The sequence below is a fragment of the Sylvia atricapilla genome, chromosome W (assembly GCF_009819655.1).
Source record: "Sylvia atricapilla isolate bSylAtr1 chromosome W, bSylAtr1.pri, whole genome shotgun sequence".
NCBI lineage: Eukaryota > Metazoa > Chordata > Aves > Passeriformes > Sylviidae > Sylvia > Sylvia atricapilla.
In genome coordinates this window covers 15303944-15448122 of record NC_089173.1, presented here as the reverse complement: position 1 = coordinate 15448122, position 144179 = coordinate 15303944, and the positions used below count along the sequence as shown (strand labels likewise).

The following is a 144179-nucleotide window of genomic DNA, read 5'->3' as shown; positions in this document are numbered from 1 at the left end:
TGCCCCCTCCTGTCAGGGAGTTGTGCAGAGCCAGAAGGTCCCCCCTGAGCCTCCTTTTCTCTAGGCTGAACCCCTTTCCCAGCTCCCTCAGCCTCTCCTGGTGCTCCAGCCCCTTCCCCATCTCTGTTCCCTGCCCTGGACTCGCTCCAGCCCCTCAATGTCCTTCTGGCAGTGAAATCAGGAGCAGGTTAGAGTTCTGGCACATTGAAATTCTGTATTTAATACACCTGTGTAAGCCCAGCTGAGAGAAACAGGGATTAGAGGCAATTTGCATCGTTCTTTAGTCTTTTCAACAACCCCGCTGTGGCTCGAGAGGCTTCTCAGCCTAGTAGACTTTCAAGTTAGTTCTAGTCACTTACCTGCTCATCTCCATATAATACTGTTATTTGTCTAATTGTTTCTATTCCTGTGTTTGCTATGTAAAAATGCAGCAAAGCCATTATGTAGGAAAAGAAAAGTGGTTGAGATGATTATTCTGTTATCAGTCATGACTAAGATGAAGAGAGATATAATAGCAAGACATTGTTCCTAAAATAGATATCTTGCAAACAAGAAATGTCAGTGTCCTGGTTTGGAGTAAATTAGGGAAGAACCTCCAAAAGGAGTCCCCTAAACCAAACCTCCACCACCCCTTCCCCCTCCCCAGCCCTGGGTTCGGGAAGGAAAATACCTCGGAGGAAAGTGGAAAAACCGGTTTATTGACAAAAATACACTCCCCAACACCGAATAGTGGGAAAAGACGGGTTACTGTGATGAGGAGGGTGCTGACGCGTCTCTGTCTGGCCCGGGTCTTCTCCAACTTCTCAGGTCAGGTCAGGTCCGGAGCCGGTTCAAACCTTCGGGGGAGGGGGGGGGGGTGGAGAAAGGAAGGAGGGGAAAGAAAACAAACAGAAGCAGCGGGGGGGGGAGAAAAAAAACGGTGGCAGGGGCAGCCGGAGAGCAGAGCGAAGCAAAGCGAAGCGAAGAAGGCAAAAGCAGCTGAGCCAGCTGAAGCAAGAGCCGAAAGCAGCCAAGAAGGAAAAAAAGGAGGCAGGAACTGCAGGCTCCCGCCCAAGAGGGCGGGATTCAGCTGCGAGACATAACAACATATCCAAGATATGGGATGGATATATGGGATAGGAGGCAGCTCAACCCAGAACATTCCACCCCTTATCCCATATATCCATCCAATTAAAACTTTCATCTCACTTACTCAGACCTTTAGCACTTACACATTTCCGTCCGTCTTACTTGCTCAGACCTTCGACACTTACACATTTCCTTCTGTTTCATGTCTAACTGATCTAACACGCAGACAATGGTAGTAACATTCAGCACATATCAATCTTACCCCATATTCAGATCTCCCTGAGGTACACATCGCATTGTTCCATCTTTCTGCATTATCCACCATGTACAACCCGGTCCTTGAGCAGAGACAACTCCACGGATGGGTTTGCCTGTACTCGAGTCAGGGTTGATCCATACTGTCTTTCCCAACAAACCTCTAACATGGGCCACTGGGACTTTATCTCCATCTACTACATTAAGGTGCTGGGACTGAGCAGGACCCGCTCGGTTGGTGGAACCTCGAGTGTTAACTAACCAGGTGGCTTTTGCTAAATGCTGCTCCCAGTTTTTTAAGGACCCTCCACCCAACGCCTTCAGGGTGGTTTTTAACAGCCCATTGTACCTCTCCACTTTACCCGCGGCTGGTGCATGGTAGGGGATATGATATACCCATTCAATGCCATGTTCCCTAGCCCAGGTTTTAATAAGATTATTTTTGAAATGAGTCCCATTGTCTGACTCAATTCTCTCAGGAGTGCCGTGCCTCCAAAGGACCTGCTTTTCAAGGCCCAGGATGGTGTTGCGGGCTGTAGCATGAGACACAGGATAGGTTTCCAACCATCCTGTGGTGGCTTCTACCATGGTCAGCACATGACGCTTGCCTTGGCGGGTTTGAGGCAGTGTGATGTAATCAATCTGCCAGGCCTCCCCATACTTGTATTTAGACCACCGTCCTCCATACCAGAGAGGCTTCATCCGCTTGGCTTGCTTAATGGCAGCGCATATTTCACAGTCACTGATAACTTGAGAAATGCTGTCCATGGTTAAATCCACCCCTCGGTCTCGTGCCCACTTATAGGTGGCATCTCTACCTTGGTGACCTGAGGCATCATGGGCCCATCGTGCTAGAAATAACTCTCCCTTGTGCTCCCAGTCAAGATCTATCTTCAACTCCCCTATCTTTGCAGCTTGATCTACCCGCTGATTATTTTGCTGCTCCTCATTAGCTCTACTCTTGGGGACATGGGCATCTACATGGCGAATCTTCACAGGTAGGGTTTCTAACCGGGCAGCGATATCTTTCCACTCTTCAGCAGCCCAAATTGGTTTACCTCTACGCTGCCAGTTCGCCTCTTTCCATTTCTTCAGCCATCCCCACAGAGCATTGGCTACCATCCAAGAATCAGTGTATAGATAGAGCCTTGGCCACTTCTCTCTCTTTGCAATATCTAGGGCCAGTTGAATTGCTTTAAGTTCAGCAAATTGACTGGATCCACCCTCTCCCTCAACGACCCCTACGACCTGTCGTGTGGGGCTCCATACAGCTGCCTTCCACCTCCGACCCATCCCTACGACACGGCAGGAACCGTCCATGAATAAAGCGTAACATATTTCCTCTGCTGGCAACTGGTCGTATGGCAGAGCTTCCTCAACCCGGGTCACTGGTTCTTGTTCTTCATCTGCAACACTGAAACTTTCACCTTCGGGCCAGTTTGTAATTACTTCCAAAATTCCAGGGCGATTCAATTTCCCAACTTGAGCGCGTTGTACAATGAGGGCAATCCACTTGCTCCAGGTAGCACTGGTGGCGTGGTGGGTGGAGGGAACCTTTCCTCTAAACATCCACCCTAGCACTGGTAGTCGGGGTACCAGGAGGAGTTGTGCTTCCATACCTATAACCTCTGAGGCGGCCCGAACCCCTTCATAGGCTGCTAGAATTTCCTTTTCTGTTGGAGTATAGCTGGCTTCTGACCCTCGGTAACTTCGACTCCAAAATCCCAGTGGTCGGCCTCGAGTCTCCCCAGGCACCTTCTGCCAAAGGCTCCAGGACAGACCGTGGCTCCCGGCTGCAGAATAGAGCATGTTCTTCACATCTGGTCCCGTCCTGACTGGGCCAAGGGCTACCGCGTGAGCAATCTCCTGTTTAATCTGAGTAAAAGCGTGTTGCTGCTCAGGGCCCCACTGGAAAGTGTTTTTCTTGCGAGTTACCAGGTGGAGAGGGCTCACAATCTGACTATATTCTGGAATATGCATCCTCCAAAAACCTATGACACCTAGGAAAGCTTGTGTCTCCTTCTTGTTAGTTGGTGGAGACATCACTGTGATCTTATTGATGACATCAGTGGGAATCTGACGCCGTCCATCTTCCCACTTAATTCCCAGGAACTGAATTTCTCTAGCAGGTCCTTTAACTTTGCTCTTCTTGATGGCAAAACCAGCTTTCAGGAGAATCTGGATAATCTTCTCTCCTTTTTCAAACACTTCAGCTGCAGTGTTCCCCCACACAATGATGTCATCGATGTATTGCAGATGTTCTGGAGCCTCACCTTCTTCCAATACAGTTTGGATCAATCCATGACAAATGGTAGGACTGTGCTTCCACCCCTGGGGCAGTCGATTCCAAGTATACTGCACACCCCTCCAGGTGAAAGCAAACTGAGGCCTGCATTCTGCAACCAGAGGAATGGAGAAAAAGGCATTGGCGATGTCAATAGTGGCATACCACCTTGCTGCCTTGGACTCCAGCTCATACTGGAGTTCCAGCATGTCCGGCACGGCAGCACTCAGCGGTGGAGTCACTTCATTCAATGCCCTGTAGTCCACAGTCAACCTCCATTCTCCATCCGACTTGCGCACAGGCCAGATGGGGCTGTTAAAGGGTGAGTGGGTTTTACAGACCACCCCTTGGCTCTCCAACTCACGAATCATTTTGTGGATGGGAATCACTGCATCTCGAACTGTTCTATACTGCCGCCGATGCACTATAGAAGTGGCGACTGGCACCTGCTGATCTTCCACCTTCAACAATCCCACAGCAGATGGGTCATCCGATAGTCCAGACAGGGTGTTCAGTTGCTTAACACCCTCTGTTTCTACAGATGCTATTCCAAATGCCCATCTGAATCCCTTTGGGTCTTTGAAATACCCATTCCGAAGAAAATCTATGCCCAGAATACACGGGGCCTCTGGGCCGGTCACAATCAGGTGTCTCTGCCAGTCCTTTCCAGTCAGGCTCACCTCAGCCTCCAACAAAGTCAACTCTTGTACTCCCCCTGTCACCCCGGCAATGGAAATTGGTTCTGCCCCCACATGTTCCGATGGCACCAAAGTACATTGCGATCCAGTGTCCACCAAAGCCTCATGTCTCTGTGGCGCCGATGTGCCAGGCCATCGAATCCACACAGTCCAAAACACACGATTCTCCCCAACCTCTACCTGGCTAGAGGCAGGGCCCCTCTAAGCCTGATTATCTTTCTTTCTTTGGACATATGTCCTAGAGGTTCCCTCCAGGGGATCAGACATATCATCATCGTCCCGGCTGCAGACAACTGGTGCTGCTCTCTGTTTAGTAGGACTTCCTCTTTGAATCCTACCTTCTTTCAATTTACGCACCCGTTGTGCCAGAGCAGCAGTGGGTTTTCCGTCCCACCTCCTCATGTCCTCCCCAGCTTCACGCAAGAAGACCCACAACTCGGTTCTCGGAGTGCGCCTTCTCTCCCCAACAGAGGTACGCCCGCGTTGAACACCAGGGCCTCTAATTTGAATGGCCGAAATTTGGAGGAAGTCCTCCCTAATCTCTTCCCTGAGTTTTTTGTGATTTTCCTCTAATTTATCTTCCAATTTCTGCAGTCGTGTTTCCACAGCTGCAATCCTGGCGTGAGTTGGGCCATGTACTGAATCAGCATATGCTCGAAGCTTCCTTGCCATATCGAGCACGATTTCGTGTGTCTCCTCCCGCTTCATTATTGCTAGAGCAGAAGCGTATTCAGATGGTCCAAGTCGTACAAGTTTTCGCCACATCACGGGTGTACATGGTACCAAATCTGGGTTCTTAGTGTTTAGGTCATCTGAGAAGATAATCTCTGCCACTGCCATTTCTCTCAAGCGTTGAATCCCTTGTTCTATGGTCTTCCACTGGGTCTGCTGCATGTAGAGATCGTCTGCACACAGGTATCTTTGTGCCACACTTCCCAGGACTCGTTCCCAGAGACTGCAAGGGGTAGCTACCCTCATCATTCCTTGGTCAATAACTGGATCATGTGACAGGGAGCCCAAATGCCTTGCTTCAGTGCCATCCAGAATTGTAGCTTCGCCTGCAGCATCCCAGAGACGGACTAACCAACTAATTATAGACTCATCTGGTCGTCGGGTGTAATCCTTTCTCAAACCTCGGAGGTCCTTCAGGGAAAAAGCATCAATAGTGGGTCCTGATCTTGTGCCAGCTGGTTGGACATTTGATCTTAGGCCAGTTGGTCCGGCTCCCAATTGGGTGTCAGTTAGTTCGGCTTCTGATTTTACGTCAGTTTGTCCAGCTTCTGATTGGGTGTCCTCAGGAGGCCTTGAGGGCCCTTCACCTTCATCATCATCATCCTCTACTGGTCGATCAGTCTTTCGTGCTCTCTTTGCCCCTGCGACTGCCAGTGTCTTAGACTCCCTGTCTGGTTTAGCTGTTGGCCCAGAGCCCAGGATATTAGCTGCAGCCTGAGTGACTGGGGTGGTAACTAGCTTATCTCCCTGTTCCCTTTCTTTTATCTGCTGTCCTTCAGTATCTAGCAGAGTACGGTAAACATATGCCAGGGCCCAGCTCACTGCAACAATCCTTTTCTCCTTAGTATTACCACAGCACTTCTCTTTCAAATACTTCGCCACCTCAGCTGGGTTCTGAATTTGTTCAGATGGGAAGTCCCAGACTATAGGATCAGAAAATTCCTTTAAAATTTGGCCCATATCTTCCCATTTCCCACTCCACTCAAGATTCCTCTTTGTGGGCTTTACCCCTAAATCAGGAGTCTCATTAGCTCTTTTAGAAATCTCAGCTTTCATTTTATATAAACTGCAGACAGTATAGAAAAGACTTACTAGATTAAATGCCAGAAAGATGGTCTCTTTAACACTCAGGGGAAACTGAAGATTTTCTAATAGAGATGTAAAAAATTCAAAGGAGAAGAGGGAAGACAGAGGCTGAAAAAACTCTTCCCCTGCTTCTCCCCTAACAAACTGAATGCACCACCATAACAATGAACTATACACTCCTGGAACAGATTTAAGCATCTTAACAGCCCTTCTATAAAGCATCACAAGCAGGCCTAGTCCAATGAATATTCTGGTTAGTACCCCACGGCCCCAAAAGCTACGTATTAGTAGCAATACCAGAACTTTTTCTATATAAGGGAATAACCCTAGGTACCACAGAGGTATTAAAACCTCAAAAACCCCTGGGGACCAGAAATATTGGCAGGCTTTCACCACGAATGACATGAATCCAGAAAAAAACATCACAATACACCCACAAAAGAACTAGAACTACCAATATTATTATTAAGGTTTTTCCACTTTCTCTGGCCCTTTCCCGGCCAACGCACCAAGAAATGTCCTGGTTTGGAGTAAATTAGGGAAGAACCTCCAAAAGGAGTCCCCTAAACCAAACCTCCACCACCCCTTCCCCCCCCCAGCCCTGGGTTCGGGAAGGAAAAATACCTCGGAGGAAAGTGGAAAAACCGGTTTATTGACAAAAATACACTCCCCAACACCGAATAGTGGGAAAAGACGGGTTACTGTGATGAGGAGGGTGCTGACGCGTCTCTGTCTGGCCCGGGTCTTCTCCAACTTCTCAGGTCAGGTCAGGTCCGGAGCCGGTTCAAACCTTGCGGGGGGGGGGGGGGGGGGGGGAAGGGGAAGAGAAAGGAAGGAGGGGAAAAAAACCAAACAGAAACAGCGGGGGGAAAGAAAAACGGCGGCAGGGGCAGCCGGAGAGCAGAGCGAAGCAAAGCGAAGCGAAGAAGGCAAAAGCAGCCGAGCCAGCTGAAGCAAGAGCCGAAAGCAGCCAAGAAGGAAAAAGAAGGCAGGAACTGCAGGCTCCCGCCCAAGAGGGCGGGATTCAGCTGCGAGACATAACAACATATCCAAGATATGGGATGGATATATGGGATAGGAGGCAGCTCAACCCAGAACAGTCAGTCAAATGAGGTTTAAATGAAATTCCTCATAGCAGTTGCTTACAGAATTATCATGCTCCCATTGAAATTATTATGAATGTTGTCACCAGAGTTAATGGGAAAAGAAGTTGGGCTTAAGAGACTGATTCTGAAAAGAATTCCAGAATGTGCTCAGCTTGCGTCCTGCTGAACCCAAAGTCACAGGGCTACAAAGAACATCCTTGGCTGAAGAGTGGCTCCAGACTCAGGGCAGTGGGAAAAGGTGAAACTGAGAGCTGGGCACTTGCAGAAAGTATTGAATGGCCACAAACTAGTGACCTCACTGGGAGAAGAACTGATGAAGTGCAGAAATGTGATGTGTGTTCCAAATAAAGAACTGATGAGTCAAGTTGTGCCCCAATTGGAACAGGAGCAAAGTCAAGATGGCTGGAAAATAACCTTGACTGTGGTGGAGGAGAAATAGCAGAGGAGTTGTGGTGACCCCCAGGAGCCCCAGAGCAGCAGGGCACTGGAAAGGTGTGGATCTCTGTCCCTTCAGCAGTGGGGACCCTTTCAGCCCTCACTGCTGCTGCAGCAATTATCTGAAAAGCCACACTGATATCCCTGAAGTGGCATTCACGACCTCCTCTCTGCTCCAGTAATGCAGCTATTACTCATCCAGTCAAGTCCTTTTGTTACACAATAAGGAGAAAACAACTTCTAAATATATAATTTTAAATCAGTATCTCTATACTGCAAGACACAAACAGCTACTGCTGAATTATTTCTGACAGATACTAAGTTCCTATTTAATCTTTCAGGTTGAGGCATTTTTCTAAGCATGGCTCAGTAGGAAGTTAATTATAATCTTCCAAAATGGGAAGGATTTTCACCTGGGATGATTAGGATACTGGTTTGAGGCATGGTATATGGGCTCCAAGCTAAAGTTAGGAACTGGCAACATCTTTGGCTCTCTCTCACTGCAGAAGTAACACCTTCTGCTGTCACAAGAACTACCCTGAAGATGGAGATCACAATGATTTTGGATGCAATCAATCCCTTAAGTATTCATCATTGTTGATACATTTGCATATTGGAACATCATAGTGGTTTATTCTGCACTCTGAAGCAAAATTTGCTCTGAATTCCAGTTGGATTTTTCAGGCTTGGTTTCAGCTTCAAGGATAAATCAGGTTTGAAGAACTGTAATGAAGCAAGTTCTGGAAAAAGACAAAAGTATGTGAGATTCAGGGGTTTTTTTTAAAGGATCAATTGCTTGTGGTAGATTTGCCATCTGTTGGTGTGTGCACACTGCTGCAGTGACTTACTTCAGTATTTAATTACATTTTCTGACTGCACTTGGCTCAGCTAACCTTGGGAGTTTCTATCAGAAATACAGTTGGTCATGTTTTCATCAGTAGCTTTTGGAAAGAGATGAATTACCAATGAGATTCTTGTTGATGAGTCCTTAGGAGGACCTTGGACAAAGCTGGGCCTTGGGGTTTTCACTGAGTCATTATGTGGAGGCTGCAGGATTCCTGTGGTCTCTGCTGGGCTTTCCTAACCTCACTCTCCAAAAGTGCTCACAAAGCCTGAGTATCCATCCCTGCAGTGTCACTCATGGGTGTGAAGCCAGCCCCCTCCTTACTCCATCTCTGCTGTGCCCTCCTGGTGAGCCTGTGATGTGCTCTGAGTCCTTTGACATTTCCCACAGGACTTGGGGAGCTGATGACTGCTCATTACTTTCCTTCTCTTTGTAATTTGTGCACATTATTGACAACTGTTTTATGTTTATTCCAAATCAGCAGTGAAAATGTGTGCAGAGAAACAGGAATTTCCCCACTCTTCAGCTCTGAGTTATCAGCCCAGGAATCCTCAGCCTGGGGAAGGGAGCAGTGCCGGTGGGATGGTGGAGGTGGGATATACACCTGTGTGAAATCCCAGATGTGCAGAGGGGGATTAATCCCTCTCCCTTGCAATATAAAGCCAGGGAACACCAGATCCAACCAAGCAGCAGGCTCATAGTGAGCCTTTGGTGATAAGGGTGGAATTAGAGTGGTGTTACGATCACTGTAAATGTAGATATTCCAGAAAACTTGGGCAAACTGATGGAAGAAATATGCCACAAGACTGTTCTGTGCAGGATCTCACCCTTGGTTTATGAAACCTGAATTGCTTGAGCCTGAACACAGATCTGGAGCTGTATTTTTAGCTATTGCTTACCCTGTTTGTAGGTTCTGTCTGGTATCTCCTTTCCTGGCCAGTGTGGAGACAGGATACCGCATCTTTCATTTATATTTTTCTTTGAGGATAGAGAAGAACTGAGATGTGGGAAGACAGGTAGAGAGAGTGCTAAAAGCAATCCTGCCTCCGATATATTGCAGCTGTGTTAATTACCAAAGAGTGGGAACAGCCTTGCCCTCACAGCTGGGTGTGATAAAAAAGTTAGTTGGTAGAGTCAGTTGGTGTTTGGTGGCCTTGCTATGAGGAGGAAGGGACAGGAAGTTGGGAAAAGGACAGGTAAGGTAAGTCACTGTGTGAGGGACAGACAAGGTTAGGTAGCTGTGCTTAGGGACAGGAAGCAGCGAGCTGGAACTGCAGAAGGAAGAGAGGAGAGAAAGAGCTGTGGGGAGCTGCCCATAGGATTGCTACATAGAAAAGGTATGAAAGATGTCTAGATAACAAGGTGCTCATGCTTGAAGCCCTCTGAAGTTTTTAATGAAGCACTTTGAGTGCAGTGGCTGTCTCAACTCTGACACTGAGATGTGTCAGTTGGCTGGTTTGTAGCATTCACTCAGTTTTTGGGGAAAAATATAAACTATAGGATATTTGATTTCAAAATGTGTTTCAAAATGAAGGAAAACTAAAAAGTTTTAAATGAAAACAAGTATATACAAGCAAAAAAAGTCTAGTAGGGTCTTCATTCACTGTGCCTATCTGCAGTTTTCATCCCTTACTGTTAAAGCATTGTGATCAGCAGAGAAAAATTCATTGTATTTTCTATGTGGCTGAGATATTTCTTGAGCTCATTTTAGACAAATGTGATAAAATTTGCTACTAAGTCTGTCCTGTGGTCCCAAAATATGTTTGCTTTGATGGTGAGATCTTTCTTAAGGTGTTGATCTGGGAGCATCATCTCCCAATTGGCTTCCTTTTTTTATTCCTAAGTGAGCTTTTAAAACCTTGCTAGGGAAGCACAAGGATGAGATGGGGAAATATAAGGAAGCTGAAGTAGAGATTCACCACGGGCTTCTTCCCTTGCACTTCCTACTCTGACATAACCACAGTAGAGTGGAAGAGTGGTTCTGGCTGTTCCCTCATGTGAGTGACTCCTCTTGCCTTCACAGTGTGGGGCAAAGCACACAATAAACTGTTTAACTAGTTCACTCTGTTTGTATTTGATACCACATCTCTGTGAATACACATAAATGAGCTTGGCTTAGGTGCACATTTTAAGTATCAGAATATCCAGGGTGAGGTATGGGCTCTCACATTTCTGTTTCATATTCAGTTGGCTTTCCAGGGGAAAGCTCTACTGTCCTTGCTGTGGTTTGGGTTGTGTCACTAAGCTGGGGAAGGAGGGGAACAAAAGACACTGGCTTGATGATGATATTCTTATTTTTTCATTTCCTGGATAACTTGTTGGGTGAATGAACACAAAGATTGCAGGATTCTTCTGAAATAATCTTGTTTAGGGTAGCTACGAATTACCAGAAAACTGGAGAGGGAACACCAGTCTGTAATTGGCCTCTCTGAGAAATGTCCTGCTGGAAATGTGCAGGGATTTTTTAAATTCATAAATAAGCTGTTGTTCCTATGTTCAAGTGTGTGATTGGTGATTTCAGGGAAACTGAATAAGTAAATTGTGGAAAATGGAGGTTCACTCAGAATATTTACAAAAGTTTAATAAGGGAATAAAAAAAGGACAATGTCTAGTGCTGGGGTGTTCCTGGGTAATTTTTAACAAAAGTGAGTATGGATGCTGTCAGGTGGCTGCAAGTGCATAAAAGGGACAACTGAGTGCTTAGATTTCATGTTACTGATACTGAACAAGCTGAATTTTGGCTGCAGATCCCATTTATTAGGCTATTATTATTATTTTTTTTTATTCCTTTCCTATTAGGCTCAGTAAAATACTACTCTCAGCAACTTTATCATGCTGTAGAATTAATTTTGGAGTGAATCTATATTAAGAAACTAATTACTTTGAACCCTTCATCTAATCAAAGTCCCTCAGAGGTTCTCATGCTGCTCCTACAAGGACCTGCTGAGGGGTAGAATGGGCAGAGCCTGCTGAACAGATGAAGGTGCTGAAATGTCAGAAATATTCAGCTGCAAATTGCACAGCAGGGATGTGATACCCCCAGCTGAAACCTGGGCACCAAATGAGATCTGATACCCCTACAGGCAGATTAGATGCTCTAGAAATAGAGGCATATAATATCTAAATATTCATTTGAAACCCAAGACATGAGGCCCTGGTCCTCCTAAATCAGTGATTTGCTAATGTATTTTTGATGGTTTATTTCTCTGTAAAAGAGCATTTGAGGGAGATCTTACTAATTTTTACACTTCAGTGACATATCGTTGCCTTTTTATTGAATACCTTTTGCTTGTTTGGTTGTGAGACCTAGAGTAACAGAAATTCTGAATTTCCTTTTTCTTATAGCTACATACATAATAATTTCCCTTTTCTAGCCTTTGACACTGTGAAAACGAGATTCACTTTTTGGTAGATTTTAAGAAATAGGTTTTAATAAAAAGATCAGACCATTAGGAGATAAGGAAAAAAAGCAAAGTACGGCTGGCCGGGTGACTTGGCATTTAGCCAAGTACACAAATTGCTATTTCACAGGCTTTCTTTAAATACCCTTTCTGTTGTATCAGTCTGTTGAATATTCATATTTTTCCATAAACTAGTTTCCATATTCCAGGCACTGTTTTGCATGGCCCCTCCTTGGGTCCGCCTTTTTAGAGCATGCGTGTTTCTTGGCTGTGTCTTCATTATCACCTCAAGATTGGGCCTTGGTCCGTGCTTTCTTCAGATGGGAGATGCTGATAGTTGGTGTATCAATAGCAGAGTCTTCTTTATATGTTCACTGGATGTTATCCCAGCCAAACAGACAGTTTAAGCACACCACATCACTACTACCACTATGCCTAATTTTCTTTACCAACAGCAGAAATAAAAACTTATATCCTTACCACAAAGTTATTAATCATATAGCACACATCCTGTGAAAAGCCAACTTTATAATAGTCATTTATAACAAATTCCTCCCTTTTCCTTTTTAACCATCATTTGGCTTGAGCCATTCTCTTTGTTTTCTAGCCTTCATTATTTGCTTATTTTTCCACCGATAAAAAGGGTTTTCTATATTAACTATTGAGATGCAGTTATTTTAGGATCTGTTGACATTGCCAATATTTGCTTATTTTGTACTACACCACTGATTAGCCAAATAGATACTTAATTTCTAAAAATTCCAGTATTGGTCCCAATTCTACACATATGTAGGAATGTAATTTGGATGGGTTATAATAGTGAATGTTGATATGGGTATTAGAAAAAAACTTCAGTTTACAGTCTTTGGTAGCACTTGTATCATGATTCTGCTATGATCTTTGAAAGATAAAAGAGTGAGTGACAGAAACAGAGTCCCAGTTCCTTGACTTATATCCCCACCTGACCAGGCCTATGAGGGTGCATCCCACAGCCGGTGTAGGATTCTTCTCGGTGGCAAAATACAGCGGTCTGGACTGGAGTTTGCTCTCTTATTTTCTTGTCACACTCTGTTTGCTCAATTTCAAGCAAATAGTTTCTGATACCTTTTAATTGAAGTTGTTTTATGTTACTCAAGCATCTCCCATTCAACAGACACTAGTAATCCCCATTCACCAGGATATATGTATACATGCATCACTAAAAGGCAGTAAAGTCCCTTAATCCCAAAGGCCAGCTTGAAAGCCCTTTTAGAACTGACAATTACTCGTGCTGGCCAGACTGTACTTTGAGTAAAACTAAAATAACTGCAGCTTCAATTTACTGTGATTCTCCTGTATGATCATTTTACTGAAATTAGGGTGTCATTTTCCTCTCCAGGGAACCACCTCTGATACCATTTATTTTTGAAAGCGTCCACCTTTTTTAACTGCAACCAGGATCGAGGAACAGGTTAAAAGGAAACTTAAGGAGAAAAGTTTAGTCAATAACAAAAATAACTTAAACTACAGAGTGCAAAAAACCTATTTTTACCCCTTCTTTCTTTTCTATTAAGGTATTTATGGGCTATTCTTAACTTGTTGACTTAATAAATATTCCAAGGTTTCTGGTGGGCAGATCCTCTGCCCAGTCTGTTCCTAGAGTAGAAAGACAATGAATTCTTGCTATTCCAGAAGATTTCTCTTACTATTTTAGGAGAACTCAGAAAGATACATACACTATAGGATTTGTTTCTATTTAAGGCCAAAGACACTCACCTGATTTGTCATGCATTGATTTAAGAGATCAGGTACCTTTTAGAAACTCTGATGAGAACCCCCTTTGACAGCAATTAACACCACCAGTTTTGTGAGACAGGTCTCATCTGCAAAAAAGCTGGAAAACTAAGTAAAACCCCTAAAATAGTTTCTGCAAAATTTACAATAATTTAGTGTCACTTAGCATCGCCAAACAGGGAAAGAAAAGAAATTACTAAAAAAATCTTACATATACCACAATAGTATTATAAAGCAGCAAGTATCTTGTTATTCATACTATCGTTTTTCATACTCTATCCCAAGAGAAATCTGACATCTTATATTAAAAAGAAAAACGAAACACCTCCAAAAGTCTTTTAACAAACTTACAAAGAACTCCCCCAAAGAACCCATCTCAACCACTATCTACATCTCAACCTCCAATGTAAGAGGTGGATGACAAAGTTTTCCATTTTATAAAGTTATATGATTAGTACCTTAAATTATTTTTGACCTACCCACTTAGAAGAGCAAATCTTTATATCTCTTCTTGTGACTTTCAAATAGCAGAAGAAAAATTACTCTTGAGAATTTCTTTCTACTATTATTCTGACAGTATTAGATTTCTATCAGTGATTAACTGTACCTTTTTTGTGGGGACAACACTGCCAGCGTAACTGAAGAAAGTCCTCTGTTGGTTACAAATGTTTGCATGTTTGTGTGTGTATACAAAAGAATCACAGCTACTGTATTAACTCTGACACAGTACAAGTTGAGTTGAAAACTCTTTCCTTAATTACCACACTGCTGGGTAGTAATTCACACTTATGTTCTGTGAACACCAACATGTCCTCTTGGTATTTTGCACAGGTGCTTCTCCTTGCCCTCCTTCTTTAGGCTATATTCAGTTAGTGCACTAGTAGCACCAATTGATGAGTAATAAAAAAATCTTTAAGTTAGTATGAAAGAGCTACTTTAAATACACAAAACAATTAGGGAAAATAAAAGAGACAAAAACATATTGTCTGTTCTGTAAGGTATAAAACCTAAAATAAATTAGCCAAAATGCCAAGAATATGGAGCCAGTCCTGTTCCTGTGATCTTGATGTACCTGCAACATTACACAGTGGGGTGACATAAACACTTTCAAAACAATACTACACGTTTCAACTTTAATTTTCCACACCTGTAGAGTAGGGTTACTTTAAAGTCCATTTTCTTTGTAGCTGTGAAGAAACAGAAGCAGGAGGATCTGACAGACCGGACTGATTTCTGAGTGTTATGCAGAGAAGTAAAACAGAGAAAGTTCTTTGTCCAAAATATATTTTTTTAATTATTTGAGTCTTTTTCAGTTAATTATTATTCAGTTTTGTGTAAAATTCAACTTGGTATCACCTGGTTGGGATCTTACAGTTGATTCTTAAGTTCTTACACCAGTCTTTTGATCTTGTTGGTGTTGATTCAAAATTAGCAGCCTTTTAGTTGTCAGTCATACTGCAGCTTCAGTTGTTTGTGATACCTGAAAAGAGAATCTTCTTGCTGTGGGGTTAAAGAACTGTCCTTCCCATTTTTTGCAATTGTAAAGATATACCTTTTTAACATTAATCTCTTTTTATCTCATAAACAACAGTTTCACAGTCCAAACATTACTTCTTAGGGTGCTACTTTCGGGTTCCCATCTGGGTTACATCTGGACTCCTAACACACCTCTCACTCATGGCATTTGAGTATTACTTTTGTTTAAAAAATTTCCCAATAATGAAAAATTCCAATTTCATCCATAATGCCTTCTTTTTCTTCCTCACCACATTCTTTAAACTTCCAATACCTTCTTATCAAACACCAGAACTCTCTCACAACTCTTTTGACTCCAATCTCCTATTCCATCAAAACTATTCCCTCCCATTTCCGAGGTCATCCCCCCCTTTGATCTCTTATAGCTATTTCTTCAGGTAATTTTAATGCCCCCAAAATTTTCTAAAAACTTTTAAGACCTCTAAAAACCAAAAAACCTCTAAAAATTTCTGAAAATCTAAAAAAAAAAAAAAAAATCCTTTCAAGACTTCTAAAAACAAAAAAATCCTTTAAAACCTTTAAAAATGAACCTCCTCATTAATCTGTAAAACTGCATTAATCCTTTTCAAGCAGCCCTCTTTTTCCGCAAATTTCCCCCAAAAGTACGTATTATCCCAAATCAGCAAACATTTTACACTTTTTTGTTTTTAAAGCACATGTCAACATTCTTTTCTTTGCAAGATTCTCCCACAAACTATCAACATATTTTCTCTCCCTCTCTTAGAAGATTTTATTTTTGCCGAACTTCTATTATTCTTCTGGCACAACCCCCATTCTCAACAATATTTCTAGATCTTTTCCCAACACATTAAGTTCAGGGATCAATAAAATATCTCCCATCCGTCTGCTGGTATTTCTTTTAATTACCACATCTTCTGTGTTAGGGACTTCAAACTTTCTCCCTTCCATCGCCACCTCTGAGATCTCTTTATCTACCCTCCAACCAAAAATTGGAACACCTCCTCCCCAGGACCTACTTTCAGGATTATTGCAGGCTCCAGATGGCATTTGTCCTTAAAAAAATAGAGCCTATGACTCCTCTATATTATGTTTTGTTTTGGTTTTGTTTTTGTTTTCTCGATGAGGGCACTCACGCTTATAATGCCCTTCTTTCCTACAAAAGAAACAGGCACCCTCAGGGCGCTTTTGGGATTTTGTTCACATTTTGTCTCTCTTCCCCTCCCCGTCTCCAAGCCCTGAATCCCCGAGGAGCGGGAGGCTGCAGACGGGTCCGGGGCCGCTCTGCGGTCAGAGCCGTCCGGCGGAGGCCAGGGGCCCGCGGAGCACCGGGGGGCACGGACTCTGTGTTCGGGACAGATGGGACTGTCGATGGAGTCCACAGGGCTGCGGTGGTATCTCCCACGGCAGAACTAAGGCAGCCTTCTGGTCTCCTGGCTCTCCCTGTGGGTTTTCCCTTTCCCAAATCCTTATTCCAGCAGCTCTAATCATCTGCCTTCCTTCCTGGGAAAAAATAATCTTCATAATTGATTGTAATTCTGTCCAAGTAAAAAAGTTTGGCCCTAAGAAAAGATCTAGTTGTTCTGAAACACCTACTGGGTCCTCCAACAATCCTTTAATTTCCTTTTTAAAATTTCTGACTTCTGAAGAAGTCAAAGGGTCATTTACAAACCCTGTACTCCCCCCTCCCATAGGAACTTCCCGTAATGGGAATAAATTGATCCCTTTATCCCAGCTTTCCTGTTTCTTATCCTTATGTTGGTGTGGTGTTTCCCCTTGAAGAGGAGAACTCCCCTGGCCAGCAGGGCTTGTCTTCACAAGGGGAAGGGCAGGGGTGGCTGGGACTGGGAGAGAGGGAGGGATGGGGACAGTAGTCCACCCCGGGCCTGAGGCCTCCAGGAAAGGGAGGGGGTTGGCGGGGGCTGTAGCCGGAACCGCCGACAGGACTGGGTTTTCTGGCGGAAACCAGACTGGGGCATGAATCTTTTGCACGCGTTCTTTACTGGTTGTACTGGGCACAGCCGGAGCCATCAAGGGCAGAGCTGCTGGGGCCGGGACAGCCGAAGTAACCCCAGGCGGGGGAAGGGCGGCCGAAGCGGCCGTGGCTGGGACAGCCGGGGTTCCCGGCGGAGCTGCCGCGGGCCATGCCGCCGGGCCTGGGGCTGGCACATGTCCCGGCATGTCTAAGGGAGCGACCCCCGAGCATGCGGCCGGGGCCGGAGCAAACACAGGCGCGGCAGCTATGAACGGCTGGGCAGCCGGCGGCGCTGGAGCAGCCGGTACCGGGGCCGGGGCAGGTGGGATGGCCACATACGGGGGGCGGCCGGCAGGGGAACAGGGACGTCTGGGGCAGCCGGCAGAGGCGGGGGAGAAAGTGGTGCGGGAGCAGGGACAGGTAGGGCAGCAGGCAGTGATTTGTTAAAAAAATATGGATATTGATCTAATACCAATATCCAACTATGACGGACAAAGACTCTCTAACAGTTTGAAGTTAGAAAGTGTATGTTTATTACGACGCCGGGCAGCGTGCGGGATAGCTCCCAAATACACACGCGCAATTTACAGATGCTCACAGGGTCTTTTTATGTACAAGAGTATTGAATACCCAAAACACAAATGCATATTCATAACTCTGGTCCATCCCATTCCCCGCTTCGTATGGTAATTAGCCAAAAAGCAATTAAGCATGCGTAGTTTGTTCTTTGAAATGGGTCGGTGGTCCTTTTTAGGGGGTGGGGTCTCAAAATGATGAAGTAAGATGCGTCTTCCTCGCTTTGCCTTTTTAACCTTTTAGTGTTGGTGACACCTGGATGCTGTTTTCTCAAGACTATCTGATTTATGATCACATTGTGTTCTTGGAGTCTATTGATTAAGTTGACAGGTCTCCTGATTTATCGGTTCCTTAAATCCAGCTTATGTTAAAAAAGGGAAGTTTACCTCTAGCAATGTCTAGTTAGTAAAAGGGAAGTCTACATCAGCAATATCTAGTTTAACTAAAGTCCTTAATTCTTTAAAATTAATATCTCAGCAGAGGTGGGGGGAGGTAAGATTTTTAAGAAATCTAAGCCCTTTTTTTTTCTTTTTTTCCTCTTCTTGCTCTGTCTCTGGGGGTTTAGATATTTTAAAAATTCTTATGGGATCCATGTCTCCTCTCCAGCAGGAAGCATATTCTTTTTCCTCGGGGTTAAACGGTTCCTTTGAATTTATATATATGTTTAAAGCCTGACAAATCCACCTTTCAAAGGAACCATATCTAGGCCAATAAACATGGTCAGATCTTATTTCTCTCCTTGTCCACTCATACAATACTGAATCATCTTTGTCTTTTTTTTCTTGTACAAGGATTTAGGTCCCAATTTGCTAACAAAGCCCCCAACGGGCTATCTTGGGGTATTTCTGCTGGCAACTCTTTTTTTTTTCTTTTTTTTTTTTATTTTTGAATTCTGATTTTTACTAGTTTTCTCTCCCATTTTCAGGATTTTATCTCGATATCACTTGGTCTCTGCTTTCCCTAACAGCCTAAACACCACCTTTCCCCTTTCCCCCTCTCCCCTACAAGGCACAGAAAACTCTTTATCTCAGCACAATACCATGTACTTTCTTCAAAAAATTCCTTTTTACTTCAACAGTCTATATTACATATGCATTCATACAATTCACTCACACAAAGACAACATAAAAAGATTGGTATTCTTACACTCAATCATTCACCTTTATTCAATTCAATGTGCCTTCCTTGCTCACCTTCTTTCACAACAAGACAACACAAGCAGACAATACAAGAAAAATGGTACCCTCTTTTAATCTTTATTATTTACCTATAGGTATTTAGCTATCCTCTCCTCCAGATGCTCTTGGATTATCACACTTGTTGAGCCTCTGGTGTTACTCAACCTGGTCGGTTTTTTAAAACCCTGGTATCTTGATCCTTACACCCCTAGCCCTTTTAGTGTTTTTATCCTCAATCTGGCAAAAAAGTCATGCATTTGGCCACTCTCCGGATGCTCTTAGGTTACCCAACCTTCAATCCGACAATGTTTTGGGGTCCCCCACTTATCCAGTTTTCCCAGTGGATGGTATAGGAAAACCATCGGCTCCCTACCCGAGGGGTCCAACCCCTCCCTGGGACCCTGTCCCAGCCACCCGGGGGTCACTTTCACTCGTTACCTTTCGCTTCGCCTCCGTACTGGCCGCCCCTCTCACGGGAGCACGGTACCGCAGCATGAGAAGCCACCACACTCGTTTCACCAGTCTGGGGTGCCCGGCCAGTGTCTCATTCACACACCACACAGACCCCCTATCCCGCTCCCCTAAGAGATACTTACAATCCTTTTTTCTTTCTTAGGTTCTTCGTGCACGAGGTTTTTTACAGAGCAAAAATACTGCAGTTTCAGGGAGCCTTTTCCCTTTTCTTTACTTTGCTTGTTTTTCCATCTCCTTGCTTATCTCTTCGCGCGTTTACCTGCAATCCCCAATTCTCACCAGGAAAAACAAACTGTTGGGCCACCAAAAATCAGGCGGGGCGCCTCCCTTGCTCCGGATTTCCTGGGGTTTCAGGGATGAGGTACATCCAGGCAAGAGCCCCCAAATTGTGAAAAACAAGATTCACTTTTTTTGATAGATTTTAAGAAATGGGTTTAATAAAAGATAAGACAATTAGGAGATAAGGAAAAAGCAAAGTACAGCCAGCCAGGTGACTTGGCATTTAGCCAAGTACACAAACTGCTATTTCACAGGCTTTCTTTAAATACCCTTTCTGTTGTATCAGTCTGTTGAATATTCATATTTTTCCATAAACTAGTTTCCATATTCCAGGGACTGTTTTGCATGGCCCCTCCTTGGGTCCGCCTTTTTAGAGCTGCGTGTTTCTTGGCTGTGTCTTCATTATCACCTCAAGATTGGGCCTTGGTCCGTGCTTTCTTCAGATGGGAGATGCTGATAGTTGGTGTATCAATAGCAGAGTCTTCTTTACATGTTCACTGGATGTTATCCCGGCCAAACAGACAGTTTAAGCAAGTACTATATCAACTACTACCACTATGCCTAATTTTCTTTACCAACAGCAGAAATAAAAACTTATATCCTTACCACAAAGTTATTAATCATATAGCATACATCTTGCAAAAAGCCAACTTTATAATAGTAATTTATAACAGACACAAATAACAATCCTAACTCCTTTAATTATTGCTTTCCTCTGAACTTCTCAAATCCGTGGGGATGCAGAACACTTGTTTGCAGCCTGTTATTTGGAGCAATGGGAGAAGTCAGATGCAGGAAAACAGCATCTGCCACAAGAGTTTTAGACAAGTTCTTGTTGAGCACTCCAAGAACTTTCAAAAATCACTTCTCACTTGATTTCCTTTATATTTAAATTAAGTGTGATTTGTTAAAAAATATGGATATTGATCTAATACCAATATCCAACTATGACGGACAAAGACTCTCTAACAGTTTGAAGTTAGAAAGTGTATGTTTATTACGACGCCGGGCAGCGTGCGGGATAGCTCCCAAATACACACACGCAATTTACAGATGCTCACAGGGTCTTTTTATGTACAAGAGTATTGAATACCCAAAACACAAATGCATATTCATAACTCTGGTCCATCCCATTCCCCGCTTCGTATGGTAATTAGCCAAAAAGCAATTAAGCATGCGTAGTTTGTTCTTTGAAATGGGTCGGTGGTCCTTTTTAGGGGGTGGGGTCTCAAAATGATGAAGTAAGATGCGTCTTCCTCGCTTTGCCTTTTTAACCTTTTAGTGTTGGTGACACCTGGATGCTGTTTTCTCAAGACTATCTGATTTATGATCACATTGTGTTCTTGGAGTCTATTGATTAAGTTGACAGGTCTCCTGATTTATCGGTTCCTTAAATCCAGCTTATGTTAAAAAAGGGAAGTTTACCTCTAGCAATGTCTAGTTAGTAAAAGGGAAGTCTACGTCAGCAATATCTAGTTTAACTAAAGTCCTTAATTCTTCAAAATTAATATCTGAAGTGCCTGATGGGCACTGATGAAGTATGTACAGATTTAATCTCAGAGAAGATTTGGCGCTAGTGTCACCAGTAGAGGCACTGGGATATGGCTGTGTGCACCAACAGCCTGCAAAGCTCTCCCTTCATCTTCTGTCACTTAATTGCTGTAAAAGCTCCATGTTCACACACTCCTACTACAACAAAAATAAAGTGACCCAGCCTGAACAATTCTATATTTAAACCATAAATTCTCTGTCGACATTAACTACCTGTAACTTTGCTCCACCATTTTCTCACCTGATTTTTATTTTCTGAAGGACAAACTTTCCCGGTACACACTGCAAAATATTTGCCTTCCATTGGTAAGTTCCAGACCTTTAAAATAGGCTTGCAATGGAAATGCTGACGTGCCAGCTGGCGGCTGCTGCAGTGACACATTCACAATAGGCAACTCTTCAGCCACAGGGGACTGGGAATCGGATTTAATCAAGGACTGCAGCAGCACAGCATCCTACGCTAGTCTGTGCAGTGGTTGACTTCTGAGCCAAAAATTCAGCATGCAAAGTGTTTGAGCTATGGGGTCTACCAGCTTGTTCCCTTGTTTGTGCTCATTTCATCGAAATTATTTGGCAATTAGGAACGGTTTGAGTCTTCCTTTGCTTTATCTAAAGGGAAGGGCTTATTGATAAGACATACAGCGTGTTCAAATACAAACTGTCATTGAGGCAGTTTTCTATCCTTTAAAAACATACTTTTGACAGTATCATCTAGTGTCTTCCAGCTCCTAAAATCGAACGGTGAAGGGGGTGAAATATGGGGTTAGAAACTAGAGGATAATCATCATAAAAAAATTAGAAGAATACTAATTAAAGGATAGGCATTCAGATGGTGTGTATTGCTGCTCTACGAGACAGGGCTGCGTACAGGAACAGCAGGGGAGGAATGCAGGGGTGCCTGATAAGGGGCAGAACAAAAGACAAGAATGCAAGATTACCAAGGACACTGAGACAGGGAGGCACCTCAAGCCCCCAGGACCAGATAAGCCTGGCTTCAGAGCTTGAACTATGACCAGAGGATCAGTGGGCATGTGCAAGACAGCAAAGTCAGAAGTTCATCTCCGAGGAAGACTATTCTTCTTCATCTCTGAGACCCCCAGGACGACCACCAGAGACACCTGCGCAGGCGCAAAGGACTGATAAAACAATTAACATACGAAGCGGAGAGAGGAGGAGTCAAGGAATGAATATGCATAGGTGTATTGCGAAATTTGATGCATATGTAACATTCTAGAAGTTAAAAGAGAATGGAAGTGAGTGAGGGGCGTGGATGTCTTTGGGAGCTATCCCGCATCGTGCCCAGCGCTGAATAAATGACATACCTACTTTAAAACTCACTTTGTCTCTGAGTTTTAGAGTCTTTCCGCGTGTCATTTTGGCGACCACGAAGGGATGTTCTCTGCCCAGCCGTAGGACCGGCCGGGGTGCGGACTTCCAAAGGCGTCCCCGGGATTTTCCCTGGAAGGAGCTCCGCTTCTTGAGTCGTTCACTGCGGGGGCAGACAACGACCTCCTAAACAGCGGAGAAACGGTATGTATTTCTTTAAAAAGGGGCCTCATAAAGACTATTGGTAAGCCGCCCAGAGACGTCTGGGGCGCACAAAGAGAGTCTTGGTGGGTTTGGGCATGCAAGCAATTGCTGGGTCAAATGTGTGACCAGCGGGAGGAACCGCTGACCGAGAGAAAGGCAGCGGGGAGGGGTTCGTTGACCGTGGGTCAGCCGCTAGCGATTCTGGGGGTGAATCGAGCGAATTCCTGGTTTATTGCCGCTATTTGGTTGAGTGTGCGAGTTTTCCTAAAAGTTCGAATGTGTTTTTTGTTTGGTTTTGTGAGTGCCTGAAAGTGTCTGTGAGCTAACCGTGGGTTTGAGAGTTGCGATGTGATTTTGAGGTAATATTGACATTGTTGAAAGGTGTAATTGCAGTCAATTACCGCTTATATATATTCCTTCCTTAATGTGTGCATGAAGGAACTCTTTGCATTTTTACTTTTTGTATTTTCTATTACCGTGTATCTTTTGGGTTTGTTTAGTGTGGCTGGCTTGGAGCTCTGCTCTTAAGGGTGTTTCTTTTTTGCATTCTACTTTGATGCAGTGTTTTCTACGGGGATGGGTTATTGTGAGTATTGTCTTCAGGGTTTGTGTGATAAATGTCGTTCCAGCTTAGTGATGTTTGTCTTAATGTTTTGTGGAGAGCAAGTGGTGGTTTTTTCTTGAGTGGAAGATTTAATACTGGTGCTCATTGTGGCATACAGGGTGGTGAGGACCTGTTATGAGGGAGGCTGAGAATTAATTCATGCTTGTAATAATATTTTATATAAAGTGCTGAAAGTTAAATATAGTAGATATATGAAGCACCCCTTTTGTAAAATTCAGACTGAAAAACCTAAAACTCAGGGAGAGACTTCATTTGCATTTGAAGGTACAGGGCGAAATAACAAGGAACGAGACAAGAAGATCATCGCTGTCTGACCAAACACCCACGCCACCTGGACATCATCACCGGGCCAGAGGGAAAGACAAAAGGACTTCAGTAAATAACTATGCAATGGAAAAGATAACACTGTATCGGACGGGCTGAAAAGATTTACATCCTGGGTCTAGCCTGAGGGCAGAAAAACTGTATAAAAATCTAAGCTCCAGCAGCAATTTCTTGTGAACAAGGGGAGGACCGTTCGCTGGTCCGACCTCGTTCACCAGGTGCCAACTCCCGGGCTTGGTGTCTTCAATTTTTTTGATTTAGTTTGGTGGTGGACTTTTTATTTCTTTGTAACCGAATTGACTTTAATAAATTTCTTTATATAAAACAATTCGGCTATTTTGCCTATAACACAATTGGTGACTTTCCCGACGTGATTTCCAGTCTCGGAACCGGAATTCTCTCGGCATTTTGGGGGGGCGCCCCGCTGCTTTTCAGCGGCCCAAAACGATACGAGAAGCATCTCTGGGAACCAGTTGGAAATCGAGCAAATTCCGATAAAAAGCCACTACCAAAAAGAAAAGCTAGCTAGCAAAAAGGCTCTCAGGGAACTCACGAAGAACCCAGGATAGGGGTCTCTTCAGGTTGCCGCGGCAAGAATTTGCTCATAAAAATCTTAGTGCACAGAGAATCCACGAAGGAAAAAGGCACCGTAAGTACTTCGTGGTTGAGCGGTGTGACCGAGTGTGGGTGTGTATGTGTGAATGGGACGTGATTTATCACGAAGCGAAAGGGACCTGAGGACCGCATTTCCCACCTCCTGCGAGGGACTGGGTCGGGCCAAAGGGAAGCGATTGTGGAGAAACCTCAGAGCGCGCGGGGTTTTTGGTTGTGGTCACAAGTGAGCCGAAGGGAAGGAGACGTTCTTTTGAGTTCGGGAACTGGTAAACCTTCGGTGCTGGGACGGGGTTCCGTCAGGACGAGTATTCGTCAAAAATGGAAGTCAGAGAGCCGTATATCAACAGAAAGCCCCCTCAGACGGTCCCTGGCGGTGGGTGAGTATTTTGGTAAAATTATTAGAATTAGAGGTACCTGTATTATTTCCAGGTCCACATACACGTAAGTATTGGTAAAATGGGACAAAGGAAAAGCAAAATGCAAAAGAAATCTAATAGAGAGTTGAACAAGGGAATCCCGGAGATTCCCCCAGATAGTCCAATAGGGGCTAATGTTACAGCACTGGGAAGAGAACCCTAGGAGGAAGCTAAAAGGAAAGGAGACGTTCCTCTTGAGTTCGGGAGACTGGTAAGCCTTTTAGCTATGGGCTTGGTGAGAAGCCCAGGACGCAAACCGAAGTTTTTTCACTGGACGAACAGAGTCACAGCTCAGCTCGCTGGAACGGGTAAGTAGTCCAAAAAGTGGAATCCGGTTTGTGACAGTTTGGAGAAGGATCTCAGCTTTTAGTAGAAGCTAAGAATTCAGTGCGAGACCCACCACCAAAAAAGGTAAGAAAGTTTTTAATATAATGGGGCAAGGGAAAAGCAAACACCAAAGAGCCTTGTGTGTAAGGTAAAACTTTTACCCCAAACGCATACAAACCCAGGCTCTCCCCTGCTCCGAAACCCCCACTCCAAACCTGGCGGGCGAACTCCCCCCCCCCCCCTTTCCCTCCGGCTTCAGTGTCTCTGCAGCTGCGGCTTCCCCGGCAGGAGCACAGTGTGCCCATGCTCCTCCGCAGCCCCGGGGAGTCCTGTCCCCACCCAGCCCCTGTAACCTGACCCTCTCTGGCGGGCCGCTGCCACTGCCAACACAGCAGCCCCCAGGGCAGGGGGGCATCCCTTCCCGGCCCCGGCCCCTGTGTCAGTCCCGGGTGGGGAGGTTGAAAATTGAACCAATTTCAATTAAAAGTTTCCCCGTGGTAGCCAATCCCTATTCTAAACAGGATCCCTCCGGAGAATGTGATTCAACTGGGACCAAAATGGGAAATTTTGTTTTTTTAATTAATTCTGGGGCAGAAAGAAGTACTTTTCAAAAATTGCCAGCAGGATGCACTAAAAGTTACTAAGTGAATTTCTGACAGAAGAAGGAGTGAAGTTATTACAATATATTGATAATTTGTTAATAGCTGGCCCAAGGGAGGAGCAAATGAGAATATGTACAATCTCATTGTTGAATTTTCAGAAACTTAAAAGTTTCAAAATCAAAGCTACAATTTGCTAAATCAAAAGTAAAGTACATAAGACATTGGATATCAAAGGGTAAAAACAAATTAGACCCAGAAAGAGTCATGGGGATCGTTTCCATGCCTTCCCCAAAGACAAAGAGGGAGATCAGGCAGCTTTTAGGATTTTTAGGCTATTGCAGACACTGGATTGAGGGATATAGTGAGAAGGTGAAGTTTCTGTATGAGAAATTGACCATGAATAAGGTGAAGTGGGTGGAACAGGATGAGCAGAGACTCAAAGAAGTAAAAGACTTGTTAATTACAGCGCCGGTGCTAAGCCTACCAGACATCAGGAAGCCTTTTCAATTGTTTGTAGAAGTCAGCAACCACACTGCATATGGGGTTATGACTCAGGAATGGGCAGGCAGCAAAAAACCTGTGAGTTATGTTTCTAAGATTCTTGACCCTGTGAGTAAAGTGTGGCCCAGCTGTTTGCAAGCAATTGTGGCAGTAGCTTTGTTGGTAGAAGAAGCTAAGAAAGTTACATTTGGGGCCCCCTTGGTAGTGTTTACCACACATAATGTTAGAAATATACTACAACAAAAAGCAGACAAATGGCTAACGGATGCTCGTCTATTGAAATACGAGGCCATACTAATACATTCCCCCGAACTGGAGCTACGAACCACCTCAGTGGTGAATCCAGCTCAATTTCTATATGGAGAAACCTCAGAAATCCCCAACCATGATTGTGTTGAAATGGTGGAACTGCAGACAAAGATAGGGTCGGATTTGGAGGAAGAAGAGTTAGAGGGTGGCGAAAAGTGGGTCGTGGATGGGTCAGCAAGAGTGAGATGGAAAGAGAAAGTCGGGATATGCTATAGTGGATGGGAACTCAAAGGAAGTAGTGGAGTCTGGCCCTTTAAGTGCTGGATGGTCTGCACAGGCATGTGAACTGTATGCGGTTTTAAGGGCTCTGAAAAGGTTGAAGGGTAAGAAAGGAACGATTTTCACTGATTCTCAATATGCTTATGGTGTGGTGCACACTTTTGGGAAGATTTGGGAAGAGAGAGGCTTGATTAGTACGAAAGGACGAAACCTAGTCCATGAGGAATTAATCAAACAAATATTGGAAGCTGTAAGAGGACCAACAGAGATAGCTGTCATCTATGTGAAGGGACATCAAACAGGTATGCAGTTCAGAGTCAGGGGAAACAACCTAGCAGATACTGAGGCAAAAAGAGCAGCGCTGATGGTAGTAAATATCCCCGAGGTTCAGGAAGGGAGACCCTGGAATATCCCCCTTACCATCCTCAAGAAGGAGATTGAAAAATATGAAGAAATAAGGGGGTAAGCTAGAGGAAGGAAGCTGGAAATTACCTGATGGAAAGGAGAGTAGAATCAAAAGAATATACCAGGAAAATTCTGAAAAGATTGAATCAGCAAACACATTGGGGAGCACAGGCTCTAACAGAACATTTTTTGAGATAATTTAAAATGTGTTGGGTAAAATGCCTTCCTCTAGCTCTCTTAAACATAACAACTATATCTCATTCAGAAACAAGATTGTCACCATTTGAAATGCTTTTTGGAATGCCTTACAGACACAGAGTACTGGTTGGGCATCCTCAAATAGAGGATACCCAGATTCAGCCATATCTAATTGCCATAAACAGAAATTTACAGGACCTACAGAGAAAGGGGCTGATTCCTCAAAGTGCCCCTTTGGGGTTTGCTATTCACAGAATAAATCCTGGTGATGAAGTTTTGACAGATACAGCAACCAGGACTGCAGAAAAGGGTGGACGCATGCTTCAAGAATAAGGAAGGTGGAGTCTCAAGGCACTGCCCCAAAGTGAAGAGTGTCTTCGCCTCCTGGAGACTTGAAAATCAGATTTCAACGCCACCACAAATGAACAGAGGAGATCAGATAAGTTGTATAAAACCAAACTGTGATTGTTTTCCCTTTGTTTACTTTAAGTGTGTATACTGTAAGCATATTTAAGTTACCCATTGTGAAGGGGGGTGTAAACCAAGTGAATTGTGTACTAATTGTTTGGGAGAAGAGCAGAAAGAGACTAGCCGCTTTTTAGTAATTGCCAGTAGCTTGGGTCTACTGGAGTTAGATTCTCCAGAGTGGTATCAAATATATCAAAAGGGAATAAAAGGACAATTGAATGCAGAGGCCAAAGTGCTCGATGTTAAGTGCCAAAGGACAATCAAAGTACCTTGCTACTCAGATACAGTCAGGTTGTCCCAGTGGAGTGTCTTTAAAAGGAGGTTTGTGGCTCGGACCAACAGGACCCCAAAAACACACGCCTGCTGCCAAGAAGATGGGTTACCCCGCCGCAGACTGCTACCCCGTGGGTGAAGGGAAAGGCAGAGGAGTGTTGTACTGGCGAGTCCTTGTAATCCTGAGCCTAGTCCTGAGCGAAGTAGGGGGATTCCACCCCGAGAACCCGCAGAGGCTGACCCTCATGAAGGAGTGTGAAACATGCCTGGAAGGTACACAAAAGGGACAAATAAAAAACCTGAAGTATCAACCACATTATGATTGTCCAGGGGATAGGAGAAAGGGATATTGTTTCTTTAATGGTACTCAATATAAAATTTGTGAATCAGAAAAAGGGGTGGAGTGCCATGACCCAAAGGCAATTACTAAGAGAACAGGCAGTCAAAAGCACACGGAATTCACAAATGGTAAACAGGAAAGATACCAAGTATACCTATAAGTGATCAATGTAACCACACTCTTTGGATAGGAGAAAAAAAAAGAATCGATTTTCATAGCATATTTTACTGTGAACCACTTGTGTTATGAGAGTGAACAATTGGGAATGTGTAAAATAAGAGAAAAGACATATTGAGTGGGCAAGAATCTAAAATCTGATGGGAAATCGGTAGAGAAGGATAATCAAATAATATTCAATAATGAACAAGATTGTTCACAATTAGATAAAACATTTTGCTTTTCACGAAACAGGGAAGGTATAGAGCCTGAAGTAAAAATTAATGAAATCTCTCAAGAACTAAAAAGGCAGGAGGCAGAAACGAGAAAAAGGAGAATAGAACAGGATAGACTTAAGTCATTAAGTGAACAATACGAGCAAATGGAAAGACAATATGAGGATTCGGGATCACTCATTTCCAACAGGAATTTATTTTTAGATCTTATGCAGGAGATTGCCTCCGAGTTAGGTCTAACTAATTTTTGGATTTGTGGGGGATTGAATTCTGCTGAAATGTGGCCCTGGAAAGGTGAAAATTTATCTCCAGAACATCTGTTAAAGTGGAATAAATCAGAAATTTCAAAAAACATATTGCGGCCCAAAAGGTGGATAATTGGCCACCGGATAATTGGAACTTTTTGTATCAGCAGGGAGGGGAAAGAATTCAATGAGGTTGTAGGATATACCCCATGTATATCCACATTAGCTGTGAATTCAGAGAAACAGGAAAGAAAATGGCAACCTGAACCTCCGATAGGATACTGAGACAAAGAAAAAACCGATTGCTGCAATTGGTCTGGGAAAATTTGTTTATGTTGGCACAAATATTCTGGAGCTAACCCTTTCCAGTCCGTAGAAAACATAGCTCATTACTGGGAAATGCCAGAAATGACACATGAGACCTGGAGATCTCCCAGTGGGATATATTGGGTCTGTGGGAAAAAGCATACAGTGAACTACCGGGGAAATGGAAAGGTTCATGCACTCTAGGTATGATCCGCCCTTCCTTCTTCACACTCCCCAGGGCCGAGGCTAATATGCTCGGAGCCCCATTATATGAGACTTTAAGTAGAGAAAAAAGAGAAATAAATACGGGCCTCCCAATGGCAAGAGGAAATCATAAATGGGGAGAGGAGGAGTGGCCAGCAGAACGTATAATAGCATATTATGGCCCGGCAAGCTGGGCACAAGATGGAAGTTGGGGCTATAGGACCCCAATTTACTTGCTAAATAGGCTAATCAGACTGCAAGCAGTGGTAGAGGTTGTGTCTAATCACACCTCTGATGCATTGGAGCTGTTAGCCAAGCAACACTCCCAAATGAGAGCCTTTGTGTACCAAAACCAAATAGCATTGGATTACTTACTGAAGAGGGAGGGGTGTGTGGAAAGTTCGATGATTCTGAATGTTGCGTGGAAGTAGATGATTACGGAGAAATGATAAAAAAAAAAACTGGCATCAGAAATAAAAAGGGTAGCTCATGTACCGGTACAGAGATAGAATTCAATCCTCCAGACTTCTTGGTGAGACAATTTGTTTAATGGGGCATGGTGGAAAAAACTGATTTTCTTCATACTTTGTTCTCTAGCAGGTATCATGTTCTTGCCTTGTCTCACCCCATGTTTCATTCGTCTAATACACTCTGTGGTCCAAGGCATGCAGATCGCAGCAATGCCTACGGACCTCGAATTGGCCACAGGCAAAAGCAACAAAATATCAAAAATCATTAAACTAAAAGAACAGGCAGAAGAAAGTGAAGTCGCAAAAATATTGGCAAGATTTGAAAACCAGGTGAAGAAAACTTCCTATGAGGGGAATTACATCCCTCCACAGGAAGCCTGGGATGACTACAAGGAGGAATTAAAAAAAAAAAAAAAAAAAAAGAGATTCTTAAGTAGAGCATGAATTAAATTTCTAAAAATACAAGGTGGGGGATTCTGTTATAAGGGAGGCTGAGAATTAATTCATGACTGTAATAATATTTTATATAAAGTGCTGAAAGTTATACGAAGCACCCCTTTTGTAAAATTCAGACTGCAAAAAATAAAAACTCAGGGAGAGACTTCATTTGCATGCGAAGGCACAGAGCAAAGTTCAGAACCAAGGGGGTAGACTTCATTTGCACTTGAAGGCACAGGGTGAAATAACATTTTCTTGAAACGAGACAAGGCCAGAGGGAAAAGACGAAAAGACTTCAGTAAATAACTATGCAATGCAAGAGATAACACCATATCGGGACGGCTGAGGAGATTTACATCCTGGATCTAGCCTGAGGGCACAAAAACTGTATAAAAAATTAAGATCCAGCAGCAGTTTCTCGTGAACAAGGGGAGGACTGTCCGCTGGTCCGACCTCGTTCACCAGGTGCCAACTCCCGGGCTTGGTGTCTTCAATTTTTTTGATTTAGTTTGGTGGTGGACTTTTTATTTCTTTGTAATCGAATTGACTTTAATAAATTTCTTTATATAAAACAATTTGGCTATTTTGCCTATAACAATACTAACAGCTACTAAGGCTAAAGAAGAAATTAGTGAGGAGATACTAAACCAAGTGTTTCCAGGGGTATGGGCCTCCAATGTACCAAGAAGGGCGAGAAATGCATTCCCAATACAAATTAAGCTCAAGGAAGGAAAAGAATCAGTCAGAATCAAGTAGTACCCCCTAAGAAAGGAAGACAAAGAAGGAATTAGCCCGATAATTGAAAATTTCTTACAGCTAGGGTTGTTGAGAGAGTGTCAATCTAACACTCCTATCCTGCCTGTCCGCAAACCTGATGTGTCATACAGGGTTGTACAGGATTTACGGGCTGTTAACAAAATAACTGAGAATCTCTTACCCTGTGGTGGCTAACCCATACACCTTGTTAACATGTCTAACACCAGAGCTAATTTGGTTTACTGTTTTAGATTTGAAGGATGCCTTCTTTTCCCTCCCTCTCCATGAAGCCAGCCAGAAAATTTTTGCATTTGAGTGGGAGAGTCCTAAAAGTAGACGCAAAACTCAGCTCACATGGACAGTTTTGCCTCAGGGATTCAAAAACAGCCCTACCCTGTTTGGAGAACAACTTGCAAAGGACCTGGAATCCTGAGAAGCTCCACCAGGAGAAGGGAAACTGTTGCAGTATGTGGACGACATCCTAATAGCCACCCCAACAGAAGAAGGATGTGTGGCCTGGACGGTAAGCCTCCTAAACTTTTTGGGGCTTCAGGGGTACAGAGTAACAAAGAAAAAGGCTCAAGTGGTAAAACAAAAGGTTATCTACCTGGGCTATGAAATCAGTGTTGGACAACGGACCTTGGGGAGAGAGCGCATAGAGTCAATATGCCAAACCCCGAGACCCCAGACAATAAAAGAACTGAGAACCTTCCTGGGCATGACGGAATGGTGCAGACTGTGGATTTATAACTATGGATTACTTGTGAAACCCCTGTATTCGCTCATTGCAAATGGGAGCAGAGACCTCCACTGGACAAAAGAAACCACACAGGCCTTTTGGTCAGCTGAAAAAAGCCCTCATGTCAGCTCCTGCATTAGGACTGCCAGATGTGAGTAAACCATTCTTTCTTTTGTCTCATGAGAAACAGGAAATTGCCCTGGGAATACTGGCACAAGACCTGGGCCCATACAGAAGGGCAGTTGCTTATCTCTCCAAGCAGCTGGATGCAGCAGCTAAAGGATGGCCGGGTTGCCTCAGGGCAGTGGCTGCAGTTGTGCTGAACATTCAGGAAGCCCGTAAATTCACCCTGGGCCAGAAAATGACTGTGCTAGTGTCTCACACAGTATCCTCAGTGCTGGAAACAAAGGGAGGCCACTAGCTTTCCCCACAACGATTCCTGAAATACCAAGCTATCATGGTAGAACAAGACAATGTAGAAATAGTGGTAACTAACATTGTCAACCCAGCTTCTTTCCTTAGCGGGAACCAAGGAGAGCAAATTCATCATGATTGCCTGGAGACCATTGAAGCCACTTACTCCAGCCGCTCAGACCTGAAGGACACCCCTTTGGATGATGCAAAAACCTGGTTCACCGATAGGAGCAGCTACATCATGAATGGAAAACGACATGCTGGGTATGCAGTTACCACATCCAGAGACTTGATCAAATCAGAATCATTACCAGCAGGTACCTCTGCACAGAAGGCAGAAATAATTGCCCTAACCCGTGCATTAGAGCTATCAAAAGAAAAGAGGATAAACATTTACACAGATTCAAGATATGCATTTGGGGTACTACATGCTCATAAAGCCATCTGGAAAGAAAGAGGACTATTAAATTCACAAGGGAAGAACATTAAACATGCACAAGAAATAATACAGCTGCTGGAAGCAGTTCAACTGCCTGAAAAAGTGGCAATCATGCACATTAAGGCACATCAGAAAGTGAGCTCAGAATTGGAAGAAGGAAACAAGCTAGCGAACAAAGAGGCAAAAGAAGCAGCAAAAGGTGAGGTGACAGTAGAAGGAGCCCTGATTCCCGATGGCCAAATCTCCCTAGAAGGTAAGCCTGTGTACAATAAAAAGGACAGAATGCTAGTTGAGAATCAAAAGGGAACATATAACCAGGAGGGATGGGCGGTTACAGCAGAAGGAAAACTGGTTATCCCCTCTCATTTACTATGGCCATTAGTAAGAGAAGAACATCAGAAAACACACTGGGGAATTGACGCTTTGTATAATTATTTGATTAAAAAGATCACTGCCAGTAACTTATATGCCACTATCACTCAAGTGGCCCGGCAGTGTGACCTTTGCCTCCAGACTAACCCTAAAAATACCCCTAAACCAAACCTGGGTCAAATTGGAAAAGGTCATGGACCTGGTCAGCAGTGGCAAATTGATTTTTCAGAATTACCAAGAAAAGGGGGGTATCGATATTTATTGGTATTAACAGATACCTTTTCAGGATGGCCAGAAGCTTTCCCCACCAGGACTGCCAAAGCCCGGGAAGTAACCAAAGAGCTGCTGCAAAAAATAATACCACGCTTTGGAGTTCCAGCCACAATATCTTCAGATAGGAGACCACATTTCATTTCAAAAATAGTCCAACAGATTAGTCAGCATCTGGGCATAGACTGAGAACTTCACACACCATACCGTCCCCAGTCAAGTGGCCAAGTTGAGAAAATGAACCATCTGATCAAGCAACAAATTGTGAAACTAGGGCAAGAGGCTAATTTGCCTTGGCCCCAGTCCCTCCCGTTAGCATTGCTGCAGATTCGAACTAAGCCCAGAAGTAAAGAAAAGCTGAGCCCTTTTGAAATGCTTTATAGGAGACCATATGGTGTACAGAAAGAGATATCCACCCAAATTGGAGAAAAAAGGCTGACTGCTTATATGATAGCCTTAAGTAAACAACTCAGAAAAATTGAGAAACATGTGGCTGGAACTCGGAGCAGAGGGCTAGATAGGCCAGTGCATGACATAGAGCCTGGGGATTATGTGTATGTCAAGTCTGTTACAGAAAAGACCTTGGAGCCACAGTGGGAAAGACCATTCCAAGTGCTTCTCACCACTTTCACTGCAATTAAGATCCAAGAGCAGAATGCCTGGATTCACCACTCCCGAATAAAGAAAGCTCCTAAAACCTCTTGAAAAGTAACACCAGGAGATAAAAGACTGAAACTAAAATTCACTCAAACAAAATAAGTGCATTATGGGTAAGAATGTTTTGTAACCTAAGCTGCAAGAGCTTAATTGAGAAAATTTTCTTGTTTATAATCATAATTACAATCCAAAAACTGAGAAATACCTCTAGCCAGAACAATGCTGAATGGCCCTGGTCCCAAGCTTTTACCTGGTACACTGGATCCATGAGAGAGTATTCTAATATAAAAAATCTAAATCTATCAACTGTAGTTATGCATAAAACCCAAGTATATAAAAGACAAGAGTGGCAAAAAAACCAAAAGTTGTGATCACTCCAAGGGACTGTAGGAGAGAGAATCAAAGTTAAATGTCGACTGATTAATGGAACCACTCATAAGAAAGCAATCCAAATTAGTGCTTCATCCACTCCCACAGACAAACACAAGGAGGTTTGTAGTCATTCAAGTGAATTGGACTGTTGGTATAATTTCACCCTAGTACAGACTGTTGAAGTAGTCTGCCTTTGGGCCCACGATAAAATTAGGCTCTCCTTCAAATTTAGAATAAATGCCACAACTAAACCCATTACAGCCGACACTAGCACTCCAGCCCAAACCCAGATCACGCCACCCAGGTTTGGACCCAAAATTTATGAAATAGGCCCATATGTGATAAGGAACATGAGTCAGCAACAACTGTTGTCTAATCCAGAATGGTCTCTCAAGCGTGTTGAACTATTGATGCAAACTAACATCTCTGAAGTCCAGCCAGCCTGCTCTTCCTTCCTAAAAACATCCTTTGAGGGCTGGACAACATGGTTGCAAAAACAAGCATACACCAGGGGTAGAATGCGGAGAGATCTGACCAGAATGTTAGGGACAGGACTAAGAGTTCTGAATAAAATCAATTCAAAAATATTAATGAACAAATTGGCCACTGCAACAAGTGATCTAACTAAATTAAAACAACCTTTACAATCATCTTTGTTGGCATTAAGAACTAGTCAGTGGCAGGTTTCAAAAGTGTTGCCAAGTTGGAAAGAAGCAGAGGACCAAGACCATAGATTAATCATAGATGCACTTGGTACAGCTCAAAGTAATACGTCCTTAGCTTTTACCTGTATACAGGCACAGTTGTGGTTGCAGTCAACAGCTGCCTTAGTTATAAGAGAAAGTAGCGAAGGAACCTTTCCAATTGAGGTTCAAAAAGCTGTCTGAGACAATGCTACTGATTTTGAAAAGAAATTTCAGTCCTAGTGGACCCTGATAAACTTCACCTATGATCCAACCATTAACACAGCTACTGCTTTTGTGCTCACCATCCGCAATGCCACAGTTTATGTTATTCACCCCATTATAGCATTGGGACTGAATCATGAGAGATTAGTGCTCTACCCTTCAGAACACAGAACATGGGCACGAAGAGTGAGTAAAAAATAGCAAACTGTGAATCTGGAATCTTGCATTTCCCGGGAACAACAAGAGTTCATTTGTAAGAGTAACACAATCGATGCTCGAGATATATGTCTTGATACTGAACAGGGTGTTTGTCATTTTGAGATTCATTCAAACACCAGTCAAAGAACTGTACTTGTATATATTGGTCAGGGTTGTGTATGTTTAAAGACTGCCTGTGCTTTTATAGAAATAGACAAGGATAATGTAACTTTGTTTAACAAGAATCATTCTAACCACTGTATTTGTAACTTCGTTAAGATTTTAGGGTGTGACTTCCTGTATTTAGCACCAGTTGTTTCCCACCAGCTAGTCAAGTCTGACAATACAATATATCATAACTTATCACCCACACCTATTGGGATTAATCTCACCTTAATAAAACAATTAATTGATCATCAGGACCTTGCCAAAATTTTAAAAGGTATTCAGAAAACTGGAAAGCAAACTTTAATTACTATCCATCATGACACAAGAGAAATAAACAAGGTTCTGCAAAGAGTAAAACAAGATGCAAGTTACAATAAGTGAGACTCACTCTTTGGATAGTCACCCACTGCGACTGGGATCCTAAATACAATAAGTCACCCCATTATTGTCTTATTAATATTAGTTAGTATAAGTTTTGTCCTGTCTTTTGTAATGCTTATTTGGAACTAGAAACTGTTACAACGAGTAGTAATATTAACCTCTTTATCCCAAGTACATGGCAAGGCATTAAAAGACACATATCGTAAAGACTGAAATTCATATTGAGTAAAAGAATTTACTGCCTTATTGAAAAGGGGGGACTGAAATATGAAGTTAGAAACTAGAGGATATTAATCATAAAAAAATTAGAAGAATACTAATTAAAGGATAGGCATTCAGATGGTGTGTATTGCTGCTCTACAAGACAAGGCTGCGTACAAGAACAGCAGGGGAGGAATGCAGGGGTGCCTGATAAGGGGCAGAACAAAAGACAAGAATGCAGGATTACCAAGGACACTGAGACAGGGAGGCGCCTCAAGCCCCCAGGACCAGATAAGCCTGGCTTCAGAGCTTGAACTATGACCAGAGGATCAGTGGGCATGTGCAAGACAGCAAGGTCAGAAGTTCATCTCCGAGGAAGACTATCCTTCTTCATCTCTGAGACCCCCAGGACGACCACCAGAGACACCTGCGCAGGCGCAAAGGACTGATAAGACAATTAACATACGAAGCGGAGAGAGGAGGAGCCAAGGAATAAATATGCATAGGTGTATTGCGAAATTTGATGCATATGTAACATTCTAGAGGTTAAAAAAGAATGGAAGTTAGTAAAAGGCGTGGATGTCTTTGGGAGCTATCCCGCATCGTGCCCAGCGCTGAATAAATTACATACCTACTTTAAAACTCACTTTGTCTCTTAAGTTTTAGAGTCTTTCCGCGTGTCAGGGGAATATTATTTTTTCATGCATGCTTTCTCCTGCCCCCGCTCGGCAGCGCCGCTGTTTCTCTCCAAACACAAGCCTGCAAACAAAGGCGTCGGGGCCTTTTTGTTGTACCCGCGGCGAGGCGGCTCCGCTGCCGCCTCGGCTCCTTCTCGCTTTCCACCGCCGCGGGGCCCGGGCTGTGCCTCCCTGCCACCCGCGCTTCCTGTCCCCACATCTCACAAATTCGGAAAAAACAAAACCAAACGAAACTTTTGGGTTTTTCTTTTTTTCCCCTTCCCCTGTCAGTTCCGTGGGAGGAAGAGCCTCCCCGTGCCGGGCCCACAGGCGGTGCCCCTCAGCGCCCATCACTGACAGTCCGCGTCCCCTCAAGCCTGTCCCCAAACCATCCCTGTCCCCTCATCCCCAATCCGTTTATCACCAATCCCTTGATCAGCCCTCATCCTCCTCAGACCTGTCCCCGCAGTCTCGTGTCCTCACCTCCAACTCCCTCACCCCCGTACCTCATCCCCAATCCCCCTCATCCTGGGTCCCTCGCCCCCAATCCATCCATTCCCATTCCCCCTCAGACCTGTCCCTCATCCCCAATCCTTCCATCCCCAATCCCACCCAGCGCAGCGCCGCCGACCCGCGGCCCCGGTGACGTCACCGCGCGTCACTTCCCCCCCCGCAAGGGATTCTCCGTCCCGCCCTGACGTATCCGCGGTGCGGCACAGGCCCCGCCCCCGCGGGCCGCCATGTTGGGGGCGTGCGCAGGGCAGCGCTGTGCGGTGCCGCCCCTGTCGGCTGGCAGCGTCCGCGCTCCGCTCCGCGCCCGGTCCTGCGTCGCTCCGCACGGCCACCGGCAGCGGCCGAATCGCCGCGGCCCCACAGCCGGGACATGGTGCCGTGCGCGCCCCTGGACGACGAGCCGCAGCCCTGCCACAAAATGGAGCTGTACGTGAGCGGCGCTGAGGTCAGTGCGGGGCGGATGGGGGGGATAGGGCGGGCCGGCTCCGCGCCCCGCCGGCACCTGCGCCCGGCTCAGCCTCCCGCGGCCCCTCCGCGCGGGGCTGTGCCGGGCTCGCCTCGCTGCCCCCTCAGCCTGCCCGCCGCTCCCCCGCCGCCCCCAGCCTGCGCCCGGCCGCGACCCGCGCCCGCCCTGTCCGGCCCTCGCCGTCCCGCGGGCCTGGCCGTGCCCCCTGGCGAGGGCTGTGACACGTGTGGAGGTAGCGGGACCGGCGCCTGGGGGAGGCCGATGCTTTGTGTCGCCTCCTGGCTGCTTCGTGTCACGGGTGGCCGTCCCCACGTAGCATCCATGGGGTTGTAAACTCACTTTTATGGCCCTAGTACCTATGAAAAGTTACTTTAAGTTCTGCTGGAAATTTGCTCGCGCTAATGTGGCTGCACATCCAGGTAGGTTGTCACTACGGAGCTCCCTTTGCCTTTTCCTGGAATAGCTATACCTTAATTATCGTACACATAACGACCTGAGAGAACCAGGCTGAGGTTTGGATGCTTAAACGTGCTAAAGGACAAGGAACGACTTCGAGGTATTGCTTAGTGCTCGAGATGCTTCATCAGCAAGAAGCAAATGCAATTTAAAAGAAAAGGTAAAACTGGTTCTGTTGCAATGGTTCCTGTCTCTCAGCAGAACGTGGTGCTCAAGTATTAGAACACTTGCACTTTGAAATCAGAAGTGAAGGATTGCATATCAGGTATCGTCAGCTATGACAAATAAAAGATTACACCTAGGTCTGTTAGACACACAAAAGATGTTACCTAAATAAAGCTGCTTAAAACTGGTCAGACTTGCTTTCTGTAGTGCACCAGACTCTTCGTATTGTAAGTGAAAAGGGTCTAGCAAAATCATCTCAAAATACAAAGTGTGCAAGAGTGAAAGGATGTCCTTTAAAGGGTCTTGTTGAAATTTTTTCTCTGATAAAAATTGAAAGGGGAAAAACCCCCCAAATTTCTTAGTGCTTTTAGTATTTGGGGATTTTAGTACCACTGCAAAGTACTATAATTACTGGATATACATTTTTATACCATGGCTGCTACACTCTAACACTTTAAAATGTTCTAATGATTAATAATACTTGCTGCAGTCCCTCTACCTTAACATTAGAGAACTCCTAATTATGTTAGTGAATCTACAGGATCAGAAAGTCAGCAGAAGTATTAAGGCTTATTTGTTCATAGTTTGTAAAAGCAGTTTGTTATAATTGAGGTATGAAACTTAGCAAAGGTCTGAGAACTTTCTTGGTCCTGTTGATCAGTTCTTTAGGAAATATTAGGAAATTATGATGTATCAGTGCTAAAATAATCCAGTGTAGAGTGTTGCAGCCGAGCTGGGATGTACATCCCTGCGTGTTTTTTGGCTGGACAAGTCCCCCCAGCAAGGGGAGCCAGCAGAGCACAGGACAGGGGTGTCCAGCTGAAAGGGCTCTGTGTTTGTGTAACATCTGAAGGCAACTGTTTGCAGCAGTCACTCTTTAAATTGTATTTTCCTCAGGCCTGTACCTGAGCTATTTCCCAAAGTCTGTGTAAAGCTCCTCCATTTGTGCTCTGATATTAAAAGGAGACCTGGTGTTTGTTGTGTCCGTGTTACGTTTGGCCAGCAGCACTTAAAGCCCATTTGTGCCAAACCAGTTTCTTCAAGTTCAGTGTGAAGTTCCCAAATTCCAGGAACAAATACTTTTGTTGTCATAACCCTTTCTATATGTGATCTCAGGGGTGTGCCGCACTTCTCATTTGTTGGATTTCTACATCCACATGGCTTGGGGATTTAACAAAGGTGTATTTTATGTCCAAATGAATTTTAGTTTGGGCTTAAATTTTATGGAATTAAGTATAGCTCATAGTATTCATTATAGCCTTGTATTGGCACTCTGAGAGATCTCTGACCTTGGCCTTGCTGGAACTACAGTCAACAGAGCTACTGTGAAATCGGTTTTTATTTTGAAGATTAACTTATGCCTTCTGGTGCTCTTGTCCATCAGCTGTGGCACAGGAGGAAAAAATGGAGGAATGGTTTTCTTTGAGGACTCTGCTTGTTGACTAAATTTAGGATTATGTTATTAGCAGTAAGTGCATTTCCAGTAGCACTTGTGTTGACTTAGAGTGAAAACACCTGGCAAGGAAAGGAGGTGATCTTGAAAGTAGGAAACAAATTTTCATGCTTCAAGTCACAAGAACAGCATGAACTTTTGGAAGAAATCATTGAAGGTCAGGATTGAATTATTTTGTCCTTTTTTGGGGGGGGTCTTTGAAGTGCTGAGGATTTGGGGCTGTGCACTGTGCTCTTCCTGTGTTTATATTCCTGTGACAGTATAACTTGTGAAGTTGTTTTGTGACTCTGGGAATTCCTTAAGCCTAGGTAGGAAGGATCAGTGTTGTACTGTTAAAGCTTCAAATATTCAGTGAACTTTTTTCCCCCTGGATATTGGATTAATAAGTATTTCCGTGGTAATAAAAATAGGTATGAGGGTGTTGATCATAATCAACTCTTGTAGATTATTAAAATACAATTACAATCTACAAAGAAATAGGAGAGTAAACATTAACATTTTACTGACCAAGCTGAATGAAATGCAGAACTAGTTGGAATCTCAAGTACCTATTTTTGCAATAAATACTTCAAGAACCATTTGCTTAATTGCCTGGTTGTGACAAGCAAGACAAGGCTGAAACAAGAAAAGTGACTGAAAACTAAAGTATTCTGCTGGAGAACGGGGCTGCATTGAAAGTTGCTGCCCCCCAAAAGGCATTTTCGTGAGCTGAGCTCTGCTGCTGTTGTGCATAAGCTGCTGCCTTTGCCAGTTGAAATAAATACATCTTTGATTTTGGCCAGTGTTTTCAGTCCATCATCTGGAGCACGTTCTGAGCCTGGTCTGTCAAAGACCACTGAATTTTGTCAGTGTTAGGAGTTGCATAACTCCTTTGTGAGTAATTACTGGCAGTGACGTGGATGACTCAGCTCTACCTAGTTTTGTGCATCTTCTCAGAACCTCCACAATCGGCTGGTGTTCTGTTAAGGAGAGAAAGTAAAACACTGCCCCTAATTTGAGTGCCCTCAGCCATTGCAACAATGTACAGATTTTGTAAAGATCTTGAAGAACAGGTTGCTTTTAGAAAAAAAAAAAAAAAAAAAGTGTTCACATTAATGCTCTTAAGGGGAAACAATGAGTGTCTTTATGCATTGAAAAGTGCTGCAATACAGTAATAATGATGGTGGGTTTATCTACCACTTCTGACACTAATTTTGGAAATCTGCTATAGTATTCTGAGTATCTGACAGGAGCCAGGAGTCTGTTGCCGGTAGCTCACCTTGCTTCCTGCAGGATACCTTTGGGGACACTTCACAATAACCCTAAATCCAAAGAATGGTATGATTTGTTTACTCATCATAGGTAGAATTCTGCTATTTATGTAGTACTTCACTACATTAAGAAAAAAAAATTGAATTGCTTTCCTCAAGTTTAAATCTTATCCTTTTCCAGAATTACCTGCCATTAAACATGATTTAGAGACTGGCTGCTTTATGCCCTTTGATTCTGGACTTAAGATCATGTACACAAGCAGGAATTAAAAGATCTCAAGTTCTTTGCTAATTCAGTGATCTCTGTACTTGGAGTCAGCTTTGTGTCTTGTCAGAGCTATAACTTGGAGGCATATGTAATTATCCCTTGATCTGATAATGGGAAGGATCAAAATGTTCTTTTAAAATCCCTGATTATATGTTGCTGAAGGTTTGGTGTCTTGTCTGAATGTATGATTTGTTTGCCACAGGAAAAGAACTTTGTAGCTCTCCCTAATAATTGATTATGGGTTTCAGGTGTTTTAGATTGCTTTATCTCCCTCTTTTACTTGGTGTGTTAGAGTGTGAGGGAGTTTAGGGGCCTCTTCCCATTGTGGGGGAAATTGAAGAACTGGCCCGGAGTTTGTGCAGGTGGGGAGCAGATGTGCCCAGAACCCTCAAATAATTCAGACCTATCTCAGGAAATCCTCAGTAGGCCAATGTGTTGCTAATTAAATTAATGGTGCAAACTCTCTAGATGTAATTAACAATAAATGAAGAATGAATGTGGTCATACTGTCAGGATATTTTTTTTCAGTCTTTTTGACATAATTGGAATTTCTGATGTAAGCTTCCATTCAAATATTTTGAAAAAAGTATTTGAAGCATTCCTTCTGTGTGTGGGGAAGGAAACTGCTTATTCCTGAGTTCATGTGGGAGAACTGAGGTGCAGCTCTGGGAACACCACAGTAACTTCCCAAATGGAGCCCAGTGAAGGAGGAGCTGTGGAGGATACAGGAGGTCTTGGTGATCTTTGGGTAGAATTTTACCTGTTGGAAGCCAGACGAGATTTTAGGTGAATGGTGCTGAATATTGCTTTTTACTTCTAATTATAGTATGATGATAAAATTCCCAGTTCTGCTTTTTCTAGAATTTTTAAAATTCTGTTTGAATGCCTCAGTGAAGACATGTAAAACCAGGGCAGGATGAACCTGCTTTACATCTTCCACTGCTTTTCCTGGGATTAGGCATTTTTGCTGACCTTTGCCTGGCTTCTTTCAACCAAAACCTGTAGACCCACCAGGTCTTAAGGCATTTACCATGTAAACAGTGAAAACATCCTTAATATGAGGTAGGGGGGAGGGAAGATGGTTCAAATGTTTGGTAATATTGGGAATCCTCTGTTCTGCTGTACTAATCAGAGGAAAAACATGTGCAATAGTCATTAAGCCTTTTCCCAGCCCACAGAAGCCCTTTGGATATTCTCCCAAGGTAACAGGGATGGTCTCAGCCATGGGATCCATGGCACTGTTTAAATCCAGAGGCACATTGCTCCCTGTGAGGCAGCTGGGGCCCTCAGCCTGCACCTCTGCAAAAGTGAGTGTCTGACCTGCCAGGTGCTCTGACCTCAACTTTGAGCTCATCTATTTACATAGTTCCTTTTGTTATTTTATGCTAATACACAACGTGGGGTACTTTATGTCATTTCCAGAATGTGTGTTTGGAAAGTATTGTCAGTGTTTGCCTAAATGTCTGAGTTCAGTTTGTGTTTTCTTGGGAGTTAATGTTTAAAATGTTCAGCTGTAGGACTTGAGCAGCACTGAACAGCAAAATGATTGAAAGATGAAGGAATCTCCTTCACAATCATAGTACTGGCTTCTTTCACCTGTTCTTTTTATAGAAAGCTGTGCTTTTTAATTCTCAATAATAAATTAAATTTGTGCATTTGTAGATATTTAGTAAGTAATGGCTTAGAGGTTAAAATCGTCCTGTTCTATATATGTTTATGCATAAATATTCATGATTAAATCACTAAAAGGAGCCTCACTTGGCTGTGGAAGCTGCATTTTGTATCTGGTTTCCACAGAGGTGGGAAATAAGTATTAACTGTCACTTTTCTTTTTTTTGCCAACTTCTGGTTATTGAAACTTGGTCAATTAAGTGACTGTACAAGACAGTAATGATTTGATTTTTGTAATTGACTTTTTTTAGCTGAATTATTTAACAAGCTACCAGACGTTGGGTTATATACCAACAAGTTTGCAGATTTTTGTTCCTTTTTTTTTAATGGACAGTGACCAGGCTTCACAAAAAAATATGGCAAAAATTTAGTTGTGTGTATCAAGCAATAAAAGCATATTCATGCCCTTGAACATCAAATTCTTTGGACTGCAAATTGGCAGGTGTCCCAGTCTGCATCAGTACAGAGAGACTGGACAGGAAAAAACAAACACAAACCAAGGAGCAGCAGTGAAGAGTAAAACTGCATGATAGGAAATTGTTAAATTAAGATTATTACCTGCCATAAAAATCCAATAGCTTAGTGTACTTGATTTGCCAGCAAGTTGAAAGTACATTAAATGGTGTTCTCAGGAACAACCTAGATGAAATAACACACTGATTTTGGGTTCAAAACCCCATTCCAGCCCTATTTTTTTGTATCTGTATTGTTTTCAGTGTATCTACAGTTCTTTTGGCTGGTAGCATTGGTTCCAGAGCTTAAATTTAAGTAACAAAGCTTGGAAAATGTTGCCCATATTTATAGAAAGAAAAGGTGAAATGCACAATAAAATCACTTTGTACAAAGTCCATGAAGGAACAATGTTATTACATTTCTGAGTACCTGGAGTAGAAACCCAGTTTATTTCTAGTTCTAAATAAGCTTTTTGGACAGTTTTGGTGGACTTCACATTGGTTCACACTTGAATGTAATTTTATGGTGTTGTGAAAAGAGATTGCATGGAAATGAGGTTGGAGGTTAGAGCTGGGCTGAATTTCGGTGTTACTTCTGGATCTATTCAGTTAATTCATACAATAACAACCATAGTGAGTGTCTTGTCCCTCCCACTGTCTAATTTGGAAAAAATATTTATACAAAAAAAGAAATAAGTTATGTAGCAAATGAGTAGCTTTGATTTCTGGATCCAGGGTAATGCATGAGTGATTTTTGACTGTTAGAATTGGGGCAGCAACACATGAGAAATGAATGATGGGCATGGGTTGGAGGTACCATTGGTTAAACTGAGTTATAATAAATAGAAACGTGTAGAATGAAAATAAATGAAGTTTTATGCTATTTCCTTGATCTGGTTTTCTTTTTTTGTTTGTTTGTTTTTGGGGTTTTTTTCCAGTGAGGACATAGTCCAAAAATAAGTGCCAGTATCTTGCTACAAAAATTGGAGATTTAATTTTATCAAAAGCATTAATTTGTGAATTAGTTCTTAAAAGCTCTCAAAAGCAGGAGTCTGTAGCAGCAGTGGAAGTGGTTGAGGGTTTGTCTGGGTGACACAGTCGTGGTACAAACCTGTCCCTGCAGCCCCACCTGTTCCTCCAGATTCTGGGTTTGCTTCTGAACAGAGGAATCTGTGGGGCATTTCTTTGTAGTCCTGTGTTTTACCAACTCTCATGTTGACAGTAATACCATATTCCAGTATCTTAGGGATTTTGGAAAAATTCAGAAGTACAAGGAAAAGAAGTCGTTACCCACCCAGCCTAAGAATTTAATTGGTTCAACTTCTGTTTTCAGGAAAAAAAAAAAAAAAGTTTATGTTTTCTTGTAATTTCTAGTTAGTATTTTAGTGTGAGACCTGTGCCACATAAAGGTAGAGATGCTGAACAATTAATATATAAATAAATTAGCAGTTATTACTAGCAAAATCCATAATGGCATTCACCCATTTTTGTCAGGTATTTCCAGTTTTTAATGAATGCTTTGCATGTCTGAACAGAGCATGTCCTTCATATTTCTGGGGTTTGGTATTTTTTTAATTTATTTTCAGCACTGAATTATTTGTGACTTAGAGAGTGCCTAAACTAAGTTTTGAATTTTTTTAATTTTACTGCAGCTGTGAACTTGGTATTTTCAAAAAGGCTTGGAATCACTTTTGCATCCTTTCTGTTTAAACTGCAAATTAATTTTCATTAGAAGACTCTAGGTTTCTGAAAAGCATCTGCAGCATAAGTTTTGTGCAAAGCTGAGGAATTCTGCATTAGTGTCATCCTGTAAGGGTGGAGTGTATAGCTTTTAAAGGAGTTTTAAATTAATCCAAATTAAATAACACTGGCATAATAATAATGATGGCATTTACAAAGGGAGATGCTAAATGATGCATAAGGGAGATGCTAAATATAACTGCTGAGTAGTAGTGTTTGTTTGAAACTACAGCTTTAAATTAGAGCAACACCACCACCAGTTTTCACTTGTGTGCTCTGAAATGTAAATTGGTCAAATTTTGAACTCTTATTAATTTAAAATTGCTGGGTCTTAAAGATTTTTTTCTTTTTTTCTTTGTTTGTTTGTTTGTTTGTTTTTCTTTTTTCTTTTCCTGCATTCCCCTCTCCAGCTAAATGGCCTTAAAATGGCAGATGAGCCTATGGAAGAAGGTGAACCATATTCCTACCATGTAAGTGTTTGATTCTTGCTCACTTCAGCCACTCATTAGCATCACCTCCTGTTGAAGCAAAATTTATGTATTCCATGCTCTTTAATAACTTCTGAACCCACTATTTTATGTGACGGTTTTGGCTTCTTTTCTTCTCTGCCAAGGTCAGGATGAATAACACAGGAAATGAAGATGTTGAGTTTGGACTTGGAATGTTATTATATCTTATCTATTACAGTATTTACAGGCTCATGAGCCGTGAGCTTAACTAGCAAGCTAGGGAAACGAGGTAAAATGGAGTGCTTCTAACTCTTTACAAGGTTATTTAAGCGATAAGTACCCAATACCAAGGTGACACCTATATTATTTATGTTTCTGGCCCAATAATGGCCACCCAAACCCATGAAGAAGAAGGCAAAGAAGGACAAAGACAACACCCAAAATCCTCCATCTTGACTCATATGTACTACTATACACTAAAACCCCAAATTCTAAGTTTTTAGGATTCCAACATCTCCCCCTTCTGTTTGAACCATGAAGAGTGTTTTGACTGCTTCGTTTTTCTTGACTTACCACTCCCTAGAGTGGTAGAAAGAAATGTCCTTGACTAAAGATTGATCTCTTCTTATATAGCTAAATTTGGCACGAAAAAAATCATGTTTACAGAATTAGTGATGTCTAATTCTTCAGGTTCAAAAAATGCCTTGGGAAGGTGAGGAATTCACTTGCCTCATGCATCTACTGGCATGCTAATTAAACAAGTGGAAAGTGTCTTTTCTAGGATTGTACAGGAAAGACATATGATATCTAAATCAGATGCACTAGCTAAAGTCTCCTAGATGCTTGTTTTAGGTTGTCTAACTAGTAAATTTGCACTACTAAAAGCAAGTAAGTGAAAAGCATGAGCATAACATTCAATAGACCTCCATATTTCTCTTAAACTATCATCTAACAAAGGAATTCTACAATATTACTGATCTCTGAACTTTGGTCTTTGGTTGATTAACAGGTAAGGTTGCATTGCTGAAGGCAAACAAAACAAGATATGAACATGATACTGGATTTAACTCTATGATTTTCTTTGGTTAGTTTTCAATTTGAGGTATTTTCTTTTTCATTCTCAATTTCCAAGCAAATCTTTTAGCACTTTTTTTTTTGGTTTGTTTTTTCCCAAATTTATTCTGGAACTGCCCAAAGATATGCCACTAAATTGTTTTGTTTGCATTCAACTCTGCATATTTGAATCTCTTGATTCTCTCAAAAATTCTCTTCTTCATTCCTCCCTAAGAGCAGGAAGATGAGGACTGTTTTCTTCTTCGTGACCCACTGTAACTAAAAATTTAATCGCTTTGTACTTTGTTTGGGCTTCTAAATTATAACATGATGTACACCACGCTTGTGCTAATAGAGCTGTACGTTACCTACAATTCCCACACTTTTTACATTGACGCAAAACCAAAGGTTTACAGTTCTTGCATGTGGGACAAGAGATGTTTGCCATCAGCTGGTCTCTCTGTAGTCCACGTCTGTGTGCTTGCTTCTCTGTTCTTGGAGTTGTCAGAGTTTCTGTGCTTGATATGACTTCACATTTGTTGCTGGAATCCACTTGGGTTCTGTATCTGCAGAAACACAAGCAAGCTCTTTGCCACAGGTTAATAGAGAGAGTGTACATTGATGAAAAAATGCATAACTTTTATTAAAAGCTGAAAACAATTAGGAAAAAATTTAGATACAACAGCTAAGAATATTTCAGATGACAAACATTAATGACTGTTAACAATAACACATGTAAAGTTGAATGATTGTTAATTACCAAAATACTGTCCCATTGTTCTAGAATCTGCAACAGCTGAAAAACCCCTTTCCAGTGAGGACCTGGATATTCTTTCCCACACAAAGTTTTCAGGTTCACTCTAAAAGTTGGTCCAGCTGTCATATTTATAAGGTTAAATTGTTAAGTTAAAGTGACTTGTATTTAGTTTTTTGGTGCAGAAAACATCTGGGTTTGTAGGTAAAAGCATCCCATCTAGTTAAAGTCAAGGTGTGGCCAGGACCCTGGCTTTATACTAGGGTGAAGTCCTTTAATACATTTTTAAAACAAAGCTCTTAACAGTAGTAGTTATGAAATGCTTAAGCAACTAAAGAACATAAGGAAGGATCCTGAAATGATACATATCTTTTAGATAATTACAGAAAGAGATGTTAAATTATAAAAATCAACTATAAATATAGAAAATTAACGAATTCACATAATGTAATTAATATATCAGCACTAGTCATCCTAGGAAGTTGAGATAACACTTTTCTAAACCATTATGTACTTATGACTTAAAATACAGAAAAATCCACTAAAACATCTTACAACCAATAACAACCATGATGTAAAATTTTTGTCTTCTTCTATCCAGAAAAAAGCTTTTCAGTGTTTCATCACAGCTGTTTCAGTAAAAGCTGTCTTATTTTTAAGAAAAAACTACTAAACTTTGCAAATTAGATAAGTGTATTTTAACAAAACCTAAGATACTTTAAAACCTATATGGAATAAAACTTTATTATGATATAAATCTATTATCACCTAAACTTTATAAATCTTAATCTCAGATTTAATTTATACTTAACAGGGCCCAAACTTTAAACAATACAGAAATTACTTTTAATATTAACAGAGTACTAAAATATAACTTAAATTTAAATATAGTAAATTACTCTGTTGTGATAGTAAGTCTTTCCCCCATACTGTAATGGAGTTTTGTACAATGAAAGAACAAATGATTACTGCTTTTCCTTCTGGTTCTGTAACGATACTTGGATTTTCACTCTGCATGTATAGAGTGGCTCCCCTAATCCCTGAAAGAGATTTCAGAGGTGTCATCAAATCCCACTCTCTGGGCCAAAAGATATAAGAAACAACTGCTACATATTTGCCCCTGTATCTAGCATGCCTGTGATCGCGATTGTCTTGTCGTTTAGTGTCAAGTTGCAGGTTATCTGTGGTCAGTCTTGGCCTATTTGCTTTATCTGGAAGACATGAGTCTCCATGTCTTCACTTTCAACTGCTGTCTGCTGACTCACTATTGGCATGACTTGTTCTATTGCATTGGGTGGTAAAGCAATGGCTTTAGCTATCGGAGTATTTTCTGGAATAATCAATGGAGCTCGTAAGGCTTGAGCCAAAACTGTCAACTCTTCATTCTGATTTGCTGAAATGATTGTTGGATAAACGATGCACCCTAAAATGCTGCTTCTGTTCTTGCCTATAATTAAAAATTCTTGTCTCTTCCATGATGTTCCAGTGACTCCTGTGGATATCACTGCATGATTTTCATTCATGAAGTTTGTTAATTTGGAAGTTGCCAATTCGCACTGCCTCCCTGGGGGCAGCAATTCTGGGTTGCTGGCGAAGCGGCAGATGGTCCTGTGTAGGGAGTCTGATTGGGGTTCCTTGTGTATTGTGTGTCTTGAGGGGTCCCGTGCTGATGAGTCACCGCCATCGCTTTTATTGTTGCGTTGGCATGCCATGCTCTTTTTAGAGTTTCCCGGAAGAGGTAGAGGTTTTCCATCCACATCCACTTTGAAACAACACTGACTTGCAAAGTGTTTTCTGCATCTTGGGCAACGACTTAATGCTTTCGCACTTTCCGCAGACTCTGGGCAATACTTTTTCATATGTCTAAATCTTCCACACTTGAAATATGGTCTTCTGGCAAGTTCTGCTGCCATTACTTTTGTGGAGTCGTCTTGTTGATCTGCAGCTTCTTGATGTCTTTCAAATTTTTCTCCCAAGACGTTTGCTTTGACTGATGCTACATGTGCAGAGGTGCTTATCTTGCTGCAGACTTCTATCATTTGAAGCAAAGTTGGTTGTGCACCAAGTAAGGCATGAATTACACGCTTGCATTCTTCATTGGCATTTGCAGAAGCTAGGCTTCGAATCAAATGTGGTTGTGCTACTTCATCACTGTGTTGCCTCTCAACTGCTTGAGTGAGACAATCTATGAATAAGGTGAATGGCTCAGCTACTCCCTGCCTTACTTCTGTGTAACTGCCCTCTGGAGCTCTTACAGGTTGAATTTGCAGAATGGCTTTTCAAGCTGCTTCTTTGATATCTGTGAGCAGATCTTGAGGCAGACTCATAGCTTGATCTTTGGGTTTATTGTGAGGTGGATCACCGGCTAGTTGGGCTAATGTAAGGGCTGCATTTGGGCCTCTAGCATAAGATTCTCGCAGTGTGATAAGAGCTCTTCTGCATTTGACTTCCCATAATATGTGTTGTGAGTCTGTTAAAATTGTAGTGACAATGTATTTGCAATCATAAGGCACCAAATAATAAGTATTAAAGATGCCTTTCAATAGTTGCTTGAAGTAGAGAGAACTCAAACCACTCTAAGTGCTTGTCTTAGGTTTTTAATTACATCGTGTGTCAGTGGTATCTATCTGGGATTCGTATTTTGTGGACTAAATCTCACTGGCATGGCCATTTGTGTTGATGCCATGTTGAAGTCTCCTTCCTTTAATGCCTTTTTTCTAATTTCTGACCAATTAGTAGAGTTTGGTATGTTTCTTGAAGGATCTTCTGCATTATTATTTGAAATGACTTCTGAAACAGGACGGAATGGAACAGATTCTCTGTTTATATTTTGTAAATTTGTGTCTTGCAAAGATGCTCCTTCTTCAGGCTTCACTGTTATATTCATTCCCTCTCCTCCTGTGTGGAGAGCTAGTGGTTGCATATGCAGTATATTATAAGTATCAGAGAGTGCAATAATAAAAGCGGCCAAACGTGGCGCTGCAGCAGGTCGAACATTTTGTTGGTCACAAGATGGCGTCGGCAGAAGTACATAGCATTGTTTACGGAAGTACACAGGGTGTTGCCATGGTGATGTGGCTCTGCCCGCTTCTGGTGGCAGTGTAACTGCTTCACTCGCTCTGGACAGCTCCAGAGCTGCCCCAGTATCTTGCAGTGTTTGCGTGTCTCGCACAATGTGTGCAATCACTGCCTGCGTAGCCCACATAACCTGAACAGTTTGTACTGCTCCTGATTTCTGTGTGCGGGGGGGTCTGCCCAGTCCCAGACTTGTTCCCAGTAATTCATAGGATACTCTGTCTATTGGGATTGTGCCTTCCTTTGGCTGAGCTGCGGCTAGTGTTCTTTTAAAAGCTGCCGACTCTGTCTGAGCAGGAGAAAGCGGGGTTGCTCCTTTCTCTGCTTTTTGCCTTACGAGTTGCATCTGGGAACTTTGTAATTCAGCGATTACGTCGCTAGGATCTTCTGCGTTTCCCTGTCCTCCTGCAAGCTCCTCTTGTCCCTGGCTTGTCTTTGCTGGGGTCTGAGAGGTGGTTGAGGCCACAGCCGTGTTTTGTGGTTTTAAATTTGATTGTGGAACTACCGGGGTGGCTTTGCTTGCTTCTGACAGCGCTGCTCCGCTTGACTCGCGCAGGAGGCCTGCCTTGCCTGCCCTGCCCACTCTGTATGCCCCGTGAGGGGGGATTACTCTGCCAACCCCAGGCTGTGGGGCCAGTCCGCCCGCTGCTTGCTTTGCTGCTACGCTATTTATGTGACCCTCTGGGGGAGTCAGCTTGCCTGCTCTGCCCTGTCTGAGCAGCATGGGTCCTGCCGCTGCAAGGCGCAGAGTTGGTCCACCTGGTCCAAACTGTGCTGCCTAGCTGGCACTGTGTGAGTGGGCTTTACTGTCCCTCTTGCTTGTTATATTTGGACCGTTCACTCCCAGCTGTTTGATATCAGAGGTCTGCGCTGTTTGCGGCAGTGCCTGCACTGTTTACGTAACTGAGGTAGTATGTGCAGATAGCAGCTGCGCAGTTAGCTTAAGTTGCGAAATTTGCTTGATAGCCACTTTTTGCGTACAGATACATCCGCTTGATTCTATACTGTTCCCCCATAAATCCTGGGGTACTCTGTCTCGGGGCAAAGCCTCCGCAAGGTCAGGGATTCCTTTAACACCTGGGGTTGTCCCCACCTCATGCTGGGTAACTGTCAGCAGTCTTTCAGGTAGCAGTGACGCTGTGGACACTGACGGGATGGGGAGAGACTGCCCCCCCCTTTCTGCATTTCCTCCGCTTTCTGCCATGCGGACTCAGTGTCGCTGAAGCGATTTTCAGCTTCATATCTATTTGAAACTGCTTCATATATTACCCTACATACAGGAAAAAGCTTTGCAGCCATGCTGTTTCTAAGCATGGCTTGATTATAAAGTCTTACACTGACAGTCCCACAGAAATGGATAAAAAAGCAGTTCTGCATCTGCTTTCGGGAACTGTTCTTGTACCCAGCTCAGGAGGTCTCTGGTCTGATCTCTTGAGACAGAGACATGGTGATTTATTTATCATGGACTCTAGCCTATCCAGGCCTTATTGTGTTTTGGACATTGGGTTTCCCATTTTTATACCAGATTGACTCTGAAGGAGTATTTAAAAGAGTTCCTACCTGACTTTACTGTTAGCTTCTTTCCTTCGGTCTCTGGTGTTCCTGTAGCTGACCTGCAGGCACGAGTTCCTGGATCTGAGCTGTTTTTTTCTTTTTCCCTGGGGATTTTATTTCTTCTTCCTAGCTTTCTGCTGCTTCTTCCCAGCTTTCTGCTGTTTTCTTCCTTCAGCAAGGTCGTGACCTGACACTAGCAGGTGTTTTTCCTCACACAGGGCACCATTTGTGAGGGTTTTGGCATCTTTTCTTCTCTGCCAAGGTCAGGATGAATAACACAGGAAACAAAGATGTCAGGTTCGGACTTGGAATGTTATTATATCTTATCTATTACAGTATTTACAGGCTCATGAGCCGTGAGCTTAACTAGCAAGCTAGGGAAACGAGGTAAAATGGAGTGCTTCTAACTCTTTACAAGGTTATTTAAGCGATAAGTACCCAATACCAAGGTGACACCTATATTATTTATGTTTCTGGCCCAATAATGGCCACCCAAACCCATGAAGAAGAAGGCAAAGAAGGACAAAGACAACACCCAAAATCCTCCATCTTGACTCATATGTACTACTATACACTAAAACCCCAAATTCTAAGTTTTTAGGATTCCAGCAATTTTATTTGAACAATATCTGAGAAGACTCTTAAGTCTCAAAGATGGCTTTGAAAATTAGTACCTGGGTAGAGACTTGTGATGGTTTGAGTGTTTACTCTGCTGTGAGATAGGATTAGGAGAAAAAAAGGCAAGCAGGCCCAAACTTAAAGATACAAAGATAGATTTATTAACACACACCAAAAGGAGAAAATGAGAATCAAAATGAGACTTTCAAAATACTCTTCCTCCCCCCACAGTGTTCACTTTCCCACAAACAACATAAAGAGATCAAACCTGTGATTTTTCAGTTTCACCATTTAAAAATAATCTATCATCAGTTCTTTGGGAGAGGGGTCTCAGAACTTCCATGGAGATTCCCCACTGACAGCATAAAACAGTTCTCTTGTGGGTCTCAACTCTCACAAAGACAGCTGCCCAGCAACCTGCCTTTGTGAAGTCCCTCCCATTAGCAGCTTTCCCAACACTGTATATGGGTCATGTCTGCTTATTTAGGGTATCATTTAAGGATGCCTCTTCTAGTATAAAACCAAGATTCTCTTCTTCCATCTCCAAAATCATCTTCATCTCAAGAACTAGAGATCTCCTTTTTCCCTAGGAGCAAAGGGCCTCATATCACTTTCCCTTCCTCTGTTCAAAATTCTCCATAAATCTCAATTATATCAGCCCACAACTTTTAACTAGAGCCATGCATGCCCCCGAACAGCATTCATATGTTACAGGAAATAGTCCATTCTCCATGTTTTCACAAGAGAAGTCCAGCCAAATGTGGCCACTCCTCACTCCTTTGTCCAACTTATTCTGAAAATATGAAACCTATAACCAAAATAGAAATGAAAGCTTACTTTGAGTTGTAGGATACTGAGTCTTAGTTACTATATAACCTGAAAACAATGGTCTATCTAGCTGAAGGAGAATCCCTTTTGATTGAACAATATTCTTCTGCTGGCTGAGGGATCCAAAGGTCAATGTAGCAAAACAGAAGTCTAAAGAGTAGTTTTTAGAGTTTAAAATATAACACAGAATGGTAATATAGTAGTTCTTATAGGCTGTATGTAGATTCTATAGGATTTTGTGTCTTGTATTGGTTGGTCACTGAAAATTAGAATATTCATCACAAAAGGAGATATAATGTATTGTAACAAGGACCTCGCTCTCTTACCTCTCCTCTGAACCTCCTCTCTCACCCTTCCTCTTCCCACTACTCTTGCTCTCTTATCCCTGCTCTCCTATCCCTGCTCTCTTCCCCCTGTGCCCTGACCCTTGCCACTTTGCTCTCTCGCTCCCTTCTCACTTAGCCCACACCCTCCTGTTCTTTCTCCCTCTCTCTTTGGGACTTCCCTTCAGCCGAGGCTGGTGGCTGAAGGCAGGGCCCTTTTACCCACGACCCTTGCAATAAAACCACATGTCCTAGAATATACAGGTTGGCAGAATTCCTTGTCCCAGCCGTCCATGGATTCGCCTACACAAGGCCACTGGGTAGGAGCTGGTGCCTCAGCTTGGAAAGAAATTTGCTACTCAAGCAGCAGAATGCAAAATAAGATAACCAAATTTGCAGTTCATGGAGGCCAAAGTAGAAATGAAAATGAAAGTGACTTGGAGCTGCTCAGCTCTGTGTGCTTAATCCTTGGCAGTGATGAAGAGGTCTCTCTATACCTCAGTCATGCCAATTTTTAGTACCTTAATGATAGTTAAGTAAGTGAAATAATATACACATCATTTGTGAAGATAAAACACTTTATAAAAAAAAAAACAAACGCATTTCATCCATCTCAAGTTAGTCTTTATTTGCATGGAAAACATTTCTCTCCTGAGTTCCCATGTAGAAATCCTCAGTCTCCTCAGCAACCACATGTGATGTCACAGGCTAATGGCTCGAGGTGGGTGATAAACACAGGAGAGGCTGAACTCTTTAAGAGCTTTTCTCATACAAAGTTTCACGGTGTTAAGGAATACAAATTAGAATGGTGAAGAAAAAAGGCTTCTAAATAGAGTATTTACATATTTCATAGCAAGGAGAAGCCATTAAGTCTGTTGTACAACTTAGTGTGTAATTAGACAACTTGCTGCTTTCATCTGTTATCAGATGACTTCGAAATGCTGCTGTTCTTACCTGCCTTAAATTAGGCATGTGTTTAAAAAGTCAAGGAAAATGAAAAGATAGGTGTATCTTTCCTCTGAATGCATAAATGCAGTCACCAAGGGGGTTGGATGAGGGGAAGTTGGGATGTTTACAGTGTGTCATCAGTGTGTGATGGGGGTTTGTGACCAAAGAGGGAAATTAAGTAGCTTAGTTGTGAATTATAGAATTAGCTTTGTTCTCCAGCAATATCTGGTGTTAATACCCACCTTTGTGTGGGAAGCAGGCAAAACAAACAGGCCTTTCCCAGAAGGAGGATGAAATAAGAGAGGGGAAGGGAAAGGACTCGTATGCAGTAATAGCTGGACTACAGTTTGGGAAAATACCAAGATGTTTGTTTGAACTCTTTCTTTCCCTCTCTGGACAAACAAAGCAATTAAGGCAGAAGCAATTAATGCAGTGTGATGATTGTTTCTTTTTTTTCTTTATTACTGCAGTATGTACAAATTCAGATGAGCAGATTCCTACTCTGAATTTCTGTGTAAAACCAGATTTTTATCCAGGTAGTTCTGTATGAACTGTGATAAAGCTGATTAGAAGTTTTAATTCACAGTCTGGGGCAGTAAGTTCACCTGACTATAGAATTATGCTATTTCCAAAACTGAGCTGTTTCATCCAGTGCTCAGGTCCTTTCCTGGTGCTGCTTGCACTTCTCATTTAGGGGCTGTAACTCACAGGTGGTTGGTGGGGTGTTTTTCTGGTTTCTGCTAAGAGCAGCTTTCAAAATGAAGGCCTGAAGATGAGGTCAGGAGGCAGCTGATGCCCCAAAAGTGAAGTACTGGAAATCAGATGGGATTTTCACTTGTGATTTTGTTGTGTTCAAGAACTTTATTGATATTCTTGATAGGGCTGAGGGTGCAGCTCCTTTTCCACCTGTAAGCTGAGGTTGCTGTTGTAGGCTTCAGTTTTTAATTTCAAGGGTGCTTATTTTGACACCTTGCTTGTTTTGACTCTCAGAAACTTCTCTTAAACCGTAAAAGCTGCAATCCATCATGGAATTTGTTGTCATCTGGAACATTTGCCTTTTCACAACTGGGGCTGCTGTGCCCTGTTTTGCTAAAGATGAGAGGGACATGAGAAAGTCAAAAGAACGTTAAATCACTCACCTAGCTCAGAATTACCCTCAGCTGTCTGAAGGAGGTCCCCACAAAGGATAATCTTTCCAGGAGCTCTGTACCCCAGAGCAGTTTCTTCTCTTGGATGCAAGAATTCTCAGAGTCCTTAAGATGACTCATCTCTTATTTATGGTCTTCAAATGCTGCCTGTTCCTCCAGCTACAAATGGATGACCAGAGTTATTATTTGCTGCTGTGAAAAGCAATAATTACTCCAAATGATGAAATTCAATTTGGCTTTCATTAAGACTTTTTTCAGGAAGAGAGAAAAATGAGAAAAGTAATCACTGGGAAAACTACAGCTGATAAGCAGAGGTGAAGCACAGAAGTCTTGGTTTAAAAATCTATGCATTTATTCCTTTCATGTAAAATAATTCAGCTTTTCTGTAGTTGAAATATTTATGGCAAAAGGAAATGAGCATTCTTTGAGAATTTTCCTTCAGTTTAGAAATTTTAGATGCATCTATTTAAGAAAAGATAGATGGGAAAACTCTTCATTTGAACAGTTTTCCTTGAAGCCTTATTAGAATTTCAAATATTTTGCTAAAATAAAACTAAACAAAGAAAAATCCAGGTATTTACATGCACTTTTAGCAAGACTTAGTTACTGCAGGCCTGTTCATTGTTGTATTTTGTTTACTTTGAAATCCCAGGATGAAGGAAGTGTCAAAGAAATTCCTATTACACACCATGTGAAAGAAGGATGTGAGAAAGCAGATCCAGCACAGTTTGAACTACTTAAAGTCCTTGGACAGGGATCATTTGGAAAGGTAAGATGATAAATTTGTTCCATAGACCTGTCCAGACATTCCAGGGAAATAGTGGCCAGCAGGGTTGCTGGGAATGTTTGAAAATGTATTGAGTAATTGAATCCTTTCTCAGCCTTGCTCCAGTGCCATGGACAGAACCTTCTGAAGGACATGGTGGTTTGTCTTTTAGTGATGGCACTTGACACGCTGGGAATGTTTGGCTTTTTTCAAGACACAAAATCTGTATTTATGTAGCTACAGAAGAGTTGATTGTGGTAGTATAGAACTTAAAGTAAATAACATGGGAAATGGATTTCAGGTTTTCGAGTTTGCTGTTTTTATCAAGTGATCTACAGCTAAAAACCACTAATTATTTAAATGGCACGGAGAAGAAATATGGCAGGGTTTTTGTTACAATATTTTCCTTTTGTAATGTGCCACTGGGTGTCACTTAGCAGAAATGAAGTTGAAAATCTGATCTCTTCAGGCCCTGTGTGGAAACACAGTAGTTGAAATATTAATCCTAGTGTATAGGAAGATAATTAATTGTTTAAAACCAGACTCAAACTATATCTTTTGCAACATCTAAAGTAGTCAGTCAGCTTTACATTTGTTCCTGTTTTCCTGTTCTTTTGCTGGTTCTGTGTGTCTCTAAGCAGGAACAAACCCCTGCATAGAGTTCAATGAGAGGAAGAAATTGACATTAGGAAGGCATTCTGTGCATAAGTGGTTGTGTAGAGAACAGACTTTAAATATTTCTTAATATTTTGAGGTTTCAGAAACATTTCTTTACCTGGTAATGTTGGTTGCCAATTCCCTCACACAATTCTCACTGTAGAAGCCTGAAAGGCTCTATATATTTATTACTCCTGACTTGAGATGTCTGAAGCTCCCTCAGGGTTCAGCACAGCTGACACAGCCAGCCCTGACTCAGATTTGTCTTCCTAGAGCTCAGGGTTCTGCCAGTCTGAGGAGTGCTCCTGCTTGGAATCCCAGCAGCTTGGCCAGACGTGCTCAGGAGCTTTGGAATCCTGGCAGTGCCTCTTCAGGAAGCAGCTTCAGGAGCTGCACGGTGCCTGTTGCACACCTGAGCTCAGAGCTTTTTGTCTCTGTTCTTTCCATTGAAAAGAGAAAACAAACCAGGAGGATCAGTGGCTGTTGCCTTCGTGGTGTTTTCTCTTCCCAGTTTCTACTCCCAGGGTCCTTCCTTTGGGCTTGGCAAACAAAAGGGTGGTTTCCTGGAGCCTGGTTTTGACATCAGTGCAGTATACAACACCTCCACAGAAATAAAGGGTTAAACCTTCTGAATTACTGAATTTCTCTCTTCATTCTTGAAGGAATTATGTGCTTTCTAAAGCAGATGTGGGGTTATGGAGGATTTGTCTGCAAATTAAATAAATAGGTGGTGCTTCAGTAGTTTTCAGCTATTTTGGGTCTTATTAGCTAAAATTTGTAACTTGTGCATGAATTCCTTATGTTCTCACAAGTTGTTGGCTATTAAGACTAAAATATTCCTATGTGCTTATTATTATTATATTTTATAGTTGTGATTGTATTCATCTATAGCTGTTTTCTTAGTTGCTGGTGTTCAAATTACTCCCTTTATTATAGTCTATCACCTTGGCTTATAGGAGAGCACTGTTGTAGGTCAGTTATTGGACAAAACTTATTAAAACAAAAACCCAGACAACCCTGAAACATCATGACATTTTTCTTCTAACCAGAGCTTCAAATAAAAACAACACCTCTCCCAACCTTGCACAACTTAGTCATGACAGTGCTTGAATTTCTGATTCTAGAATGGAAAATTTTACAAGATCATTGAAAATATATATATAACTTCTAGATGTAAATAAATTAATTGTAAATGAAAGTCTGGATAGGGTGAGATCAGAGAGGTAATTTTGGGGAGCTCTTGTCTTTCTCTTGTGACTTGTATGTTGTTTTTTATAGCAAAACCTAATAATTCATAACTATTAATTGCTATTACAAGACCAGCAATTTAGAAGTAGGAGCACATATCAAACCATTTTGAAAATTGGAAGATCTGGTGGTTAAAAATTTGTGTAGCTCCATGTCTTTGTACTGCAATATTTTATCTAATATGCTTTTCTCAGTGTCAGGTTATATCCCATCTATCTTTAAAACTCTTCTGGAGAGAAAAAAGTAGAAAAACCTGTTGGAGTTGCTATTCCAGAGGGAAAGGGTGCTTTGATCCTTAAATGGTGAGGTTTCCTTCCTTTCATCTCACCACTTGCACAGAATTCATTAATAAACATGAATGTTTCATGTTTGAGACTTGGGTCTTAAACCTCAAAACCCTCTTGGGAAGTGGCAGATCAGGCAGAATTGTCATTCTGCAAGAAAATGATAGAAAGAAACATCTTTCTGTAAGAACTTCTTTGATAAATCAGGAACGAATCCAGAGTTTATGGCCAGTGTCATGCTTCAGAGAACTTGGTGCTTTGCAGCTCTGATCTGATCAAGGAATGCAGTTTTGCTCTTCCTTTAAAGGTGTGTGCTTGGTACAGAGCACTGGAAGCTGCCTGATATTAATGGGAGGTTTGCAAATGCTTTGTGAGGGTTTGGGTTTGATTACCAAGCTTGCAGTGATTTAAAAATGGGCTTTATATTGCCAGGTCTTCCTCGTGAGGAAGATAATGGGGCCTGATGTTGGGCAGCTTTATGCAATGAAAGTGTTGAAAAAAGCTTCTTTAAAAGGTAGGTTTGTCTTTCAACTAAGACTTTGGACCATGAGATTTAGTGCACTTATATTTAAAAACTTGTTTTAATCTTAAATATCTGTCAGTGAGTTCATAACTCTTCTCTGACAGGAGGTTTTTATAGATTAACTTGTAAATTCATATTTAAGTATTATTTTAAATCTGGCCAGGTAGCTTTAATTATGTGGTTAGAAATGCTCTTTCAAAGTTTAAAATTGGATTATTTAATTCTTTTTAGACCTTTCATTATATGAAAACAATTTCATAAGCACTTTTCCTTTCGTCTTTTGTTAAGTAATAACACTGCTGTGGTTAAAATTAAGTCATTCCCTTGTTCTAGGAGCCAGAACAATTTAATTCAGTGTTTTGGCTTTCAGGAGACACTTGAAAGGCAAAAGCAAGCTCAACTTAGAAGTAAAAACAGATAGGTTTTACTAACATACACTGAGAAGAAAATCAGAAAAGAAACACAAATGAATTTTTTAAACCAACCCTTTCTCCCACCACAAACTGTTCATTTTCTACAAACAATGTAACGAGGCAAAACTCAGAACTCCAGGTCAGTACCACTTTTAAAACAGTCTTTCATTCAGTCTTTGAGAGAGAGAAGTCTCTCCTGTTGTTTGGTAACTTTCCACAAGAGAAACAGTCTGCTTGTGGCTTCCAACTCACACAAAAGCAGCCCACCTGGGGAACTTCTGCAGTTGTGGGACTTCCCATATCATGTAGCCTTTCCTGTGACTACATATGGGCTGTGGACTCACAGAATTGGAGTGGTACCTTTTAAAAATTAACAGTTTCAAAGGCAAAGGATCTTTTTTCAACTCAGGGAACAGAGATGTCTTCTCACTTCTTCACTGGCAGAGGCCGCCTTCTCATCTCTCTCTGTTCAACCTCTCATGGGGTCACAAAAATCACAGCTGCTAATTCAATATTCACTCAGTTCATCACAGATACCTTTGCTCAAATCCACAAATCATCTCCCCAATTTATATTGTCCACGATTTAAAAGATTATTCTAGCATATTACAGCCTGTTACCATATAGGAGATTTTCAGCCTAGAACCAAGGCAATTTGTCATCTCTATCACTTAAAAGTCACTCTTCCTTTACTGACTTTGAGGTCTCCATATTGTCCCTTTACATGTCTCCAATTTGGCCTTTTCTCTCATCTCTGAGAAGGGCTAGAGTTTAAGGAAGTCTCAATCTGTGTCAGGAAAGAGTTAAAGCTTGCCCAGGCCTGAGATGGTCAGGTGATCTCTGCCATGGCAGCTGCAAAGGTTTTAAAGCCATGCTGGAGGGGGCTGGTGGGTGCCTTTTCTTACCCCCCCCCCTCCCCCCATCTGAAGGCATGAGCCGCTCGAAGCTGCTCTTCAAGGCCCCAGCATAGGGTGGGGGGAGATCTCATCCTCCCCCCGGGTCAGGGGTGCCAGCAGCCAGGGGCCCTGGGCACAGCCCGGGCACGGCCCTGCCATGGCCTGCCCCAAACTCTGCTGCGGCCCCAGACATGCGACCAGCACTGCCGCCTGGGGGGGGGGGGTGGGGGGCAGAGCACGGCCCTGCCATGGCCGGCCCCGATCCGTGCCGTGACTCTCCCCAACCGCTCACGATGTTACCTGCTCGCCAGACGGGAGGGGAAAAAGGAGGCCTCAAACCCAGCTTCAGCTTTTTATATGGATATTACCAAAAGTCACCTTTCATTTTCTGAATGGTCAGAACTGCATATCAGTCCAAAACCTGCCCCCCAATAGGTCCCTGTCCTTTCCAGAGAATTCCAAGGTCCTAGCAGAGTGACACTCTGCCAACCAAAAAAAAACAAAACAAAACAAAAAACAAACAAACAAAAAACCCCAAACGAACTGTATCAACCCATGACAAGAGTTAATACAAAAGTTGAAGTTGGGAAGGTAGATGGGAGCTTTTTTCTTGAAGGCAGTATGGATTGTCACAAAAGATGGGGATTTGCTGGAAATATAATGAAGCAAAGAAGAAAGTTAGGGCAGGCAAGAAGCAAACCAAAGTTTCACTGTCTGAAAGGAGGCATTTTCTGGGAGACTTGAACATTAAAAACAAATATGGTGATGAGGGAAGAGATTCCTTTAGCCAGCAAAGCCTTTCTGCTGAGTTTTTGTTGTAGCAAATGCATTCGTTTCACCCTGTTGTTGTTTTTTCCTGTCTCCCCTCAGTTCGGGACAGAGTCCGTACCAAAATGGAGCGAGACATCTTGGTAGAAGTAAATCACCCGTTCATCGTCAAACTGCACTATGGTTGGTACAGATTCCTTTTCTTTACCTGCACTTCCTTTCCCTGCCTGAAGGCACAACTGCTCTTGTTCTGTCTCACTTTTGGAGGGTCCACATTAGGATCTAGCAACTCGGGGGAAAAAAGTTTATATCTGTATAAAAGTTTTAGGTTGAGCTCTCTTGTAAGAACATTCCGAATCTTCACATTCAAGTTCTGCAGAGATTTTGTACTTTTTATTGATTTAAACCAAACCATAGTAATTGACATCCTTGCTGTTCCCCTGTTTGACAAAAGGGAAATAAAAGAACATTATTTTAATCATTTCCCATGACTAAGATTTTCTTCTGGGAAGAAGAAAGGAATCATTCAGTAAATTACCTTGTGTGCTGCTGAATTATTTCAGTTCCACAACAGAAGTATTGCCTGTGACTGAAATTTCCTGGTTGCAAAAGCATTCAGATCTGTTTTCTAGCTTTGTCATACAACTATTGATTTTTATTTACTTTTTAAATTTTTTTAAAGCCTTTCAGACTGAAGGGAAGCTCTATTTAATTTTGGATTTTCTCAGGGGAGGAGATGTATTCACACGATTATCCAAAGAGGTAAGTACCTAAAATTTTATCTCCACTCACTCTTAGACAGGGATTGGGTTTTGTTGGTACAGGATTGGCTTCTAAACCTGTTTCCCCCCATATTTCTTGTCATAGTGAAGTTTTTAATAACTTTTGGACTTTCCTTACATATTCTAGATTCTGTTCTATCCTTAAGAAACCTGAGTGTGTATTGATGAGTAGCCCAAGTTTTAATTTGGCATCTGCAAAGTACAGTTCTTTTGTCTAAAAAATGTTTAATTGCTTGGAAACACAACTGAAGTCATTGAATATTTAGCACTGAAGGAAGGAGATGTGTAGTTCTCATGCTCTTAGTCAGCTTAGGTGCTCCTGGAATTCTGCATCCCTGAGAGCTTTCTGCTGCACTGTAAAATTGCCTTGTTCGGCAATCCGAATGCTTATCCTGAGTCACACAAAGTGGGAACACAGAGTACTTTTGAGCCCACTCCCCTCCATCCAACCCTGGCACACAACTGGACCTTGAATTTTTCATTTCTCTTTTTGTTTCCTGGAGGGAGAGCTTCAGAGGAGGGAATGGGATAGAGCTACAGGCTGTTGTTATTTTTTAAAAAAACATTTGCCATCAAATATTTATTACATGCTACCTTAAGTGTTAGAAACATGTTTTAGAAGACTTTTATTTTCTTTTGGCAAACCTTTTATAAAGGTCTAAATTTTTAATGGCAATTTCTCAACAGCTTCAAAGCAATAGAGGTTTTCAGTGTTTTCACCACTGTAAATCCATTTATATTGCCAAAGAACAGGAAAAGCCACTTTCTTAAATGAGAACACTGTGTTATCTGATTTTTTTCCATAGCATGGAGGAGGTTGTTTATTCCCAGTGTGTAAGGCCAGGAGAGAGGTTTTTTCCCCTTATACTTCTCATAAAAATAAAGGCTTTACTTTAGGAACAGGCAAAAGAGAAAGAATTTAAAGGCATTTTTGTTAAAAGCTGAGCTCAGTAACACAGTGATTATGTCTAAGAATTGAGCTCAAAATTAATTAATCTGGAAGCTAAAATGGCTCTTAAAAACTTCAAGTGACTGACTCATTCTGGGTTATTGGAGCAGGAGGTAGGAAAGAGGTCGGGCTCTGCTTTGATATGGAATGTCTAATTCCAGAGGGAATTCTGGAATAGCAGGAAGAACTCTTCTCTTGCACTAACCCAACTGGGAGTATCCCCTATGGATCATTCTTAAATAAGGGATGCAAGGTTATCCATAAGAACTCTTGCTGGGGGTTGAAAGAGGGATGTATTCCTTGTGGGAATCAAGAAGTTGTAATTCTCAAGTTTTCTTACTGCTAAGACTCCACCTGTTTTTTTGGAACACTTCAGTTACCTTTTATACCGGCTTTTATGTATATAGATATAAAAAAATTCAGGTTTTTATTTTCTGGTGGGAATATGAGGTAGTTTCAAAAGTCCATGGTAAAACAGCTTATGGACAATGAACATGAGAATAAATTCCCTGTGGCATTCCATACTTTACACACAAGGATTATTTTAAATTTATTTGATTTAGTATAAAGTTATTAAAAGACTGTTGGTCTTTAAATTCTAATGTGGGTATGAGAGTTTCAGCTGTGGCAGTGAGATGAGTGTGTAATGAAGTTTTTATTGCTAATATTTAATGAAGATGACTTGCATAATGTTAAACTTGACCCAGAGAACAGCTTTAGATGTCATAATGGGGAGATGGTAGATTAGCATTTAGCATCACTATATTCTGAGATTTGCATTTTGGCTGCTCCAAGGAGTAATGAAATCCAAGGTTTCCCTTTGCTCTTTTGAAAGAGATGAAACCCAGCATGAACACTGCTCTTTAAAGGTGTGAAGGTGACACTGTGTGGAGTGTAACAGCTTCATTGTTCACCCAAGGTCAGCACCTGTCATTATGGAAATCAGAGAATATTCTGTGCCTGGAGAACAGATCACACCTGAGCAATTCAGAGCAGTGGCACTGAATCAGGGAGCCCAGGTACTTCCCTTCCAGCCTTGCTCAGTGGCTGCACTCCCCATTCCTGCTGGATTCAGCAAATTAGGGAATAGTTCCCTTAAAGCTCAAATTCAGTCCAGCCATTTAAAGATTCCAAGCTCCTCCAGCAATTTGTAGAACATGACAAGAGCCAAAGCAGGCACAGTTTTTCTATAATAAATTAGAAGCAATCTGTGGAGTATTCAGGACAGAAATGCATCTCTGCTCTAGAAGTAACATCAATATTTCAGTGTCTCACCAGGCTTCTTTAATTTTACTTTTTTTTCCTAAGAGCAGAGTAGGTTCTTCAACTCCCAGGCAGTCCTTGTTATTGCCACCAGTGTTTTATTCTGCATGCTTTTTTCCTAAATGATTTTTGCTTTTTTTTCCTAAATCTTGTTAATGTGAATTCACACTCACCCAATACAGCAGCCATATATTAAATTTTATGATGTGGTGCAAAACTGTCTGGGATTGTGGCAGGAGGAGTGCTGGGTGTCAATTACACCAAATATAACAATTAATTTATTATCTAAAATTTAGTTAATGCTGTGCAGTAATGCTGATGGTTTTATTTAAGTACTGCAGCTAGTTCTTTGTGTACTTTATAATTAACAGATATTAGTAAGTCATTTCTCTTAGCTGAACTCATGAGTTCACAAGGGACTTTAAAAACTAAGTTTGAAATTTAGGCAGACAGGACTATATTTTTTTTAGATTGCAGTTTTAAAAACTGAAGACAAGATCAGAAGGTAAATCTATACAGTTCTTATTAGGTTATGTTTACAGAGGAAGATGTGAAATTCTACCTCGCAGAACTGGCCCTTGCTTTGGATCACCTTCACAGCTTGGGAATTGTGTACAGGGACCTGAAGCCAGAAAAGTAAAGTAAAATGTATTTTACCACTATTATGTGTATTTTGCTTGTTGCTTTACCTTTTCCACTGTAAAAATTAAAACTATTTCTGTTAAGACTTTGTAAAGAAATACAAAATCTAAAACACGTATCTGTGGTTTAAATGAAATAATGTTTGCTCGTTAAAGTAATAACAGAATTGAATATCATTGTTTTTATCTTATATTTTTCATGTTTTATGTAAACATCTCTCTTTATATGTTTTGGTGAATGTGAATTTTAATTTTCAGCATTTTGCTTGATGAAGCAGGACATATCAAGTTAACAGGTAGGCACCACTAATTAATAAAGCCCTTTGTAAATAAGTGGTTTTGAGTTTCTGTATTATCAATTTTAAATGCATAAAAAATTGCAGAAAATAATTCTGTGATGAACAAGCCAAATACATATATTCTAGAAAATTATGTATATAAAAGACTGAGTATTTGGGAAACAAAATGCTATAAATTTCTGAAAGCTTTAAATTACATTGAAGGTGATGATTTTGTACTAAAGATTGCATCATATATTTTAATCTAAGATATTGATGTTAGATTCCAAGAGAAAATGAAGTTTTTTAAACCCTCAAAGACTTGATAGAATAATGGTGATGGAAATCAGGTTTATAAAATGCATACCTTTTAAAAATTCTGCTATATTTAAATACAATTCAGTCCTAAATTTCTCACTTCCTTCTGAAAGTGGAAATAGTGGATGGGATCATTGATTAGCGATCATTGATTAGCAATCATTTTCCCCTGTGAAAAAAAGGGTGTTTGAGAGCTGAGCAAATGTCAAGGACTTGTGTATTCACTGTATTCAAAACAGGGAAAAAAGTGTTCTGGGAATGAAATATTCTGGGAATGCAGGGCTGTTCTGTACTGAACTTGAGGCAAGTTACAGAACCATGTTGCCTTATGTAACAACAATAATTTTAGTATGTTTTTATTTATTCATCATTCAGTAAGACCAGACCATGCAGGCTGCATTCCCTTTGAAACTGATTTTTACTTTTATCCAATTTTATGTGTGAATAAAGCAGGCAGTAAACAGGAAATAAGAACTTCTGAGTATCTTAGAGCTCTAAACATGTAGGATTTCAAATGTCAAGTTATTTCAGTGATAATTTTGATGACTAATAATGAATTTAATGACTTTTAGAATGGTTTTAGAGGTGTGTAGAGGTGCTATCTCCAGATACCTGCAGTCTCTTGTTTCACAGAGAGCTGTGCTAATCATATATCTGAAAATAACCAGCCCAAACCTCTCAACGCTTGCATTTTGAATTGCCATTTATTGATTGATTTGTTTTCCCCTGAAGTTCTTTACTGGCTGAGTTCTTGTGATGCTGTTTTTGTAGACTTTGGACTCAGCAAGGAATCAGTAGACCAAGAGAAGAAGGCCTATTCTTTCTGTGGTACTGTAGAGTACATGGCGCCTGAAGTGGTAAACAGGCGAGGGCACAACCAGAGTGCTGACTGGTGGTCCTTTGGGGTCCTCATGGTACTGTATTTGCCTCTTGCTTCCCTTGCTAAGCTCCCACAAATGCACTTAGAATAAGCTTGTCCAGTTCTGATTAGGGATGCTTGGATAAGGGGGGACAATTTAATGACTGAATTACTACTGGGTGGAATAAAATTGACTTTTCACACCTAAAGAATGTTTATCAGGCACCTGAAAAATCTTGTCATCTGTTAGTTAAAACCAGTTGTAGTCAGTGTGAGACTTCACTTTGTATATTTATTTCGCATGTTACTTGATAGTTACATTTAAAAACAGATTTGAAGACTTGGTTTTAAGGAATATTAATGGCATTTCTGTGAGAGTGAGCCTGTGGAAGGAGTGCTGGAGTGGAATAGTGAGATCAGTCAGTAACTACTGCCACTTCTGTGCTTGCTGGGATGTGTTAGAGCATCAGCCTGACATGCAGATGGACTTGAAAAGTAAAGTACTGCTCTAGAATTTACCATTCTTGCAGTTTTTGGAATATGACAACATCTAAAACCTGGTTGTAGAGGAGATTTTATTACTTTCAAGTAGCTTCCTGATGTATAATATTCCTCAATCATCATCATGCTACACTTGCCACTGTTATCATCATGTAAACTGCAAGTGAGAGTAGAATTTTAGATTTGGGAACACTTCCATAATCTTTTCAAAGTTCAACCAGCGTAATGTAGAGGTAGGAAAGAGTGCAGTGCTTAACACTTTGTTTCAGCAGTTGGGGGAAGAAGTGTTGATTTAGATTAACATTTGTTCTTTCCAGTTTGAAATGCTTACTGGTACCCTGCCATTTCAAGGTAAAGATCGAAATGAGACTATGAATATGATACTAAAGTAAGTATATCTCCTTCCTTTTTCAGAAGTCCGAAAATGTCATTTTAAACATGTTTTAACAGCTTTAACTCCTTGTGCAGCCAGGTCTTGTGGAAGATGTCCCCATGGCCGGGGATAGAACAAGATGAGCTTTAAGGTCCCTTCCAACCCAAACCATTTTATGATTCTAAGAGCACTGATCTGCAACAGGAGCAAAAAGCAAAGCCCCTTGATAAGCTTTACATCCCAGACTGTGAAGTACCATTAAGTATCCCCAGCAATTAAAATCTCAGGGATGAATCTGTACTTTGATTGTAGGCATATAATAAAGATAAGAACAGTGCAGTGACTGAGAGTAGCTTGATTTACACTCCTGTTGTTTTTACACTCCCTTGCTACTGTTACAGCACACCTTGTTTTGTAAGCAGCAGGTGATCAGGTGTTGCTTTGTGTACAGATGTGTGGAGAGCCCTTACTTGCTCAAATTCTCATCTTAAATTACCCCAGTTACAACAGAAGCTGTTGGACTGGACAAACTGGGTGAGCTGGTGCTCAGTGAGTGGAGCTGTTGGGCAAATATGTTCTCATCTGTCTGTGCTCAGCTAACAGTTTCCTCCTGGCACAGGCAGAGCCTTGGGCCCTGTGAGGGGTGATGGGGAAGGGGATGAGGGGGAAACTGTTCTTCCCAGAACAGGGCACTTGGAACTTGCCCTTAGAGAGAGTTCATGGTGGTGTTGCCTGTGAAAGGGTGGATTAGACCACAAGCTGCCTCCCTTGCAGCTCCCAGTGATGCTGCAGTTCTGCACAAGAATTTCCTGCCTTGGCATTAGAGTTTCCATTAAATAAAATAAATGGTGAAGTCAGTGGGCTTCAATATGATGGCTCAATGAGCCCTGGAGGAATAGTAGCAATCCCTTCAAGGGCAGGTAATATGGGATTTGGTGAGTCTCTTCTCAGTTACTGGTAGTTATTTTGGTAAAAACTTCTTGGTGACATGAAGATATGTTTGAAAATACTTACATATTCCTGAGATAATTATTTTACTCTCTTTCAGCATAAAGCTTGCTTTTGGGGACTTGTGTGGGGTTTGGTGGTTTTGGTCTGATGTGTTTGTTCTTTGTTGGTTTTTATTTTAAACCCCTTCTGTAATAGGAAACTTAAAAAATTGGTGAGTTAAGTATGTGCACTCTACAAGGCTTTGGAATAGATCCTTGATACATCAAACTGTGGAGTGAAATCTATGTAGACAGTTTTTACTAAGATAAATTTCTTCCTCTGACTTGTTCTCTGTTTTCTTTTAGAGCAAAGCTGGGAATGCCTCAGTTCCTCAGCCCTGAAGCACAAAGTCTCCTGAGGATGTTGTTTAAAAGGAACCCATCAAATAGATTGGGTTGGTTCATTTATTTGGATCTTTAAATAATCAACTCAGCCTAACTTTTTATTAAAAAAAAAAAAAGTAGTTGCTAGAGACTCTCAAGCTTTGGGTGATCAGTAACATTTGGGTACCATTTCCTGTTAGTTTGGATCATGACTTCCTGAGATTGGCCAAGGAATGGTCAAAATGTGGGATCAGTGACTTAGGAGTGAGACAATGACAGTGTCACAGCAAAGAATACTGACACTGTATTTGTGGGCTTCTTGTGCTCTCTTTGCCTCCCTGGGTATTTTACATCCTTGCAATATTTCAGTATTCACAGTTCCCTCAAATAACTATGTCTGCAAACTTTTTAGAAATGAACTAATTTTTAGTGCAATCTTCAAAGACTTTACCCACGAGTGTGTTCAATACAATATTTCTTTTGTTCAGGAGCTGGTTCAGATGGAGTTGAAGAAATCAAGAGACATCCTTTTTTTTCTACTGTTGACTGGAATGTGAGTACAAAAGGATCTGAATGATAAAGCTGTTGTTAATTTTTCTGTGTGTTGTAGCATTTGTATAAGTATTTACATCTGAATAGGGCACAGCAAACACTGCATTACTGCTGACTGGCACATCCTGGCTTCTGTAATTCCTTGGCATCTGAAGCTGCAAGTATTTACTGCAGATAGGGAGTATGAATTATAAATTGTGCATTTACTTTTTAAATAATTAAGAGTTGCAGCATTCTCAAGCCGAAATTGTCCATTAGAGCATTTGGAGGTGGGAGAAGCTGCTGGTGTTCCCAGGAATCCCTCAGGAAGTGTCTGTCCAGTGCTCCCTGCAGGGCACAACAGCTCCCTATGGCTGTAACTGTCCTGGACTTCCCTCTGCATTACCCAGTCACAGGTCAGGAATTAACTCAAGTGCTCCAAGATGATCCAAAGTCTACAAGATCACAACTTCTGGCTTCAGTTCCTCATGAGCACTTTATGATTCTGCTCTGTGGCTCACTCATCCTCTGAGCTGTGTTTGCCAGAAATGTTCTCAAAGCCAGGGTGCTCTGTGTGAAATAAATCCCCTCTTTGCTGTGATGGAATAAATAAGATGTGGCTGTGCTGGCAGAACTGCAGCCACCCAGGGCAGTGCTGTGCTCACCTATTTCTTGAAGCCCCTCATCATTATCCATCTATTTATCTCCTGTATTTATTTCTGAAAAGTGATTTTCTAGCTGTATTCGTGCAGCAGCTACCTCAGAGTCTGTTCAGCAACAAGTTTTTACTAACAGCAGAACTTCACTGCTTTATGTGAATATACTTCAGAAGTTGTTGTCTTGTTTGGCTTGATTATTGACTTTTTTTTTTCCTTTTGAAGGGACTGATGTTGAAATAAATTCCAGCAGGGAAATTTGAAAGCTCAGCAGTTCTAGCTCTTTCTTCTTTTTTTTTTTTTTTTTTTTTTTTTTTTTCAATTTGACAATAATTTATATTTATTTCACTCTGGTGGTGTTGATGACACTTCTGTATTTTACCTATTTCTTTGGGATGAATTTAAGTCTCCTTTCCTTGTTGTTGGTTGTTTGGCTGTTTTGGGTTTTTTTTAACTGAAATATACTGTATGCTTTTGTGGAGGAAGGTTAAATTGAAAAAAACGGCACAAAATGGGTCTGAAAGAAGGAGAGAAATGGCAAGGAAATGCTCTTAGAACTTCCTGAATTTTGCATGGAGATTCAACATTTTTGGCATGAAGTTTTTTGTTCCTTGGCTGTAAATGGGATTTATTGCAGATTTGAGATCTTCCCCTGTCCTGGTTTGGAGTAAATTAGGGAAGAACCTCCAAAAGGAGTCCCCTAAACCAAACCTCCACCACCCCTTCCCCCCCCCCAGCCCTGGGTTCGGGAAGGAAAACACCTCGGAGGAAAGTGGAAAAACCGGTTTATTGACAAAAATACACTCCCCAACACCGAATAGTGGGAAAAGACGGGTTACTGTGATGAGGAGGGTGCTGACGCGTCTCTCTCTGGCCCGGGACTTCTCCAACTTCTAAGGTCAGGTCAGGTCCGGAGCTGGTTCAAACCTTGGGGGGGGGGGAAGAAGGAAGGAGGGAAAAAAACCCAAACAGAAGCAGCGGGGGGGAAGAAAAACGGCGGCAGGGGCAGCCGGAGAGCAAAGTGAAGAAGGCAAAAGCAGCTGAACTAGCAAAAGCAAGAGCCGAAAACAGGAAAAAAAAAGCAAGAACGAACTGCAGGCTCCCGCCCAAGAGGGTGGGATTCAGCTGCGAGACATAACAATATATTCAAGATATGGGATGGATATATGGGATAGGAGGCAGCTCAACCCAGAACATTCCACCCCTTATCCCATATATTCATCCAATTAAAACTTTCATCTCACTTACTCAGACCTTTGACACTTACACATTTCCGTCTGTCTTACTTGCTCAGACCTTCGACACTTATACATTTCCTTCTGTTTCATGTCTAACTGATCTAACGTGCAGCCAATGGTAGTAACATTCAGCACATATCAATCTTACCCCATATTCAGATCTCCCTGAGGTACACATCGCATTGTTCCATCTTTCTGCATTGTCCACCATGTACAGCATTGTCCACCATGTACAACCCGGTCCTTGAGCAGAGACAACTCCACGGATGGGTTTGCCTGTACTCGAATCAGGGTTGATCCATACTGTCTTTCCCAACAAACCTCTAACATGGGCCACTGGGACTTTATCTCCATCTACTATATTAAGGTGCTGGGACTGAGCAGGACCCGCTCGGTTGGTGGAACCTCGAGTGTTAACTAACCAGGTGGCTTTTGCTAAATGCTGCTCCCAATTTTTTAAGGACCCTCCACCCAATGCTTTCAGGGTGGTTTTTAAAAGCCCATTGTACCTCTCCACTTTACCCACGGCTGGTGCATGGTAGGGGATATGATATACCCATTCAATGCCATGTTCACTAGCCCAGGTTTTAATAAGATTATTTTTGAAATGAGTCCCATTGTCTGACTCAATTCTCTCAGGAGTGCCGTGCCTCCAAAGGACCTGCTTTTCAAGGCCCAGGATGGTGTTGCGGGCTGTAGCATGAGACACAGGGTAGGTTTCCAACCATCTTGTGGTGGCTTCTACCATGGTCAGCACATGACGCTTGCCTTGGCGGGTTTGAGGCAGTGTGATGTAATCAATCTGCCAGGCCTCCCCATACTTGTACTTAGACCACCGCCCTCCATACCAGAGAGGCTTCATCTGCTTGGCTTGCTTAATGGCAGCGCACGTCTCACAGTCACTGATAACTTGAGAAATGCTGTCCATGGTTAAATCCACCCCTCGGTCTCGTGCCCACTTATAGGTGGCATCTCTACCTTGTTGACCTGAGGCATCATGGGCCCATTGTGCTAGAAATAACTCTCCCTTGTGCTCCCAGTCAAGATCTATCTTCAACTCCCCTATCTTTGCAGCTTGATCTACCCGCTGATTATTTTGCTGCTCCTCATTAGCTCTACTCTTGGGGACATGGGCATCTACATGGCGAATCTTCACAGGTAGGTTTTCTAACCGGGCAGCGATATCTTTCCACTCTTCAGCAGCCCAAATTGGTTTCCCTCTACGCTGCCAGTTCGCCTCTTTCCATTTCTTCAGCCATCCCCACAGAGCATTGGCTACCATCCAAGAATCAGTATACAGATAGAGCCTTGGCCACTTCTCTCTCTTTGCAATATCTAGGGCCAGTTTAATGGCTTTGAGTTCAGCAAATTGACTGGATCCACCCTCTCCTTCAACGACCCCTACGATGTGTCGTGTGGGGCTCCATACAGCTGCCTTCCCCCTCCGACCCATCCCTATGACACGGCAGGAACCGTCGGTGAATAAAGCGTAACATATTTCCTCTGCTGGCAACTGGTCGTATGGCGGAGCTTCCTCAACCCGGGTCACTGGTTCTTGTTCTTCATCTGCAACACTGAAACTTTCACCTTTCGGGCCAGTTTGTAATTACTTCCAAAATTCCAGGGCGATTCAATTTCCCAACTTGAGGACGTTGTACAACGAGGGCAATCCACTTGCTCCAGGTAGCCCTGGTGGCGTGGTGGGTGGAGGGACCCTTTCCTCTAAACATCCACCCTAGCACTGGTAGTCGGGGTACCAGGAGGAGTTCTGCTTCTGTACCTATGACCTCTGAGGCGGCCCGAACCCCTTCATAGGCTGCTAGAATTTCCTTTTCTGTTGGAGTATAGCTGGCTTCTGACCCTCGGTAACTTCAACTCCAAAATCCCAGTGGTCGGCCTCGAGTCTCCCCAGGCACCTTCTGCCAAAGGCTTCAGGACAGACCGTGGCTCCCGGCTGCGGAATAGAGCACGTTCTTCACGTCCGGTTCCATCCTGACTGGGCCAAGGGCTACCGCGTGAGCAATCTCCTGTTTGATCTTAGTAAAAGTGTGTTGCTGTTCAGGGCCCCACTGGAAAGTGTTTTTCTTGCGAGTTACCAGGTGGAGAGGGCTTACAATCTGACTATATTCTGGAATATGCATCCTCCAAAAACCTATGACACCTAGGAAAGCTTGTGTCTCCTTCTTGTTAGTTGGTGGAGACATCACTGTGATCTTATTGATGACATCAGTGGGAATCTGACGCCGTCCATCTTCCCACTTAATTCCCAGGAACTGAATTTCTCTAGCAGGTCCTTTAACTTTGCTCTTCTTGATGGCAAAACCAGCTTTCAGGAGAATCTGGATAATCTTCTCTCCTTTTTCAAACACTTCAGCTGCAGTGTTCCCCCACACAATGATGTCATCGATGTACTGCAGATGTTCTGGAGCCTCACCTTCTTCCAATACAGTTTGGATCAATCCATGACAAATGGTAGGACTGTGCTTCCACCCCTGGGGCAGTCGATTCCAAGTATACTGCACACCCCTCCAGGTGAAAGCAAACTGAGGCCTGCATTCTGCAACCAGAGGAATGGAGAAAAAGGCATTGGCGATGTCAATAGTGGCATACCACCTTGCTGCCTTGGACTCCAGCTCATACTGGAGTTCCAGCATGTCCGGCACGGCAGCGCTCAGCGGTGGAGTCACTTCATTCAATGCCCTGTAGTCCACAGTCAATCTCCATTCTCCATCCGACTTGCGCACAGGCCAGATGGGGCTGTTAAAGGGTGAGTGGGTTTTACAGACCACCCCTTGGCTCTCCAACTCACGAATCATTTTGTGGATGGGAATCACTGCATCTCGAGCTGTTCTATAGTGCCGCCGATGCACTATAGAAGTGGCGACTGGCACCTGCTGATCTTCCACCTTCAACAATCCCACAGCAGATGGGTCATTCGATAGTCCAGACAGGGTGTTCAGTTGCTTAACACCCTCTGTTTCTACAGATGCTATTCCAAATGCCCATCTGAATCCCTTTGGGTCTTTGAAATACCCATTCCGAAGAAAATCTATGCCCAGAATATACGGGGCCTCTGGGCCGGTCACATTCAGGTGTCTCTGCCAGTCCTTTCCAGTCAGGATCACCTCAGCCTCCAACAAAGTCAACTCTTGTACTCCCCCGTCACCCCGGCAATGGAAATTGGTTCTGCCCCCACATGTTCCGATGGCACCAAAGTACATTGTGATCCAGTGTCAACCCAAGCCTCATGTCTCTGTGGCGCCGATGTGCCAGGCCATCGAATCCACACAGTCCAAAACACACTATTCTCCCCAACCTCTACCTGGCTAGAGGCAGGGCCCCTCTAAGCCTGATTATCTTTCTTTCTCTGGACATATGTCCTAGAGGTTCCCTCCAGGGGATCAGACATATCATCATCGTCCCGACTGCAGACAAGTGGTGCTGCTCTCTGTTTAGTAGGACTTCCTCTTTGAATCCTACCTTCTTTCAATTTACACACCCGTTGTGCCAGAGCAGCAGTGGGTTTTCCGTCCCACCTCCTCATGTCCTCCCCAGCTTCACGCAAGAAGACCCACAACTCGGTTCTCGGAGTGCGCCTTCTCTCCCCAACAGAGGTACGCCCGCGTTGAACACCAGGGCCTCTAATTTTAATGGCTGAAACTTGGAGGAAGTCCTCCCTAATCTCTTCCCTGAGTTTTTTGTGATTTTCCTCTAATTTATCTTCCAATTTCTGCAGTCGTGTTTCCACAGCTGCAAACCTGGCGTGAGTTGGGCCATGTACTGAATCAGCATATGCTCGAAGCTTCCTTGCCATATCGAGCACAGTCTCATATGTCTCCTCCCGCTTCATTATTGCTAGAGCAGAAGCGTATTCAGATGGCCCAAGTCGTACAAGTTTTTGCCACATCACGGGTGTACATAGTACCAAGTCTGGGTTCTTAATATTTAGGTCATCTGAGAAGACGATCTCCACCACTGCCATTTCTCTCAAGCGTTGAATCCCTTGTTCTATGGTCTTCCACTGGGTCTGCTGCATGTAGAGGTCGTCTGCACACAGGTATCTTTGTGCCACACTTCCCAGGACTCGTTCCCAGAGACTGCAAGGGGTAGCTACCCTCATCATTCCTTGGTCAATAATGGATCATGTGACAGGGAGCCCAAATGCCTTGCTTCAGTGCCATCCAGAATTGTAGCTTCGCCTGCAGCATCCCAGAGACGGACTAACCAACTAATTATAGACTCATCTGGTCGTCGAGTGTAATCCTTTCTCAAACCTCGAAGGTCCTTCAGGGAAAAAGCATCAATAGTGGGTCCTGATCTTGTGCCAGCTGCTTGGACATTTGATCTTAGGCCAGTTGGTCCAGCTTCCAACCGGGTGTCAGTTGGTTCAGCTTCTGATTTTACATCAGTTTGTCCAGCTTCTGATTGGGTGTCCTCGGGAGGCCTTGAGGGCCCTTCACCTTCATCATCATCATCCTCTACTGGTCGATCAGTCTTTCGTGCTCTCTTTGCCCCTGCGACTGCCAGTGTCTTAGACTCCCTGTCTGGTTTAGCTGTTGGCCTGGAGCCCGGGATATTAGCTGCAGCCTGAGTGACTGGGGTGGTAACTAGCTTATCTCCCTGTTCCCTTTCTTTTATCTGCTGTCCTTCAGTATCTAGCAGACTACGGTAAACGTATGCCAGGGCCCAGCTCACTGCAATAATCCTTTTCTCCTTAGTATTACCACGGCACTTCTCTTTCAAATACTTCGCCACCTCAGCTGGGTTCTGAATTTGTTCAGATGGGACGTCCCAGACTATAGGATCAGAAAATTCCTTTAAAATTTGGCCCATATCTTCCCATTTCCCACTCCACTCAAGATTCCTCTTTGTGGGCTTTACCCCTAAATCAGGAGTCTCATTAGCCCCTTTGGAAATCTCAGCTTTTATTTTATATAAACTGCAGACAGTATAGAAAAGACTTACTAGATTAAATGCCAGAAAGATGGTCTCTTTAACACTCAGGGGAAACTGAAGATTTTCTAATAGAGATGTAAAAAATTCAAAGGAGAAGAGGGAAGACAGAGGCTGAAAAAACTCTCCCCCTGCTTCTCCCCTAACAAACTGAATGCACCACCATAACAACGAACTATACACTCCTGGAACAGATTTAAGCATCTTAACAGCCCTCCTATAAAGCATCACAAACAAGCCCAGCCCAATGAATATTCTGGTTAGTGCCCCACGGCCCCAAAAACTACGTATTAGTAGCAATACCAGAGCTTTTTCTAAGTAAGGGAATAACCCTAGGTACCACAGAGGTATTAAAACCTCAAAAACCCCTGGGGACCAGAAATATTGGCAGGCTTTCACCCCGAATGACATTATGAATCCAGAAAAACATCCCAATACACCCACAAAACAACTAGAACCACCAATATTATTATTAAGGTTTTTCCACTTTCTCTGGCCCTTTCCCGGCCAACGCACCAAGAAATGTCCTGGTTTGGAGTAAATTAGGGAAGAACCTCCAAAAGGAGTCCCCTAAACCAAACCTCCACCACCCCTTCCCCCCCCCCCAGCCCTGGGTTTGGGAAGGAAAAATACCTCGGAGGAAAGTGGAAAAACCGGTTTATTTTAAAAGACGGGTTACTGTGATGATGAGGAGGGTGCTGACGCGTCTCTCTCTGGCCCGGGACTTCTCCAACTTGTCAGGTCAGGTCAGGTCTGGAGCCGGTTCAAACCTTGGGGGGGCGGGGGGGGGGAAGGAAGGAGTGAAAAAAAACCAAACAGAAGCAGCGGGGGGGAAGAAAAACGGCGGCAGGGGCAGCCGGATCGCAAAGCAAAGCGAAGCGAAGAAGGCAAAAGCAGCCGAGCTAGCAAAAGCAAGAGCCGAAACAGGAAAAAAAAAAAAAAAAGAACGAACTGCAGGCCCCCCCCAAGAGGGTGGGATTCAGCTGCGAGACATAACAATGTATCCAAGATATGGGATGGATATATGGGATAGGAGGCAGCTCAACCCAGAACATCCCCTGATTTAGTTTGGTGGATTAGAAAAACCTGGAATAGAGCTTTGAGAACGGGCAGTTCCTTGCCAAGACGGATGTGCCTGACACTGGTTGAGGTCTTTCTCCTTTACCCTTTATTTTGGCAAAATAACAGCGCTCATGGAAGCTTCACTGACTCTTAAATCTTTGTCCTTCTCTTTCAGAAACTGTTCAGAAGAGAAATTCAGCCTCCATTCAAACCTGCCTCTGGAAAGCCAGAAGATACTTTCTGTTTTGATCCAGAATTCACAGCAAAAACACCAAAAGGTAACTGTGCATGGCTATAAATGGGTGAGGTATGTGGGGTAGGAGGGTTAAATGAATGCTAAAACAACAAGCAGAAAAGCCAGGGACAAAGTTAAATGGAAAGGTTGCACCAGGGTTCCAGTGCTTTGAAGGAGGATGTTCCCCTCAGCAGGTTTCTGTTCTTTGAATATTTTGCTAATCTTTGACTCAGGAAAAAAAAAATGGAATATTAAAAACTGGACTATGGTTTCTAGTTATGATTAAAGCCAGGCATGCAGTGTTTGAGGGGAAGTATTTATACGAAAAGTAAACTCAATTTGATTGCAGTAGTGATTCTTTTTAGGGTCAGTATTTCATTGATAATGCCTTGCTTAAAGAAACATTAGCTATTATCATTATTGTTACTTGGTCTGCTTCAAGTTTCACTTCAGGTTTTCTTTTGTAAATTTTTTTTTCCTGCTGCATCCAGCTTCTAAACCCTCTTCCCACGTTTGTTTGGAAAAGGTCTGTGCTCTTAATAGAGTACACAAAATTATTGAGCTGTGCTCACTGTGAGATTTCAGACAGTGAATTCAGAGGTGCACAGAATATAACCTGAGGAAAACTTAATTCTAATAATTCAGGGATATTTTTTTCAGTGAAAATTTTCTAATTGGATATTCTTGTGTTGCCTCACTTGTGCCTTGCCAGCAGCTCATTCACCACTGAACCAGCACATTCTGTTGTTGCTCTTCTGTGTTACAAAGCTGTTGAGCACAAGACAATGATCTTTATTTCTTTTCCATAAGTAGTTTTGCTTCAGTAAACTTCATCCTTAGAACATGTGTTCTCACATAAATTCCTGCAGTGCTTTGCAGTTTTTATCTAAACCCTGGAATACTTGTTTGTGTTTGTTACTGAAGCAAGAGAGCACAGATAACAAACAAGAAGTTTTATTTATTATTTGACATTGATGTTCCTCTTCTTTGCTGTCCTTCCCTCACGATGGTTTTTATAACATACCTCTCCGGAATGTTATGAAATGGCCTTGCTGAGATGTAGCCACACTAATCCTGTGTGTCTGTGTGCCCCCAGATTCTCCAGGGGTCCCACCCAGTGCAAACGCCCACCAGCTCTTCAAGGGATTTAGTTTTGTTGCAACTACTACTGTAGAAGACCATAAAATATCACCCCTCACCAATATCCTGCCCATAGTCCAGGTAATGCTTTGCTTTTTGAGAAACTTCTTTGACATGTCAAAGGCTTACCAATATTCGGTATTTAGAGTTGTTCTTGCTTTGTTGAGGAGACCACTATAAAACATGTCTTATTAAATACTTCCATATTTTTGATTTTTAAAAGTGAGTTACTGTTTCTTTGGAGGCAGAATTTCAAAGAAAAATCATGAGCAAGCAGGAGAAACTTCTGCTGTTGGTACCAGTGTAATGGCAAAGAGAATTCTGTTGCTTTAGATAACTATTTGCCTGTGTTTTTTTAAAGCAGCTTCACGGAAACAGTGCACAGTTCACTGATGTCTATGAACTGAAGGAAGATATTGGTGTAGGCTCCTACTCTGTTTGCAAGAGATGTATCCACATAGCTACAAATATGGAGTTTGCTGTGAAGGTATTAGCATAAATTCCACTCTGATATTCTGAAAATATTAGCTAGTAGATTTGAAAACTTGTATTTGTGAATTTTCCAGTTATTGTGGCTGTTTGTGTTCATAAGTTACAATCTTGAAAGCTGAAAATCCTGTACAATGATGGGAACACCTGAAATAAAATGGGATTCACAAGGGTGGAACTGGGCTGCAGAGAATTAGTGATGCTTCAGACCAGTGCATTTCCTTGTTCAGTGGAGCAGGACAGGCTGCATTAATGATAGAGTTTTAACAAAGATAGAGCAAGAAACTAATAAATGTGATTAGAAGCTGGAAGATTATTACTCATTATTAGTAAGAAGTAATGAACTCTAGGATTTTTGTATTCTGTTGTTTAAATGAGAATCTAAATACAAAAAAAGTCTTTATTAAATAGAGTTTGCTTATGCAGGTTGTTTTTCCTGTTATATTTTGCAGATAATTGATAAAAGCAAAAGGGATCCCTCAGAAGAAATCGAGATTCTCATGCGTTATGGGCAACATCCAAATATTATTACTTTAAAGGATGTATGTACTTCCTTTTCTGCTGCCTCTTATTAGTCAGTGCTGAAAAAATAAATGCAGATGTAGGCAGTTTATTGGGATTCATTAAGTTTCTTTTACATAGAAAAATGTACTTGGAGAGCAGTATGTAATAGTAGAGGGAGTGTTTCAAAATACAACATTGTCCTGATACTAATTTTTTCTAAAGCCTGTTTAACCAGCCTGAAGTGAGAAATGATATAAAGGTTAGAAATGCCACATTTCTTCTTGTTTCAAAGGAGCAGCCAATGTGTTGGTAACCAAAAATGAAAAAAAAAAAAAAAAAAAAAGAAAGCAGTGGCCTGCGTGTTGTTATGTCTATGCCAGAATGACCCTCGAAGGGAAGAGCAGTAGGGAGTTGTAGGGCTGCTCTCCTCTTCCAACAAAAGTCCTTACACTGAAAAATGTAACTCAGAGTGATGAATTAACAACTTGAATTGAGAGTGATGAATTAACAGCTTGAGTCATGAACTCCCAGGATGACACATGAGCTGCCTTGCACTCCCTGCTTTGGCAGTCCCTGCTGTTTGTGCTGCCCGCTCCTGTGGGAGGAGGGGATTTCTGGGGATGTGTCACTGCAGATGTTGCCTTTTAATAGCTCAGAGTGTATTCTGTGTGAGTGCACTGTTCAACTTCTCCCCAGGTGTATGATGATGGCAGATTCATCTACCTGGTCACGGAGCTGATGAAAGGAGGGGAGCTGCTGGACCGGATCCTGAGGCAGAAATTCTTCTCGGAGCGGGAGGCCAGCGCTGTGCTCTTCACCATCGCCAAGACTGTCGACTACCTGCACTGCCAGGGAGTGAGTGAGCCCTCCCACCCCAGACCCCTGTCACAGCTCTGAAATTACTTCTCCCTTGCCCTGTGTGCTTTTCTTGGCTTGTTCTCATGCTACAGGATTTTGTATTTTATCACAAAGGTTATAATAGAAATAATAGAGTAATAGAAACAATTTACCCTGTCATCCTGGCAAAGCCTTTGGACTCTACACTTTATGAAACAGCAGATTTTTGTCCTGTTCTCCTTGTTGCCAAATGGTGATGTTGGTTCCAGTTGCATTATGAGCCAGGAGGTTTTTATTACATTACTTGAACTAGAATTTTTGGGTACTTTAAAGTTATATAGTTGTTTAAAACTCTCATAAGTATATTCATCTAGAGAATAGCTTGCATAAATTGTAAATTACAAACAGATGTACCTGCTCCTCCTAAATTGTGGCTTTTCTAATGTCTTTGCTTAAAGATAGTGCACCGAGACCTTAAACCCAGTAATATTTTATACACTGATGATTCAAACAATGCTGATTCCATCAGGATTTGTGATTTTGGATTTGCAAAACAACTTCGAGGAGAAAATGGACTACTTCTAACTCCCTGCTACACGGCAAACTTTGTAGCACCAGAGGTATTTCAAGCTGCTCTGTGTTTTCTTTATGCTGTTTTTGGTGCATCAAATGCTTAAACATTTCAGCAATGCTGGGAAAAAAACTTCAACAGTTCTGCTACTTTTCTTTAAATATAATCATGTATGCTTTTTAAACACTAAGGCAGGTGTTTATTATAAACCTGCTTTAAAAACAGCAGAGTTCACCCTCAAAAATAAGATGTAAGCCTGTTGAAAATCTTAAGAGATGACCTGGGAACAAGAAATATTGTTGGTATTTTATGCAACCTGTATATTAGAAAATCAATAATCAAATCTGACATGATCCAGGGATGGTCTTACCCTTCCTTAGGTTGTGATGTCGTTTTGGGGTGGTTTTTTTAATATATGACAAGTCTTTAACGCTCTTTGTTTCATAGGTTCTCATGAGACAGGGATATGATGCTGCTTGTGACATATGGAGCTTGGGAGTTCTCCTTTACACAATGTTGGCAGGGTGAGAATATTTCTGAGCTGTTTTGTTTATGTAAAATCCCAGAATGTTGCCTGAATCTTTGCTTCCATAGAAATGGTGAGGCATGGGCTCATGGAATGACACAGACACTCAGGCGGGACAGGCAGCTCTGAGTCAAAGCCAAATAAACCACATTTATCTCACAAGTAGGATCAAGGTTTCTCTTCCCATAGTGCAGGACTTCGGGGTTGAAAAGACTTCCCCCAGTTTTCAGGAGGGAATTTGGTCTGTGAAAATATGTGGTGGGTTTCTTTTTACCCTCCGGCCTCTTGTCCTCCACTGCATCCCCTTTACTCACCTTGTGTCTCCTGCCCCTGCTGCATTCCTGTGTAGAACACTCTGGGTTGTGATCTCTGGAGTTTCCTAAACACCCAAACCTGATGAAGCTCTAGGAAGCACCTAGTGGCCAAATGAGAGATGTTTGCTGAATTCTACTCTAACAGAAAAAGAGCAGATTTTTAGTCTTATGGCTGAATCCTGTCTATTGGAAATTATTCTCTTGATAAATCTGTGCTTCCCATTTAATATTAGAAATATTAATATTTAATAGTATATGTATATATTCTGTGATATGTTTCTGTTGGCAGTGGGATATTGACTCTGATTCACGAGATATTACCAATTTCTTGCAGTTTTTATCTAACAAGGGTTTTTTTTGGTTTGTTTTTGTTTTTGTTTTTTTTCTTTCACCAGCTATACTCCATTTGCCAATGGTCCCAATGATACTCCTGAGGAGATCCTAGTACGGATAGGCAGTGGAAAATTCTCTCTAAGTGGAGGCAACTGGGACACTGTTTCAGATGCAGCAAAGGTGTAAATGTGTTTTGGTTTTATATTTTTGTAGAATTCCAAATAAGTCTACTGAGCTTTATCAGCTCAATGAAGTCTACTGCTCTACAAGTGTAATTTGTTATTATTATCTGCAGACTTTATTGCAGGGAAGGATATCTGCTCCAACATTTTATTTAAAGACTCCATCTGTAATCAATATGGCTTCCCTGGGATGGTGTTGACCCATTCTGTGGGTATCTTAATCACCAGTGTTACCTTTTAAAAAGATCAGCATTAATATTAAATATTAATGTTTAAATATTTTTCCCGATCCTTTGGAACTGTACTACTGTTCATTTCAGTAGGAGTGATTCAGAATGCTTTTTGGCTGCTGCTGTCTTAGCATGAGAAATTCACTTCTGTATTTAAGATTGCTTCACATTTTGTACCTAAAACAAAGGGAACATTCTGTCAGCTTGCTCATATTTTGGTTTTATTTCAAACTATTGCTGTCTCTGTTCTGTGCCCTTCCCACCCACCTCTCCTTTGTACCAGTGTTATAATTAATCAGTAGCTTATTGCTAATTCTTCTAACAGGCAAAAACAAATGTCCATTGCTGTTGGCTTTATGCTTTATGTGGCTTCTTGAAGGAAAAATTCCTTGCTGGTGTCTCACTGTCTCTGAATTCAGTTGTAGTAAGGAGTCAGCAGAGCCCAAAGTGCAGAATGAACAAGGAGAGAGATTTGCAAATAATAGCTTTCCTCCATAAAATCTGCCTGCTACATTTGAATAGGATTTCTAGTCTTTTAAAGATTATATTCATAATAAACATGAAAGGCACAACAGTGAGTTGCTTTGCAATCAAGGCTGGCTCTGTTGAACTGCTCCAATAGTACCACACATTGTTCTCAGCCTTCTGCAGTGTCAGGGCACAGAATGATCCTGTTTGTCTGCTGATCTCTGTGTGTTGGCATTGTGTTAATCCCTCCACATCGGGTGCTTCTCTCATTGCTGCCATCTCTGCTGCTTTAAAGACCACCTAATATGATTTGGACTGAGCAATCTTTGTGTTTCCCTTCCCTGCAGGATTTGTTGTCACACATGCTGCACGTGGATCCCCACCAGCGGTACACGGCCGAGCAGGTGCTGAAGCATTCCTGGATTGCATGTAGGGACCAGCTGCCTCATTATCAGCTCAACAGGCAAGATGCCCCACATCTAGTAAAGGTAAACCCACCTGGGATGCTGCTTCAGCTGGGGGCTGTGCAAGGAGTTCAGTTGGTTTAGATCTACAGACAGAAGTCTCATTTTTTCTATTTGTTTTCTGTAGTATGAACACATTTAAGTTTTACATAGTGAGACAAATTGATGGAATGGTGGAATGGTTTGGGTTGTGAGGGACCTTAAAGCTGGACCATCCATCCCCTGCCATGGGCAGGGACAACTTTCACTGTCCCAGGCTGCTCCAAGCCCCATCCAACCTGGTCTTGGACACTTCCAGGGATCCAGGGGCAGCCACAGCTTCTCTGGGCAGGGCCTCCCCACCCTCACAGGGAAGAATTCCTTCCAAATATCCCATCTAACCCTGCCCTCTGGCAGTGGGAAGCCATTCCCCTTGTCCTGGCACTACATACCCTTGTATAAAGTCCCTCTTCAAATTAATTTAGTAAATAATTAATTTTAACCTCTCTGTAGAGGAAGATATTTTTGTGTGTGTTTTCTCTAAGGTAGTTCTTCAGTTGTCTCCTAAGTCAGGACCTGAGTAACCACTGAAATGGCTGTATTTGAGAAATTGGTGCTAATCTGGCTTGAAAGATACAAATTCTGACCTACATTAACAGGTCACTCCTACATCTAAGGGATACAAAAGAAAGAGAAAGAAGTGTCAGACACCCATGCATAGACATTGGAAGGAGTCAACAACAGATGTTTTTTTTCCCCTAACAAACTTTAGAGAATTCACATGACCTGGCATAAGTCTTGTTTGGTTTTAATGGAGTTAGTAGAGTAATTAATGTTTAATTGCTTTATTTTTTGATTAAAACTTCTATATATATATGAATTGTTATTATGTATTTATTTTTTTTTAGGGAGCCATGGCTGCTACATATTCTGCACTGAATCACAAGACATTTCAGCCAGTGCTGGAGCCTGTGGCAGCCTCCAGTTTAGCTCAGCGACGGAGCATGAAAAAGCTCACGTCCACAGACTTATAGATCCACTGGGACACCTGTGCAGACACAAGCAAGGGGGAAATCCAGCAAGCGGCTCTATTTTGCCTGACCTGTGATCAAAAGGCATCTATGGTTTCCTGCTACACTACTTGAATTCTGTAAAAGTCCTTTTTTTAAAAAGAAAAAAAAAAAATCCACAGGTTCATACTGTGTTTGTTTTACAGGCCGTATCTGTTAAGTTAATTTAAACATAAGGTACACCATAATGGATTTCTCTACACTGTCCTTTGAGATCTGTTGCAGATATTCTTTCACATTCTGTATAGTTTTGCTGGGTTCAGTTAAAAAAAATGGTTTAGGGGACCGTTGCAAATGACCAAGTTGTACATGAAGTGTCAGTGTGAGTTTTCTTGCTTCACACCTTTTGACCCTGCTGTGAAGGGCAAATTCTTCATTTTGTAATTGGGCACTTCATTGATTCTATTCAATTCCTTACCCTTGTCCATGACTATTATGCAGAGTTGAGCAATGTGATGTGCCAGAGTTAATTCATCACTGTTGATTTGGTAGGTCTGTGTTTGCATGGTGCCAGTAACTGAGAAGTTTTTGTGGAAATACAAACCAAAGGGATGTACAAGATCCTGCACTTGAATTTGATCTCTTGTAACCCAAAAGAAATGCAGGTTATGGCCTCTAACAGAAAAATGAACACTTCCGGTTGTTAGCACAAGTTGTCCTGCACTGAGCTGGAGAAAGTCAATATGTGCATAAACTGTCAAAATTCAGGCTCTCAGAAACATTGGTGCCACTTCAAAACAACATCATGCAGCTCAATCCTTTGTTATTTATATTTCCCATCCATTAATACAACTACTGTGTTATTTTCCTCAGCAGTCTTTCCACTAAATACACCCAATATTAGGTTTGTTTGGCATATGAGACAAACTGGCACTTTAATATAACAAACTTCGCACTTGGGGTTGATTTTTTATTTATTTGATTTTATTTTTAATATAAAGTTGCTTCTCTCTGACTCTCTTGCCGCATGTACAAATATTACAGAACAGAAATGCAAAATTCTCTTTGCCTAACTGTAGGGGTAGATTGGGAAAATAAATAAGCCTTGCTGTGTGCCCAGATAAGGGAATTCTGACCAAGAAATTTCAGTTAGGGCCAAATTCCTTTCAGCATTCTGTGGCCAGCACTTGCCCTCTCTGTCTGGTGTTAGGACTTCAGCTGTTCCTAAATGCTCTGGTGGAGAGGGAATTCATTTCAGGGCCAGAATTACCTTGGGATTTTCTGACTCAAAACCAATACTAACTGCTGGTAGTTCGTTCAGAGATACACTTAAAAGTATTTTCAAAAGTTGTAAACACTGAGCAATTGTAGTGGCATAGTGACATTTAAATATTAAATATATTAGTGACATTAGACTGTGAAGTGACCAAAACTCAAATGTAGTTCATACTCATTTGTCATCATTGAATTTTCAAATGCAAGACCCCAGGGCTGACAGAAATCAGTGTTTTGAGACAGAAGAAAAAAAAAAAAATTCCAGGAGAATTCTGGCCCAAGCACTAGGAGTGGTGATGATAACTCAGATCTCACAAGGGGTGTTGGCTGGTTTTTGCTTATACCTGTGAAGGACTTGGTGGTGTTGGAAGTACTTTTAGATAAGTTGCTTTCTTCTGTTGTGGTGGGGGAAAATGGGCATTATCTGGCCAAATAGTTAGGTAACGAATATATGTAGATTTGAGACTTAATGATATAGCAAACATAGGTGTGCTCTTTGTATCATGCAGGACATCCCCCAGATGGAATTTCTTGAGTGTTTGATAGATATTGGAAGCTTTAGGGGCCATTTGTGCCTAGTTTTGAGGTGCCTGTTTGAAATGCTTGAAAGCTTATCAAAGAACGCAACTGCTTCCTGGAAAGCTCCTTGTTTAATACAAAATCTGCCCCTTTTGCAGCTGCTTCATCCTCTTTTTCCTTATTGAAGATTTTTTCCAGCAAGAATGCCTGGGAACCTCTTGTCTACACTCTGTCAGGGTCATTTTTATGTAAATTTAAAAATGACTGCCAGAAGAATTTGAATTCACTCAAAAAAACAAGGGCAAAAGTGGTGGAAATTAAACTCCCGTCCCCAGGTCTAGATGTAATGTGGTTTGAAATGTAGTCCTAAAATTTATGTTGGGGATAAGAGGTAATACAAGGCATGGAATACAATGAAAATGTCAAACTTAAATTGTCTTCAGCTTTCTTGTAAGGCAGCACCTGGTCTTTAATGGCTTTACCCATGAGTAATTTAACAGTGTTTCTGTTGGTATTTTCTTTTAGCTTTCTTAGAAGCACCATAGTATAAGCACCTTAAAAGCATTTTGCACAAGAGCAGTTGGAAGCAGCTGAAGGGACTCAAGTTGTTCTTGATGTGCAGTGCAAAGGTGGTGAGAGGAAAAGAACACAAGGTGGATGTTCTGATTCATTGCAGAGTATTTAAAACATCTCCTGTAAAGTTATCCCTGTTTTATATCACTGCTAACCTTTAGTGCAAGTGGTACTCCAGGGGTAAAAGCAACGTTTCAGTGAGTGCAACATTACAAAGTTGTCTTATTGTGGAGAAAACATATGGATGTGTTATATCTGACAGGCCAATGCACCCTGGTATGCCAATTATAATCCTTATTTTGGGGGAAAAGTTCTCTTGCTCTGACTATTTCAGCATATCTGTCTTGGAAATACTTGGGATATGCAGGAACAGGAAAAAGTTCACTTGCCGTTTACTTTTACTGTATTTAATGATCATCTTTGTGAGGCTCCTTTGGGAATTCCTCACCTGTTTCTCATCCCTTTCTTTCCCAACTTAAGTTTTGATATCTAAAAGTAGTATGGTCTGTTCATGAGCTGTCAGTTAAAGGTTTGAGATGGAATAGCAGGTGGGAAACGGGAAAGTGCTCTGGCTGCAGTGAAAGGTTGGTGGAAATTATTTCAAATCATCTGGGCACAGTTCAAGTTTACAAACTGGTGATGTTCTTACTGCCTTGCTTAGAAAAAAAGCCAAATTTTTACAAAGGCTCATAATTACACAGAAGTAGGCATTCAGACTAAAGCAATTTCCACAGAACTAAATCTTTAATGATAGAATATTTTGGCTGTGGCTTCCTGCCAAAGAAGCTCCTGCTCTGGTGTTTGGTGATGATCATTCTCAGTAAGATCCAGCTTTGGTGCACACAGAAAGCAGATTCCCACTGGAGCTGGAGTGGGCTCATGACTTCTTTTGCTGTTCTTTCACCCCAGGATATCTTAATTTGTACCTTCAGTTATCCTTTGGATCTAAAGTGAGGAACTCTGTTGTATTCCTGTTCCATATCCACAAATTGCAGTGGCACCATGGTGAGCCCATGGTGGGGTCACAAGGCTCTTCCTGAGAGCTTTCCTGGTTGGGTCCAGTCAAGCCACTGATCTGTGGCTTGTGTGGTTTTCTTCTTTTTCCCATTGTGCTCAAAATCAGTGAATTCCCCTTGCTCATGCCAGGAGATGCAGGGAGCTGATCTTGCTGTTCATTTGAGGCCTCTGTTGTTTGAATGTTCTTGCAGCCAGAAAAGGCATACAAACCTCACCCAAGTCAGTCATGCTGAGCATGAATTCTATCTTCCGTGTTTTAATACCTTTTCCAAAGCTGATCTTCAGCTGTCCAATAGTTAAAATAACCTCTAGCAAACTTCAAGATTTCCTTGCAATCTACTTAGAGATTGGTCTGTATAGCTGTGTGCAATTAATTACACAAGGTTATAATAATTCTTCTGGTTTGTGTCAGTGAAATTAGGCTAAAACATCAATGCAAACAGAGGGTTTTATTTATTTCTGTAGCACTTAAACTTTTCAGTCTTACCCAGAACTAAAAGTTTGCAAATATTTGTGGGAGGGGAGAGAGGACCAGGTTTTTCTTTCTCAAAGTTTTCAGAAAGTTTCTGAGACTGTGATCATAATAGAGTCCTTATGTAATCCTATAGGAGCTCTGTAGGGTTAAAACCATAAAATTCTTCTTAAAAGTTTGTTCCAAAGCTCTTTTAGGTGTGCACTGATAGCTGTTGGTAACACCCCTGCACTTCATTCATACCACACCAGCCTTCTGCATCAACATCTCTGTCCCTGCTCCAGTTATTTTTTTTAAATATTTGCTCCTCCAAATGCTACTGTTCCTTGGGAATAGAAGAATGAATACAAATTTGAAAAACCCCACCCTTAATGTATGGCTGAAGCTGATTGAGTATTGTAATAATTTGCATAATTAGAAAGTCCCCCACAAAATCATCAGCAACTGATTTTCTTGAGATTTTTCCTGTGTAAAGAAAGCAAACTTTCTCTGAAAGCTTTAAAAGATACTTAATTGATTATATCTCTTAATTATTAATTTTTGGGCAATAGTTTATTACCAGTAGTGAGTTTGAATAACCCTGAATCCTCTTGTGGGGTTTTTCACATGAGGACTGAGGACACTGGAGGTGGATCTACTTTGCAGGACCAAGTGTTCAGGTTTGGGTGTTTTGCATTAAGCTTTTGAGCAGTGTTTGCTAATTAATTAATTGCATCGTCATAACATCCCAAGCACTTTGGCATCTTCCACTGATGCTCTGGTTAGAGCTGAAACTCTCCTGGCACGTGGCTAAATCTCCATAAAGGGCATTAATTGAGAACAGTGTGCAATGAATTCCATGCTCTCTGAGGTACTTCAAAGATTAAACTCTACACAAGGTCCCCGTTATCAGATATTGTAGCTGTCATTTCTTTCTCTTAAGCATATTGTGAATTTTGTATCATACTGTATTTATTTCATATAATTTTAAAAGAAATGTTTTCTTTAAAGCTCTGTATATATTGACATTAAAGTTTGCATTGTACTATGTTCTCTTCTTGCAAGGCTGGGTCTGGCAGTGCAGTGGTGTTTCTCTTGGCACTGCTGCCTTCAATTACAACACACCAAAGACAACCTCAAAATTGTATTTATTTTTTTCAAACTCCCTGAATAATCATAAAGGTACAGTTAATTAGCTGGCAGTTCCTTGAGTACTAGAATAAAAGGGTTGCAAATTCCTAACATTTGGTAATTGACAGAAATCCATCACTTCTGCTTTGAAAGTTTGCTTGCTTCTGTTTTTCAAATGAATATAAAATACAATGAGCAAGTATTCCTAAATTAAATGTATATGAATTATTTCATAAACGTTGCCAAAAATCTCACAAGCAGCAAGAGCTATTTATAAATTTATATTCAGTCAAGTGTTTTATGCCACACTTGCAGCAGAACAGACATTCAGTGGTAGGATTGTGTTACCTCAGGATGAGGTCATCTACCTCTGTATTTTTAAGTACCTATTAAATTTGACTCCATATATTAAGAGGAAATAATTTCTTGCAAAGATCTGATCCTTTGAAAATAGACACTTGCATTACAAGTGGCAGGAATGACATTAAAAACTGGGTTTAAAATCCTCCTGAGGTATTTGGTGACTGCTGGTGCTGTTGATATTCACAGTGGTTTATAAATACTTTGGTTTTTTTTGAATGCACAGGAAGATTTTCCCACCTTTGCCTCAGGTCCATCTCCCAGGTGCTGTTTGCTCACACAAGACACTGCTTTTACCAGCACTGGTGGCAGAAGGGAGAGACTGGAGCTACAGAGGAGGCAGCAGGTGCAAGTTTCCCAGACTGTGATGATTTGTTTGGTTTCATTCAAGATAGGCAGGAAAAATGAATCAAAATGGACAAAACCATTAAAATATTTTTTTAAGCCCTGAGTCTCAGGTATTGAGATCTGCAGGCTTGGTGAAGGTGTTGCTGGGTGGGAGGAGACAAGAAATGGATTAAAAGCCAACCTTGCTGAATTTTTTGAGAAACCCATGACAGGGATGAGCCAAGTGTTAAAAAAGAGACTCCAGAATGTGCCTTAATTGCATCCTGCTCTTTGTTTTCCTGCAAATTTTGGTTCTCAGGAGCTGTTTCCCCCATGATTCATCTCTGAAGCTTTATGGCTGTAAGAGGCACATTCCCACGTCTCTTTTGTGTTTTTATGGGGTGCAAAATGTTTTCAGGTAAAGATGTTCCCACCTTTACTTGCCCCAGCAGTAGCAGGAAGAGGGAGCAGGTGTGTGCTGGTAGTTTTGCCAAACTGTGGATTTAACTGCATTTATTTTAACTTCTATTTAACAATTTCCCTCCAGAACCTCTGGGGAACTTCTCTCAGAGGCTGGGGTTTGGTGTGGGCCTCTTGAAAGACTCAGGAAGCTTTTGGCAGAGGTGAGGTCAGTTCTGCACTCCCTTAAGGCACTTTTTGGGCAGGGGCTCCCTCACAGCTCCTTCCTCTTGGGGTCGTTTGCATTTCCAGCCTTGGAGCAAATATTTAACTCTCCAGAGCTGTTTTGGGGCCTGCTCTTTGATTTTTTGGCATGCGGTGTTCTACCCCAGAGCAATTCTGTACCAAGCTGTGTTTAAACAAGAAGTGTAATGCCCTAATGCTGACTGATTGTGCAGATTCCTTTATTCCTGAACCAGGTGCATTTTGGGCTCTTGTGGCCCTCATCATCCATGTTTGTGTGCTGGTCTCTGTAGGGATGGCTGGAATTACAAAGGGAGGGATATCTTAATTTAAGGGGGTTATTGCTTCTTAAGGCTTTTGTGGGGGAATCAGTATAATTTTGATGGGCTTGTGCCTGTCCCATCCCTGGTAGTGTCCAAGGCCAAGTTGGACAGGGCTGGGAACAACGTGGGATCGGGGAAGTGTCCCTGCCCTAGCAGGGGGTGGAAAGAAATGGGCTTTAAGGTCCCTTCCCATTTTATTGAGTCACAAATCTTTTTTCATGGTAATTGCAGTTACGGAGTGCTGGTCCAGGCTCTGTGTATCCCTAACCTGGCAGCTGGCTGTGCCGAAAGCCTTGTTTGGAGGTCTTGGCACTAAACTGAAAGTTGATCTCTTAGCAAGGCGTTAGAAACAGGTATTGTGTCACCGTCTGCTCGTTTGGGGATGAATTTAGTCGTTCTATGGGCGAGAAAGCGGCGAGGAGCAGGGATGAGGAACAGCGTGGGGAAAGGGGGATGCAATTCTTTATTGCTCTTCTCTAGGGGAACGGGTACCGGGGTGGTTACGGGGTCACAGTCACCCCAAATCCGCTCGGGATGCTGGCTGACCCTGCTGTGCTGGTCCTGGTATTTACTGTCCCGGGGAATGTGCAGGTCCCGTGCCGGCGTTCCCGGTGTTTGCCGTGCCCGCTCGGGGCAGGTCCCGGCGCATCCGCTGCGCTCCTCGCAGCACCCAGGAGATGAAGGCAGCGCCCCGCAAGCCGCCCCCGATCCTTCCCGCCGGGATTGATCCCTGCTGGAAACCTCCAGGGGTCAGCGCGGCTGAAGGATGCACGGCCGAGAATTGCAGTTCGGTTGCACTATTGGAATTAGTTTGTGTTTTGTTATTTTATTTATTTCTTTCTCCTTCTCGAGAATGTCTTGTTCTCCTGGTTCTCGTTTTCCTGCCTGTGGGATGTGGCTGTGTGATCCCTTCATGTCCATATCCCAAAGAATTTAATAGAACAGCTTCGTATCTGCTGCTCCAGAAGCAAATCTTGCTGCTCTTAGCTGAGGGGCAGAGAAGCAGCGCCGGCAGGACCAACCTTGGAGCATCTCCCTTAACCCAGAGGTGACACCTTGGCAAGGATTTCCCCATCCTGGGAAATGTGGAGGAGCAGCAATAATGGAATCATAGATTATCCTAAACTAGGAGGGATCCACGTGGATCTCTGAGTCCAACTCCTATCCCTACACAGACCCCTGTGCCCTGGAGCATTGTCCAAACTCTCCTGGGGCTTTGGCAGGGTTTGGGCTGGAAGCATTCCTGGGGGAGCTGTTCCATCCAGGAGGGAGAAGCGTGGCAGGGCCAGGGCAGCACACGGATCCGCACGGGAACATCTGGGCAGTGTTTGGATACGGAACTTCCCCCTTGCAGCTCTTCCTCTGCTCTTCCTGAGCAGCTGGAATTGGTGCAGCCAAGCACAAAAACTTCTGATTTGGAAACAGCAGCACGAGGCAAATCTGGAAGTTTCTGATCTAGGGCAAAAACCTTGAAATGCAGATTTTTGAGGTAAATAGAAATATTTTAGATCCAAGAAGAGACCAGATGTATGTATTTAGTGATTTTTTAAAGCTATTAAACCACCTAGGAAAGGTGATTTAAACACCTGTATGCTTATAAACAACTTTGTGCACGTTTACTGTTTTCATAAGGAAATTTATTGCAATTTAAAATCCTCTGATACTCCATGGTTCAGCATCTGGAGTAAACTGTATGATAGAAAACCTCATTAAATTCTGATAGTAAGACAATAATTTAGGAATAAAAATTAGTTAAGATCTTGTTTTGCCAGGTTAGAAAATCACATTATGATAAAGCTGAAGGTGTTCCTGCTCGTGGCAGGGGGGTTGGACTAAATGGGTTTTAAAGGTCCCTTCCAACCCAAAAGAAGAGATTTCCTGTTGCTGCTCAGGCTCCTGCTGCAGAGGAGGGAGCAGAAAATGAACCTCAAGTTAATTAACAGCTCCAGCTGCTAATTCCCCCTGCACCAGATCAGGAAGAGTAGCCTTGCTCATTCCCTATGCCCCATGGAAAATGATCAAACTCCAAAATAGCTGAAAGAATTAATTTAAATGAGCTGGGAGTGCTTGTCAGGGAGGGAATAAGGGCAGATTTGAGGAAATTCGTAACATAACTCAAAGTTCCCAGCAAACTCCTGGCAAAGGCAATGTAAACTTGGTTTCAAATTAATTATTGCAAATAAACATTTGAAATGCTACAGGCCAAATTAATATTTCAGAATTCTTTACTGTTTATTACTGTGCTTAATTTTCTTACTTAGATATAATTTGGGCCTACGGCTGTTGAAAATTTAATTTTTGAGGTAGTTTAATGAATTATAAAACATGTTTTAAACAGAAATGAATAGCTAATAAATGCCAAAAGTGATTAATTTTTTGAAATGTGATAAGGCCTTTGTATTTAATTTTTAAAAATTGCCCTAAATTGTTGGAAAGTAAAGAAGAAGAAAATACAAAGTGGATCAATTGAAGTCTGGAGCAATTTACTAAATCACAAATAGTTTTCCCTTTGCTGTGACCATGTGTTCTTCCATGAGTTTCCAATCCTTCCACGAGTCTCCAATCCATTTTTTGTGTCCTTTAGACAAGGTGGTGACAAAAATATGCTCTGAAGACACCTTGCTTTGAACCCAAACTCCCTGGACTAGCAACACTTTAAGCTATTAAAAATTGATATATCCAAGCTTTTCCTGGGATAATACAACATCAAAGGTACATTTTTTAAATAAGCCCATGACTTTCTGATTATTTAAATATATTTGGGTTTCTTTAAGTGAAAATGAAATTGTGAGAATGTGGTTTTCATACTTTAGGTTAGCTTTTAATATAAATTTTGAAACTGTGTAAAATTCCACGAGGTGGGATTTATGTGCACAGCTCCCTGCACAGTGGGGTGGCAATACCTGCCATTAATTTTTTGTGGCTTGAAACTGAGCTTGATTTTGATGCTTTCATCCCAAGGGAAGAGACATTTTCTCAAGTCAGCCCAGTGGTAATTGTTTGAAGTTGAGAGTTAATTCTATGAAATTCCCCATGAATCAATTGTGTGCTGCCAATGATTTATGCCCCAGCACAAGCCTCCAAACATCCTTACAAATTATCTAGGGCTAAGAAGGGTTTTTTTGCTGCCAGTGACACTTTGGAGACTGTTCAGCAAAAGTGTTTTCCAACAGCTCCTGTTGAGGAAACTCCTGCAGAGCAGTGGGGTCAACAAAACAGAAATTCCTTCCAAATTTCTCTTTTTTTGGGAGTGCACCAATGCATGAACCTCCCAGCATCTCTTCAACACAGAGCAACCTCTGAGCAGAGCTGGGTTTACACCTCACAGCCCCTGTTCCTCCTCAGGAGAAGACACAAAACCTGGGAAAACCAAAAAGGTGAGATGTGACCTGAGTGTCCCTGCTCCTTGACAAGGTGGGAGTTCACAAGGAGAGAAACGTTATTTGGAATGCAGGGATAAAAGGCCAGATGGAATTCACTAATTGGAGGAGACTAGAAAGGGAGATTTAAAACAAAACAACAAAAAACATCTTAAAGGCTTAGAGGATAAAGTTATTCTAAAAAGCATAATCAGGAAAGAAACACTAGAAAATCTCTACCTGTGAAATTTTTGCATTTTTGGCAAGTTTCTTTATTTACCCTGCTGTATTTCTCACGTATTTTCTAAGCTAGGATTTATAGAAACCTGATTAAGTCCAAATTTTTTTTCTCTGAGCTTTGAAATTTCCTAAGTTCTCTTTACTTTGAAATTATTTTTATTTGGAGCCTTTTGAATGCTGGAATCGATTTCTGTTTATTTTCCTATTAATGAAACCGTTCATCCAAGAAAACTTTGGAGAAGAGAGATCTAATTTACAGCCCTACCCCAGTGAAAAGAAATCAGGCAAACAATCAGCTGGACCATCCAAAGGATTATTACTATTGCATCGTAAGCTGATAAGAAAAAGTCTATGGGGAAATAGCTGGAAATGTAATAACTTAATCCTAAATATCAGGAAAACAAAGCAAATTACTGAATATAACATAAAAATGGAGAATGGAGCAGAGGCAGGTGCTCACCTGGGATGTCTGTTTTAGGCAGGCAGAAAGCTTTTGTTTGGCAGCAATTTCAGGCGGAAGGTGGCCGGTATGGCACTCAGGTTGCTGGTTTATTGGGAAAAAGCTCTTGTTTTAGTGCCTGGATGGTGTGGGACTTGCATATGATGTGCTGGAAGGCAAGGGGGGTGATAATATCCTAAAGGTGAGGTTGAGTTGTGTTTGCTGCGGCAAGTGCTGAGTTTCTGGCTGAACTAAGGTTGACACTTTCATAGAGAAATTCTCTTCATTTTGAATATTTCAAATGCCAGAATATCAAGGATCCTGCTCACTCTTTGTTAGTACAAACCATTATCCTTTAGAAAGGTTCATGTTTCCATCTGGGCTGTTTTGTAGGGATGTCAGGAATTGTGTAAGCACATCACAGCTGACCTAAGAGTTGATTTAATTATTTATTGCCTTTAACCAGCGTTTTCATCCCCCCCTTTAATTAGTTCTGCCAAAAATGGCTTCCCTTTCTGGCTAATCTTGGAGGAGGCATGTGAAGCTGAATCCATGAGTTCATTTTAGGGGGGAGGAGGAGCTGGATGCAGCCTCCGAGAGGGCGACAGCCGGGGATGGTCCAGGCATGCTCAGTTTTTGCCAGTTATGGAAGCAGCCACAGATTGGAAGGTGTGGTGGTTTAGCATGAATGTGAAAAGGTTTTTTTCCTAAAGAAGTTCTAGCATGGATTGTGATTGACAGCTTGGCTGACGAATGGGAGTGTTTCTACATCTCTGGAAACACAGTCTTGAATCACAAATCCCAAGTGACTCATCCTTTCCTTTTCCAGCCGGCAAAGAAGTAACATCACCTCCGTGAGTCAGGGTTCGGGCTGGGCCCCCCAGGGCCAGGCCTGCCGGGCCTTGGGGGGGGACACTGCCTGTGGGAGAGCAGTTGAGGCTGGCTGTGTCCCCTCTGTCCCCTCTGCCTGGCTCCTCCGATGGGGAGAGGAGGAGGAGGACTGCAAATCAGCAGTGCTGGCCCTGTGCCAGGACCACAGTGGCCGTGCTCTGGGCCTTGGTTGCCAGAGCCACTGGTCCGAAGGAGGAGAGACTTTTTAAGAACCTTTTTCCGGAGCTCCAGGGAGCTGATCCAAGTTTGAGTTGCTTTAGATCTGACCAGGGGTGGAGGAGGGTTCGTCCATCAGCGTTCCTGAGCAGCTCCCTCTCTCTCTTCCTCCCGGAAGTTCCGGGAATCTGCTGGAGAGAAAAAAAAAGACTCTGGGCAAAGACTTTAACCCTTTTTCTTCCTCCATAGAAGACAGATTGATTTGAAATGTAGAGAGACAGCATTGAGACAAAGTCAGGGAAAGGACTGAGAAAAACTATTAGAAGATGGGATGGAGGAAGTGGACATTTTTGATTGGACTTCTCTAGATGTGAAGTATGGGGAAATGGACTGTTTTTGTAATATCCTAATGCTGCTTGGGGGAATGCAAGTTCTAGCCAAAGGGTTGTGTGTATTGATTTGCATGGGTTTTAACTGAGAATTTTGAATAGAGTATGTCCCCCGCTCTTGGGAAAGAACAAGGAAATCTCTATTTCTTTTGAGATAGAGGTGATTTTAGAGATGGAAGAGAATCCCTGTTTTGTACTAGAAAAGCATTCTTAAAACAATACCCCAAACATGCAGAGGCCCATAAACAACTTGGAAAACTGTTATATGGGTGGGACTGCACAGAATCTGCAGAAATTCTGGGAAGTTGCAGATCTGTGGCCTTGAAAGCCACCAGACCTTTTCTTGTGGCGTGTTCTCCATAACCCTAGAGAGGCTCCTCTCCCAAGGTGATGTAGGGTTGTGTTTAAATGGTGGCAACTGACTGAAAATCATGGTTTTCTCTCTGTGGTGAGTGGGAAAGTGAACATTTTGGGGGGGGTGGGGGGACATTGTTTGAATGTCTCATTTTTTTCTTTAGTGTATATTAATAAAATCTATCTGGTTTTACTTTTAAGTTGTGCCTGTTTTGCCTTTTTCTCCCCAAGTCCTATCTCCCAGTTGATAAATGAAGTTTGGAGAATGTAAAACCACGACAGAAGGGCAGGACTGTGCCCAGATTTTGGGCAGCTGGGGGTATTTTGGAGTCTCTTCACTGTGGATCAGTGAGGGATGCTGGCAGAAGTGCTTGTCTTAGGATCATGTGGCACCGCATCGATCTCTGCTCAGTTCTTCTGCACCTTCCTCTGCAGCCAGCCCGGCGGTGGGAACGGAGCCAGCAGGATGAAGGAAAGCTGCCCATAGTAGGGATGTCAGGAAAACCTCCTCCCTGCCCACTGCCTGCCTGTGCAGAGCAATTATTCATGCTGGAGACTCAATGCTAGGAGACATGGGCTTGGGCAGAGGGAATGTCTACCACAGGTAGGACGAGATCATTGTGCTACAAGTTGAATGAAAGGCATTTTTTTTTCATAACAAAGATAAGACAGGCAGTGAAAGACACTTTTTTTTCCACGAAGGAAGAAGGCATTATCCTGCTTAAATGATTTAGACAGACTTTATTTTCTTGGAAAGCCATGCGTCTCTTCATGGATCATTGTCTCCAAGCCGAGTTGCTCAGTGAGACCTTTCATCTATGGAAAAGAGACCCAAAGGGACTGAAGGGAGCCTGTGACCTTCCACCACTGCAAGTCTGGAGCCATAGAAATGTTTGTCAGCTTTGAAAAGAAATGGTTGCACTTGAGATTCTTTCCTTGGAAAAATCACTCATTCTGGAGCCACAATGAGGCCCAATTTTAGCACAGATCTGCCAGGACACATGGGTTCCTTTTTCCTTTTAAATAAAATATGGGAGTCAGCTGGGGCATCTGAGCTTTTGGGATATTACAAGGAAAACATTCAGTCTTCTTATTTTTAATTCAGGCAAGGTGAGATTTTTGTGTAATTGGTTTTCTGGAAGCAAAACAAATATGCTTTTAATTTTGGGAGAAAGACAGGGTGACAAATCCTCCATATGACAACTTGGCATGGGGGCCTCTCCTCTGGGGAGCAATTCTTGTGTGCAGAGAGAAATGCCCAGGTTCCAACTCAACCAAAACATGTGGCCACCAGCCCCAAAGTCACTTCTGCACTAATGGAGATGAAATCTGGGCTGATCTGCACCATCACTTGCTCTGGATGAGATGAAACTCTGAGGTTAATGCAAATGTATCTCTTAGCTTACTTCTGATTGTTGTGATCCCACACTGGTCAAAACCAAATTCTCCCTCCTTGAGCTGGGAATTATCCTTTTCTGCTTCTCTCCCCTCCCTTCCCTGTTCTTGATATATATAAAAATAAATGGTGTTGCCCTAGACTGAACTGTAGACTGACACTGTGTGGAGTTCCTGTCTCTAGTAAACAAAATTCCTGTTTGTCACTTGCAACACGCAGTAATTCCTGGTTTGTCAATAACAACACCAAAAAAGTTGTTTTGGTTTGGTTTTTAAGAAATTTTTCTAAAGCAGGACAGCATCTCAAACCTACACACTGTGGTGACCCTGCCCATGGCAGGGAGTTGGAACTTGATGATGTTTTATGAAATGAATGAAATGTAAGAAATTCCCATTTTTGACACAGTCTGTCATTTGTTAAGAAAGTTATGCTGTTTAAAATGTTATGCCAGTTGTACCCTGTCTGTTAAGAAAGTTATGCTGTTTGTACCAAAATTTGTACCCTCAAAACCTTATTCCAAGTTGTATACCCCCTCTAAAACCCCGGGTTCCCTTCCCCTTCCGTCGGGCTAGACTGTCACCATTCCCGCCGGCTCCTCGAACTGCTGGCCCCGCCTAATAGGAAAATCCAAGGACTTCCATGGTGCACCGCTCCAAACCGAAGTGCAGTTGCCGGCAAACGGACCCAAAAGCCGCGACCCAGCACAAAATCCAGATAAAAGGGAGACACTACAACACCGAGAAGACCCTCAGCTACCTAGAGACCGAATTCTGCTTCTGCCACCTCGCCATAACCACAAAGAGACTGGGAAGAAGTGACGCCCCTAGACCACACGAGCCCAGTTGAGTTCCTGGGGATTCCCGCGAGGCCGGAACTCCCGACTCTGCTGCGGGGAGAGCAGCAGATTTGCCTGACACCTGATCCTCAGCGGCGACAGGAGCAGCGGCGGCGCAGGCGACCCCTCGAGTTCCCCCTTGAAAGAGCTGACTAATAGAGGCTTTTCAAAGGAGCAGGTCTCCTGGCCCGTTTATAACAATTTGGGGACTCGTCCGGGATCTAAGCCACGCCCAGAAGAGGACCAGGACGGGAAGGCGCAGCCCGACCCCGGACCTCCTGGACAGCTGGACATCCCAGACCAGAGGACAACACTCGCCAGCCTCATGGGATGCCACTGAGGAGCATCGGTAAGAACAACCGGTGGCGGGAGTGGAGACGAGCGAATGTGGAGTGAATGGGGGGGGGGGGGGGGAGCCGGCAGCTCGGACCCCCCAAAGCAGGAAGCGAGTGAACTGAGAGAGATTGAGGCGTCTCCAGGGGCATAGGCGCCCCTCTCCGAACGTGCGGAAGAGAGAGTGAGTGGCACGTCAAAGACGTGGGTGGCAGAAAAGGCTTGGGCCAATTTCAAGCGTGCAAAAGGGCTCGAGCAGTGTAAAGCACGCACCACACTGGCTGAGGTTATAGCCCGGGGTGTCACAGGAGACTAGCGCTGGCTGGGGTAGCGGCTGGAACCCTAAGGCCAGGTTGCCCAGGCTACTTTCGGGGCTTGTGAGTTGGCACTGGCTGGGGTAACTACCGGGGTGTGGGGAGAGAAAGAGAGCACTGGCTGAGGCTACGGCCCAGAGCGTCTGAGTACCGGCTGTAGTAGCAAAGATAGGCTGCTTTCGGGGTGCTTTAGAGACTGGCTGGGGTAGCTGTCGGGGTGCTGGGATAAAAGAGTCTGCATTGGTCGGGGGTACCCAGAGAAGAGGTATGCTTTCCGGGTGCAGAGGAGTAAGAGTTAGGGGAGTCCCAGAGTGCGAGGGACTTTTAGGTAGGGTGAGTGAGTACATTGCACGCTGTATGTCCAAATCCTGGCAGTAGGTGGTGGCTGGAACCCTGGGCCCTGGATGACCAGCCGCTTACGGGGATTTGCCTGACGTACAGGAGAGAAAAGGAGTGCTGGCTAAGGGGCAGTGGCTGAGGCCCTAAGGGAGGGTCACCAGGCTACCTGTGGAGCATTCCGAGCACTGGCAGGGGTAGTGCCCAAACCCTAAGAGAGGGTCCCTGGGGCTACTTACGAGTGTTCAAAGACTAAGTGAGAGTTAAAATTTGAGTTGCCCGCCTTTAAACTTGTGTGTGTGTAGGGGCACCTTAAAGAAGTTTAGTTAAAACAAGGTCAGATAATTTTGCTTAGTGTTGCCCTGAAATAAAGTTTCTGTCAAAGTAAGAGCACCGTAGTTTTTATTTGAGACCCAGTGAAAATGGGGGCGTACATAAGTAGAGTGGAGCCAGTTGAGGAGAAAAGAGAGAAAAAGATAAGAAATATTCCACCAGACAGTCCACTAGGACAAATGTTAGAACTATGGGAGGTTGATGAGGCCACTAAAAGCTTAGACAGAATCAAGATGATCCATTATTGCATAGAAGCTTGGCCTAACCTAAATTTACCTGCAAAATGGCCATGGTGTGGAACTAGACACCCCTGGATGTGTTCACAATTAACTCAATACTTGAAATCTCGAGGAGATTCAAGTATTGAACAGATACTCTATGCTATCTGTTGGCAAAAACAAGTAGTCAAAAATAAAACAACAAAAATATGTAAGTTACAGCAAGGGAAACAAAGGAATGAAAAGCAGAAGAACCAAAAAGAAGCTAGCCATAATTGGGACCCCTTAGAACATTTGCCTCCTCCTACAGTTTATCCCGAAGTAATCCTCCAACCTCACCTAAAAATCATACCTTCCCAAACTGTAATCCCTGTTCCTTCCCCAGCTTATCCCCCTCCAATTTATAACCCCTCTTACCCTCTGCCATTCCCTAACACTGGTCTAACCTCCTCTCCTTCACCATCCACAATCCCTGCACCCCCTCACAGCTGGGAGTTAGGTCTGGCACCTAACAATGCATCCTGTCAGGCAATAAAAAACCCAGAAAGTTACCCTTACAGTAACACCAGGTCAAAAACCAAACTCTTTCCCCTAAGGGAGGTCCCATTGGGTGGGGCAGTTGGAGGAATAGGGTTTGTCAATACACCTTTAACAGCGTCAGAAGTCAGAAGTTTTAAGAAAGAGCTGGGGAATCTAGTTGAAAACCCAGTGAGAATTGCCAACCAGATTGACCAGGTTTTGGGCCCAAATATTTATACATGGGGAGAACTAAACTCCATCTTAAATATACTCTTCAATCCAGACGAGGTTCGGCTGGTTAGGGCAGCAGGAATGCGCATCTGGGAAAGAGAAAACCGAATGGGCCCCCCCGGTGACCAGAAGTTGCCAATAGCTGACCCAGGGTGGGACTCAAACAGAGGAGAAGAGAGGAGAAATATGGAAGATTATAGAAACCTAATGATAAGAGGTATTAAAGAATCAGTTCCCCGGAGTAGCAACACCAAATTAGGTTTTGACAGGACCCAAGAGAAAGATGAAACCCCAGCAGCCTGGCTGAGCAGGCTCAGACGGAATTTCCAGCAATATTCTAATTTGGATCCAGATAGCCCAGAGGGACAGATATTATTAAAATTACAGTTTGTCACAAAATCCTGGCCAGATATCAGAAGAAAACTTCAAAAGATGGAGGACTGGCAAGACCGAGAAATAAATGAATTATTAAGGGAAGCCCTAAGAGTATACCTTAGGAGAGAAGAAGAAAAAACAAAGGCAAAAACCAGGATTATGGTAGCCGTGGCCAGGGAAAGTGTAAAGGATCTCAGAAAGGATACTAAGGGTGAAGGAAACACAAAATCCTTACCAGGAAAGGTAAGAGGAAGGAACCACCACCTTGGGGTACTCTTCAAAGACCAGGAGAGACCCGAGCCTGTTATTATTGTGGAGAAATAGGACACTTTAAAAAACATTGCAAAAAAATGTCATTTGATGAGACTGTCATGAGGGAACAAGAGGCATTAGAAAAATTATTGAGGAAGGAGGTCAAAGAGGATTGGGGGTGTCATGGGCTCTATGCGTTAGGGGACCCCATGAAACATCAAGAAGGGCCCATAGTAAATTTTGAAGTAGGTCCCCAACATGAAGAGTTTAAATTTTTAGTGAATACTGGTGCAGATAAATCATGTATTAACCGACTTCCAGTTGGAATTGCGATTAGAAGAAAGACTTGTGAAGTCCTAGGAGCAGAAGGGGAGCCTTTCAAGGCTTCAGTTATAGAAAATGTAGAAATTAAAGAAAATTCCAAAAGATGTGTCACTAATTCGATATATCTACCCAAAGTAGACAGTAACCTGCTGGGAAAGGACCTGCAAGTTCAGTTAAGAGTAAGGATTCTTCCTAGAGAAGGAAGAATGGTGCTACAAATCATGAGGCTGACTGTTAGAGACTTAGGGGAAGTCAGGCTAGAGGTCTGGGCTGAGGAGAGAAAATATGGATATTTAGATATCCCACCTATAGAAATAAAAATACAAGAAAAGACACCTCCTATAAGGGTCAGGCAATATCCTATTTCTCTCGAAGGGAAAAAAGGACTAACCCCAATTATAACCCATCTACTCACAGAAGGAATATTAAAACCTTGTATGTCACCCCACAACACTCCTATTCTGGCTGTAAAAAAGGCAGTGCAAAACCTAAGAGAAGAGAACAAAAAGACAATTACCAGGCACCCGGTGGTACAAAACCCCTACCCGCTCCTGAGCAGGATTCCTGGAGAGCAGTCCTGGTTTACTGTAATAGATCTAAGGGATGCTTTTTGGACCTGTCCTTTGGCAGAGGGGGGCCGAGATTGGTTTGCTTTTGAGTGGGAGTGTCCTGAAAGTAAGAGGGCAGCAACTGAGATGGACTCGTCTTCCTCGGGGGTCCACTGAAAGCCCTAACCTCTTCGGGCAAGCCCTAGAAGAGTTACTGAGACAGTTTATCCCTAAAAACGGTGTGCAAATCCTGCAGTATGTAGATGACCTCCTAATGTCGGGGAAAAAGCGGGATGAAGTTAAAGGAACCAGTATTAATCTACTGAATTTTCTGGGGGAAAAAAGGCCTCAAAGTGTCAAAGAACAGACTGCAGTTTGTAGAATCGTGGGTCACCTGCTTCGGACACCTCATTGGGGAAGGGTATAAGAAATTAAGCCCTGAGAGAATCTCAGGTATACTCTCAGTCCCAGCTCCAACCACAAAAATGATACAAGAAAATTATTAAGACTATTTGGTTATTGCAAGCTGTGGAAAAAAAATATTCCCAAAGTATTAAATTTCTATATGAGAAATTAGTCCAACCTGAACCTGTGAAATGGACAGATAGAGATGAAGAACAGTTGAAAGACCTAAAGACAAAATTGTCTTCAGCCCCTGTCCGGAGTCTCCCAGACCTTAAGAAAAAGTTTAACCTATTCATTAACTCCGAAGGGAGAATAGCTTATGGAGTATTAACCCAAGAATGGGGAGGACACAAAAAGCCTGTCGCATATCTTTCCAAACTTCTAGATCCAGTTGCAAGAGGGTGGCCGGCTTGCCTCCAGGCTGTAGCAGCCACAGCTGTTCTTGTAGAGGAAGCACAAAAACTGACACTGCAGGAAAAAATCATTGCACACACACCCCATGATCTCAGGACAGTGTTGAGCCAAAGGGCTCAACAATGGCTGACTGACTCTAGAATTTTAAAATATGAAGTGATTTTAACCGGCACCAGTGATTTAGAGCTAACTACATCAAAAAGTCTAAATCCTGCCCAGTCCCTCTCAGAGGAACCCACACCAAACTTAAAGCACAATTGCATAGAAATCATAGATTTACAAACAAAAGCAAGAGAGGATCTTGAAGATATACCTCTACCATACGGGAGGGTGCTATTTATTGATGAATCATCTAGGCTGACTGAAGGAAAAAGGATATCAGGCTATGCAATAGTCGAAGGTAGAAAAAGAAACAATTTAAAAGTTACAGAAAAAGAAAAACTACCCCCAAACTGGTCTGCCCAGTGTTGTGAAGTCTATGCTCTCAAAAGGAGATTAGATTTATTAGAACAAGACCGAGGTGCAATCTACACAAACTCGCGATATGTATTTTAAATAGTACACACATTTGGAAAGATCTGGGAAAAAAGAAGCTACCTAAATTCAAAAGGGAAAGATCTGATACATAAAGAATTAATTAAATTAATATTAGAATCTCTTACGAAGCCCCAAGAAATAGCAATTGTACATGTCAAAGGATACGAAAAAGGAGACACATTTGAAGGAAGGGGCAACCAAGTAGCTGATCAAGCAGCCAAACTAGCACCTCAAAAGCTGGGAGAACCAATAAAAATTCTTACCTTGAATGATATACCAGCTGACAAAACTAATAAACCAATGTATAATAAAAATGAATTACAAAAAATAAAAAAGTTAGGTTTACACCAAAGGAAGCAGGGGGAATGGCTGACCCCAGATAGAAAGAAATTCCTAAATAAGGCAATAGCTCGAAAAATGCTGGCAGAAATACACAACTTAACTTACTGGGGCACCCAAGAGTTGTGTAATGATTTTCTAAGAGAACATCTATGTGTTGGAATCTATAACCTGACTAGAGCAGTTACTGAAAGATGCCTAATTTGTCAAAAAGTAAATCAAAAAGTAATGAGAAAGCCCACACCAGGGGGAAGACAAATAGCATTAAGACCCTTTCAAAATATGCAAACAAACTTCACAGAAATGCCTCCAGTACAGGGACATAAGCATCTTTTGGTTATAGTTGATCACTTAACGCATTGGGTGGAAGCCTTCCCTACAAAAAGGGAAACAGCACAAGTAGTAATAAAGATACTACTAGAACACATCTTCCCCCGGTATGGACTGGTAAATAACATCGTTTCAGACAGAGGCCCCCACTTTGTAGCACAAATCCTGCATGATATTGTTAAAGCCTTAAAAATGAAATGGCAGTTACATACACCCTGGCATCCTCAAAGCTCAAGAAGAGTTGAGAGAATGAATAAAACCTTCAAAAATGTATTAACTAAATTAATAACAAAAACTGGAATGAATTGGCTAAAATGTCTGCCCCTAGCACTCTTGAAAATCTGAGTTCGACCAAGGTCAGACATAGGGGCTTCACCATACACAACTATCCCGAATAAAAAAAACCATTGCCACTTCCCAGTGACTCTGATACCCCAGCAAAGACTCCCTCCAAATAGACCACCATTAGAGACCCAGACACACTTAAAATAACCTTCAAAAGACAACCAAAGCCCAATTAGAAACAAACAAACAAACAAAAAAAAAAAAAAAAACAACAAAAAACCCGTTGTTCAAAATCTTTCCAAGTTGTTATCAAAAACTGTCATTTAAAAATGTTCTCTGTAAGTTGTTCTAAAATACCATGAAGTGTTAAGCTGTTTTAAAAAAAGTTGTGATAATATCATTACAGATCTCTCATAGGGCACACCACAGAAGGGCTAATCAAAAACTGAAAAAGAAGTGGGAATACACTGAAAGGAACTCCATAAGGCCAGCTAAATACCTTCCCCAACCCAAGAGGCAAGACCAAGTGAGATCGAGACAATGGTTCATACTGGACTCTTGGGAAGACTAATCATAGTCCTATTAATAAACATACACACCATCCCATCTATGACGGGGAGAACCTGCAGTCCCTTATAAGAGTTCACACTCATGTGAATCCCACGTGTTTTGATATAAAGCAGTATTAGATTGCATGAAATGCTGCAACATTTAAGCAGCGCCTGACTGGAAAGTGCCCTATAAGAGAATAGTTTTACTTTAATTAAAAACTCAAACTAAAGAACTAAATAAAAGAATTGATGCGGGCAAAGGCCCGATCAAAGAAATAGAGGGGGGACTGAAATGAATGAAATGTAAGAAATTCCCATTTTTGACACAGTCTGTCATTTGTTAACAAAGTTATGCTGTTTAAAATGTTATGCCAGTTGTAACCTAAGAAAGTTATGCTGTTTGTACCAAAATTTGTACCCTCAAAACCTTATTCCAAGTTGTATACCCACTCTAAAACCCCGGGTTCCCTTCCCCTTCCGTCGGGCTAGACTGTCACCATTCCCGCCGGCTCCTTGAACTGCCGGCCCCGCCTAATAGGAAAATCCAAGGACTTCCATGGTGCACCGCTCCAAACCGAAGTGCAGTTGCCGGCAAACGGACCCAAAAGCCGCGACCCAGCACAAAATCCAGATAAAAGGGAGACACTACAACACCGAGAAGACCCTCAGCTACCTAGAGACCGAATTCTGCTTCTGCCGCCTCGCCATAACCACAAAGAGACTGGGAAGAAGTGAGGCCCCTAGACCACCCGAGCCCAGTTGAGTTCCTGGGGATTCCCGCGAGGCCGGAACTCCCGACTCTGCTGCGGGGAGAGCAGCAGATTCGCCTGACACCTGATCCTCAGCGGCGACAGGAGCGAGAACGGCGACAGGAGCAGCGACGGCGCAGGCGACCCCTCGAGTTCCCCCTTTAAAGAGCTGACTAATAAAGGCTTTTCAAAGGAGCAGGTCTCCTGGCCCGTTTATAACATTTTAGGTCCCCTTCTAACTCTTCCCAATGGTGTTAAAATGACAGGATTACCCTGCGAAGTTCATTTCTCCCATATCACAGGAATACAGATAACAAACAAGATGAGAAAACAGATGATTTAATGCCAGTCTTTATGTTTGTGCTCATTAATTTGCTGTTTATTGGTGAGATTGAAGCAGAGAGGCAATGCTTGGGCTTTTTCTCATCATGCTGAACCCCACTGCTGTCAGGGAAACCCAGCAGGGCTCTGGGGCTCATTGGATTTCCATGCAAGACTGCATCCAGGTAGAACACTGAACCGTTGCCCATGGGATGCCTGATAAATGTATTTGTAAAGAAAATCTGTATGAAAATGGAGGGCATACGCTGCCTTGTAGAGGAGGTTCTTTTCTGTGAGTAATAAAAGCATTTGTTTCCTCTTCCGAAATGGTTATACCTGGTTCGAAATTGCCTTGTGTTGGGGGTTAGGTTTTGTTCCTTTTTACTCTAAAGAATTTTTTCCCCATAAGTTACCAAGGAGACTAAATGTCGTACTTAAGACTATTTAACAAAAAGGAGTGGTCGAAGCTCAGAGGGGGTGGGGGTTTGGGGCAGAGAAAAAGGACAGAGCTTCAGGTAGTCTCACTCTCTGGTTTTCAGCGTTCGGGGAGAAGGCACAGCTGGGTTGGTACTCCTGCTGGAGGATTTCACTGCAGTCCAGTCTTGGGAAATCTGCCATCATCTGCTCGCCCTGGAATTCTGAGCTTCTCTGCTGCCCTGCGAGAGCTGGGCCAGCCCTGCCCTGCCGTCGTGGTTCCATCAGCGCTGCTCGTCTGCTACAGAGTGACCCTGCATCCCTCTGCCCTGCCGGGACACCCTGCCCCTGCCTGCCAGGGACATCCTGCTATCCCAGCTACCAGCTCGAGACTTTTTTTTCCACTGTTCCCAGCTTGGTGCTCTGAGAATCCTACAAAGGCACCGAGACCAAACTGCCCTGGTGGTTTTTTTTTTTTTTGTTTTTTTTTTTTTTTTTTTTTTTGTTTTTGTTTTTTTTTTTTTTTGTGAAGCAAAGTCCTCAAAGTTCTTGGTACTGTTTTTGTTATCAAGGCTGTAGTTGTTTTTGTTTGTTTGTTTGTTTGTTTTGTTATATATTAGTAAAGAACTGCTATTTCTATCCCCAAATCTTTTGCCTAAAAGCTTTTAACTGAAAAAAATATAATTGGAAAAAGACTGGTGGTGGTGGTTTACATTCTCCATTCCAAGGGAAGCTCCAGCTTTCCCTGGCAGATACCTGTCTTCCCAAACCAAGACACCTTGTTTGGTAAGAACATCTTTTACTCATGTTAGTGGTCCATAATGTGAATTCCTCCTAAATCATCACTTTGATATTGATAAATTGGCTAATAATGACTCAAAACCTGTGTGGTGATTCTTGACCTCTGTGAAAGGCAAAATTCAGAGGAAAATTCAGAGCCATCACCATTTGTTTGAAATCAGGCTGTGACCAGAGTGGGGGTTCCACTCAGGGCAATCAGAGCAAGATGAGTGTTACAAGGCAATGGAAAAGAAGTTGATTCTAAACTTTGCTATGTTCAGCATTTTTGTGTAAAAAGGCTCAGAATTTTGCAGAGAAAGCAGACACAGGCTTTTGTTGCAAACTGTAAAGTAATGATTCTTTTTTTTTTCACTGCTGGGTCTTATTTAAACAATATTCACCTACTTAAGATATTAAAATTAATCACTGCTGTTTACATTAGAAAATTGTCCATAATACCTTTGTTTTTTCCCCTGTAGTGGTTTGAAAGCAAAACAAGTGAGAGACTCCAAGTCAGAAATACAATTTAATAGGAAGAAAGGAAAAAAAAAGATGCAATAATACAAAAGACCACTGACAGAGTCAGAATACAACCTGAGCAGGGTGATGGAAGCAGTCCAGGTGAGGTGGTCTTCCCGAAGCAGTGATCCCATAGAAAGGTCTGGTAGCTCTGGTCCTCTGGGAATCCAGTGGGTAAGGGCTACCTGTACTGTCCCAAATCCCAGTTTATATCCAGGTGAGAATGCTTGGCTCCTCCCCGTGGGTGGAGCATCTCACACTGGGATGATGAGTCATACAGGAGGTCCTTGATGGCCCATTAAAGAGAGAGAGCTCCTGGAGGGAGTTACCTATGAGTCATGCACAAGGCATTTGAAGGGCCATTAACAGAAGGCACCCCAGAGGGAGGGGGGCCTGGGAAGAACCCTGCTCCAACAATTGGCTTCATCAGTTCATGAAGATGGTGACAGAATACTTTGTGCACATCCTATACTACAGCTCAGGACATCCCCACTTGTTTCTTTCCTAGAGTTTGTTTTTCAAAGGCTGCGCAAATAATTGAGGCTCCAAAGAGCACAGGAGAGCTGGGGGGGGGAAGGTGGGGTGGTGGGGGTGTCTCCTTCCTTCCAAGCCTTGCTGCTGCTTTGGGTTCCCCCTCCATAAATCCCCACCCAGTGGGAAATTGAGATGTCTCCTTCTAGGGGAATGGCTCCTGCAAAGTTTTGTGTTTGGCTGAGGAGGCTTGTTGCCTCAAGTTTGCCTGTTTTTCACTTTCTGCATTTTGTTCTCACGCAGCTTCAAGTAAACTATGTATATTATTAGAATTGTTTACATTCTTCCTCTCTAGGAGGAGAATGATGATTGATGGTGATGGTCACCAACGAGGTCGAAGAGGTGGCTACCTGTGTAGCCAATCTTGGCCTGTCTGTAAATTGTATATATATGGAGTCAGAAAAATAAAGTAGAAGCTTTCCTGCTTGACCTCCTGCTGGCCTGCGTCGTCCTTTCGTGCTCCTAACAGCAGCCGCAAGTGTGACCCTCCGTCACAAGTGTGACCTCGACGGTGGGAAAGGAATTCAGCCGTCTGTGTCTGAGGTCACAAGTGGTGACCCCTCCATTGGAGAAGAATTCAGCCTTCTGTGTGTCTGAGGTAACAAGTGGTAAGAGATGGTGACCTCTGCCTCTCCCTCGGAAGATGTCCTCGTGATGGACCTCTGGTTTGAGGTCCTAGAGAAGGAGGGATCCTCTGTATCTAGAGAGGATTTTCTAGAGTTTTTTTACTATGCTAGGAGCCATGGTTTTTTCTCCACCGTTCAGGCTGCTTTCTCCACATGGCAGTGGCAGATCTTAGGGTCCCGCCTGCTGCACGAGTTTAAGGCGGATGCTGGGGTGGATTTTTTGAGGTTGCTAACAACCTGGAAAAGGCTGGAGGGGGTGCTGCTCAGTATGCAGCCTCCCAGTTCTGGGGTTTCAGAGGATGGCTCCAGCCTGATGCTGTCTCCCGAGCTAGGTCCCAGAGGAGATGGTGGTGCCTTTTCTCCTGTCCCCGCACCGCGGACGCGCCGCTGGGGCGGAGGGGATTTAGCCCCTACCCCCGCTCGCACGGTGCCGGCGGGAACACCGATTCCCGCCCCACGTAGGCGCAGGAGTGGGGAAAGCCTGTCCTCCCTCATGCCAGCAGCTGAGGAGGGCGCGGGGCCCGCGGACCGGACCCCGCCCGTACCCGTGTTATAAATGGGCCAGGAGACCTGCTCCTTTGAAAAGCCTTTATTAGTCAGCTCTTTCAAGGGGGAACTCGAGGGGTCGCCTGCGCCGCCGCTGCTCCTGTCGCCGCCCTCGCTCCTGTCGCCGCTGAGGATCAGGTGTCAGGCGAATCTGCTGCTCTCGCCGCAGCAGAGTCGGGGGTTCCGGTCTCGCGGGAATCCCCGGCAACCCAACTCGGCTCGTGTGGTCTAGGGGCGTCACTTCTTCCCAGTCTCTTTGTGGTCATGGCGAGGCGGCAGAAGCAGAATTCAGTCCTTAGGTAGCTGAGGGTCTTCTCGTTGTTGTAGTGTCTCCCTTTTATCTGGATTTTGTGCTGGGTCCCGGCTTTTGGGTCCGCTTGCCGGCAACTGCACTTCGGTTTGGAGCGATGCACCATGGAAGTCCTTGGATTTTCCTATTAGGCGGGGCCAGCAGTTCGAGGAGCTGGTGGGGAATGGGGACAGCCTAGCCCGACGGAAGGGGAAGGGAACCCGGGGTTTTAGAGGGGGTATACAACTTGGAATAAGGTTTTGAGGGTACAAATTTTGGTACAAACAGCATAACTTCCTTAACAGACAGGTTACAACTGGCATAACATTTTAAACAGCATAACTTTCTTAACAAATGACAGACTGTGTCAAAAAAAGGGAATTTCTTACATTTCATTCATCTCAGTCCCCCCTCTATTTCTTTGATCGGGCCTTTGCCCGCATCAATTGGCAGTTTTTGATTCATGGGAATATCTTTTATTTAGTTCTTCAGTTTGAGGTTCTAATTAAAGTAAAACTATTCTCTTATAGGGCACTTTCCAGTCAGGCACTGCTTAAATTTGCAGCATTTTATGCAATCTAATACTGCTTTATATCAAAACACGTGGGATTTACATGAGTGTGAACTCTTATAAGGGACTGCAGGTTCTCCCCGTCATAGATGGGATGGTGTGTAGTTCTCCCAAGAGTCCAGTATGAACCATTGTCTCGATCTCACCTGGTCTTGCCTCTTGGGTTGGGGAAGTGGGACAATAGCTCTTAGAGCATGCTCTTTCGATGTGTTTGCTCAATAGGACTATGTTTAGTCCTCCCAAGAGTCCAGTATGAACCATTGTCTCGATCTCACCTGGTCTTGCCTCTTGGGTTGGGGAAGGTATTTAGCTGGCCTTATGGAGTTCCTTTCAGTGTATTCCCACTTCTTTTTCAGTTTTTGATTAGCCCTTCTGTGGTGTGCCCTATGAGAGATCTGTAATGATATTATCACAACTTTTTTTAAAACAGCTTAACACTTCATGGTATTTTAGAACAACTTACAGAGAACATTTTTAAATGACAGCTTTTGATAACAACTTGGAAAGATTTTGAACAACGGGTTTTTTGTTGTTTTTTTTTTTTTTTTTTTTTTGTTTGTTTCTAATTGGGCTTTGGTTGTCTTTTGAAGGTTATTTTAAGTGTGTCTGGGTCTCTAATGGTGGTCTATTTGGAGGGAGTCTTTGCTGGGGTATCAGAGACACTGGGAAGTGGCAATGGTCTTTTTATTCGGGATAGTTGTGTATGGTGAAGCCCCTATGTCTGACCTTGGTCGAACTCAGATTTTCAAGAGTGCTAGGGGCAAACATTTTAGCCAATTCATTCCAGTTTTTGTTATTAATTTAGTTAATACATTTTTGAAGGTTTTATTTATTCTCTCAATTCTTCTTGAGCTTTGAGGATGCCAGGGTGTATGTAACTGCCATTTCATTTCTAAGGCTTTAACAATATCATGCAGGACTTGTGCTACAAAGTGGGGGCCTCTGTCTGAAACGATGTTATTTATCAGTCCATATCGGGGGAATGATGTGTTCTAGTAGTATCTTTATTACTACTTGTGCTGTTTCCCTTTTTGTAGGGAAGGCTTCCACCCAATGCGTTAAGTGATCAACTATAACCAAAAGATGCTTATGTCCTTGTACTGGAGGCATTTCTGTGAAGTTTGTTACTTTTTGACAAATTAGGCATCCTTCAGTAACTGCTCTAGTCAGGTTATAGATTCCAACACATAGGTGTTCTCTCAGAAAATCATTACACAACTCTTGGGTGCCCCAGTGAGTTAAGTTGTGGATTTCTGCCAGCATTTTTCGAGCTATTGCTTTATTTAGGAATGTTCTTCCATCTGGGGTCAGCCATTCCCCCTGCTTCCCTTGGTGTAAACCTAACTTTTTTATTTCTTTTAATTCATTTTCATCATATATGGGTTCACTAACTTTGTTAGCTGGTACATCATTTAAAGTAAGAATTTTTATTGGTTCTCCCAGCCTTTGAGCTGCTAGTTTGGCTGCTTGATCAGCTACTTGGTTGCCCTTTCCTTCAAATGTGTCCTTTTTTTGATGTCCTTTGACATGTACAATTGCTATTTCTTGGGGCTTCATAAGAGATTCTAATACCAATTTAATTAATTCTTTATGTATCAGATTTTTCCCCTTTGAATTTAGGTAGCCTCTTTCTTCCCAGATTTTTCCAAATGTGTGTACTATTCCAAATGCATATCTCGAGTCTGTGTAGATTGTACCTTGATCTTGTTCTAATAAATCTAATCCTTTCTTGAGGGCATAGATTTCACAACACTGGGCAGACCAATGGGGGGGCAGTTTTTCTTTTTCTATAACTTTTAAATTGTCTCTTTCCGTACCTTCGACTATTGCATAGCCTGATATTCTCTTTCCCTCTGTCACCCTAGATGATCCATCAATAAATAGCACCCTCCCACATGGTAGAGGTGTATCTTCAAGATCTTCCCTTACTTTTGTTTGTAAATCTATGATTTCCAGGCAATTGTGCTCTAAGTTTGGTGTGGGTTCCCCTGAGAGGGACTGGGCAGGATTTAGACTTTTTGATGTGATTAGCTCCAAATCACTGGTGCCGGTTAAAATCACTTCATATTTTAAAATTCTAGAGTCAGTCAGCCATTGTTGAGCCCTTTGGCTCAACACTGTCCTGAGATCATGGGGTGTGTGTGCAATGATTTTTCCCTGCAGTGTCAGTTTTGTGCTTCCTCTACAAGAACAGCTGTGGCTGCTACAGCCTGGAGGCAAGCCGGCCACCCTCTTGCAACTGGATCCAAAGGTTTGGAAAGATATGCGACAGGCTTTTTGTGTCCTCCCCATTCTTGGGTTAATACTCCATAAGCTATTCCCCCTTCAGAGTTAATGAATAGGTCAAACTTTTTCTTAAGGTCTGGGAGACTCAGGACAGGGGCTGAAGACAATTTTGTCTTTAGGTCTTTCAATTGTTCTTCATCCTTATCTGTCCATTTTACAGGTTCAGGTTGGACTAACTTCTCATAGAGAAATTTAACACTTTGGGAATATTTTTCTATCCATAGCTTGCAATAACCAAATAGTCCTAATAATTTTCTTGTATCTTTTTTTGTGGTTGGAGCTGGGACTGAGAGCATACCTGAGATTCTCTCAGGGCTTAATTTCTTACACCCTTCCCCAATGAGGTGTCTGAAGCAGGTGACCCACGATTCTATAAACTGCAGTCTGTTCTTTGACACTTTGAGGCCTTTTTCCCCCAGAAAATTCAGTAGATTAATACTGGTTCCCTTCACTTTATCCTGCTTTTTCCCCGACATTAGGAGGTCATCTACATACTGCAGGATCTGCACACCGTTTTTAGGGATAAACTGTCTCAGTAACTCTTCTAGGGCTTGCCCGAAGAGGTTTGGGCCTTCAGTGGACCCCTGAGGAAGACGAGTCCATCTCAGTTGCTGCCCTCTCTTACTTTCAGGGCACTCCCACTCAAAAGCAAACCAATCTCGGCCCCCCTCTGCCAAAGGACAGGTCCAAAAAGCATCCCTTAGATCTATTACAGTAAACCAGGACTGCTCTCCAGGAATCCTGCTCAGGAGCGGGTAGGGGTTTTGTACCACCGGGTGCCTGGTAATTGTCTTTTTGTTCACTTCTCTTAGGTTTTGCACTGCCTTTTTTACAGCCAGAATAGGAGTGTTGTGGGGTGACATACAAGGTTTTAATATTCCTTCTGTGAGTAGATGGGTTATAATTGGGGTTAGTCCTTTTTTCCCTTCTAGAGAAATAGGATATTGCCTGACCCTTATAGGAGGTGTCTTTTCTTGTATTTTTATTTCTATAGGTGGGATATCTAAATATCCATATTTTCTCTCCTCAGCCCAGACCTCTGGCCTGACTTCCCCTAAGTCTCTAACAGTCAGCCTCATGATTTGTAGCACCATTCTTCCTTTTCTAGGAAGAATCCTTACTCCTAACTGAACTTGCAGGTCCTTTCCCAGCAGGTTACTGTCTACTTTGGGTAGATATATCGAATTAGTGACACATCTTTTGGAATTTTCTTTAATTTCTACATTTTTTATAACTGAAGCCTTGAAAGGCTCCCCTTCTGCTCCTAGGACTTCACATGTCTTTCTTCTAATCGCAATTTCAACTGGAAGTCGGTTAATACATGATTTATCTGCACCAGTATTCACTAAAAACTCAAACTCTTCATGTTGGGGACCTACTTCAATTTCAAAATTTACTATGGGCCCTTCTTGATGTTTCATGGGGTCCCCTAATGCATAGAGCCCATGACACCCCCAATCCTCCTTGACCTCCTTCCTCAATAATTTTTCTAATGCCTCTTGTTCCCTCATGACAGTCTCATCAAATGACATTTTTTTGCAATGTTTCTTAAAGTGTCCTATTTCTCCACAATAAAACAGGCTCGGGTCTCTCCTGGTCTCTGAAGAGTATCCCAAGGTGGTGGGTTCCTTTCTCTTACCTTTTCTGGTAAAGATTTTGTGTTTCTTTCACTCTTAGTATCCTTTCTGAGATCCTTTACACTTTCCCTGGCCACGGCTACCATAATCCTGGTTTTTGCCTTTGTTTTTTCTTCTTCTCTCCTAAGGTATACTCTTAGGGCTTCCCTTAATAATTCATTTATTTCTCGGTCTTGCCAGTCTTTCATCTTTTCAAGTTTTCTTTTGATATCTGGCCAGGATTTTGTGACAAACTGTAACTTTAATAATATCTGTCCCTCTGGGCTATCTGGATCCAAATTAGAATATTGCTGGAAATTCCATCTGAGCCTGCTCAGCCAGGCTGCTGGGGTTTCATCTTTCTCTTGCGTCCTGTTAAAAGCTAATTTGGTGTTGCTACTCCGAGAAACTGATTCTTTAATACCTCTTATCATTAGGTTTCTATAATCTTCCATATTTCTCCTCCCTTCTCCTCTGTTTGGGTCCCACCCTGGGTCAGCTATTGGCAACTTCTGGTCACCGGGGGGGCCCATTCGGTTTTCTCTTTCCCAGATGCGCATCCCTGCTGCCCTAACCAGCCGAACCTCGTCTGGATTGAAGAGTATATTTAAGATGGAGTTTAGTTCTCCCCATGTATAAATATTTGGGCCCAAAACTGGTCAATCTGGTTGGCAATTCTCACTGGGTTTTCAACTAGATTCCCCAGCTCTTTCTTAAAACTTCTGACTTCTGACGCTGTTAAAGGTGTATTGACAAACCCTATTCCTCCAACTGCCCCACCCAATGGGACCTCCCTTAGGGGAAAGAGTTTGGTTTTTGACCTGGTGTTACTGTAAGGGTAACTTTCTGGGTTTTTTATTGCCTGACAGGATGCATTGTTAGGTGCCAGACCCAGCTCCCAGCTGTGAGGGGGTGCAGGGATTGTGGATGGTGAAGGAGAGGAGGTTAGACCAGTGTTAGGGAATGGCAGAGGGTAAGAGGGGTTATAAATTGGAGGGGGGTAAGCTGGGGAAGGAACAGGGATTACAGTTTGGGAAGGTATGATTTTTAGGTGAGGTTGGAGGATTACTTCGGGATAAACTGTAGGAGGAGGCAAGTGTTCTAAGGGGTCCCAATTATGGCTAGCTTCTTTTTGGTTCTTCTGCTTTTCATTCCTTTGTTTCCCTTGCTGTAACTTACATATTTTTGTTGTTTTATTTTTGACTACTTGTTTTTGCCAACAGATAGCATAGAGTATCTGTTCAATACTTGAATCTCCTCGAGATTTCAAGTATTGAGTTAATTGTGAACACATCCAGGGGTCTTTAGTTCCACACCATGGCCATTTTGCAGGTAAATTTAGGTTAGGCCAAGCCTCTATGCAATAATGGATCATCTTGATTCTGTCTAAGCTTTTAGTGGCCTCATCAACCTCCCATAGTTCTAACATTTGTCCTAGTGGACTGTCCGATGGAATTTGTTTTATCTTTTTCTCTCTCTCTTCAACTGGCTCCACTCTACTTATGTACGCCCCCATTTTCAGTGGGTCTCAAATAAAAACTACGCTGTTCCTATTCTGACAGAAACTTTACTTCAGGGCAACACAAAGCAAAATTACTTGACTTTGTTTTAATTAAACTTCTTTAAGGTGCCCCTACACATACACAAGTTTAAAGGCGGGCAGCCCAAATTTTAACTCTCACTCACTCTTTGAGCACTCGTAAGTAGCTCCAGGGACCCTCTCAGGGTTTGGGCACTACCCCTGCCAGTGCTCGGAATGCCCCACAGGTAGCCTGGTGACCCGCCCTTAGGGCCTCAGCCACTACCCCTTAGCAAGCACTCCTTTACTCCCCTGCACCCGGACAGCGTACCTCTTCCCTGGGCACCCCCGACCAGTTCTACCTCTCGAACCCGGAAAGCGTACCCAAGATACCCCCGACCAATGCAGACTTTTATCCCAGCACCCCGACAGCTACCCCAGCCAGTCTCCAAAGCACCCCGAAAGCAGCCTATCTTTGCTACCCCAGCCGGTACTCAGAGGCTCTAGGTCGTAGCCTCAGCCAGTGCTCTCTTTCTCTCCCCACACCCTGGTAGTTACCCCAGCCAGTGCCAACTCACAAGCCCCGAAAGTAGCCTGGGCAACCCGCCCTTAGGGTTCCAGCCGCTACCCCAGCCAGCGCTAGCCTCCTGTGACACCCCGGGCTATAACCTCAGCCAGTGTGGTGCGTGCTTCACTTACTTCTTTGACGTGCCACTTACTCTCTAAATTCCTCCGCACGTCCAGAGGGGGGCGCCTATGCCCCTGGAGACGCCTCAGTCTCTCTCAGTTCACTCGCTTCCTGCTTTTCCCGGCCGGCCCCCTCGCGGGGGTGTGGAAACACGGTACTCAGCAGTCCAAACTCGCTTGGGGGGTCCGAGCTGCCGGCCCCCCACTCATTCACTCCACATCCGCTCGTCTCCACTCCCGCCACCGGTTGTTCTTACCGATGCTCCTCAGTGGCGTCCCGCGAGGCTGGCGAGCGTCGTCCTCTGGTCCGGGATGTCCAGCTGTCCAGGAGGTCCGAGGTCGGGCTGCGCCTTCCCGTCCTGGTCCTCTTCTGGGCGTGGCTTAGATCCCGGACGAGTCCCCAAATTGTTATAAATGGGCCAGGAGACCTGCTCCTTTGAAAAGCCTTTATTAGTCAGCTCTTTCAAGGGGGAACTCGAGGGGTCGCCTGCGCCGCCGCTGCTCCTGTCGCCGCCCTCGCTCCTGTCGCTGCTGAGGATCAGGTGTCAGGCGAATCTGCTGCTCTCGCCGCAGCAGAGTCGGGGGTTCCGGTCTCGCGGGAATCCCCGGCAACCCAACTCGGCTCGTGTGGTCTAGGGGCGTCACTTCTTCCCAGTCTCTTTGTGGTCATGGCGAGGCGGCAGAAGCAGAATTCAGTCCTTAGGTAGCTGAGGGTCTTCTCGTTGTTGTAGTGTCTCCCTTTTATCTGGATTTTGTGCCGGGTCCCGGCTTTTGGGTCCGCTTGCCGGCAACTGCACTTCGGTTTGGAGCGATGCACCATGGAAGTCCTTGGATTTTCCTATTAGGCGGGGCCAGCAGTTCGAGGAGCTGGTGGGGAATGGGGACAGCCTAGCCCGACGGAAGGGGAAGGGAACCCGGGGTTTTAGAGGGGGTATACAACTTGGAATAAGGTTTTGAGGGTACAAATTTTGGTACAAACAGCATAACTTCCTTAACAGACAGGTTACAACTGGCATAACATTTTAAACAGCATAACTTTCTTAACAAATGACAGACTGTGTCAAAAAAAAGGGAATTTCTTACATTTCATTCATTTCACCCGCACCCCGCAGGCGATGGAGTGCGGGGGATCTCAGGGCTTGCGGAAGCTCAGCGGGACCGGCGCTACCAGCGCCGCCGACTCCGGTGCCGCGGAGGCGGCAGCAGAAGGTCCCTTCCCCTCCCCGTGCATTCCCGGCGCGGGAAGCGCCAAGAGCGCGTTCGGACCGGGGAGGGGGGGACGGTCACAGTGGACTGCCCTCATTGTGGGATTTCCACGAGATATTTCGTGGAGGAGGACGGCGTGGGTTCGTGCCGTCCCGAGGGGCCGAGTGAAGCGGCCCCGGACCCGCGCGGCTCTGGGCGCGGCTCCGGGCGGCCAGCCAAGTCTGCCCGGGGGGGCACGGCCCCGGAGAGTGAGAGACCGGCCCCGGAGAGTGAGAGGCCCGCCCCGGAGAGTGAGAGGCCCGCCCCGCAGTGGGCGGGAGGGCCGCCCACCACTGGAGTTCGGGCGGCCGGGGGGACCATGCTGGGAGCGGTACCCGCAGCCCCTCCCGCAGCTGCGGCTCCGCCGAGAGATGCATGGGGGAGGTGGCGCTCGGGTGACCTTCGGGCTGTACAGCCTGGCTCTCCAGCGAGTCTTTCACCCCCTGAGAGCCCCCCTCCTTCCCCCGTGGCTTCTCCCCCCCAATCGTCCGTGTCCTTGGAAGCGGTGCCGCGCGGCGAGTCCCTCAAGGCGCTGCGTTCCCCCCCCGCGCTGAGCCAGAGCGGCTCCGCAGTTTTTACTTTTAGGGGGGACGACGCAGCTGGCGACAGGCCGCTGTTCACCCACGGCAAGGGGTCCCGGGATGCCGGGTCGCCTTCGGCTGGCCATTGGACGCTGCCACCGTGTCAGGTGACGGTCCGGCCGCGGGACCGCGCGCGTTTTTGGAAGGATGTCCGATCCAAGGCTGATGCCGTGGGTGGCCGTGGTTCGGCACGGCGCCCCCTGAAGGGCAGGGATGAATTCCCCAGCTCTGCAGGTGCTGCGAGACAGGCACCTGCCTCTGTCCCCGTGGAGTCTAGGCGACAGAATTCGGAGGATGATGCCTCGACGGGCGGCCTGCGAGCTTTCCCTGTGCTTCGGGAAGCTGGTCACAAGAAACATGCCCATTTGTCTTGGCAGGCATTGGTTGATCTCCGAGATAGGGTTGGTAAACACGGTCTGGGGTCTCCGGACATGATGCAGGTACTCCGGCTGATAGACACAGACGTGTTACCTCCTTATGACATTCGGTGCTTGGCCAAGGTTCTTTTTCAGCCGGTCGAATACGACCTATTTGAGTCCAGGTGGTCTCAATTGGCTGAAAAGACTGCAGCAGAGAATTTGCTGGCTCGTCAAGATGACCCTAGGTATGGGGTCGGGCCAGACATGCTGCTGGGTATAGGTGAGTTTGCTGATGTTAATAGGCAGATCACCTGTGAGCCCCTGGTACTGGAGCAGTGCCAGAAGGTTGGCATGGCAGCATTGGTACAGACAATGGAGTTATCTGCACCAAAACAGTCTTTTGCCACGATTCTTCAGGGGACTGATGAATCCTTTCTGCAATTCGCGGGGAGACTGACAGCTTCGGTTGAGCGACAGGTGGATGACTTTAATACCAGAATGATGTTGCTCAAACATTTGGCAAGGAGCAATTGCAATGCAGAGTGTAGAAGGATCATTGAGGCCCTTCCAGGTGATCCCTCACTTTTGCAAATGGCTGAAGCCTGTGCCAAATTGAGCACTGTACGTGCTAAGGTGGCTGCCGTGGCTAACACCCTGCAGCCGACCTGGAAGGGGAAGCAGGGTGGGAAGCCGAAGCAGGCAAAGGCTCCGGCCAGCAAGAAGACAGGGAAGAAAGGGAAGAAGGGGACCAAACCTTTGTTTCTTTGTGCACGGTGTGGACGGCCAAATCACATGGCCAATGATTGTAAGGCCACAGTTCATGTGAATGGCCAGCCTCTGTTGGGAAACGGGCAGTGGAGCGCGAAGGGGAGGCGCGCTCGGACACAAGTGTCTTCCCGGTCCCCAGAGCCGATGGAGGTCTGCTTGGCAGGCTCACGGCCAGCACCTGCGGTTCAGCAGGCCTAGATCTCCACACCGCTGAAACAGTTGTCATTACAGATGACGCAGTGCATAAAATCCCCCTAGATGCCTTTGGTCCTTTGGGTGACGGTTTGAGTGCCTTTATTATGGGCAGGTCTAGTACCACCATTCAGGGTATCTTTGTGCATCTGGGTCTCGTGGATGCAGATTACACGGGAAGGATTTATGCTATGGTTTCTACATCTACCCCCCCCCCCCCCCCCTTCACTATCCCTGAAAAAACACGCATTGCTCAACTTGTCCCTTTTAAGTCCTCTGTCTGCAGGGCAGAGAATCGAGTGAGAGGAGATGGCGGCTTTGGGTCTACTGGGCCGCCTCAGGTTTCCTGGACTGTTGCCCTGACCAAGGCACGTCCCAAGAAGGTGTGCACCCTGTCCGTTTCTGGGGCAACGCCATCGGACATTTGCCTCCGCGGACTCCTTGACACAGGCGCGGATGTCACAATTGTATCGATTGCCGCTTGGCCCCCGGACTGGCCATTGGACCCGGTGGGGACGCCTGTGCAAGGACTGGGAGGAACACAAAAGTGCTACGTGAGCCAGAAGCCAGTGACAATCACGAACTCGGAGGGTCAGGCAGCTGTGGTCTGGCCCCATGTCACTCAGACCTCTGATAACCTTTGGGGGAGGGATTGTCTGGCCGCGTGGGGGGTGCGCATGGGGACGGATTTTTAGTTGGGGCCACTGTGCTGAAGGGCGCAGCATGTCCAACGCCTCCTATACGGTGGTTGACGGACAAACCCGTTTGGGATCCCCAGTGGCCCCTTCCCCAAGATAAGTTAGTCGCCCTTCGTGATTTGGTGCAGGAACAGTTGGACCAGGGTCATCTGGAACCTTCTACCAGTCCCTGGAACACTCCTGTATTCTGCATCAAAAAGAAGTCTGGGAAATGGAGGTTGTTACAAGACCTCCGAAAGGTGAACGCAGTGATGGAAAGCATGGGGACGTTGCAGGCTGGTATGCCGTCGCCCACCATGCTTCCAGCAGAATGGCCAGTTCTCGTTGTGGATCTGAAGGATTGTTTTTTTACGATTCCTTTGCGTTCCAATGACAGGCCAAAGTTTGCTTTTTCGGTGCCAGCAATTAACAATGCTGAGCCTGCACAACGGTATCAATGGAGAGTTTTGCCACAAGGCATGCAAAATTCCCTGAGCCTGTGCCAATGGTTTGTGGCCCGAGCCTTGTCTGGAGTTTGCGAGCAGTTTCCTGATGCGAAAATTTATCATTACATGGATGATATCCTGGTGGCTGCGTCCACCCAGGATGAGTTGCAGAGGATTCAGCCTCAGCTGGTCCATGCTTTGCATTCCCATGGGCTGCAGGTGGCTCCGGAAAAGGTTCAGCAGCAACCTCCATGGAGATATCTGGGTGTCAAGATCATGGAGCATACAATCCAGCATCAAGAGGTACAGTTTGTGCACTCAGTGCGCATGTTGAATGATGCCCAGAAGTTGGTGGGTATCATCACTTGGTTACGTCTGTATTTGGGACTGACCACGGCACAGTTGTCTCCTCTGTTCGATTTGTTAAAGGGAGACACTGATTTGAAATCACCTCGGACCTTGACTCCAGAGGCACATCAGGTGCTGGAGGAGGTTCAGCGGGCCATCTCGGCTCGACAGGTTCATCGCATTGATCCCTCCATTGATGTCATTGTGTTCATCACCACTCCGGATTTACATCCCACAGCCATAATTGGCCAGTGGAGTGACGAGTGGTCTGACCCCTTGCATGTCCTGGAGTGGGTTTTCTTGCCCCATCAGCCGCAGAAGACGGCAACAGCATTGTTTGAGCTCATTGCTCGTTTGATAGTCAAATGCCGGCAACGGTGTTTGCAATTGATGGGCATGGATCCTGCACAAATTGTGCTCCTGGTGCCATGGGAAGATTTTGACTGAAGCCTTGCAAACAGTGTGTCGCTGCAAGGTGCTCTGGAGAATTTTACAGGGCAGATCACTTATCATCTGCCCAGCCACAAGCTATTGCAAGTGGCGAGATCCACACAAATTTCTTTGTGGCCCAAAACCAGCCAGGAACCAGTGCAAGGACTCACCGTCTTCACTGACGGGTCAGGAAAAACAGGGAAGGCCATTGTCACTTGGAAGGATGGATCTGAGTGGAAGGTCCTGGAAGGCCATGAGGATGGGTCAGCCCAATTGGTTGAATTGAGGGCTGCCGTCATGGCTTTTCAGATGTTTTCTCAGAAACCCTTCAACTTGATCACGGATTCCGCTTATGTAGCCGACATTGCTAAGCGGTTGGGTCATTCAGTGTTGAGAGAAGTCAGCAATGCTGCCTTGTTTCATCTACTGAAGGCCCTGTGGTGTGCTATTCAGGACAGGGTTCATCCTTATTATGTTCTGCATGTTCAAAGCCACACTAACATGCCTGGATTTGTAGCGGAAGGTAACGCGAGGGCTGACAAGCTGGCTAACCCAGCGTGGGTGGCCCCTCAGCCTGATACACTCGCGCAGGCCAAGGCATCACATGGGTTTTTTCCACCAGAACGCGCATACATTGCAGAAGCAGTTTCAGTTGACATCGACTGAGGCCTGTGACATTGTTGAGTCCTGTGATGACTGTCACGCGGTCGCTGCACCTTTGCCGGCAGGGGTAAACCCCAGGGGTCTCAAGGCCTTGGAACTTTGGCAGACAGATGTTACTCAAGTTGCCGAGTTTGGCCGGCTCAAGTATGTGCATGTTACGGTGGACACATTCTCCTCTGCTATGTGGGCTTCAGCTCACACGGGAGAAAAGACCCGCGATGTCATTGCTCACTGGAGGCAGGCCTTTGCCGTTTTGGGCATACCCTCTGCTATCAAGACCGACAATGGTCCTGCTTATGCCTCGCAGAAGGTGCGGCAGTTCCTGCAGTTGTGGGGTGTTTCTCATAAATTTGGTATCCCTCATTCTCCCACAGGCCAGGCAATTGTAGAACGTGCTCATGGTACACTCGAGCGTGTTCTTCAAAAACAAAAACGGGGAATGCAGGGTGAAACCCCACACAGTTGGTTGCAAAAAGCTTTGTGTACAATTAATCACCTTACGGTGCCGCAGAACTCAAATAACCCTGTTATCCTGAACCACCACCTTTCGTTACAGGCTTCAGACGACATGCATCAACCTCGAGTGAAGGTCCGGGTGCGAAATCTAGTCACCAAGCAATGGGAAGGTCCCTATGACCTTATCGCTTCGGGGCGCGGGTATGCATGTGTCTCCACAGATACTGGCGTACGCTGGGTACCTGCAAAGTGTGTTCGTCCTGACCTGAGACCGCAAAGACAGACTTCGGCCAACAGACAGCTAGGAGACCGTGACCAAGACAAAGGTCAACAAGTGGAGGAACCACTGAGTGACGACTCTGATGCCGATGATCACTCCAATGGTCCTTCCACGTCCAGAAATTGAACATTGTTCATTTTCTTTTTTCCTTTTTTCTTTTTTAATGGTAAAAGGGTGAGATGTTGACTCAAGTTTGCCTGTTTTTCACTTTCTGCATTTTGTTCTCACGCAGCTTCAAGTAAACTATGTATATTATTAGAATTGTTTACATTCTTCCTCTCTAGGAGGAGAATGATGATTGATGGTGATGGTCACCAACGAGGTCGAAGAGGTGGCTACCTGTGTAGCCAATCTTGGCCTGTCTGTAAATTTGTATATATATGGAGTCAGAAAAAAAAAGTAGAAGCTTTCCTGCTTGACCTCCTGCTGGCCTGCGTCGTCCTTTCGTGCTCCTAACAGCAGCCGCAAGTGTGACCCTCCGTCACAAGTGTGACCTCGACGGTGGGAAAGGAATTCAGCCGTCTGTGTCTGAGGTCACAGAGGCTCCCTCTTCCAAGCAGCAATTTCTTTCCTTCCTTGTCTCTTGTTTATGAGGAAAACATAAAATCCCTCTCTGTACTTGAACTCATTCTGGTGATGCTCTAAATTCTATGCTTAAGGATGCATTTAATTAAAGTTTGACTATGGCACAAAGAGGAGGTGAATTAAACACCAATCAATCCCTGTATAAAATACATATAAAGAGGCTTTGGCTCAGGCAGTAAAAGGACCTTCAGGAGGAGATTCCCCTCTTGCTCACTGTGGAGCTGGAGAGTGGCTTCCCACACTCTTTTCCTTGCTGTATTTGCCATTGAGGATATTAAAGCCCTGCAGAAAATCTGTTTTTATGGAAACAAAACCATGGTCCAACCCACTCCTGCTGTTCAGAAGAGATTTCACAGGGACTCTTCCATCACCACTTTGTTATGGTGATGTTGGTGTAATTAGACAAAACTCTCATTGATGAAAGAATAACTTTATTTTTGTTCTTCCAAAAATTTTTGAGAAGGTCCTTTATAGTGGCATCAAATGAATCCAAAGTATCCAAAGTTAATGAAACAACATGGCTTTTCATGGAACAAGTTGTTAAGTTGTAAGTGCCTTGTTGTAGGATATTGCATATGCTGAAATTTAGGGGAGTTGTAGGAAGGAGAAAAGTTTTAGAGGGTCTGGAAGAGGAGTCCAACACAGGAGAAGCCTCATGTAATTTTTATATTCTTTTCCCCCATTCTGTGTTCCCATGAGGGAACATTTTGGGAATCAGTGGGATGCTTCAGAGAGAAATCTTGAGTTTTTGCTCCTGCACTGGTGGCTTTTAAGGTGAGGTCAAATGGACAGACTTGGAATAAGAGGCCTAAAAGTTTACCCTGGATCAAGAGCAGAGTTTAGTCTCTCTTTTATCTAGACCTAATTCTTTAGAAGACCCTTGAAGAATGACTTTAACATGCTCCCTGTCCTCCATGCTCTGCAGTGCTTCAGGAACATTAAATGGTGAAAAGCAAAGTTTTCCTGCTTCAGAATAGGGCTTTATTTTAAATAATTTAAAAATCCTTGATTTTAAAGTTGTTTAGTACTTTTTATTGGACATTCTCATGTTTAAATGACCAAAATGAAACATATCAGCTTTAGTCAAGAGCAAAATAATATAATTTTAAAATATTTTCATTTTTAAATGCTCAGTTCCATTAAAAATGTTGTTGTTCTTTTATTTCTCATAAATCTCCTGGAATCTGAGCTTTTCTCACTGGATCTTTTAGAGATTTCCACCTCCTTTAGAAATCTGCTTTACATAGCTGTCGCCGACTGCCCAGTTCCCTGGCAGGGGTCTTCTGGGTGCCGCGACCTTCCCAAGTGAGTCGCCCAATGAGAGACGGCCTCAACCCAGGCGGCACAGGCACTCTTCTAGAGTGATCAGCTCTTTTGTGAGATCGCAGAAGCGATCAAGCCTGTCAGCTCTCGCCAGGCTGTGGCTGCCAAAGCAGCTTCCTTCCAGGCAGGGGTTTACGCAGGTGGCGCAGGAGAAACCACAGGAGCCGGGGGTCTTCTTCAGGAGCCTTCTTTATTCTCCGACGACTCTCCAAGGAATGACCCCAAAGGTCTCGGGAGCCGGATTTTTATTCTTAACTCAGGGGGTGGGGTTTACTAAAACAACCAATAGTGGCGCGGATTGAAATGTTAGCCAATCGGAGAAGGGATCCAAAAGAACCAATCAGGGGTAAGGTAATTAACATATCAGGAAGTAACTTTAACTGCCAACTTCAAATAACAAGGGGTTAGACAACTAGGTCAGGGAAATTCAAGGGCTAGACACCCTCCATGGGAGAGCCGGGAGTGTTGCTCCCTCTGCATAGTCTTTGGGGGCCTCCACACATGGCTGCAGTTATGTCCTTCCAAGGAGCTCAAGGCATTTGGTCAGCATGGCAGGACCTCTTAAAAGTATTTTTCCAGCTCTGCAGAAGGAGAAAAGTGAATTCAAAGCCTGTGAAGAAGCAGCCTGGAATCCAGCAGCCCCTTGTCATGTGAGGTACAGGTTGCAGAAATTAAGTTGGAAGTTAATTGTTCCTGCTGCTCAAGGGCCCAGGTTAATTGCTGTCATTACACTAATTTTTGTACCGTCTCAGTGACCTTCATATCATATTAACCGTTTTATATTATGTTAGCAAATTGCTCTGCCAGAGCTGCAAGTCTGATTGTATTCTGAAGGTCATTAATATGATATGAAAATATTATTGTATTCTCTCCTTTCATATTTTATTAGTGATATGGAAAGCAATAAAGGACCTGATTTTTGGTGTTAGGTTCCCTAGGGAAAGATGCTCTACAGCAGTGGTGTCCCACATTGGCTCCTAATCCAATCTCACCAGGAAGTTCAATCTCCTCATCATTAATTATTTAGCTGTATTTAACTGCTGTAAATCCTCAGTTTCATTTTTTAACTGTTGAGTTTGATGGCCTCCAAAGACATTGATATTAACTAGTGCAATATGAAATACAGTTGCTTCATGCAAGTGGAACCCACTCTTCCACGAGGATTTGTGTGAAGGCATAATAATGGCAAAATTAATTTTTCTGCTACAGGAGAGAAGGCTTATTTTATTACTACCTTTGGTGCAATTCAAAACTGCAGCATGGAGGAGGAACTTGGTGGCAGCTGGGACATTCCTTCAGGGTGAGCCTGGCACCAGAGCTGTCCCCAGGACATTTCCAGTGGTCACCAGGCCAGGGACAGCTGCTGTAACCCCCACAGCTCAGCTTGTACCCAAAAAATTAATTTATTAAGCAATATAGAGTGGAAAAGTCCTGACACAAGTGAGCAATGGGTAAAACTGGTCAATCACCACCCAGAGCCAAGGGTGAAGGCAGGAACTTTTGGGCAGGTTTTGGCTGTTGTTTAAGAACGATGACGCTTTGGACTTGCAGAAAACTGAGTTAGAAACTTTAAAAGATATTTTAATAAAAAAGAATGGTCATTGCTTGCAGAGACAAATTATTTTTGAGGCAACAGTGCTATTTTAGAGTGACTTCAGCCAGAAGAATGACTCTGGCAAGCAGCAAGTTGAATTCTTTAATACTTTAACAGCCCTTAACTCACCCTTAGAATGACATCTAACAGGAGTGTATCAAATGTTACCCACAACAATATTGGATTATGATATCACAGATGTCGAGGATTTAACATGATTTTGCCAAGCAGAATGTTTTAATGTTTGAATTTATGCCTTTTCCCTGCTACAGTGTTCATTGGCCTCAGCTGTGCGATGGCTCTGACACAGAGCCTCAGATCCCGGGAAAACGCTTCCAGAGTAGGTTTGTCATCGGGTTGTTGGCGGTCCGGAGTGGCAGGAAAGTTAGTCGGGAGGTTCTCCCAGCCTGGGGAACATCCCAGAGGGTTCCTGGGATGAAGAAGGATGCAGCACAGGGAAGAAGGATGCTCTTATTGCATGGAAAGCGGCGCCGAGGGCAGGGGGAGAGCGCTGTGCAGTGCTCGGAAGCGCCTGCAGATGGCGCTGCTCCACACACGGCACCTGACACATCACCCCAAAAAACTGCCCTGCACCCCAAAACTGCCCTGAACACAGCACCGATCCTTCACCCCAAAACCTCCCTGTACCCAACACCAATCCTGTACCCGCAGTACCCATTCTGCACCCAGCACTGCTGAGCACCTCAGCTCTGATCCTGCACCTCAGCACTGGTCCTGAACACCTTCTCCACCCTGTACCTTCCTGCACCCCAACACACTCAACCCCAAAACAGACCCTGCACTCCGCTCTGCCCCTCACACAGCACTCTGCTCCTCATGGCTTATCCACAGACCCAGGAGTGGCTCTGGCCCCACCACACTGTGCTGTGGCCAATCTAATCTAACCCTACCCTCTGGCAGTGGGAAGCCATTGCCCCTCATCCTGTCTCTCCATCCCTTGTCCCAAGTACCTCTCCAGCTCTCCTGGAGCCCCTTCAGGCTCTGGAAGGGCTCTCAGGTCTCCCTGGAGCCTTCTCCAGGTGAACACCCCTAGCTCTCTCAGTCTGGCTCCAGAGCAGCTCCATGGTCTCTGTTGGACTCACTCCAGCAGCTCCACATGCTTTATATTGGGATCCCTAGTCAGGATCTCACCTGAGCAGGGCAGAATCCCCACCCTTACCTGCTGGGGGTGAGCCCAGGCCACGGTTGGCACTCCATGCCCACGGATTGTTGCTGCCAGAGCTGCCGTGGTGCTGCTGCTTCCCTTCAGGTCGTGTCCTCACCTGTGCAGGGCAGGAGCTGCCCCAGAGCCACCACAGGGCATCACCAGGTCACATCCACCCAGGGTGTGTCCATGGGACTGCCTGGCCTCAAATATGGGCTGTAAAACTCCAGGAGAACCGAGGACAAAACAGGCAAAGCCACGCTGAGCCCCAGTAGGAATTTTATTGACAATAATAAAGTTCTTTGGTGTCTCTTACAGGAGGGAGGAGCATGTCAAGTGTGATGCTGCCTAAAGTCGTCTGAGACAACAGAGTGAGAGTACTGAAGGTAAGACCCTGTGGACTGAGCCATATTTCATCACAGATAGAACCCTTTAACCAACAAACTTGTTCTGGGAAAGTTTCCAACTCTGACAATCTCTGGCATTGTGGGGTGGTGGGATCTCTCATGCTAGGAGCATCAAAGGAGTCTCTAAAGATGCTTTAACAGAGGACAGGAGCCTGGGAGGGAGAGTTCAAAATCCTGGCAAGGGTACAAATAAAATACCCTTTGGTCTTATATTAATATAAAATTTTATGAAACTGTCTCTCAGAGATTATTCTCAATGTGGAGTTAAAAAACAAACAAGCAAACAACAACAAAAGAATCCCTGGCTGGTGTCCACAAAGAACATGTGCTGTGGTTTCCAACCTCTGAACGACATTATCCTCCAGGAACTGCCTCTTTGGGAAGATTCCACATCACCAGGATTTATCTGCATCCTCTGCTTAAAGAAAAGGAGACATCCCAGGTCTCTGAAAGAAAAGAAAATTTGTCCTTTGACCTAAACACTGATTTATGCAAAGGCTTTCCCTGGTAAGTCCTACATGTGCCCTGCCAGGGCTGTGTCCACTCTCTGGACATCATGGGGCTCCGTCGACTCCAGGCTCATCCTGAATAGCCAAGCTCCCCATCCAGGGCCTCCCTGCTGCTGGAGAGCTGGGATGGGTTGTGTCCATCCTGGGAAGCAAACAAGAAATACAAAGGAAGAGGAGAAAAACAAACAAACAAAAAACCCAAACAAACAAAAAAAAAAACCCCAGAAAAAACCCAAGCTCAAGAAGGAATTAAAAGAAAAGGTAATAATAATATTATTAATGACAAATTTTAATTAATAAGTGACTAATTAATTTTCTAAGCACCATAAAATTGCCATAGCAGCCTAATTGATTTGCTAGTCTTGCCACTAGGCAGGGAGGAGATGAAGAGTTCTAATCTCCTGGATTTCAACGTGGGAGGTGCTGATGAATGGGACACGCTGGGGTCTGCAGGAGCAGTGCCACCACACGGGGGCCTGGCCCGTTCCCCACCAGGTGCCACTGTCACCTGAGCAGCTGCCACCAGGAGGGGCAGGGCTGAGGCAGCTCCGTAGCTGCCGGATCGGGTGAGGCGGTGGCTCTGACCCCATCAGGGATACAGAGACCACAAGTGGCTTGCAAATGGATTTCCAGTTTGCCATGATTCTGGAAAAGCATGAAAACACCGTGGGATTACTGCAGCTGCTTTCATCCTCTCTTTCAAACCCTCTTACCCTTTTGAAAATATTTTTTGACTTAATGCCAGCACAGATTATTGGTTTTATGCTTCTTGCTCTGTAACAACCATGTACTTATAGGAAATTACTTGTAGGAACTCACTTATAGGAACTGGGGATGTGGAGATACCAGCTTCCAAAGCCACATGAGCTCCTCTTGATGCCCTTCAGAAGAGTCCACAATACCTCAGACTCCTGGGATTTGTTTCTCTGGGCTGCCTGGTGCAGGTGTGCACAGGCCAGTCACCTCTTGTCCAGGGCACCATTCTGGGGACAGCATGGTCACATTTTAAGTAGTCATTCATTGAGATGGATTTTTTTCCTGGGCTGTTTTTGCCCTCAGTTCTGTGATGAGCAATTTGGATTTATCTGCATTGACCCCTCTCATGTGCTGGGTGTGTTTTTAGGAATGAGTCCTTTCTTTTCCTAAAGGTGGTCATCAATGAAACCACATCATCACTTGCCATAATCTTATTACTAAATGAGATTTCATCTCATCTCACAATTCCCAAAGAAAAAAGCAATGTCTGGTTGGGGGCTATGGGTTCTGTGGGGTACAGCACAAATTCTATTATTTCACACAATTTGTGCTGCTGACTCTTCTGTCTCTGCATATTTATCTTCCTTCCATTCCTAACAAACTTGTTTTTTCAGCACTACTTTGTCATAAGGATGATGAAGATTAACTAAATGCATGTAACCAACCATAAAAAGGGGGGAAATTACACTGCATGAGCAAACCTGATACACTTTCCAGTTCATTAGAATTTAATGAAGAAATACTCAGTGCCCAACAGGGGAATTCTAATTCATTATGCCTTTTGAATTCTCATTAAGCATATGCATGGTGACTACTGGAAACCTGCACCCTTTCAGCTCTGTTGTCCATTACCCTGACTAATAAATAGTCATTATACTTAAATACTGATGAGGACACTCAGGAACTTTTATTCCTGTAATTAATTTCCCTGATTAACTCCTGATGATTTTCCCGTGTTTCTGGTGGTGGCTGAATCAAAATGCTTGCACAGGTGAGGTCAGAGAGAAGCTGCTCCAAAAGTGGTTGGAAGATGGAGAAGAGGATGGACCACACCAAAACCTCTCCACACCCACACAGGGACACATTCTTCCCACCTCAAGGATATTGCTTTAGGTTTGAGGGGCTCTGCTGCTTTTTTATAGGGAGAAAAGCTTTTTATCCATTTAAATCCCTGGAAATGTCCAAGGCCAGGTTGGACAGGGCTTGGAGCACCCTGGGCTAGTGGAAGATGTCCCTGCCCGTGGCAGGGGGTGGCACTGGATGAGCTTTAAGGTCCTCCCAAGCCAAACCAACCTGGGATTTTAAGTGATGTTAACTGCTTTGGGCCCAGTACTTGAATGATGGTGGATATTGACTGAAGTTTCCCCAAAGCTGATACTTTGCACAGTTTTCCACACTCTTGGGTGAAAGCTTTCAAAGGAAGGCTGTGTCAGGGAACACAGAATTACTAAATCCTTCTGACTTCTTATGTAGCTTAAGGCAATGCTTAAAAACTCTAAAATGTTTAAAATATTTAATTGCTTGGAGCTGTATTTTACTCCATAAGTGCCAAAGGGTTTGTTCATTCCTGTATATCTTCCCAGTTAATACTTTTTGTCTTTTACCTCTATTACTAAAGCTGGCTGATGGCTCTGGAAGGAATCTCTGGTGTGTTGGAGCCAAGAAATGACTGGTTTTATCACAGCTGCTTTCCAGGGGACTTCCTTTCACCATTCCTTGCAGTTCAGCTTTGGGGGTGTGTGAGGAATGTTTAGGGGGCTCTGGTCTGTCAGGTGCTCTGGGGGGTGCCAGCCCCCCAAAATCCCCAGCTCATGATGTAAATGCCAGAAATGGTTCGCTGGTGTAGGACAGGACCTGGACCCAGGGGTGGGGCAGTTTTGTCCACGTGGGAATTCTGAGGTGGTTCAGGGATGGAAAGGCAGCTGATAAACTTGAAATCAGAGCCAGAGTGGTGATGAATGACTCACCTAGGAGCTACAAGTCCCCTGAAAGATGGGATGAGTCATTCCTGGTGCTCCTGGCCCCTGGAGGAGCCTGGGGAGAGGAGAGGAACACTCGAGTTGTTGTTTACAGAGCTCGGGCTGCCCGTTTGCCATGGGTTGGTGCTTGGCATTGGATCAAAGTGGATCCTGAAAGGAGCACAGCAGGAATGACAAACCCGGCTGCTACAGGGGAGGGTTCCAAGCAGGCGGGAACGGATCTGGCTTCAGCACCAGCATGGGAGCTTGGGGCCCTCCAGGGACAGGAGTGTGGGCAGGAGGGGACAGGAACATCCCGGCTCCCCCAAGACTGCTACAGCTCCTTCCACATTCATTCATGGAATTATCCCTGATATTAGACCTTAGAGCCCTCCCAGTGCCTAAAGGGGCTCCAGGAGAGCTGGGCAGGGACTTAGGACAAGGGATGGAGGGACAGGACACAGGGAATGGCTTCCCACTGCCAGAAGGCAGGGATAGGTGGGGTATTTGGGAAGGAATTTTGGTCTTGTCCTTTGCAGGATAACTTTAAGTCATTCACTTGTTTTCACAGTGATGATAGTTCTGTCAAACAAAGGGTTCTTCAGTGCATGTAAAAATCATCAGTGTCTCTGACCTGAAATCAAATGGGATTAATTAAGAAGTTGATCCTAAGCAGACTGGAGTTAATGGGTGTGTTTTGACCAACCTTAGTGGCTTTCTCAAAGCTTCCCAGCAGATCTCCAGAGATTCAGGTGAGTTCCCTGGTGGGGATGGAGCTCATGCCCAAAGGTTCCTCATATTGTCCAGATAATCTTCATAGGAAAGGCTGTCCAGCCCTGGCAGAACTGCCCAGGGCAGGGGTGGGGTCCCCATCCCTAGAGGGATTCAAAAGCCCTGTGGATGTGGCACTTGGGGACATGGGTCAATGGTGGCCCTGGCAGTGCTGGATTAATGATTTGACTGGATGACCTCACAGGGCTTTTCCAACCTAAACAATTATGTGATTCCATATTGTCTTGGGCTGAGTTTCCTTCACTGCTCCAAATGATATCCACTTTCCCATTGCATGTGAATTTTTCTTAGATTTTTATTGCTTTATATTAGATTTTCTTTTGCTTATAAAAGTGCAAGTGAACACAGTAAATCTGTATACAAAAATAAACCACATTTGCTGGTGTTTTCTAACCTATGGACTGTTCTTGACATGCCCAAGGAGCCTAGGCCCCCTCTCACTCTCCCAGGCTTTAGGAATCAGTCATTATTTGTGTCACTCCAATGACAAATCACCACTATAATGAGGTTTCATCCTTTTAAAACAAAATAACTTTTATTAATTCTTTGATTTAATAATTGAAGCCTTGACTTTTAAAGGGGGGGGGGGGGCAGATGTTTGTTGTGATTAATAGGACACATTCCCTGTGTATCACAGAACTTTACTAAATCTTAGTAATGGTGTGAGGGTCAGTGTCACTGTTATTATAGAAATGATAATTATATATTTGGGAAGCTGTCAGAAAAGTATCTTTTCTAGGAGTCAGAGCAGTGTAAACAGACTGTACAGGCAGGCACTACCCTTTCCATCAATAGGTAAACAATCTTTGTTAAGCTCATCTTGATAGTCTTATTTTGTTGCCACATTTTAATTACTCATCCTGTCTGTTTATACTCCGCTGCATTTTGCTGAAGATACAAGCTTTAAAAATCATTGATATTTAGGAAAATCCAAAGCTGGGGTGATGCATGCTCAGGTGCTAATTTATTTACATCAATTAATTTCAGGCCCTTGATGTAAACCAATTAGTATTCAACACTTAATGGAGTCATTATCTGTCAGATTAGCTTTTAGAAATGCTTGTCACTGCTACAGGACCAGGCAGCAGAACTTTGCTAATAAAACTAGCAGAATTAATGGAGTGAACAGCATAGATAATGACTTAATGTGGAACATACAGTATAGAAAAGAGACTGAACAACTGTCTTCAAGAAATTAAGATATCATTGAGCCGGCTGCTTTATTCCAAAACTGAGCTCAGATGGGCTCTTTGGAAACATCAAAGGTGTCTCACTAAGCCTCTGCAAAGTTAATTTCATAATAAATAACTTCCACCCTTTGTGCCCTCACATGCTCCAGCCCAGCTTGATGTGGCACACAAAGAGAGGCTTCCTGTTGTACCTTCCTGCTGTCACTCCAGGCTGCTCCTTCCCAAGGACTGGGAATCACTGGGAGCATCCAGGTTACAGAGCTGCGCCTGTGGGTGTCACCTGCAACTTCCCCAGGTGAGACCTCCTTTGGGGGATGCAGGGCTGTGGGGCACTGAAAAATGAGTTCTACTTGGACAGCAATATTTGCCCATTGTTTTGTTCCACCAGGTTGAAATTTCTTTTTCTGTGTGGTTTGTAATTTTCTGTGTGCACTTTGAGGTCAGTATGGTCATTCTGGTGCCTCAGGGACAGATGACACCTGTGCTAAAGTCATCCCTGGATGGAGGGAAATCACAGAGCTTAATTCCTATTTAAGCTTTGCATAAAAAAAAAAAAAAAAAAAAAAAAAAAGAAAGTACATCCTAAAAAATCATAATGGTTGTGGTGGTTTAGCATGAATGTGAAAAGTTTTTTCCTTTAGAAAGGTTCATGTTTCCATCTGGGCTGTTTTGTAGGGATGTCAGGAATTGTGTAAGCACATCACAGCTGACCTAAGAGTTAATTTAATTATTTATTGCCTTTAACCAGCGTTTTCATCCCCCCCTTTAATTAGTTCTGCCAAAAATGGCTTCCCTTTCTGGCTAATCTTGGAGGAGGCATGTGAAGCTGAATCCATGAGTTCATTTTAGGGGGGAGGAGGAGCTGGATGCAGCCTCCGAGAGGGCGACAGCCGGGGATGGTCCAGGCATGCTCAGTTTTTGCCAGTTATGGAAGCAGCCACAGATTGGAAGGTGTGGTGGTTTAGCATGAATGTGAAAAGGTTTTTTTCCTAAAGAAGTTCTAGCATGGATTGTGATTGACAGCTTGGCTGACGAATGGGAGTGTTTCTACATCTCTGGAAACACAGTCTTGAATCACAAATCCCAAGTGACTCATCCTTTCCTTTTCCAGCCGGCAAAGAAGTAACATCACCTCCGTGAGTCAGGGTTCGGGCTGGGCCCCCCAGGGCCAGGCCTGCCGGGCCTTGGGGGGGGACACTGCCTGTGGGAGAGCAGTTGAGGCTGGCTGTGTCCCCTCTGTCCCCTCTGCCTGGCTCCTCCGATGGGGAGAGGAGGAGGAGGACTGCAAATCAGCAGTGCTGGCCCTGTGCCAGGACCACAGTGGCCGTGCTCTGGGCCTTGGTTGCTCTGGACCTTTTTCCGGAGCTCCAGGGAGCTGATCCAAGTTTGAGTTGCTTTAGATCTGACCAGGGGTGGAGGAGGGTTCGTCCATCAGCGTTCCTGAGCAGCTCCCTCTCTCTCTTCCTCCCGGAAGTTCCGGGAATCTGCTGGAGAGAAAAAAAAAGACTCTGGGCAAAGACTTTAACCCTTTTTCTTCCTCCATAGAAGACAGATTGATTTGAAATGTAGAGAGACAGCATTGAGACAAAGTCAGGGAAAGGACTGAGAAAAACTATTGGAAGATGGGATGGAGAAAGTGGTCATTTTTGACTGGATTTCTCTAGATGTGAAGTATGGGGAAATGGACTGTTTTTGTAATATCCTAATGCTGCTTGGGGGAATGCAAGTTCTAGCCAAAGGGTTGTGTGTATTGATATACATGGGTTTTAATTGAGAATTTTGAATAGAGTATGTCCCCCGCTCTTGGGAAAGAATAAGGAAATCTCTATTTCTTTTGAGATAGAGGCGATTTTAGAGATGGAAGAGAATCCTTGTTTTGTACTAGAAAAGCATTCTTAAAACAATACCCCAAACATGCAGAGGCCCATAAACAACTTGGAAAACTGTTATATGGGTGGGACTGCACAGAATCTGCAGAAATTCTGGGAAGTTGCAGATCTGTGGCCTTGAAAGCCACCAGACCTTTTCTTGTGGCGTGTTCTCCATAACTCTAGAGAGGCTCCTCTCCCAAGGTGATGTAGAATTGTGTTTAAGTGGTGGCAACTGACTGAAAATCATGGTTTTCTCTCTGTGGTGAGTGGGAAAGTGAACATTTTGGGGGGGGGGGGGGTGGGGTGGGGGGAAGGTGATTAAATTTCTCAAAATGTCTCATTTTTTTCTTTTTCTCTTTTTCTTTAGTGTATATTAATAAAATCTGTTTTAAGTTGTGCCTGTTTCGCTTTATTCTCCCTAAGTCCTATCTCTCAGTTGATAAACAAAATTTAGCAAATGTGAAACCATGACAATGGTCTATTTGTATAGCAATTACTGTGATTTGTGCTTCACCAAGAACTGTGGCACTGACCTGCAGATGAGTCTGGTAATGCTGATCTCACTGCAGGGACAGTCCTGCACCTTCACCCTCTCTCATGTCCTGATTCAGGGATTAGGGGCTGGTCTGGGGGCCATGGGGTCATCAGTATGTTCATAATGGCATGAGGAATTCTACATAATGATATCTGTGACTGCATTTGAAGAAAAGTTTCTATCCCTGACTAAGCCACGGTGATGCTGTCCATGTTCAGGTGCTCTTTTCCTTGTCACAGCACCAAAACTTGAACTCTGACGCAAAATAAGAGAGAATAAAGCTATTATAAACCTGTATTATTTAATGTTCTTAGAACAAATTGTGATGTCCTGCCAGCTCTATGCCCCTCACCTGAGCTCTTGTTCTTGCTGGGTAACCAGAGCAGATCTTACAGTTTTAGGTTATGCACCTTTTAGGAAACACTGTGGGAGAGTTGTCTTCAACCTCAGGGATAATTTCACGCATTTTTTAAGTCTTCCTTCTTTAAATAACTACCTTAACACCCTGTATATCTCCCTTATCCTTATAGAGATTATGTACATTGATGGCCTGTTGCAGAATTTCTTAGAGAGTGAGGACATGATTTGTATTTGGATTGAGGGTTGAGCAACTGTCACTGTTAGCAACACGAAAGGACGAAGCAGGCAGCAGGAGGTCAAGCAGGAAAGCTCTCTATTTTTCTGACTATATATATACAGTTTTACAAGCAAGCCAAGATTGGTCACACAGGTATCCACCTCTTTGACCTCATTGGTGAACATCACCATCAATCATTTCTCTCCTCCCTGAGGATGTTGCCCGGAACGAAGTTAAAACACAAACTAACAAGGAGTCAGTTTATGTCGTGCTTTATTCAGGGCCCGGGGACCTGGGGACCAACGTCCCAAATCAGGATTCCCAAAGACCCTCATCAAGACTCAGGTTTTTATACCTTTTTACAAAGATTACTTCATCATACTACGAGACAAACAGAAAAATTCTTTGATAAAGCAATGACGTTCATCTACTAGGTAACAGACTTCTAAAGTAATAAATTCTACATGCTTGTCTTATTTAAAACCATAGGTTAATTACCAAAATTTACCTTCCCCCATCACTAGACCCCCTCCTAGTAATATTTCAAACTTTAAGACGATTTTCCCTTTCAGCATGTTCTTCATGCTTTGCTAATCCCTTTGATTATTGTTTCCACAGACCCAGCACCTTCCCAGGCTACCTTCCCAAGGCCTAGTGCCCTAATGCTAGCCAAGAAGCCTTAGCATAACTACTGCTATACGATTTTCTGATATTTTGGTAACATTTCCCCCCTTTTGAGCATTCTTCAAAAATCTTCTTTGCAAGGATGCTCAATTCTTCAAGTTGTGGTTTCAACATATGGCGGGGGAGCAGTTCCTCGAGAAGTTGGAGCTATTACTTCACTTCGGGTTACTGCTTTCATGATCTTCCGGGTATGAGTTCCTTCCCGGATAATCATTCCCAGAAGGCACCTGTATGAGATTACTACTACAATAATGATTATTACAATCATGATCATACATTGTATCACTGAAGAGATCCAACCAGAGATCTGGATTCCAAATGAGCTAAATAAAGCTCCAACTCAATTATGTTCTGCCTCCTTCTCTACCTCCTGGACTTTTGATTCAATTTGGTCTAATTGGCTAATATCCCTCTCTACTTCGGTAGTCACATTTGGGATGTGTATACAGCAATGGTCATCCTTACCCTTCAAATACCCACACACCCCATGTTCCTTGAGTAATATCATATCCAATGCCATACGATTCTGTACTGTCATCCTCGTGGTTGCCTGTAACTGCAAATTAACATCTTTGAATCCTTTTTTTGTGACTGCAGCCAGTCTTTCGGTTTGTCCCATTAACTTATATAACATTTCCCTATTACGATAAGTTGAAATTTGGGCAAACAAAGATTCTAATACCCACCCGAATTTTACTCCTCCTGATGGTTCATGCCACTCATCCTCAGGACCTAACTCATCTCCGGTTTCTCGTCGGGTCCGTCCTTTCATTTCCTCACTTGTTAATTTTGACTGTCTCCAAAATGGACATAAAGTAGGTACCCCTAAGGTTATCTGAGTGACAGGACCATCTATGGGCATGTGAGTAGTCCATTGTCCGTGTCCCATAATCCAAACTAAATTCCCTGGGCTCCTAACCATTGTATTTTTGCAATCCAATTGATTTGACCCTTTTAAGGTTCCTTTAATAGTATGGTTATATCCTCGACATTCACATCCCCATTTCAATAATATTAACACCGGTACTAACCCGATTTGGTTTTCTGGACTATCACATGTAAACACTTGTGTGCAGTTCCAATTCCCTAATTGTTCCTTCCCTTTCCGATGAGCCGAGTCTCCCCTTACGACCCTCCCATGAGTTTGATTTTTCAAACCTTTCCATTCTATACACCATCCTATGTCCCCTAAGTAACTATATGTCTCCAGTAAGCTTGGTCCCCAAATGGCCTGCCAATTTTCCCACTGAACTTTATTTTCTTGACATACCATCTCATAATAATGCTCTACAATAGATTGATCAGTTTTCCGGATCTCATCATATTCACACCATCCCACATCCTTAAATCTACCTATCTTTGTAAAAATCGAATTTGGAAGTGCTTTACAATCTGCACGTTGTCCTGGAGTTGACCACTGTTTCCGAACCACCGTCAGCCGTTCTACCGTTTTAGTTCGATTGTGTAATTCATTCCTACATTCCCGGGTCCCGTTCTTTACCATGGTCAGCATATTCGTCACAGGGATTACTCCCCATGGTATAGGATCTCCAGCAGCGTGTGGTAAAGGTAGACAAGCTGTAATGGTTGTTACATTCTGAATTTGACCAAAATCCCTTATGAGTCCTACCACCAAATTTTCCTGATCAGCACTTCTGACTAAATGGTCAATTTCTGGTGTTTGTCTAGTCACTCTTGTCTCCGTCTCCCAGATAGACACGGTTATTGTCCCCATCCCCCACCATTCATCATGGGCTATCCAACAAATGTAATTTCCTTCATCTACCCCCCCCTGCACATCCTTGATAGTCAGAGTCAACAACTCCGGTCTTTCCTGTAGTTTGTATTTTTCCCCAGAAACCAAATTTCTCTTGAACCACCATCCGTAATCCGAAAACTTTCTTCCCGATTCCAAGTTACAACTGAGAATGACATCTCTCCCTCTGACAGCTTTATAGACACTATGTTGAGGGCGTATCCCTACATTTGTATGTGGTCTGGCTTCCACTTTCCTTAACCCATAATTTCCATTAGTCCCACAGGATACTACACACAAATATTGTTCTTCTGTCTCCCCTATTCGAGGATTAGTGAAATTCAACCATGCTTTTCCTGTCATTCCTTCCAACCACCAGCTTGTCTCTTTTGTTTGACTTTCCCATCCTTGTTCTTGATTCTGTTTCCACCATTTGACCTGTATCTTCCACCTACAAATCTTTTCTAACCTGAACATACAGCTTATCCGCAATGGAGGGCCATCCCATATATCTACTCGGGTACTTACGGGTATTACTGATATTGGATAATCTCCGACCGCTGCCTCATCCTCAGCCAAAACCTTTACTTCAAAATCCCCATATGCAAAACTGTTTCTTATCCAAACGATACAAGCAAATTGACCACCTTGATGTCTCTGAATGCCAGGTATTTGAAGGGTAGTATTTCCTCTTTGCTGATTCTCGTCCCAAAATTTTGTGACTCCGTCCTTTATTACCTTTCCTGATCGTCTCCATCTGGCAATTCTGTCAGTGAATCCAGCTCCCTGATTGTCAGAAAATAGACACGTTAATTTCAGAGTAGCATTTTCAGGTATTACCACTAAAGGCTCAGGAACATCCACTACCACAAAAGCATTTGACAGATTTGCAATATACAAAAACACAGTTATCAGTGCTTTGCTCTGAACACCATTCGGGTAGCAGATAGCGGTTGCACCTCCCATTTCGACGGGGCCTTCTTTACACGGGTATAGTGTATCCAACTGTCGATCCCTTCGACCTTCACTGCGGTGTAAGTTGTCATTATCACCTGGTGAGGACCGTCCCATGTTTCTTTTAATGGCTCAGCGTTCCAATTCTTCACATACACCTGATCTCCGGGAACAATGTCGTGAACGGGATTTTCCAACGGCAATGGGCGGTTCCACTGCAGAGCTCCTCGGATGGCATCCTCTTAAATTTTTCCGAGCTTGAACAAATGCTGCCAATTTTTCATCATCTGGCGAGTAGAGGGGTCGTTGATCCATAAACGGTGTGGCTGGATTGATTCGTGTGGGCAGTAATACCAACTGAGTCCATACCTCTCGGGCTGCCTGCTTGGCCGTCCGGTCTGCCAACTGGTTCCCTTGGAATGCTTTCCCTTCCTCGTTTCGGTGTCCTCTCACATGCATCACTGCAACAGCCTGTGGCTTATGGATAGCTTCTAAAAGAGCTTTTACTTCTTCCCGGTGTTTAATTATGATCCTTGAGAATTCAGCAGGCCCCTCTCTTTCCAAAGGGCACCATGAACATGTACCACCCCAAAGGCGTATTTAGAATCTGTTCATATGTTTACCCTCTTCCCTTGACTTAATATGAGAGCACGTGTTAGGGCCCAGACTTCAGCCTTCTGGGCTGAGGTCCCAGGAGGCAAAACTTTGGCCTCTATCACTTGTTGCAAGGTGACCACCGCATACCCAGCATACCTGGTTCCATTCTCCACAAAGCTTGATCCGTCCGTGAACAGTTCCCAATCGGGATTCTCCAAGGGCTCATCTTTTAAGTCCTTTCGGCTGGCATATACTTGCTCAATGACTTCCACACAGTCATGTGCCAGTTCTCCAGTTTCCTCTTCTGCTCTTAAGAATTCTGCTGGGTTAAGATGATTAGTCGATTTTAATTCAATATCATCCTGCTCTCTCAGCAATGCCTGGTATTGTAACATCCGGCTTGAGGATAACCAATGCCCCCCTTTTTGTTCTAAAACAGTCAACACCATATGGGGAACGTATACCTCCATTTTTCTTCCAAGAGTTAATTTCCTGGCTTCTTGTATCAATAGTACTGTTGCGGCCACTGCTCTCAAGCATCCTGGCCATCCAGCACTAACTGAGTCCAATTGTTTGGAAAAGTATCCTACCGGGCGTTTCCATGATCCCAATTTTTGGGTGAGCACTCCCAATGCCAATTTCTGCCTCTCGGTCACATAGAGTTGAAAATCTTTATTGAGGTCAGGCAATCCCAATGCCGGAGCTTCTCTCAGTGCCTGTTTGAGGGCCTGGAATGCTTTTTCCTCAATCTTGCCCCATTTCAGTTCGGGATTTTTCACGGCCTCGTAGAGAGGTTTGGCCTTTAATCCAAAATCAGGGATCCACAACCTGCACCACCCCACCATTCCCAAGAATGACCTCAATTCTTGATGATTTCGTGGGGTCGGGATAGCACAGATAGTCTGAATTCGATTGACCCCCAACTTACGCACTCCTTGAGAAATTTCACATCCTAAGTAGATAACTTGTGGTCTTACCAGTTGCGCTTTTTCTTTGGACACCCGGTATCCAGCCTGACCTAGCATGTTCAGCAGATCGATGGTCAACTTCAAACAAATCTCCTTATCTGCAGTAGCGAGAAAAATATCATCTACATATTGCAAAATCACAAATGAGAAAGGTGACTCCTTTACCTGTGTTGTCTTCCATTCTTCTAATTCCCGAGCCAATTGATTCCCAAATATTGTAGGTGAATTTTTGAATCCTTGAGGCAGACGACACCAAGTGAGTTGTTTCTTCCTCCCTGTCTCTGGGTCTTCCCACTTGAAAGCAAAATATTTCCTGCTTTGAAATGCCAAAGGGATGCAGAAGAACGCGTCCTTTAAATCAATTACTGAGAACCACTGAAATTTTTCTGACACAGATGTTAACAAGGTATAAGGATTAGCCACCACTGGATGAATGTCCTTAGTGATATTATTAATGGCCCTTAGATCCTGGACTAACCTATACTTACCATTTGGTTTTCTTACTGGGAAAATGGGAGTATTAAACTCAGATTCACATTCCTGCAAAATACCTATGGTCAGGAATTGGGATATCATCGGGGCCACTCCTTTCTTTGCTTCCAATTTTAAAGGATATTGCTTTATTCTTACCGGGCTGGCTCCTTCTTTTAATTCCACTACTACTGGTTGTGCAGCCTTAGATTTTCCCGGAATACCTGTTTCCCATACCCAGGGGACCACAGCCAACTCTATTTCTTTGGGGACTTCTACTGACTCGACTTCCCTAACCAAAAACAGTTTAGATATGTTTTCTTCTGGTATTTCTAATTTCGCCCTTCCTTTTTCAAATGTTATTTTTGCTTGCAACACAGACAGCAAGTCCCTTCCTAATAAAGATTCAGGGCTATTGGGCATATACAAAAACTGGTGGTCAAATTCTTTCCCCCCAAATTTAATGTCCACAGGTCGCAAAAATGGTCGTTCTTCTATTTGACCTGTTACCCCAACCACTTGGATTTTAGAATCACTTAATGGCCCGACCTGTGTGTTTATAGCTGAGTATGTGGCTCCCGTATCTACCCAAAATTCCCGTGGTTCCCCCTCTATTTCCAGAATCACCTTTAAATCTTGGTCTAGTCAGCTTTGGTTCTGATAGCTTCAAAGGCTTGAGCGACACCTTGCAGTCCTCCTTGGAAAGGACTCCCGTCACTCAGTTGGCCCGGACTCCCCATGGACACCACCCCGTTATCTCCCATACCTCCATTAAGGGGGCATTCATTTTTCCAATGTCCCCGATCTTTGCATAGGGCACACTGGTCAAATCCCAGTCTCGATCGTCCCCCAGTCTGCCCTGCCATTCCAAATCCCCCTCTCCCACCATTTGCCACCATACCCATTCCTCTTCTGCCCCTACCACGGCCTCTTCCTCTCCCTCGGAAAGTTCCTTCAGCAGCTTGCTGCAACACAGCCAACATGCTAGCTTGCTGTCTTTTAGCAGTTTCCTTTTCACGATTATTATACACCTTCCACGCCACTTCCAACAATTTCTCCAAATTCCGAGTTTCTTCCCCTTCCAACTTTTGTAATTTCTTCCTTATATCCTCCTGTGACTGTCCTATGAATATCAATGCCAGCTGTAACTTCCCTGATTCCTCCTCTACTTCTAAATTAGTAAATCGCCTAGCAACCTCTTTCAACCGTTCCAGGAAAGCCGATGGGGACTCGTTCTTTTCCTGCCGCACCAAATACAACTTTGACCAATTTAATGTTTTCGGGATCCCCGCCCGTACCCCTTCAATCAATAATTCCTGGTAAGCCTTCAACCTCTGGTATCCTCCGGTCGAATTGGGATCCCACTCCGGATCCTCCCTGGGCACTAAATCATTTAAAGTGCCATCTGCTACCCGCAATCGTAGCATTTCCCGAGCCTTTTCAGACATTACTCTAAATACCATTTCTTTCTCAGTGGAGTCCATAACTGTATCTAACAATACCTGCAAATCATTCCAGTCAGGGTTTTGAGTCTTTATAACCATTTTTACCACTCGTGC

At 43.6% G+C, this 144179-nt stretch overlaps 1 protein-coding gene across 1 annotated transcript; it reads left to right on the top strand.

Moving 5' to 3' along the window:
• The first annotated feature begins 37708 nt into the window (after positions 1 to 37708).
• On the top strand, positions 37709 to 85327 carry LOC136373347 (ribosomal protein S6 kinase alpha-6-like). The gene is given in 23 exon segments (XM_066338248.1): positions 37709 to 37801; positions 37804 to 37926; positions 45813 to 45872; positions 56805 to 56921; positions 59540 to 59621; positions 61810 to 61890; positions 62390 to 62469; positions 65231 to 65337; positions 65601 to 65638; positions 66710 to 66852; positions 67616 to 67686; positions 68967 to 69055; positions 69473 to 69537; positions 77600 to 77702; positions 78756 to 78880; positions 79164 to 79286; positions 79741 to 79830; positions 80489 to 80651; positions 81092 to 81249; positions 81648 to 81724; positions 82436 to 82553; positions 83601 to 83741; positions 84605 to 85327. Coding segments are annotated over 23 exon segments (2373 nt in total). The 3' UTR covers positions 84731 to 85327.
• Positions 85328 to 144179: the final 58852 nt, after the last annotated feature.